The sequence below is a fragment of the Cyprinus carpio genome, chromosome B19 (assembly GCF_018340385.1).
Source record: "Cyprinus carpio isolate SPL01 chromosome B19, ASM1834038v1, whole genome shotgun sequence".
Lineage (NCBI taxonomy): Eukaryota > Metazoa > Chordata > Actinopteri > Cypriniformes > Cyprinidae > Cyprinus > Cyprinus carpio.
The window spans coordinates 21818567-21962745 of record NC_056615.1 but is presented as its reverse complement, the minus strand read 5'-3'; the positions used below and the strand labels follow the sequence as shown (position 1 = coordinate 21962745).

Sequence of the window (144179 nt, the reverse complement as noted above, 5' to 3'; positions counted from 1 at the left end):
CGGCATGAGCTATCTAATGCTTGCAGTTGGATTCTGAACACCAGCGCTGCATTTGACTGACAGCTCTAAATACTGTTATCTGAAGCGCCATTTGTCCATGTAGCAGCACATTTAGCTCAAATCAATGCAAGCAAAAGATTCTGCAAATGAGGGGGAAAATCAAGGTGCTAAATAAATTCAATTAGAGTGATAGGATGTTTGTTTAGAGTGAGGCTGATTGAAAGTGTAGCCGAGGGCAGGAATCATGTGGTAATCATGTTTACCGAAATGATGATGAAGGAGTCGGGCTCATGGGATTTAATGGCTGGGAAAACAAAAACATTATGGAGGTGTGGGTTTAATTATAATTATAGTAACTTCAACAAAGTTATAAATAGTAATTATTACCAAAAAAAATCTATAGTTTAAAGGTTTAAATAAAACAATCAAGATATTCACATTTTCTGTGTCTGGTAAAACTTGCCCACAAACAACACTAGGGTGTTGTGATTGGTTGCCAAGGTGTTGGTATGCAGTTGCTAGGGTGTTCTTAGTGGTTTTATGTGAGTAGTAAAGTTAAATGCAAAAAAGTATTAGAGGTTTGCTGTAATCACTATGAGCAATAATGCTTGGATCATCATCAAAATCAAGTGATTCATCTCTTGTTTTAATGATATGATCACTTGAGATTCATTTTTTTGTGTGTGTTGTAAAATAGCTCTTTTCACAGCACTTACAATGAATGGCGCTAATTGAAAACAATAAGATTATGATGAAGATTTGCTTGTTCCCATGATATGCAGTTTGCAAGCACAATCAGTTAGATGATGTTTCTTATTCGAATATGTAATATACTACAAAAATATTTGAATAAAAGTGAGGGGCAGTGTGTGTTAAATTTTGAGCAGTTATACATAATTTGTAGGTGCAGCAGCTGAACAGTGATATTACACTCATGTTGCATCAGGTGCACCCTTTGATTTCATCTCACCCCTGTAGAGGAGAACTGAGAGAGATGCATTATAAATCAATAGGCCAGTGTTTAACACATGCAAAGGTGGACATAACAATTTTAAGACTAGAATAAAATATATTGGTCTGAACCAACAGCCTTAGTAGTAGCTCCGTTTTATCTCACTAAGGAAGACTGGAGCATTTTATAGTTTTATGATTTGTCCCACTGAAGGACAAAGGAAAAGATGCCAGTGGAGAGAGGAAGAATATAATATAATATAATATAATATAATATACATATATAATATAATATAAATATAATATAATATAATATAAATATCATATAATATAATATAATATAATATAATACTTATAATACAGCATCATATGTATTCATCAAAATTTAATCCCACAATAAGAATAAGAATGAGAATATAATACAGCATGTATTTGGCAGTTTCATTCAATACTAAAAACATTACAATATATTACAAAATTAATCTACTTATATTAAATATGGGTCTGTGGCATGATCCCCCCCCCAAATCATTCTTGAATTTTTTAATAGCTTTTCAAACAATTATTGTCATTAGCTTTAAGTTAAATTGACAACAGTAATTTTATGGTTATTTGATAAGTGTTGTAATTTTAGTTTAGTGAATGGTAGCTGCCTATGTAGACAGCAAGGCAGTTGGTAATGTGTGTCACCCCTTCAAGAGGCCATTTCACGTTACTGCTCCCCCTTTCCAAGGGCTTTCTCTCCATCACCATGTCAAAGAGCGGAATAGACAGACTCGCCTAAAGCCAGTCCGAGCAGTGGGAGTGAAAGAGAAACAGACAGGAATAAAAGACAGTGGCAGAACGAGGGGAAAAGAAAAAATAGCAGGCCGGCAGAGGGAATATAGAGTAACTGCAAACGAGAACAAGCACGAGAGTGATTACATGTGACCGTGGGCCAGGGCCAGAGGGGTCACTCTACACCATGCTCTCGCTCACTGCATCTGTGTTGTTAGAGTATGTGAGCGGAACGGAGAGCGCCAGCAATTTCCCCTTTCCACTAAAACCTGTAACTCTGTAACCCCTCTGCTCTGCATCCACTCCGGATTTTCCTGCTCTGAGTTCACTCTATAACAACATTTGCACCGTCACAGGCTCCACTGCAAAGATCTGTACATTTCGAAAATGGTGTTATGTTACATTCCATGCTGAAGCCCAGAGGCTTGTTGTCCAAAAAATACAACAAATTTCACAGGAGACACTGCATCGGAGCTTGGTTTGTTTTCGCCAAAGGCATATGAACTATGTGTAAAAACACAGATGGCAGGTTTTATGTTTCATTTATTTTACTTTAGTAAATATACTGACACAAATTAATCACTTTCATAATTACTTAAAAATGAAATAAAATAAAATAATCAGTTGTAAAACCAGATGTGAAACCAGATATTATAATGATACAGAGAAAGTCTGATAAGTGCTATTCATCATTTTGTCCACCAGATTGTTTTGACCACAACAACTTACATTGTGTAAAAAAAAAACGAACCTGTTTACTATAAAGTTGAGAGGAAAGTCCTTTTCAAAGTTTATATACGTATATTATAGAGTTTATATAAATTTATGATCAAAAACGTTGGTAGTCAAATGAAAGTGTTACAATTTATCAGTTTAACTGATATACAGTATACAACAGAGATTTACAGTTTTAATTAAAACATTGATGAAAAATTTTGTGGCTAGCTAGTGTGATGTTCCTTAAAAAGGAATTCTGTCATTATTATTATTATTAATTTTATTTAATTTTTTTAACAAAACTTTACTTTGGAGTTTTGAAGAGCTTTGAGTTTGGGTGTATTTGCAGATTTTTTTCATAAATTAAATAACTGAAATGCTAGTGAATGTGACTAATTCATAGAGACATGAAGAAACACACAGACTTGACATGCAAGTATGAATATTAAACCAATTTGAGTGTTAAATATTCATAAACACTAGTGCATGTTGCGATCTGATTAATTGTACAGTCCTGCTTTTGATTTATTCATCCAAATTTTGCCAAATTACGTGACATTCCCAGTTACACAAACACGTTTCATTTTATGACTGAATTTTGTGATTCTGTCAGCATCTTACACATTGTTAAACTCATAGGGCCCTAATTATTGTATTAGCATATAGATGCATATTTTATTGTCTTCCCAAGCTCCACATATCTTACATTCCGACTGCTGATAATTTATTAACCACATGTGGGCTGTTAATATATTCATGATGGAGCAATATCATGGAGTTGGAGAAATCACACAATGCTTTGACTTCTAAACAAAACCATTCCTTGCTCCAGGCAAAATCCCATTCCCCAGCTTTATACACACTCCGATCCATGTTTCCTCCGCTCTGGAAATGACGCTCTCTCCGGCCCTCCCCATCTCCCCCTGACCTCTTTGTCATTGTCTGTCAGTCTTTTTCTCTCTGCTCTGATGCATTTACACAGAAGACCTGCCCAGCCGCAAAATTTAACATGAGCTCTGTGTGACCAGCTGTGGCTTTGACCCTTGACCTATGAGACATGTACATGTGAACCGCAACATCGCCACACATTCTGATGTGTGCAGCCAGACACCAGCTGGAGTTATAAGTTAATTATCATAAACACTTCTCTGTGTATTGCTATGCATGTTTGTGTGCGCAGGGATGATGAACAAACTTCTTTCCTCATCATTTCTTTTCTTTTGTCTGACTGTATCGCTCTCTCAGCCTAGACTGACATTTCACTGCTCATTTCTTTTCATTTCATGATGCCATGAATCTAATTTCATGAGAACACAATTCAGTGACCACAAAAATGACATAAACCTTTGCAGTGTATTGCTTGAAAGGTACACCAAATCTAAAACTTTTTTTATTCTTTTTTTTTTTATTATACAATTAACAAAAGCAAAAAAAGGCCTCTAACACTAGCTTGCACTATTCTTTTTCTATTCTGTTTTCTTTTTATTTATTATATAATAATACTAAAAAAAACGTTGCTACATGTACTGTGTTAAGCTAACTGAGACTTGTTATAGCACTTGTATATCATTGCTCTTTTGTTGATTTTGATTGCTTCCATTGTCCTCATTTGTAAGTCGCTTTGGATAAAAGTGTCTGCTAAATGACTAAATGTAGCTAATATTACCATATTTTTGGACATCTAGCATGATAATACATGACAAATGAATACAGTAATCATATCAATAACCATATTTCAAAGTCTTTCCACCATAAAATAGTTTATTTTTTTTTTTTTTTTTTTTTTTTTTGTGACTCGTCTCTCATCATTCGTAATTCAAACCAATATGCATGACACACCAACCTATACATTGGCTGTTGTATAACAGCACTGGCTGTGCCTCATCCAGTCAGATTCTAGAGCCATAACTATCTGTTTCACAAAGCTATTTTGCCGCCATGGTAGCAATTTCAGAAGTCCCGAGAGTGCTAAATAGTTAATTGCAGTCCAGTGAATTGGTGGTGTCACCATTTTCAAAACGGTTGTTCCATTACCATCACACATTTGCCTTCACTTGATCTAATTTCTTTCTCTCCTCATTTGTCCAGGCCGTCGCTGTTTTTCATTTCCAGCCAATATCTGATGATCAGTCTTAGTGTTTTCAGTCGTGTTTGTGTATTTTCTTTCTTTCTTTCTCTCTTTCTGTTTACAGTCTATTGCTCTGGTCTTTTTCCAACCCTCTGGCTCAAATTTGCAGTGGTCATCTCTTTATCTCGCGCTGCACTCTCTTCTCCTTCCTCCTCCTGCACTGCTCTTCTCCTCTCTCTTTGCAGTGTTTATTTAAGCACTTTCACGGTCAACTGCACTGTGCTCCCTCTCACAGGACAGAGCCGTCCTTTCTTGCGTTCTGTCTCAGAAACACACACTCTTCTCATGCATCTTTGCACACCATTCCTTTGTTCCTCTTATTTACCTCCCCTCAACTATCTTGAAATCCTCTCTGGCTAAATGTACATCCACTCCTCCCGTTGTCTTTAATGCATTTTCCCATTCTTTTACGATCCCAACACCTTTAATGTGGGTTGCACTCTCTCTCTTTTTCTTTTTCTTGCTCACATCTCATCGGAAAAAAGAGCTCTGAAATTCTGTCATGCTTCACAGACATTGCTGGCTCTCCTCTCCTCACTTTTGAGATCTAAGGCTGAATGTGAGCCAAATATAACTAGAAAACAAATCTACCACTTACACGTTCGCTGCCTCGCGGTTGTTTTAAATGAAAAGGAAGACTTTTCTAGACAGCAGATGATTCAATTAAGAGTTTTTTTCCCTGCCATAATTACAAAATGAATAGTGCTTTACTTAATGAATTAACCATTATCAAGTAAAACCCCAGAATTGCAAAGATAGCCTAATTCACAATTGCAAATCATTTTTGTTTGAAAATCATATTTCGAATGGTATGCCTAAATTTTAAACATATTTTAAATATGCATGTGTCTTATAGACCAACACATACGTAAAAAAAGGTCAACATTTCAGTTTTGACAAATTTTAATATAACAGGTGCTATATGCCAGTATTAATGAATGATTTGAAATATTCATACTGTATAATCATATATATGCATACATATAAATACACACACACATGCATCTACAAACAACAATAAATAACGAAATACTGAATTATAGATAGATAGACAAGACTGTGAACAAGATTGTGCCCAAAGAACATTGTGTCATTACTAAATTGTTTTTCATCACTTAAATACTGAAAATGCATCAAGAGTGATACATAATATACAAATACATATAAAGACACTGTCTATGAATGTGACACTGTCTACCTTGGTTCCCAGAGAAGGGAACGAGACACTGTATCCTCTAGAGGGTAGCTATGGGGGTATGGTCGATACTAGTGTCTGAAGCATACATGTATTCAGAATGGTGTCTTTGGTTGGTGACAGCCTGTGACATTATCATTCAGCACGACCACAGTATAAAAGGGCACCCGGAGAAACACGACATCCGCTTTTTCATCTGAAGCTTACGTCTGAAGCATGGCAAGGGAACTAGAGGATGCAGTGTCTCGTTCCTTTCTCAGGGAACCATGGTAGCATACGTAACCTGAGAAGTTCCCTTCTGAGGGAACTTCAAACTGCATCCTCTAGAGGTTGCTATGGGGAACGGTATAATACCCACACTGCCACCAGTTTCTGAATAAACCCGCTCAAAGAACCTGACTCGACAGATCGTTGATAGCAACACTCAGAAATGTATCAACAGAGCTATATAAGTTGAGTGGAGCCCAAGGTGAGAACCCAGGGCCTAAAACCAAAGTCATAGAAAGGGAATGAAGCTGACAGCGTGTAACCATTACCATACAGGGTTTTTCGAAAGTGCGCAAAATGCTTAGGATGCACACTTACCACAATGTGGATTTTAGAAAAAGGAGCACAGAAGCTCAGATTGTGCACTTACCATAGCATGGATTTTAGAAACACTGTTGCTTAAGGGGGGTAACCAAAGCTGTATTAAACCAGCCTAGGAACCATACATGACTGTGGGACGCTCACAGAACAGCCTCCGAAGCATCTGGTGCGCTTGCAAAGAAACCCTTCATGGTGAGGGGAGCACAGCTACCCCACTTAACAAGCAACCCACCAGGGAGGAAGGAGATGGCTCAGCCACCTGGCTTTTCTGTTATACAGAGCTCAAAAGAGCGGAGGCCCAACTTCAAAAATAGAAGGGGGACTAAGACACTGAAATCGAGAGGGGCATACTCATATGAAACTCCCAAGGATACTGCTAAGCTCAACCCACAAGGAGAGCGGCTCAACAAGGAGGAGGAGAGAGACCTAACAACCTGAGGCTGCTACTCAATGGAGCTCAAACAAGCGGAGAACTCAATGAGAGAAGTCCTCCGATGCTCAATCAGGAGCGGCAGGCTCAAAGACAACCCTCCCGGGTGAGGGGAGCACTGCCATGGTTTGACCTAAATAGAGGCAGCTTATCAGGGAGGACAGCAAGCGGCCCACACTAACCTGATGTCACTGCTGCTATGGACCTCAAGAGCAGAGGGTTCAAACCCTAGCGAGGAGAGAGAGGCGAAACCCAGCTCAACCGAAGGCGATCAAATAGCATCAATACCCAGGGTCAGAGGACCTAAACTCTTAAGTCGAGAGGAGGACTCACTCAGTCTGGCCCAGGACCGGCAAGGGACCCTGTCCCGAAGTGAGGGGAGCACACCCAAGTCGGGTCGATACGGGGAGCAGAAGATCGCAGAATAGGACATCATAAAATGCCGGATCTTCCTAGAATGGGATCACCACATTGTTTCTACAGGGAACAACAGGGTCCCAAGATAGAGGCAACTGACCAAGGAGGTGACAGAGACTGGCACTAACACTCAGTTTCGTTGCAAATGGAGTTTTTTTGAGAGCAACGCTCTTGGCTCTCAAGGTGAGATGGGCCCCTTACAGCACATACTGGAAGTGACTTATAGCTAACCCTCACAGTGAGTTGAGCACTTCGCAGCTCGGCCAGAAAGCAGGTGCTAGATTAGAAGGGGTAACCCAGCCAGGGCCCCAATAAGAGACAGTCCACTGGTGCAGCTGGACACGGTCTCCTGCTCTCTATCTCGATAGTAACAGAAGCACACAAAAGGGGTTTATGCAGAAACACAAATCCCTCGTACCTCAGGGAAATTACAGTGTTACTCAAATGTACTCTGCAAAGAGGCGATTACTGGTTCAACCATAAGGGCAGTGTGACAGGGAGGACCCGCAGGCCTGACCGTCTATGGAGTGTTGAGCTCCTCAATGCCTCAGTGAGAGGAGCTCTAGTTCAGAGAATGAGCATGATGGTTAAGGAAAGACTCAAATCTCAGGAGACCCCTCAGGGAGAGAGATGAGTAGCGCACCCTGGCAAGTTTACGGATAGGGTATCACATGTCACAAGGCATGTACTCATAAGAGTACAAAAAAAGCCCCACAAGGAAGGACCCGCAGGTTCTGAGGGTGCAGCGTTATAACTGGGGGGACCCTAGACAAGCTGAGGGAGGCTTCCGCAGAAGGCCCAGGCTGCATGTCCAAGCTGAAGATGAGGTGGGCTATCACTCAGCCTGGGATCCAGTACACGATGAGTAAAAAAACTGTCACTATAATCGGAGTCGATCAACAGCAGAAGGTCCTTACTAACTTAGCAGAGGGGGTCAAATCTAAAAAGTCAGAAAACAGAACAGGTCAGAGTAGCGCTGCAGAGAATGGCTAGTATTGAATACACAAAAACTAGCACTAGAGTAGATGAAATGGATCGAACTCACCAACCATGGCTCCCGCACATGACTCAGGCTCATGGATATAGGCTGGAGGCAAAGTCCGAAGAGCACTGGGCTCCGGACCATCAGTAGGTAGTTCTACGAGAACATAGAAACTAGCCAAAACATCATAGGGCCAGCATAAGAGACTGCAATGCCAAGCATCAGGAGGCTCCTACCTACCCTCAATTAGGAGGGAAGATTTTTTAGGGGAATTATGCCAGGCAGGAAGATTGAGAGCATAATTACTCTCCCGGGTGAGGTGAGTTAGATGGCTCAAGTTTTACTTTGGTCCATATGGGAGTCACCTCCCTCAAATCTTGACTTTCACTCTTTGACCCATGCCCCTTATGAGCCCTATTCGCAGGTGGGGGAGGGGTTCGTGTGAGTCGCGACACTAGTCTTCTGAGCCCTCCTTTGATCCTTAGATCGATACAGAAGATCGATTAAGAAGAAAGCCCTTCACTTTCAACCTGATATTTTATAGATTCACCAGATTATGTCTCTGTTTTCTCTCTGTAACCACCATGGCTGCTTAGTGGCACGGAGATAAAAATCTGTGGTGCAACGCAACTCAGCCACCTAGATCTGTGGTGCGACGCAAACTCAGTCACCACTCATCAGGGGATAGACCAGGGGTGGCGAACTCTGTGGTCCTGGAGAGCTGCAGCCCTGCAGAGTTCAGCTTCCAACCCTAATTAAAATTCACCTGCCTGTACCGTTCTAATAACCCTTCAGACCTTGATTAGCTTGTTCACGTGTATTTGATTAGGGTTGGAGCAAAACTCCGCAGGACTGTGGCTCTCCAGGACTGATGTTGGCCACCCCTGAACATGTTCGTTGATATAATTTACCTGTAAATAAAACTGACTTAAGCCTGAAGCATCCCGCCATGGTATGCAACACGAGGCTGCAGCCTAACCTGCACTGCCGTATAGCCCTGCGCCATTCAAACACAGATGTATCTGCCTGAAGCGGTTTGGATGGTAGGGAGGGAGCCTTAAGAGAAGATGTCTCCCTCATAGAGAGATAGCAGGCCAGCGTCTCTTCAATTGGGGGCATCTTCTCATAACCATTCTCACACATCCCCTCAATGTTGGCATAACGAGTAGGCTGGAATCTAAGGATGTGAGATTAGAATGGATTTTTTCCCAAGCCTTCTGATCTCAATCTCCACATGGAAATCAGGGAAGAAATGGAAGGCCTCACCCTGAGCTGGGGGACTATGGCTAAGAAGAAAAACGCTTGTCGAGGCGCCTCGAGGCGTCAGTTTTCTTGGGCCCACTTCCACTGCACGTCAAGCCTTGCCATGGCACGATACATAACCTCAAGCAGTTCATCATACTGCTGGCAGGAACATTGAGAGGACTCAGTCTCAACTTCTTCGTCCTGTCATCTGACATCCCTTTAAATCTGCATCTTTCCTGCTCATCCTGGCTTGGTGCCAGCAGAGCACTAGCCCTATGGATCAGACGATGTAAGAGAGTTAGATAGCCTCCTCCATCCAGCAGCTCACTCCGTCTGTGACTGGATGAGTGCAAAAGGGAAAGACCCTTTTCAACTCAACAGCCAGGTCCACCCTGCGATCTCCACAACCCATTTTCCTCTGTGCCTCAGCAAGCGGCGGGTCCTGAACCACGAGGAGCTGTTCCCTCTGGTCTGTTCCTCTTTCCTCCGAAAAGAAAAGAGAGGACAAACGAAGGAGTGGAGCTTTTTTCATATGAAAATTGCTCACAGTGCACTTCAAACTCTCCCCTTGAGGACATTGTGTGCGTGTGCTCTTTGCCCAAACAAAAGATGCAAAGATTGTGTTGCTGTGTCATCAGGTGTCAAAAATGAGGACACAGATCCACACACTTCTTAAACGCTTTACTAGGTGCTCGCCATGGTAAAGAAGAATAATAGTTTCTTACCGGAAATGGCACGCTTCAAACAAAACAGTCCTTGAAGTTGATGGAGAGGATGAAGTGTTCTCCTGGCGCCCTTTTCTAACTGTGGTCTTGCGCTGGGTGATGACGCCCATAGGCTGTCGCTGGGCCAATGTTATTGTCCTTGGTTGAGATGGGTATGCCTCAGACAACGGTGACGCTGAAGGTGTTCCCCCATAGCGACCTTTAGAGGACACAGTTCGAAGTTCCATCGGAAGGGAACTTGGTTTCCTATCCAGCAATCACCATACTGTCTCCCAGCATGCCTTTCTACACACTCTGCCTTTAAAAAATTAGTAAAGTCAACAACAACAGCCGTGAAGTCAAGTCCCCATGCCCCTCTCTCTAGTCCATCTATTTTCCTCTCTCAGTCCCTCCATTTCCCAAAGACCTTCTTAGTGTTACGAGAGTTCTGGTCTGATGACTCGCCCTCAACCTGTCCACCTTCTCTCATCTCATCTCTAATGTGTGGTCTTCCCTGTTGATTCCCACAGGTGCACATATACATGCACATAGACACATAGCGTTCCCAGTTATATGCTTCATAAATATCGACTTTGTCTTGAGTTTTCTTTCTCCTAAAAAAAAAAAACTGAAACATATAAGACAATTAATCCTTCATTAACCCTTTACAGAAAGTAAGCGCCGTACTTTATTTATAGTTTAAAAACTCAAATTCTGAGGCTGTCCAAATGAGCAAATGTAGTCTCATTAAAATCATAGAAATCAACATAAGAATAACTTATGTATTGTAGCAATATTTCAAGATGAAAACTTATGAACGGAAAGCTTTTAGTTCTCAAGTTCTTTTTTGCTTATTTAAATTTAACTTGATTATCCATATATTTTTTCTTTTTACCGAATCACATGCATTGTATGTTTTATTCATCCATGGTAAAAAACTACAGAGCTTTGATCTAATAGAACAATTTAAATATCATCCTTAAGACATATTATTGGGGAGCATATCCCACAAAATGACAAAACGGCACTGATATTTGTTTATATTTCATTTATACAATATACACTTCTATACCGGTATAAAAACTCTAATTGATTTACATTACAAGCACAGAATTTCATCCTTTTTTGGGTCATATTATTATCAGAAACTGCTATACATTGCATATTTTTTTGCTCAGTTTTTTGACCCTCATCAATGAGGCGTTTTTTTATCTCTGCAAGTGTAAGCTCCTTTTTCTGACTTAAATCATGCTATATGATTCATAAAAGCCAGATGAATCAAATTTGATGCTGAACAAAAAACATCTGTAAACGTTTGTCAGATGTTTTCAATAAAGGATTCCATTAAGAAAATAGATGTTTTTTTCTTGTTTTCTTTTTTCTGGCTATTACAATATTGGCATATGCTAATAGCCAGAGAAAAAAAACAAAACAAACAACAAAAAAAAAAAACCACGGTTACAGCGACACTGCTAGTGTGGGTTTACAATAAAACGTTTATCATAAAATAGGTGAAAATAAATAGATAGTTATATTCTTTCAATGTTTAGAATGAAGGTATAGGTCAGCTATAATTCTCGGTAGGAAGAGCTAGATGAGAAATTACTTTAGCAATATTGATTTCTAAGAGAAACATTTGTAATTATATTCAGTTGTTATTCGATCTTTTACAACAGAGCAGGCTTCACACGTACATGCACACACACACCAACAAACACACACCTTCAGTTTCCTTTTGTTTGAGCTGAGAACGTGTTTCAAAACTGTGGATGAAACTGAGGGAATACATGTCATGTGGAGATACAGTAAGACTAATGAAAGCATTTCCTCTCATCCCTCTCTTGCTCTCTTTCCTTTTTCATGCCATGTTGTTTCCAATCCTCTGCCCTGTGTTTGTCCTCCAAATTGACATTTATTCACCTTTGACGTGGCGATAAGGGACGCTTTTTAGTCCATTTATGCAGAGAACCATCTGCGTTTTCTATCAAATATGTTTTTGCAAAGCACACACATTGTACCTGTCGTGGGGATCTTACGAATCCACACACCAACCCAGAGCGGACTCACCCCTCTGGTTCGTATCTCATCACTAGCCTCAGCTTCACCAAATGTTAGCTCAAAGTATTCCCAGATCCATGCCAAGGCTTTTTCAAACGACAGCAACCTGCAAACAGCCATAAGGGTTTTAGTTATGTTTCCAACCAACCGTTGAGTGCACCTCAAAAAACACCATAACATCTCAAAATGCATCCAAAAAAGCAGCATCTAGAACCAATGTCTCCCCTCCCTCCTCCTGGGTGGACATATAATACCTCTGAAAGCTGCACAAGATGGTTTTCACAAAGAAAAGTCTGTGGCTCCTCTGTGTCTTCATCTACTCCGTGCAATTTACTAAGGGAGGACGCCCACCCAATTACAACCACACAGAGCCAGAAGCCCACGCCGCAAGCACCTCAGTATTTTATTACTTGCTCACACCTTCACTAGCGCGGCCCAGGTGTTCCCGCTGTCACAACACTGGCCAATGTGTCATTTTCATATTTTTAGTTCTCTGGGTTTATGGATAAAATATGAAAATCTGTGGCAGAGACCCTTTACATTCAAGCATTGTTTGGTAGTGTGTACAAAGTTATTGTGAGCCATAATTTGGATACATTCTATGCAACATTTGCATTTTTTTTTTTTTTGCATTATTGACACCCTATGTTCCCTAATAAAGTGTTGTACATGATTAGCTTTGACCCAGTCCTGTAATGTTAAAAGCACTATATAAAAAAAGGTGACTTGACTTGACTACCGTTAGTCGACAGAGAGACATAAACTTCACTCTACTGGGAAAGGTTCTGCTTCCTGCTGATTTATTATAATTATTGATATTACAAATGTGCGCTAGTATGGCAGCTAATTAGAATTTTTAATCACATAAAAGCTCATAATTTTTGTAGGTAGTGCATCTGTTCCTCTTAAAAAATGAAAAGAAAAGAAAAAAAGAAAAGAAAAGAAAAGAAAAGAAAAGAAAAGAAAAGAAAAGAAAAGAAAAATGGAATAATATTTGCAAAGGCAGTAATTTGACTGCATAAAATTGATCAAAAGTGACAGTAAAGACATTCAAAATGTTTCAAAAGATTTCTATTTGTTATATTCTGTTCTTTTCAACTTTCTATCTATCCAATTTTCTTTCCATTATATATATATATATATATAATTATTTTAAGCATATTAGAATTATTTCTGAGGGATCATGTGACACTGAAGACTGGAGTAATGGTTGCAGAAAATTAATCTTCTTTCCCATCACAGAAATAAACTACATTCAACATACATTAGAATAGAAGAACAAAAGTTGTTTAAAATTGTAATAATATTTCACAAGATTACTGTTTTTACTGTATTTTCAAAATGTGCAGTTATATACATATATATCAAGCTCATGATTGTGAATGGTGTGTGCTCAAATCACATTTTACATAAACTGGATTTCATATCATCTAGAGGGCTATATTAGGAAAATACAAAGAAAAAAAATGGCAGAGTGGCAGACAAACTAATTAACTTCAAATTAACATCAACACCAACACCAAAAACAAAGTTATTAACACCTGAATCCATAAAGCAGTCTTAAATATTGTCATATCCCTTTACCAGCAGCCGTTTAGCTAATGACTCTGCAGTTGTGTCACTAATGAGATTCCAGTGAGTCAGAACTGAGTGAATCATTCAGTTGTTCAGCTGACAGATCTTGAAGTCTCGAACGCTCATTTGGAGGAACAACAAGTCCATGGAGTGCTTCTTCAGCAGCAGTACTCATGACTACAATATGCTAATGCAAGTGAAGTGGATAGTACAACTCAAGACACACACATACACAAGCACACATACTCACAATTACCAGACTGGGGAGTATCCTACATTGTGGAAAATGATTGTTTTAACACCTATTTTAATAAAGAAATGATGAAAACATGGGCACTAAATCTGAGCTGAAAGGTCTGGGATAAGTTTTTTTAGTCAATATATTTCATATTCGTATATTCGTAAGTGTATATCCACTGACACTATTAACAAGCTACAAATATTAACATATTTTTGTTTAATTGTTCATTTGTCCATCTATTTCAAACAGTTTGATGAATTCAAGCCAGTCAGTGAGCGTGTTGCAGGAATGAGAGATAAGCATTATCTAACCCAACCTCACCTGACTTTTCACCACTGTTCCCTTCTTTTTATTTTTATCCTGTAGACTATTTTCCCATCCAAATTTTGAGATAAAGCACTGTCTCCCATTCCTCCTCAGAGAAAACGCCTCTGGAACAGGGACAGAAACAGAAAAAAGTGAGAGCAGAATAAAACAGAAGAGAGTAGCTATTTCTTCACTCTAGAAAGTTGGTGTCAAACTTTTCACTTCTATGGAAACAAGAATCTGTATTCATGCAACTTGAAAAATGACACAAAAACACCTAAACAAGCTTTCACACATATGTTTACTTAGCCATCTACTGTAAATGGGGACTATATGGTTTATATGCTTAAAAAATAATGGCCTGTGATTGTAAGAGCTATTTCTACCCGATTTAACCCATAAGATGTAGTTTTGTTTGTATAAATTAATGTATTTAGGTTGATTCCACATTAAGGTAATAAAGGTAAAGCATTTATTTTATTTTTTTTACATTTCAAAAAACATTTTTTACTTTTATTTGTTCTTCCAAATGATGACGTCCTCAGATGTCCCCAAAGAAAGTTAAACCTATTTTATCGATACCTTTTTCTTGTTGTCCTATAAAGCCTCCTTAAACCAAGAACAATTTACTTGAGAACATGAGAATACATTTTGATTTTTTTTTTCTTTTTGTTGCCCCATTGGCAAATTGTTATCTTATTTTAAACAACTCCACAATTTTGTTCCGTAAGAAAAATAAATCTCTCTGAAGTCTTAATATCTCATGCAATCAAGCATCTTGCTTTAGGTTTGTTTACATATTTTTACTTAATAACAAGACACAAATGCTAAAGAAAAAAACTTTTTTGTATTGCGATAAAGGGACAAATTTAAGCCTAAAGCTAAGTAAACCAACACACACGCCTCACCACTACCAGCTGGGCCTTTCTTTTTGGTCAAACCATGTCTTTATACTCTCAAGTCTTGTAAACAAGTTAATTTAGCAAAAAATGGTTTGCAGTTACACTCTTGAGATGCAGTAGCCTTTGCCACTAATTAAAAAACATAACGTCTGCTTATTAGGCAAATGAACCAGAGGCTAAATTTAGTGGACTGTGCTGAAAAGAGAAAATTATAAACCAAACACACTAATTTCACTTGAATATTTAAATAGGCCGTGAAGAAGATGAAAAAGATTTTTTAAAACTTATTTCATTACTCTGAAATATTAATGAGTTTAATATTAATTAATAACTATTCAAAGAATGGCAGTGAAAAAAAGTATCCAAGTTTCTGAAAAATGAAATCATCTGAAGTTGAAGTGCAGCATCTTAACTGACCTCAGTAAACAGCTTTAAAAGCAAGTCCAGACATTTATATTTTTGCATATAAGGGTGTGTGTGTGTTTGAGTAGGTGTGTGAGTGGGTGGATTATTGAGTGATGGAAGTACGACTGCAACGCGTTTTGTCTTCATTTACATACTTCACCTCAACTTGCGGCTGCATTTGCATATTTGAAAACAAATGGGATTTCCAATCAAGTGCTTGATATCAGGCCAATCAGAACAAAAAAAATTTTAAATCCACACCAGAGTTAGAAGTAAATAGCTATTTTTGGCCCTGCCAAGAAAGAAATATTCCAAGGTCATGGCAAATGTGACCCGAACAAATGCTCTCCTAACATGATTTAAATACTTTTGTAGCCGGAAGGCGCCGTCTGCCAGTTTCTGCCTCTCCTTGTGTATCACTGGAGGGTTTTTGGAGCCCCAGCCTGAGCTTCAGTGGCAGGGAACACGTTTGGGACAGCTTCTTCTCCGCAGGCAGCAGATCAAAGCCAAGTAACGAGATTCCAAGATCGCGCATGTGGAGAGATGCGGGATTAGCAGGATTAAGTGGACGCCCACTGCTTGGGACGCTTCCTTCAGGACTCGAACGGGGAAGCCTGACTCACCGTGGGCCGCCGAGAGCCAAGAGCCAGGGCCAGGGCCACCTTTCTCTGTGAATTTCATCTCGAATGGCACGGTTTGGCAGGGTACAATATAATCTTGCTTTATCTCAGCTCTCCGGTGCTTATGTTTGGTTTATTTTATTTCCTCCTTCTGGGAAAAGAGGATTGTATTGCTTTTCTTTCTTGTTCTTTCTGGTCTGCCCTCCACTTTTTGTCTTCTCGTTCCAGAGACGGACACTAAGCCATCCGATCCATCTAGGGTTCTTAAATTGGCTGAGGACGAATGGAGCTATTTACAAACACACTCGTGCACAATAAACCTGTGAAACGGTACTTTATTTTTCCATTCCACTGAGTCATAATTGCCCAAGGAAGAGAGTAACCAATTCTTACGAGGGAGTTTAGAAATGATCATGGCTCGATAATGGCGATATTTCTCTGCGGAGGCAACAAACGCTGTGAGAGAAAAGGCTAGAAGCATTATCTGGATAAGCATTTAAGTGTTTGTGTTGGCAACGAAGATTGGCATCAACTGGTAGCTAGTTGTACTTGAAGTTCACTCCTAGTTCTTCTGCAGGACACAAGAGTTGGCATTTCATCTGCTACAAAATGTGCGTGACGAGAGGTGCTGTACCTACCTAAACTACTGCTGTTGCTCTATAATTGTTATTGAATTGATTTTTGAATTGAACCTGCTACCTTCTTGCTCAGGAAAAAATAATTTGATAACACGTCACACTAGAATCATTCATTAGCACGAGTTTAAATGCGTTAGAATTTCAGTACATACTAACATTACAGTGTCCTGTAATATCCTAGGTAACATGTTAACTTTATTTGAACAAAAAGCATCAATTACATTTGTTAATTTAGCATTTAGTAATGTATTTGTATTTTATAATGTTAATTTGTATAGTGTACTACATTAAAATTTATACATTTGTAAAAGTAGAACAAGAATTTACAGTATTTAAAATATTAAAATATAAATCGCACCATCAATTACACTTATTAATTCGATATGTTCAAATGTGGCAAAACAGAAGCTACAATTATTAGCAGATATGTAAAAAGAATGAAATGGATTCATATTATTAAAAAAATACTTTTAATTTTTCTACCTTTTCTTTCACTTTATGTATGTTTTTCTAAAATTACTGACAACTTTTTTGTAAGCGGGGCCTGCTGTGTTGTTTCTGTTAACTTCATGTGCTAAAAATAATAATAATAATAATTTAAAAAAATGTCTCACAGTATCCAAAATTACAACAAATAAGAAGTTAACAGAATAAATAAAAGTTAATAGAATAATATAAACACTGTTAAACAATGTATCCAATGTTAAAAATGCAAATGAAACATAACCTAGTTTGAAAAAGTATTGTCAATGTTAGTTTTCATAGTAATAGCTAATGCATTAAACCAAAGGTTAACAAATAAAACATTTTGAACAAATTGAACAATTGTAAAGTTATACAGAGAATATGGTTCCTTAAATCCAGGGATAAAAAACACTTTCTCCACACTTTTAGTATGATTGTGCTGTTCTTCTTTGGAGGAACAACAAAAGTCTATACTTAAACACTGGCTCTATATGACAGCTAATATAAAATATAACAGTTGCAGTCACTATGAGTGTCATATCAGACAACATTAGTTTCCCTTATATTTCCCTATGGGCCTTTCCTACAATGCAACAGTCAAAAAACATATAATAAATGTGGTACCTCAAGGCGACCTCTGGTCAGGGCACATGCAGGCTGCATATAAGTAGATTTGTTCTGCCCATTAATCTTGACAACGTGCCTTTATAGGTCCATGGTACCCTGCTGGGCTGGGATGTGTTTTTGTTTTGCTCCCTGTTAGCGATATTAGTGTGACAATTGGGTCCCATTCCACCTTCTCCAGCTTATGAATTAGGGAGAAAACTCCCTTTAGAGGGGTTCCACCATCACTCACAGAGACAGTGGTACACGGCTGTTTAATACTCCTACTCACTGTGGTTCAACCCCTAGCAGTGCGACCTGGCTAGTCCTGTGGGACTGCATATGTGATTAATGTAGCATTCTAAGGCCTGGGAGTTTTCATTTTCCCCCCCTATCAAGGGAAAACCAGTCTCTGGGGGTCTAGATGGTGTGGGTGAAACTGTGTTCTCTACTGTTATTCTCAGGTGTCCCAGAAGGAGAAACAGCACCCTCAGTGTATTACCCCAGTTGTGGTTGCCATAGAACGTTGACACCAGGGTTGAGAAGCTACAAGCTGCTCATAATTTAAAAGCCACTACTAATAAAAACTACTTTTAAATGTATTTGTTTTTTTCTCTTAATTTCTCGTCAACTGAGTAATATTTATCTATTCAATTTTACCAGGTAAATTTACGCTAAATACCACCAAAACACTAGAAACGAGTCAGATAATACTGATGTATTGCAAGTAGGCGAATCGTTTCATTCGAACAGTATAAAGAGCCGTTCAGTGATTCTTTTACGTCTTCGTTCTTTGAGTCGCTGACTTGAGAATCCTTTGGATTGATTCAGTTTATTTTCGTTAATGAATCGAAACATTCATGATTTGCTTGAATAAGTTAAATGTAAAAAGTAAAAATCCAGACGTGAAGCGGTACACTGAAAAGATTTAACCCAATTCACGAAGTGGATGTCGCTAATATCTGACGAACAGCCCAAAGTGCTAATTTTGCAAAATTACTGTGCTATACTACTTTGTATATTAAAATAAAAAACCACAGAACATCTGCACAGAGAATCGCATCATTTCAACAAACTGTCCAATTAAACAGATTCACTCAAATGATCTGGCTCCCCACTACGTTGTATCAGGGAATGAATGTATAGGCCTATATTTGTCGAACAAATCCAGTTATTACCTCAGTATGCTTGGCCACAGTTAGAACTACAGTGTACTGTTTAATACCACTGCGTAGTCGGTTTTCAAATCCACCTGTCGTTAAGTCGAGCGATCTAAATATTGTTGCGCATGCGCACTACGACTGCTTTCAGATACCCACCTTCAGAGGGCAGAGTTATAGGGATAGTTCACCCAAAAATGAAAATAGTCATCTTTTACTCATCCTCATGCTGTTCCAAACCTGTATGAATTTCTTTCCTATGTTGAACAACAAAGAAGATATTTTAAAGAATGTTAGTTTAACCAAACAGTTGCTGGTAGCCGCACTCACTTCCATGCTGTAAGTAGGCTACGCTATTTTCATTGTTATTTTAGGATAACTACATTAACTAACGGTTAAAACAATAGAACCCTATTGTAAAGTGCTGCTTGTCTTTTTACTCTTATAAGGCAAAGTCCACTGGTTATCAAATCCAAACCCACAAAACACGAAATATGCAGGAATAAAGCAAAGTATGTGTTTGTATCTGTGTGATGGTGCACAAAAGTATGGAACAAAATCACTTTGGCACAGAAGAGGTCAATTGCAATACAATTTTGAAATTTGGGGCAGCAATTGGCTTGGAAATTGAAGCAAAAGACAGTCCAATTTACGGACCATTTCAATTCCATCCCCCATCTCCAGCTGGAAGGCTATTCTGAAACCAGAACTGCCACAGAATGCAACTTGCTTGCGAGACTTGAGTATGTTTATCACGTAAAGGATCTACCACACACACACACAAACACTAACCCAGCTCAGTGGTGTCTCAGCAGAGCAGGCCCTAATTATCAGCGCTCTAAAGCTTGGTCATAAGTGCTGGTGATTGTTCACACTGAGGCAGAGAGGGCACAGGAAATGTGTCATTTACTTCACTCTCAGAGACATGATCACAGCAAAACGTCCCAGTGACAGGGAATGTAGCCACAAATGTAGCCACTGTGCGTCTGAGTCCTTATATTCCTTAAATGATGCTTCAATGATTCTTGGGGAAGCACCAAAATACTTGATCTTAACTATATTATACCCTCTCAATTTAAATGCCAAAGTGTTAAGAAAAAAAAACTATTATTTTTTGTTCAGTATTTACCATATTTATTAAAAGCACCATGGCTGTATTTATTACAACAAAACTGTGCATTTTAACTACATGTTGTCAAATGAACATTAATTGCTAATTTAAGTATCACAAGTAAACACGATAATCATTCTTAGTTTATTTTTAGTATACTTACATTACCAACTAATGTAATATTATGATATAGCGAGTGAGCTGATTCAGACCAATGAGTTTAACTACAACTCATTGGTGAATCATTTTGATTGATCTAACTTAACTTGTTCATGAATCAAACTAAAGTGTTGACACTGTCATGTTTGTTTTATGTTGCGAATGTCAGTTACAGTGACAAGAAATGACTAAAAAATATTTGTCTAAAATCTACAAAATTGCTTTAAAATGGAGTACAGTATAAAAAATATTTTTTTTTTCAAATGTTTTACAAGGATATACTATTTTTCTGTCTTTCTACTTCAAAATGTCATTTTTAATTCAAAGATACTTTTCTGTAACAGATTTTATTTCTTATTATTTTGTGAAATTTAATAGCAGTTTCTGAAAACTGTTTTCAAAGTAAACCAATTTTTCTTAAGTGTAAAACCAAATAATAATATTAAAGAAACAGAAATTTATTTGTAGTAAAACAAAGATTGCTGGAGTATGTTTTCAAGAAGATACTATTTAAGTCTTTCTACTGAAAATAAATGTTTAAATTCAATTGAACATTTCTTTGTAACTAACTTCTGATTGAAAATAGTTTTTACATAATTTTTTTCAGTGATGTACTTGTTCACTTTGTTGATGTTACATAACTTAATTATGTGCATTTTACTTAATTTCATGTGTGGAAAAGTTACGAAAATTACTTCTTTTTTTTTTTTTTTTTTTTTAAATCCAGTGTAAAGTGTTATTGTCTCTAATAATTTAGAAAGCCCATAACTTATGTGGCACTTTATTTATATATTATGGAACTGAATGTTATGTTAGATTTTTTTTTTCTTTTTAATAAATAAAAACCAGCTCTCGATTCCCAACCCTACTGTACCACAAGCAGATTTGTACTGAGATAAACATAAACTGAATTTCCTTAGATGAGAGCAGTAGAGAAACTATTTACCCAAACTTATGTTTTTCACTCCCTTGATAGCTCTTCTTTCTTCCAATTGTCAAATTTGACAAATTTTGATTGGTCTAACCTTTACAGGACCGACTTAAAATCAGATTAAGAGCTTTCCCGGGGCTCAGCTCTGACAGATCTTGAGGACCATTGCAATTGTTTTGATAATCTCTTCCTCCTTGTTTTTTTCCACCCTTAAATCTCATCTGTTTGTGTCCTATTACTCACCTTCATTTGCTATTCTATCTACGCTCTTTCCCGTTTCCCTAATGCGGCCCCTTCTCTCTCTCCCTCGTTTTCATATTACCGTCTCTCTAGCCTTGTTTTATCCCTTTATTCCTGGCTGTCTCCCCCCCTCTCTCCGTAATAACAGGCCTATGGTAAATGCTGCTCCCCTCATGCCCTCCCTTGCTCTCTCTCCCTCTCCCACCAGCCAAAATTACCAGTTGGTTACTATAGAGACGTGTTTTATAAATGCTCTTTCCTCTTTTTATGATTCCCAATCTCCCCTTTTTCTCTCTCTCCACCTCCCCTCCTGATGTTTCTCTGCCAGCATTTCCTGCCTTGCTCGGCGTCTATTCTTTCCCTTTTTTCCTTTGCGTTCTCTTATTATCCTTTTTTTTCCGTCTCCATTCTCTTCATTATTTTTTTTTTGCCCTCTCCGTTCATTTTATCATTAATCGGATTGTGTTTTTCATAAGTTGTCATCATCGCTTGAATCTCCCCATAGTTCCCGGCGAGACCGATCGGCTTCTGTGACACATTTTGATTTGTTGTGCAGCTCTCGCAGTCTTTCACTGCGGAGAAGCCCTCGGTCCCATCTCAATTAAACAGCTGCGTCAAATGACTAATAATCTAAGATGGTTACCTCACAAGCTGGACTTTCTGTGCTGACACAGATTTCTTTGAAAAAAAAAGAAAAAGAGGACTGTGTATTTTGCTAAAGATGTTAAAGGAAGATTACAAATTTGGACTGTATATCATTTATCAAATTACGCTGAAGGGAACCTTTTTCACTAATCAAGTTAGGAAGAAGGGAATAAAAATGATAAATACCAAAATACTGCATCCATCAGTCAAATTTTTATCTAGAAAAGCACCACATTCAAATGCAGCTTAATATGTTTAGAGCAAAAGGTCAAAACAATTTAAAACAGCAAAACGTATAAGTGTCACGGGAGACAAGTAGGCCTACAGTCTGCTGTAAATTCAGTCAGCATTTATTCACCTATATTCGTTCCAAACCTTTATAAAAACTTATGTTTTGAGGAATTTGACATCTATATGGTTTTCCTTACAATGTAAGTGGACTCTGATTGTCACGACACACATCTTTACAGAGCGTATTTAAATATAGGTGACCATAAATGGCATCTAAAATCTGTGGAAAATTACAAGATTTTATTTGAATGATGACTTAAATCTTAAAAAAAAAAAGAAAAAAAAAGAAAAAGTCAAATAAATCACATGGCTTTTAAACAATACAAAGATGTGTAAATTGTGTTTTTATTTTATTTTTTTATTTTTTTATATTGGAACTAGCTTGTTAAAGATTCATACCTAAAAGACATTAGGTTATGAATAAATGCATTAAAATGATTTTAGCAAAAGTTGGGCCCAAATTAGTTTTGAAAGGAACCATTTGAATAAAATAAAATAAAATAAAATAAAATAAAATAAAATAAAATAAAATAAAATAAAAGAAAAGAAAAGAAAAGAAAAGAAAAGAAAAGAAAAGAAAAGAAAAGAAAATAGGGTGTCACTAAGGGCGTAAGAAAAGTCATAAAATGACCAGCCCTTTAAAAATTGCTTATAAATGTCTCACTACGCATTATTATTACTAAATATTGGGTTCAATCTTTTTGTCAGCTCGTTTTCTCTCAGTTAGCACAGGTGTTGTATTTCTTTTTGGGACTGATTGATTGTGTGGGCCTCATTGATATGAGCCTTGAACTCAACATTGCCAAAATTATTCACAAATAATGTTTTTTTTCTTTCCACTCAAGAACTGAGGTGCATAAACTCAGATCAATGTGTGATCAATCCTGTCCAAAAAAAATGTGCTAAGTGAAAGAAGTCAAGTTGAATGTTTATACACTTGTGATGCAACTGGTTTAAAATGACCGGCCTTACAAAAAGTTAATTGTAAATCTTTTATTTTCACTCAAAATATGAGGTGCAAATTGGGTTGTTTATTTTCAGCACAGCACAAGGATAAATATTCTGTCTGTTTGCTAATTGTAGTTAACTAGCTAGGAACAGAGTATAATTGTCTTTGATTCTTGTAAAAGAAGGACATGTTAGCCAGTAAGGTTATTCATTCAAGGGCTGTTAGAAACGTCGTACCTTAGCAACAGTCTATAGCACTGGACCTGATGAACTAGTTTTGCCTCATTACACAAGGACGTTTAATTTGTGCTAATGGCGGTGTAATTTAGTGCCTAGGCACTTTTTGTAAGTGCATTACAATTAGGTCTTATGACTCAAGCAAAGAAAGTCGATGATGAATATGTACAAATCAGACCAGAAATATTCAAGGACAAAGCAGGGAACAGGTAAATGACCGCACCAGGCTTAACACCTTCTAAGATTATAATTTTTTTACATGGAAAAATCAATTCAGCCAAGCTAATGCACACTGAGCACGACGTATTCAGACCAGCAAGGGTTGCACTGCACAAATGACTTGTCATTAAAGGCCATTCAGGCTAAAAGACAGATTGATTTAAGCACCATGACGCACTCTATTGCTGAAATGTGTTCTGACGGTTGTAATTGGCGTTATTTACTTTGTGCAGCAGGGCATCTAAAATTCAAGTAAAATTGTTTTTGCATGCTATGCAAGCAGATTACTTTTTTGAGTGCATAACATGATACCAAACAATTTTAAAAGTAGTTGTTTATATAATAATATAATAATTCTATATAATTAATAAAAAAAATTTGACAAATGCAGTTGAAAATGTTCCCCTTTCGCATATTAGGAGAAATGGAGATAGCACTTCCACTCTGGAAGAGAGAAAAGTAACAGAAAAGGTAATTTATGTCCAATTGAACTGCAAAAGTAAACATTGTTTTCAAACAGGTTTCTGCACTTGTCAGCCACAAACCAATAGTCCCGCTATTCCACAATATTGTATCAACTAGAGTTGGGAACTGGGAAACAGTTCTGAATAAAAGTCTGCTCACGCTAAAAACAATATTATTAAGATAACTATTTTAAATGCTGGAGCCCTTTAAAGTCTGATTGTTGACTGTCAATGTTTTTTAATGTTCATCAGTTAGTAAAATAATAATAATAATAATAATAATAATTCTGAAAATGATTAGAATACTTAGCTATAGTTTTAGTTATCCTCCTTGGTGTAAACAGGCCTTAAAAATTAAGAATAAAATTCTGAAACCCACAGTTATTATAGTTAACTAATACTGAAATGAATCAGAAACATACAGCAGGTTCTTATCAGTGAATAAAAACCATATATAGCTCAACCAGCAAAGTCTAATTCCCGAGTGAAAGACTCTCATGAACCGGTTCTTTTGAGTGAATCACAAACTACTCAGCATCACAACTAATCAGAGTCACTTAATGAACCACAGTAAGTCATTTATTTCATCATATATTAATAAAGGGATAAATGAAATGTTACGATAATCTGTCGTTTTACATTAATTCTTAAAATAATCCTAGCTTTCGGCAACAGAATTGCATTTTTGTATCCCAGATCGTTCTTACTTTATAAAATGTTGTTAAATAGAACTGTTAAGTACTATTTAAGTACTTAACCGAAATCGTTAAGAGGATCGTTAAACTTGTTATGAATCCCAGCCCAAGTACCAACACTGGTGTCTTTCACTCAAAGCCTGTTTGACGGCCTTGTTGCCGCCTTCAGTCACAGCATGTCTTGCATCAATTTCGCAGCCTACTTTTTCTTTGTCCCAATCTGCATGCAGCAGAGGGAGGAAAAACGATTTGGACGCAGAGCTAAACACATTCACACACCTTCTGTCATCCTTCTGTTCCTCTCACGGGGTGTCATTCTCCGTGCCTTGTTACCCGGGTGTGCAGAGCCAGGGTCGGGAACACTCATGTGATGTCATAGGCATGGGGAAAGATGATGGGGACGCAGAAGCGTGACACTGAAGATGTAAAGCTAGTTACCTCCTGCTGCGTTCCAGCGGCGGTTAACTGTCAAGTGCCTCGTATACGGCCGAGGCTTTCTGTAAAAGCTTCACCTGAGACCAGAATTAATACAAGCACATTGCGGATGTACAGTTTGAATCTTATGTTTTGTGTGACCTTCATTCTAGGTTAACATAACAGTATTTTCAGTCAAATGCTCTTCTAAAAAAGCCTTGGTGATGCATGAGTGCTTACCAGGTATAAATTCATTAACATGCTTCCATGTAACATGAAATAAGAGCTAATAAATCACCTCAGACATAAATGCTTGAACAAATACAGATTTCCTTGAGTGGGTTGGTCAGATTAAGTTCAATATATGCTTAGGTGCTTTTGAAGGCTATATTATTATATATTACCTGCCTATTTCAGTGTTTCACGCATTAAACATTTCCTTTTGCACAGATGACTCATTGCAGACCCTGTCATTGAGATCGGGGGCATCGTGGGCAAACAACAGCGCTCCACCGCTGTGGCAGAGATTTGATTTAAAACCTGAACTTGTCCTTGAAATAGAGCAGAAAATAAAACCAGTAGTGTTAGTGTGAGAAAGTTTCCAATAGTAACATCTGAGACTTATTTAATACTACTGAAAAACAAACTTCTCTCCTACTTTGTGTTAACTCAGCTTGCTAGATGGATGTCAGTTGCACTGACGGACAAAAATGGTCTGTTTATTATGTGTGAGCTGCAGTCATGTTGTCTGCCATGCTCTTTCATCAGCTAGAAATAAATCATTCTGAAAGTGATTCCAGCAATATAGTTTCCTCTGTGTTGTTATTGTTATAGCTGTAGACTTTCCTGTTCTCATTGAATTTGAATGACTACAAAAATTATAGTTATTGTTTCAGCTATTTATTACGGAAGCTTGTTTCTGCCACAGGAAAAGGTAATTGCAACTCAGATTTTTTCTTGCAATTCAGTTAAGTTTACATCTCTTTCTTCCTTTCAAGATATAAACTCAGGGTTATTAACAAAAAAGCAATTGCGAGATGTATTCAGAATTCTGAGAAAAAAAAGAAAAATTGCGATGTGTTCTGAACTGTGTGAAAGTAAGTCAGAAATTCTAAGTTTATATCATTCCATTCTGAGTTTACATCTCAGAATTCTGATTTTATATGCCTTTTTGTGCTTTCATAATTATTGTAAATACGAGTTTCGGAAATTGGACGTGTAAGGCCTCTCTATGGCTTTACATGTCCAATTTCAGACTAGGAAACTCATACTTACGATAATTCTGATAGAACATGAGTATGAGTATACATGAGTATACATCTTGCAATTCTGATTTTATATCTTGCAATTCTGAGCTTACATCTCACAATTTTGACTTTTACTTATAAATGCTCAGAATTCTGGGAAAAAAAAAATCACAATTCACCTTTTTATGGAATCAGACATCCATACTTGGCGTGAATGGGCTAATACCAGCACACCAGAATCAAACAGAATACCAGAACCAAATGATTTATGGTGTTATTTTGTTACATATTCGTCCGCCTATGTGGATGGAACATCATCATAAAACTCTGAAAGTGTAATACTTTTCAGTGTGTTCGTGCAACCAGTTAAGTTTGATTTTTGAGCGAATGGCACTTATGAGACCTTTCTTGTTTGTGAATAATACATTTTAATAGAGATTTACCGTGAATTAAACTTGAGCTTGTTCTTGAAATAGAACAGAAAATAAAACAAATAGTTTTAATTGAGACAATTTCCATTTGTGACATCTGAGGCTTATGTAATACTACAGAATAACAACTTTTGTTGTACTTTGTGTGAACTCAGCTTGCTGTAGACTGTTCTGAGAAGGATGTCAGTTAACACCTTTCCTTTGTGTTGTACACAGAAAAGAGGACGGAGCGTTCTATTTTGAGTGCCATGAAAATGCAGACTATCTTATTAAAGTCCTTATGAAGTGACAGGAGAGCATTTTATTTCAAATTTTGTCATGACATGGTGTTATGACAGAAATTTGTCGAAGTGCTTTATTATGTCAGATACTGCAAAATTTGCCAGCAAGCTCAAACTTTTTCTGTCACAGATATGGAAATCTCAAGGGTATGGGTAATTTGAGTCACAGTTATACCTGGGATTTGTGTCAATTAATGAAGTATTTTGGTGAGTTGCAGGTGTATTGGTCCTGACGTCCTGCCGTTGTCTCTCAATAATTGAAGCCTATAATTGTTTGCATTAACTTGGCTCCAGGAAAGTCCATTGCTACAATACCAAACCGCTTCCTCTGACCGACATAGCCTGTCAGATATCCGTGCAGGCGGGGGTTTATTAGCCGGGCCAGGGCATTGGGATGTGCCAGGATACTGGCACCGCTGCTGTAGGTGAGGAACATTCGGTTTTTGTTACCAACCGCAGCCGCCTCCAGATGAGTGGAGACACTTCTGCATTTCTTCTCCACTTCCTCCGGCTGCAGAGAGGACACCTGGGGCGAGAAAAAGTTTTTATCAGTACAATTTCAAAAACTGATGGTGAGGGAGAAAAAACTCGCTCTGATGGATTTCTAAAGATAGTTGACAGATGAAGATTACACTCTGGATACTAAATATAATTAGTCTCCTAAGGATCTCAGTAAGTCTGTTTTCCAGAACCCTTTGAAATGACTCAAACGTTTAATTTAATATTTTGTCTCCCACCCCTTTGCTAGTTTTCCTGGGTTTGGCTACTTTTACAGTATGTTCCAGCAGTTGATTTTTTTAAATGTTATTTTGGTTATATGAACATGAAAACACTAAACATTAAAACTGTCTTGAAAGCATGGAAGCAACTTTCATGGCAAATAGTGAAATAATACATTTCAATATTTCTATTTAAATTATAAATATTATGTTAAATAGTTTGGGATCAGTAAGTTTTTATGGTTTTGAAACTGATCTCTTATGCTCAGAAAGGGTGAATTTTTTTTGTTATGATTTTTGTTAAAACAGTAATGTTGTAAAATATTATTACAATTTAAAATAACTGTTTTCTATTTGAATATATATTAAAATATCATTTATTCCAGTGATGAAAAAGCTGAATTTTCAGCCGCCATAACTCCAATCTTCAGTGTCAAATGATCCTTCAGAAATCATTCTATATGTGGATTTGCTACTCAAGAAATATTTATTATTTTTTTAATGATTTAATTATTAATAATTTATCATTCATTGTTATTAATGAATGGTAATATATTTATAAAAACATTTTATACATATTACTTGAGATATGGAATATAATGTGTGAAAAAATAATGAAAAATCACTTGTAGTCAATATCACTTGTGAATAGAATATTTTATTTGTCATTTCCAATCAAGCTGTAATTTTATCAAATTATGCAAAAAAAGTGTAAAAAATCTAAAATACGCAAAGCAACTGTCAGCAATTTTATCCCAAAAGTGTTTAAAATGCACTTCCATTACCATGGTTTATTGAATTTCAGAGGTTGAAATGACATTTGTTGGATCAGTAGTGTCTTCTAAGAGAGTTTATTTCCTCCACAAGCCGAAAAGTCCCTGCCATATTCACAAACCCATCAGTGTGTCCTTACCTTCCAGTCATCTGCTATGTCCAGTGAGTTGTAGCGTATTCCCAGGTCAGGGCCGGTGAAGTCTTGCAGTACTATCAGCTTTCCTCGCGCCGCTCCCATGCTGGGCATCTCACGACTGTGCCACAGCAGGTCCCAGTGTGCATACTCATTAATATAGCGCACCACTGCATTGTAAATATCCCGCGTCTCGCTCAACTCCTCTTTCAGCCTCATCAACACCGTTTCCGAAGGATACTCCCTTAGGAAAGCAACCACGTCCATTAACACATCCCCAAAGTGAGCGTACTGATAGGAGATGCCATGGTGGATGGTCAGGTTGCCTTTGGCATGGCGAACACGGATATCCAGAAAGCGGATTCCAGCACGGAGCTGGAGGGCAAGGGACCAGGAATTGCATTCGGCCAGTGTGCCGCCGTACAGGGCCATGGTGTTGTGTGTCCCGGGCATTGTCACGTCTGATATGGAGTAGATGTCAGGGATGTTGGCCATCCAGGAAGGGTTCAGGATCTCAGGCGTGGAGGTGTCATCATAGTCAGGGGTCTGGATGGCCCTGTGTCCCAGGACAGTTGCGCTATGAGGTCAAACAGAAGTCAGATCATCATCAGACAAAAAAATACATCCTTATCTGTCTTGCTAAAAAGATACAAGATTACTGTGAAAACACTCACGGTTATCTATAATGGATGGATATAATGAAATTAGATAATTGGTTCATTTGCTCATGATAATACCAGGTAGACAAAGAGACACAGATCCATTTGGCCAGTCTGAGATAAAAGCACTTGTTCAAATAATGGATAACAGATGGAGGACTTTTCTTTTCAGTGAAATGGATTTTGCTTTACTATAAATGGAATAAGAACTGTAATTTGTTATATAAGATACTATGAAAGAGTTTTTGGAATTATGGGTATTAAGAATCTCACCCCAGCAAAACGCCCATCACCATTAGCTGCAAAATGTGTCCTCTGGTGCCTTCCATAATGAGCCTTTTCAGTGGCCTCTGATCCTTTACTATAAAGATAATCTTTAGAATAATTCAATTAGAATTTCACTGACACTCGTGATATGTTTTTTTGTGGAATGACATCATCCTACATAAAAACCAGACATTTGGTAATTATTTTATGGGGTCCAAAAGTCTGCTTCGTTTGCAGTCTTTTGTAATGTAATCATTTTTCTTCAATACAAATTATATTATCCAGAAATATATAATTGAATTTAAAAAAAGATGACCATTTATATGAATTCCAGAATTTCCAGTATTTGGTTTGTCACCCTTTTGCTTCAAACTGCATGAACAAAATCTGATGACCATGTTCTCCGGCACATTTTGTGCTTCAGTTGGAGCAAAAATATCTGTCCGCCTATACAAAAAGGTTCACATAATCAATGACACAAACTTTTATATTTGATTAGTTTAGTGCAGAGTCTGAAATATTTCTACACTGTAAAAACTGATTTTTATTTCTTATTGTTTCAAATTTTACAAGAAAATACTATTTCATTCTTCAAAAATTCACATTTAATTCAATGTGGTACTTGCTTTTTCTTAGTTATTGTGAAATTTACTAGCAATCTTTGAGTGAAAGTTGTTTTCACTGTGATTCATTTTATATAATTTATTCATTTGAATGGTTTTTCAGGTTAAACTGAAAAGCATTCCAGATTTCCAGAATCCACATGTATGCTGGACTTGTTGCATTGCAAATAGCAAAACTAAAGCCCTTCTAACACACTTTGTGTTGGTAAATACAACTTTTATATGCAAATTCATCTCAATCCCAGCTGAAGAATCACCTCTTACCGTGTAAATTGGGTTTGCCGGTGAACCTGAAGAGGTCTGACAGAACCAACAAGTCACTATCAGGTTAGCCGAAAAGTTTGCTGCTGTTTTTGTACTTTTTTTTTCTTCCTTCAGTGAGTACACAGTTCTGGCTTGGGCTTGTTGGAGGCACCAATGCAAACTGACCCTTTTGTTTGAGGGGTCATTGTGCCTATTAATAGAGTACAGTAAAAAGCTGACTCAGTGAGAGTGGACAAAATGCTCCAAAGCGAACTCAGTTGCCCTGCACACCAGATGTAGTTATAGTACATAATATTTCAAAATCTTCAGTACACTACTTTAAGGTTCCCTTAAAGTTTATTTATGTTTATTAATGAGCAAACAAAGAAAAAGAAAGGCAGAAATAGAAAAGTTCTATATAGAATAAAATAGCTAAAATAAAATACCCTGCAGCTGTATACTGTGTATATGTATTTTAAATATACATTATCTACCAGAATAAACATCTAGGTATAGTGTGAATAAACATAAGCCTGAACCTACAATAAACATGGTCAAAGTTAACTTTTTTCCAGGGTTTGTGGGAAAATATAAGTTTACATTTTCTGTGAGCTATCTAAAGTTCTGTTTTTTTCCCCCAGAGGTGAAGCAAAAAAAAAAAAAAAAAAAGTTAACTTACTTCCAGAGCAAACATCTTTGTTGTTGTGTACAGTACATTGTTAAACCTTTGAAAGTGAGTTTCATTTTCTGAAAAACAAAACAGCCTTAGCATTAGCATACTGCATTTATCATTTGAATGTAAAAGTGTCATTTGTTTTCCACAGAGTTGCTGTCTTTAATCTCGCCAAGTATCATGGATAGTTTGTGTGTCCAACCAGCGAATGCCCCTAAAGGGACATGATGATGGAAGTTACTGTAGGTGGAAAAATTATATTTCAGTGCTTTTGCATTGGCTCACAAAACCTTTGCAAAGTTTCTTGTAAGAAAGCAAAACTTAATAACAATATATGTTTTCCCTTATTTGAGCTCATCAAAATAATTTAACCAGTTTCAACGTCATTTTAAGTAACTGTAGATGACATTCAGATTTTATTTATAGGTAAATAAATAGTTACATGTATTTAACAGACACTTTTTATCCAAAGCAAGTGATTTGCTTAATAAACTGGCATCAACATTGGAGGGAAAAGCATGTAATCTCATGTAAACACATTTCTAGCATAATAAGGTTCTAAGTAGCTTAATTTTAATTTTGATGTGCAGTAAACATACTCAAATAAAGGAAAAAAAAACACTCCAACAAATCAACTTTCACTTCTTTCATAGCCTTATTTGTGTTTAGCTACATTATTTTCACAAAAATCGCTATTGCACTTCACAGTAGAACAACTATTTGTCAAGTTTAAAAGCTCAAATGCAATTAACAGTGAAACACTAATGCCCAGCATGATGTTATCTATGCATCTCACTACTGCTTCTTCTATTCCCATCACGCTTTTGAAATCAGCTGGTTACTTCAACCCCCACACTCCATGAGCCATATCTTCTGAAATAAATAATAAACATATTTAATTAAAATGAAAATGTGCTTTGTTTCCCCTTTAATCCTAATGTATTCTTTGTAATTGTGCTTCTATTAGCTTTGCTTGTATGTAGTGGCATACATAAAGGTGTTATTGTTTTGAGGCCATCAAGCATTTAACAAAGCAAATCTTAATACACTGATTTTGACTTCACCTGAGTAAACAATATTCAACACAGTCTGCCAATCTGCGTTGGATGTGCAAAGTGGTGTTTTGATATTTCAACAAATATCATCACTACAAAGTCTTTTGTCCCAGCTGTTGCACACAAATTCCCTCATCACATTAGTCAATTAGGATTTCTTTTCAAATCCAAACTGGACTCTGACACCAATTATGAAGACATAATACAATCCAAGAAAGCTGGGAGTTTTATAACAAACGCTGATAATAATTTTTTTTCTTCATTTGGTGCTTTTCTAAATGAACAGACTTTCCCGTTTATCTTTCCCGTCCCCACGTTCTCTCTATCCGTTTCCCATTAGTGTCTGTGGTGACAGGATGTGTATTGTGATGCTTCATGTCCTTTGTTTCTTTTTGTCTCTGTCTGTTTTGTAATTACAGGGAAACAGTCGTTTTCTATTGGTTGATTATTCTAATCTGTCTTTTTTATAGTGGAGTAATTACAAGTTCAAAGTTTAGCTGTGTCTTTCAGTGTCTTTGGTCCCCACGTCCAATCCTTCAAACAACCTTTGTTAGAACTTGATTTTACTGCTCTATCCATAGCTCTGTTTGCTTAACCATACAGTACTTAGCACAAAGCGAGCAGAGATTAGTGTTTTCAATTCATTCTCTAGGAAAACTGAGCGGGGGGATTGTGAGATTGACAGCAGTTAAAGAGACAAAAATGTTATAAATACCAGTCGCCAGTCATTGAGAGGCGAAGTCAGTGACATCTGTCAAAATCTGCTGATACTGCTGGAGTTTCTGGTGGATTCACATCATTGCTGTAAATGTTTAGTTCAGATTTTAAATGTGTATTGCACACTTTCATTATGGCTAGGTTAAAAAGTGTAATACATTTACATACGTATACTTTGGGCATTTGGAAAGAATTTATAAGATTTCTTTATTGACTGTGTATTGAGATTACTCATAGACCACGCTGTTTTGATGCAATTACATTCATGCATCTGGCAGATGCTCACCGCATTCAAGATATACATTAAGTTTATGCATTCCTTGGGAATCAAACCCATGACATTGCTGTTGCTAGCAGCATGCTCAACTATTCGATGTACAGAAATGCTGCTAAACTTTTCTAGACTTCTAAATGACTGTGAAGTTTTAGATTTTAGTTTTCCTAAAATATAGACATAGTTTTGCTTTGTCTATATATTATGTTAGTAAAGTTATGACATTGACATATGACAGATAATTTCAGTGTTTTTATTTCAAGTAACTTTTATTATTATTATTATTTTACCTTTTTTTTAGTTTTAGTTTTAGTTAACTAACAACCCTGCTTTGGGAACCTATAATAATGCTGAAGGTTAATTAAAAAAAAAAACTAAATAAAATATAGCGGCAAATGTACATTCCCATAAGGACCAATAGCTCAAAGGTTGATTTTATGTCTATTTATGTTTATTAAAGTTTTAAAATCTGTTTGAATCTTATAAAAAAAAAAAATCCTGTTTTTATCCTGTTCTCTTTTTAGGCCTGTTGGGAAATGAGCGAGTGTTTTGGGGGTCTGAGACAATACATGGGCTTTAGATGCTCTAGCTCTCCTTGTCTTAAAGGGATAGTTCACCCAAAAATGAAAATTATGTCATTAATGACTCACCCTCATGTCGTTCCAAATCCGTAAGACCTCCGTTCATCTTCGGAACACAGTTTAAGATATTTTAGATTTAGTCCGAGAGCTTTCTGTTCCTCCATTGAGAATGTATGTACGGTATACTGTCCACATCCAGAAAGGTAATAAAAACATCTTCAAAGTAGTCCATGTGACATCAGAGGGTCCGTTAGAATTTATTGAAGCATCGAAAATACATTTTGGTCCAAAAATAACAAAAATTATGACTTTATTCAGGATTGTCTTCTCTCCCGGGTCTGTTGTGAATGTCAATGTTTCGTTCGTTATCTGGCTCGGCTCGGTGTTCATCAGTTCTCTCTTCACAGCAGTTCAGTCAGTGTACTGTTTGAGTAAATGAATTACTCCGGGATATTGGTTTATTTGAACTCAGAGGGAGTGTCAGCCATGTTAAAAAAGTTAACAGCTTAAGTCATTTGTGGATTAATGCCTTATTGGAGACGCGAACCGTTTCAAACGATTCAGTTCGATTTGGTAAACTGGTTCAAGAAGATCCGGTTACATCGAGTGATTCGTTCGCGAACCGGATATCACTAAACTGCAGTTTTGTGAACGTGCTCATAACAGACCCGGGAGAGAAGTCAATGCTGAATAAAGTCGTAGTTTTTGCCATTTTTGGACCAAAATGTATTTTCGATGCTTCAAAAAATTCTAACGGACCCTCTGATGTCACATGGACTACTTTGAAGATGTTTTTATTACCTTTCTGGATGTGGACAGTATACCGTACATACATTCTCAATGGAGGAACATAAAGCTCTCGGACTAAATCTAAAATATCTTAAACTGTGTTCCGAAGATGAACGGAGGTCTTACGGGTTTGGAACGACATGAGGGTGAGTCATTAATGACATAATTTTAATATTTGGGTGAACTATCCCTTTAATATTTATTTTTTCAAACATAAGATTCTAAGGGCAAGTATCAGATGAGCATCATTGTATTTCAGGAAACAAAGAATTGCATTTGTTCCTTGAATATACATTATGAAAAACAAGCATGTTTAAATTTGGGTCCTGATCTGAGTTCGGTCAGGTGTAATGCAGACCGGTTCCTGTATATCAGCTCCAGGAGCAATAGCGCTAGCAACACCAAGGTCATGGGTTGAATGCATTCTGATAAAAATGAACCTGCAATGAACAGTAAATCACTGTAGATAACAAAACCCTGCAAAATGAAAATGATATGCACTGGCATAAATGCACATACATTATCGCAGAAAGATTATGGGTATGATTTGTGCTAATCAGGCAAGCCATTTGGGTTACATTTATACATTTAGCAGATGCATTTATTCAAAGCATAGAGAAGCATAAGCGATTTGTCACTGAGCCAGCAATATTAGCAATATACAGTGCCACATTTAGTGGACTGCTGGATTAGGAAACAAGCTAGAGCAGAGGAGTTTTGATTTAGGGTTGTGCGTTGTGGTACTCGAATGACCCGGAAGAGAAGAATTGTTGAATAAAGTCGTTATTTTTGTTTTCTTTTTGCACAAAAAGTATTCTCATAGCCTCATAAAATTATGGTTGAACCACTGATGTTACATGGACTATTATAACAATGTCCTAACTACCTTTCTGGGTGTTGAACGTGGTAGTTACGTTGTTGTCTATGGAGTGACCGAAAGCTCTTGGATTTCATCAAAAATATCGCAATTTGTTTTTCGAAGATGAATGAACGTCTAACGGTTTGGAACGACATGAGGGTGAGTAAATTAATGTCAGAATTTTGATTTTGGGGTGAACTATTCCTTTAAGTGCTAGAGGAAAAAGTGTCTCTATTTGCATTTTGAAAGTTTTTGCAGCTCGGGTGGATGTTGGAGGCTCATTTTACCAACAAGGAGCAGAGAGAGTAAAGGTTCTGGAAAATCTTCTGAAGGAACAACAAGGTACTGCTCGTTCCATAACCACAGCTGGCTGGAGGTAGAGTTTAGTTTTTTTTTTTTTTTTTTTTTTTTTTTTAAGTTTGAGCATCCCAAACAGCAATATCAACACTGCAACCAGTGGTGTGAGTTTAGGGCGGGACTATCTATTTGATGACCAGTGGATGTGAAGGTTGGGAAACCAAGCAATTATACTTCCAATTACGTCTTGTAATTTCACATTTTACCTTTAAAAGAGGTCCAAGACTCCAAGGGTCTTCATTGGTATCCATGACCCCTATCATGGTGCATCATGTGAACATCTGTGCTGGTGCCGGTTTGCTCCACCCTTCCATTCAGCCTTGGGCGATGCATCTGCAACAGTGAGAATCCCCCATCGCCTCGTTATCTCGCACTCAGCATCTCTGTGATTTACTCACCTGCTTCGATGTACGCCGCACAAACTACAGGACGAGCGAGAGGAGAGGAGAGGAGAGGAGAGGAGAGGAGAGGAGAGGAGATGTTGTAAAATGTAAGAAGCTGACAGCAGCAGCAGAGCTTTTCAAATCGAATAGTTTATGGAGATGGAGTATGTGAAAGACAGAGAGAGGGCGAGAGAGAGAGAGAGAGAGAGAGAGAGAGAGAAAGAGAGAGAGAGAGGAGATGATAATGACCAGATGTCAGATTGAAATCTAATACACTTAATGCGTTGAAGCTCCATGCTGAGCTGTGCTTGTAGCTCACACTGTGGAATTAGAGATTTGACAAGCATTTGCAAGTGATGTGAGACATCTACATCATAGTGATACATAAGATGTGCAGGTATATAATAGAGTAGGAATACATCAGAATGCATTCCACTGGCTTATTAGTTATTAAAAACCTGCGCAGTTTGACTGCAAGAGATATTTATAAAATCATAAGCTTGTTATTATTTTACAGTTACAACTGTATAGTATTTATTATTTAAACAAAGCAGTTAAGTAAAATCAATCAAAAGCATAAGCCACTCATAACTTTTGCAAGACGAAACTACCAAAAGAAATGTCAGTACTGGATATCGAAATATTAAGTGTATGAGCTCAAGAAAATACAACAGCGAAAAAAGATCTTGCGCAATAAATCATAAAAAATAAAAACTTTATTTAGAAGTTAAACAGAAGTCAAAGAGACACACTGTAATGCAGAGTATAATGATTATATTATACTATAATCACATTTATATGTGTATAATTGATGATAATTATGTACCATAATAAAGTTACGGAACTCCTGTCTTCAACAATAAATAATAATAAAAATGTTTCCCGAGCACAAAATCAGCATATTATATTTCTGACACTTAAGACTAGAGAAAAGGCTGCTGAAAATTCAGCTTTGCCATCACAGCAATAATTAACATTTGAAAATATATTCAAGTAAATAATATATATATATATTTCACAGTTTTACTGTTTGACGGTAATTTTGAATCAAATAAATGCAGCCTTGGTGAGCATAAGAGACATCTTATCAAACCAAATGATACTTTTGAATGGTAGTATACAGTATGTAATATTGTTACCTATTAATTAATGTATATTATTATCATTTTTATATATTTTGTTATCTAAAGCAACTAAAAGTGCATTTTATCAGAATGCACTCCCTGGGAATTAAACTGAAATGACCTTGACTTTGCTATCTTTTTACTGAACATAAACAGTCATACATAGTGTGTAAATGACCATTCAAAATAAATGTTTCCCTAAATAGGTAATTTCAAGACCATATTCATTATCAGAAGTATAACATGTGAGGCAGGGCCATTCCAGGAAAGAAAAAAAAAAGCAAGCTGGAATTGAAGTTAAGCCTGGAAGCCTTTCTGAAGTATGACTTTGCCCTCTCTATCAATGATTACACTCACAATAGCTGGAGATCTCCTCCACTGAACCCTCGCCTCGTTCTTAAAGCCACTCCATGTCTCTGTTATCTCTCGGCTTAGCTAACTCATCCGTGTAAGCATGTAGCCCATCAGACGCCACCCACCTCCCCCCTCGACACAAGCGCAGAGACGCACACCTCCCACCCAACCCGAGGTGGTCTCTGAGGAGACCCCGTCTGGCTGGTTCTCAGAGAGACATCCGTGCCACGCTCTACCAGCCCCAGCAGGATGGCAGGCTTTCCACGTTCCTGACAAGAGGACTTTGCTGCCCTTTTGTGAAAATGCTAATTCCAAACGTTTGCCTTATAAAAGCAGGTTCCTCTGGGACAGGCCCAGCATGTCAAACAGAGGCAGGAGCAAAGCCCCAGTGGCAAGTGAGGTCGGCTGTCTGATTGGTCCTCAGCGTGAAGTGTTGTGCGGTCGCACGCATTTGTCACTGTGTTTGTGTACCTCTGGCCTTATTTACATGTTTGCTTCTGGAGTGATATTTACAGCAATGTTTGAGTTTGACCTTTTTGTTAGAAACAGTTTGCTTTAATCAAATGCAAAATGTTTTGATTCAAAGGATGAAAATTTGGGAATAAAGAATACAAAGGTTAATTTTTAATTAGTGAAATTCAATAGTCGTAATATTGCTATTCATCTTCAAAACAGGTCAGTGAAAAGGTAAAAAAAAAAAGAATATATGCTTATTGCATACTACACAACTAAAATAATCAAAAGCGGAATTAAAATTCTATTACTATGAAAAAATCTATCATAATTCATTAGCAATGGCACAACTTAAATGGCATGTCAACGTCACAGATAGCAAAACAGCATTGGTTCTTGCATATGTTGTACCATTTTTATGCTAAAATATTGTGTTAAAAAATTGCCTGTTCATTAACAAATGCTGTTCTTTTTAACTTTCTTCAAACAAACAAATAAACAAAAAAATAATAATCATAAAATAATGTTGTTCACATCATGTTTCCACAAAACTATTAATATTTCAACAATATGAAATGTTTTTGAGCAGCAAATCAGTGTATTACAATGATTTCTGAAGGATCATGTGACACTGAAGACTAATGTAGGAGTAATGATGCTGAAAATTCAGCTGTCAAAATAATAAATTAAATTAAAAAATACTACAACAGAAAATGTGTTGTAAATTGTCATATAATTTGTTTTTACTGCATTTTTGATTGAATAAATATAAACTGGTGATCAACCAGTAAACATTTAAAAATCTTACCAACCCCACACTTTTGAAGCTTTTGAGGAGAGCAATAATGACTTAATTTTAAGATAATAGTCTTGGTCACAATGTACCATAATTGTTTGATAAAATCTGCATAAAAAATAAAACTTTTTGTTCTTCTGAAAGAATAACAGCATTTAGGTTTAAAACAACATGACGGTGAGTAAATACAGACAAAATTTCAAAGCACATAGATATGGACCTCAGTGCTTCATTGTTTTTTTTTTAAAAAGAGTTTCTGATTAAACATTTGCATTTTTATCCGGTAATGAATTCTGTTTATGTTTGCCCCGAGGGCACCATTAGCCCCGCTGGATCTTTTTGCAATGCACCATCATCAGCATTAAAAAAGGACAGAAGACGGTTTTAAATAAAGGAGAGACATTACTGTCACTGTTTATTCATCGCCAATGCCAGGGCTGATGCGACATGTGATACACAACGCAATTATCGTAATGGAGGGCTGAGCACCGGCTCTCATTGCACAAGGACCTCTTCACAGGCCAATCAATAGCATGGTACAAGTCGGAGCGCTGGAAAACATCGTCCTCCTCTGTGTCATCGAGCGCTCCTTGTAGTAATAAGCAGCCGTTGTGAGGCTTTTGATATCGCTGCATAACCCACTCGGTTAAATTAAACAAATTTTGTTTTCTCAGTGTGTCACTATGACAATGTTGAGTGTTGAGGTATCCATTACAATTTGCGATCGAACTGCTTCGTATTTGCCAAGTGCATGAGCAAACCTCTCCACTCTTCACCTCTCTATCTCTCAGATAAAGCAGAGATAAGCAGTCTCAACAGAAGCACTTTCCCTGTGTCACACCACACTCAAAAACTCATTAAACCCAAACAAACACCAGATTCTCGACGGAATTGTTCTGGGTTTCTCTGCCGGGCCAGTTTCTCTCACATTACTTCTTTGCTAAGCAGAACTGTTTATCCCTGGCTGTTTATGTGATTAAGGTCTGAGCCCTTATGTCTTTACTTTGCGATTTCATTTGGCTCCAGAGCCGCCGTGGCAGAATCACTGAGGTAGATTTGGATGACCCTCATTCCGATTAGCCATTGATTTCCCATAAGGCTGGAGTGACACTCCTACAGATCAGAGCTCTGCTAATAAGCAGCGTAAGCAATAGAGGAAGTGCAATGAAGGCAATGATAAAGCCACACAATCTCAGCACAAGAAGTGTTAAAGCTGTGGGTGATGTGAGGGTTTAAAAAAAAAACTGGGAATTGACAGTTTGCGAATTTAGGATGGATACAGAATGTGGCTTTCTAATTACAGAGAGATAGATCTCAAGCCTCAATCCAATATGATCAATATGATGGATCACAACAGTGTTTGGTCTTGAATGCTGCTTATTTCATCAGTACTCGGGCATAGGACCCCATCAAAAAAGCCTGTATTTTGAAACTAAATATTGTTTTGGATATACAGTAAATGGAAATGTATCATCTTTACCTTCATAGACTTGTTCACAAGCTGCACACGCAAAAAAAAGCTGCAAAGCTGCAAAGACAAGTTTTGTTTCCTACAATGAACTGAAAGTAAATATCTCTTTTTGTTTATTTCTATGTGAGAATTTGCTACAGTCGATTCAGTCCTTGAGTGAACTGTCCTAATGAATCAAACTGAGTTGTGAACAATTTTAGACGTTTTTGGAAAATCTGTTTGACCGATTAGATCAAAAGACTGATTCATTTGTGAATCTGGCATTGCTAGCTCTGATACCAAACAGCTGACAGAAAACACACGACTTGACTGCTAAAATGAGAAAATGATTCTCATGTTGGTATATGATAGTCACAGCGGTATTTCACTGGGGCTCGTGCCTCTAAAATGGGTCTATCGACACGCTTGGTCAAAATCATGTGTCAAGGAGAAATACCCTGGCTCATCTTCTTTAAATTTACCAGCTAGGTCCCTTAATATGTGAAAAAATAAAGGGTATACTTTTTAACCACCCATGTATCAAGACTCGACTGAATGAAGCTATGCATTGCAAAATGTGTATTTCTTAGATGAATCCCTCATGAGGTAGCACAAATTCACTACATTGCAACTTTTCTGCTGCACTAACAAGTGTGTTAATGTCAGTAATTCTCACAGGAAAACACACAAGCTCTGTTATATGACTAATCTGATATTTAGTCTAATGTCAAAACATTACACAAACCTAATTGCTGCTTTTCTCACCACCAGAAGCATCATGCCCATTCAAACGCGCCCCCTCAGATTTGTGAGCCAAGTGGATTCTAAATGCAACTTCCAAAAATACAGTTACAAAAGCATGTTTCTTTTCTAAAATGTTGTAGTGGAAATCACATTTTACTTTGCTTTAAAATGAAAAAACTGTCATCATCTGCCCACCCCCATGTTGCTCCAAACTGGTATGCCTTTCTCTCGTAGAGGATGTCAAAATGTCAAAGCTGTTCTTTTCCATTGAAAGAAAATGCATGATGCTCACTGACTGTCAAATAAGATACATTATAATACTTTTCTGTTTTTTTTTTTTTTTGTATTAATATTCTTAATTTGTTAAAAAGTATATTATTATATGTATTTGAAAACATTGCTATGAGAGTTTGAGAACTTTGTAAACAGCCACTCATTTCCAATCTTTGTGAGCAGGACAACTAGCACACTCAGTTAGCACACAACTAATTTTGGAGTTAGCAAGTACCTGAACTCGAAACAGAAGTATGTACACATAAATATTGAGTCAAACATTATACTTGCCATTGGATTTCATAACAATACTGTTTAGCATTTAATAATAGATGGATTCTTTTTTGCTGAGATTGTCACAATGCATTGTGGGATTGCCTTATCCACAAAGAATATATATGCAATCCTGCCTCAGCCAAAATAGGGTATCTCAAAAGCATGTCTAATGCTCAAAAATTGTGTTTAGGTAAGCAGTACACACTAGGTTTTGAAACACAGCCTAAAGTCACAATCTGATTCTAAAATTTCAACTAAACTCCCGTGAGAGTCACGGCTCAGGAAGCTGGACAATCTCAACAGGTGGGCTGTAGGCTTACTTTTCTGATGCAATAGCGAAGCGGTTTTAAGAATGAAGCCATGAGATATTACACCATAAAATCTGTGCGGTTCCACAATGGCAGAATTGGATCAGCCACACAGCCTGAAGCTGATGTTTGTTTCTGCACTAGAATCGGGTTAGGTTAAAAAAGGACTTATGCGTAGCATCGCACTACTCTGACATGCTTCCTTAGGCCTGGACGGTTGGATAGCTCCTGCTGCTTTCTCAAACATAGCTGTCTACCAGGCTGGAAGAGAGATATAAATGGATGTGGACATCATGGCTCCATTCCAAAACCTAGGGAGCTGCCGAAATAGACTAAGCATCGCACTTTTGGTCAAATTTATAAGCCAGCCTGACATGAATCCTTCATGAAGAAGACAATAGAAATACTCCCAAGATGGGCAGGTAAAATGAGAGAAATGTTTATTTTGAATATAACTGAATCAATAACAAACAAACAAACAAAAATGGATAGAATAATTTAACCTAATTACAAATTAACTATTTTACCCAAGACTAGTTTATGGCATGTCATTTTATGCTTATTAGAATAAATCCTTACCTAAACTTTACTAAAATTTAAACCAAGACTCACAAAAATGACATAACCTTCATGTACTATACCAGTAAAAAGATTGGAAAAAAAAATATTAAATGCAATAATATTTTTAAATAAATGGAGCCTTGGTGAGCATGAGAGACTTCTTTTAAAAAACATAAAAACAACTTAATTGTTCTAAACTTTTGACCGGTAGTGTAAGTATAAGTGATTATATAAGGTTTTATGATCTCCCTACCTGATGATAAGAGAGATATACTTCTTTCAGGCTTTTAACTAGCCACACACACATACGCACACATAACTGACCCGCTAGACCTCATGCAGACTTTCAGGCAATTATTCAGACAGCTAATTAGGTCATTTGCCTCCTTTAGGCCCCGGCAGTGCAGAGGTATGAGACGCTACAGACTGACCCACTGACCCTCCTGGCCCAAAGCTCAACAACAGAATCCACGATTGGTCCAGTGCTTACCTCAGCGGGGGATGTGCCAGCCACAGAAAACTCCTGAGGTGGTCGCCAGTCTCTAGAGTTCTCTATAAATACCGGGAAGTTTCTGGAACCTTCTGGAACTGTGGAGTGAGATCTAATACTCATATTGTGCAGTTAAACATTTGATTTGGTATGTGCTAGATAAATCAATCAATATGTTCACAAAAGTTTGAGGAGCTTATGAAATCAATACTGACCTTAAATATACTAAATATTCATTATTAATATTTTTATCACTAATGTTTTTAGCAAATTTCAATTGTATAAAATATAGTAAAATCTACTTAAATTTTAAACATAATATTGCACAAAGTGAGTGAATAAATATATCTTAGCTTTAAGTTCACAGAATAAGTTTTACTTGCAAATCTGATGCACTGGTACTTAAAATAACAAAACAGATCAATTAAAAAAAATTAAATGGATGTTGAAGTATAATGTATACATAAATACATGGCACACACACACACACACACACACACACAAACACAAACATAACAAAAAACAAAACTGATAATGTCCAGAATACTGATAATGTCTGACAATGTCCAAATCTGATGATAACAGAAAATGACAGGTACCTTTTCCATTTCCAATACAATCAATCAATCTACAAAATCCATTTATATAAACATATTTTTACAAATGTTTTGTAGAATGTTTTAAGATATTTCATACCACCCAGTTGAATATATGTTATTTAATATGTGAAATATGTTTTCTTTTTCTATATGCAAAGTTGTAGGAAACCTACAATTGTAGGAAACCTACAACCCATAAATGTAAATGTCATGTAAATCATTGAGGAAAAAAATTAATTCAGCACAGAAGAACAACTTGCCAAACTTGATAACAACATCAACAATAGCAACAGTGCAAATAAACCTGGCAAACATTGAAAATATGCAACCTTATTAATTATTCATGTCCCACTGCATCCTGGGAGCACCTGCATTGTAAAGCATAGTAGATTTTACTTGATTTATACATTTGAAGTTTACTAAAATCTGTGCATCTTGAAATAAATATTTGAGAACTCATAAATATATAGGTTTTAAACCCTAAGATACATATTAGCAGTTTGTGCTTTAACTTATTGACAGAAGTAAAACAGATTGTGGATGCCATTTGATATTGGCTTCAAACCACAAACGGCCCAAATGGCTGCCTTACCTCATCGATAATAAGGTGTTACACAAGTATACAGGATAGAAGAGGCTGGTGACCCTGCACCAGCATTCACATACAATACAAGCACACACACACACACACACACACACACACACACACACACACACACACACACACACACACACACACACACACACACACACACACACACACACACACACACACACACACACACTGATTGAGTCAGTAGGGGGCAACCTGCTATGCCCACCTCAATCAGCACCTATTGAATTCTCCTACTCCTTTCAGGAAGGCCAGATGAGTTGCCCTTTGCACAATGTGTTGGCGTAACTGAATATAATTCTTGAAAACACACCCAAATGACCACACATGCTAAGTGATCAAATGGGGTTTCTAGTTCACCCAACCTCAGACACTAATATCATTTCTCAGACTTATAAAAAGAAAGAAAAAGTATAGTCTAAGGGAACACATCTTCCACATAAAGTGAACCCTTTCTGTGATCGCCCATGTGACATTTCATCTATTCTCCCTCAGGGTTCTGTTGATCCGTTTTGTTACCTCTGCCTCTTACGCAGGAGCCTCTCTCTCTCTCTCCCCTTCTGCCTTCATCTATCCATACCAGGGCAAAAATGTCAACCGCACCATTATTTTATCCTGAACCTTTGGCATAACATTTATACTGAAGGCAAAAAATATCCACCAAAGTGAAATATGAAGGAAGGGCAAACAATAAGAGAGCACTATTGGTTAAGGCCAACTGAAGCTTTGAAGCTGAAGCTAAAGAGTTCAAAAGCTCACCGTGCTGTCTGGCAATTGCTTTGAAACACTGAATGTAATTGGAAATCAGGTCTGAAACTTTTCTTTCCATTTTATTGATAACAAAACACTAAAAAGGCCTATAAAGATATATTTTGTCAGTACAACAACTAATCATTGTTAAGTAAGGGTGGTCTGCTGGCCTGTGCCCAGTGTGAGACAGCTAGCACTGAAAAATGTACATTCATTGATCTTGTGCATTCATTTTATCCCTTGCAAACATAAATGATTGGGTTTTATGTGATGCATTGTACATATGAAAAGTTTATTTGCAAAATGTTTTTTTTAAATATTTTTTAGCAAATGAACTCTATGCAAATTCTGCATATTTTGCAATAAACAATACAAATTGCACAAAGGAATGCACTGCATTGTTTTTCAGCAAAAGTGTGTTTGAATTTTTTCTTCTTTTTCTTCTTGTAAAGAAAACATGAAACAATACAGAACATTTAAAATATAATGAAAAATATAAATAGTTCCAGAAAACATAAAAAATGCATTACTAAAAACAAAGAAGCCATAATAGTATTGAGCCACACTGAATATAATTTTTTTTTATTATTATTATATAGTTTTACATAATTAGTTAAAAGATCGTTTCAGATTTTATAGGATGATTAAAATGGCCTACAATCAGCCAAATATAATCAGATACACTTTTAAAAATAAAGCTGTGTTTTTGCAGTGATGCTAGAAGCATTTTTGGTTCCCCAAACAAAACTTTTCTTTAAAAAAAAAGACAATTTTTTTTCTTAATATGATAAAACAATTGTCATAATATGAAGAATGTCCTTTTCCACTATCAAGACCTTTTAATGCAATGCAAAGGTTGGATGTTAAAGATTCAATCCCAACAAAGAACCTTTATTTTTAAGAGTGAACACACAAGGTATTTTAAAAATCATATTACTTTTATTTCTACAGCAATAATTTTAAGGGCCCAAGGACACATACAAAACAGAGAGCAGTTAACTTTAGTTAAGGTTCACATATTGTGCTGCTTTAAGCTTTAAACTCTGGAGATTTTCTTTCGAAATCAAGGAAAAATCACTTGAAAATAAGTGATTCGGTCAAGTTAGCAGATCTATTTTTGGTCTGAAATCAACGGAGGGCATTTTCCTTCAAGTGTTCACATCTTCCTGAGCAGACAAATCAACGTTAGTGCATTGTAGTACAATAGCGTGACCTTATCAATCAGTACAAGTCATCAGTCACCCTCAAACACATCTCAGACTAAACGCTGAACCAAGTTCAGCAAAGTCATACCAGTCTGGTGTGTGAGACGAGGCCAGACTCAAATGTCTATAAATTCTTTAGGACTACTCTGCTTATCTTATCAAAGCAGGCAAAAGGAGCAACCTCAGTGTAAGAGATAATGAAAAAGGTAAGGAGAAAGACAAAGACATACCAGGAACAACAAAACAAGGGATGACCACCCATGGATTCATCTGGGAGTCTTACTTAATTACTTCCTTAATCGATCGTGCTCATTGCTGCGTGGTCAGTAAAGAAGGCTGGTACGTGGCCATTTATTGACCCGCATGTTGATTGTGCATTTGCTTTGCTGTACACAATGAAACCGTATGGCTTAAAAGAGAAGCTGGGGAAAAGACACGGCCCCAAGTAAACTCCATAATACAGCGGATTTGAAGAGTTGCTTACTTGAGGGTCTTACAAATTCTATGAAATACTGCAAAAGTGTTACAAAATAACAATTTAAAAAATTTAGTAGAGGAAATAGTATTATACAACCTAAATACAGATGCGGTCCTCATTAAAAGTGTTTGCAAACTTTTCATTTAAAATATGTCTGTATTCATGTTTCAACATTGCCCTTCAGTCTCTCTGAAAAGCTATAACACACTTTACAACTCTTTACAGCCTTGGAAACACCAATCCAAATACCTTTATATCCCTCTGCTTTCTCCAAAATCTTCAATATCAAGTCTTTGAAAGAGCATTTATTCTTGGCCTTGCCATCTTATGCACTGACACTTCTGACCGTTGAAAAATTATATACCATTGCACTGCATCATCATCCACTTTGAGTCAGCTTTTTGCAAAACTGCCTCAGTCATCTCATGCTGAATAATCTGAGCAACCTGCCAAAGACTGAATTTCATTTTGTTTTTTTTTTCTTATTCTTCTTTATCTTATTTGCTTTTACAGACACAGCCTATTCCTTCTCCTCTCCTTTTACTCACCTTTGTCATCCATCTTTGTAATTCAATTTTTATTGTCTTGCTACATATTTCTTTTTCACCATCTCCTTTCTTCATCCTTCGCTCCATGCTCTAAATCAGTCTTTAAGTCGTGACACTGCACAATATTACCAGCGATTTGCCTGGCAGATGCCTTTATCCAAGGCCTCAGTTTCCACAATCACATTAGCCATTAGTACAGCTGGGGGAGGCACTGGAGCGAATCAGGTTAAGTAGCTGCTCAAGGGTACAAACAGTAGAGGCCCACCTGGAGTTCAGGCCTGTCTGACTCTCTTAAAAGTACACATGCTCACACACTTGTGCATTTACATGCTTAGATATGCACACTCATGCACGCAGACATTTGCTAATTCATATCAGACTGCCTGGGTGAGAAAGTAGTTAAAAATGGACAGTAGAAAGAGAGAAAGAGTGGACTGAATGGAACGTAGCTGCCGAGGTGGCACTGTCAGTTCAGTTTAATACACTTATGTAACCCTGAACATGATAGAGTGAAGAAGAGAAAGAAAAACCCTTTTGTTTATAGCATTTCAGCTGCACTGAATAAGCCTAACTATCTTATTTTCTTCTAAAAAGCATCTTTCAAAGGCCAACACAAAGTTCAACACCATGGAAAATAAACTTCAGGACCACGGACAGCTCTCTTAACTGCCTCAGAGCAGATGAACTGGATGAATCCTGCATTAAGACACACTTGCTGTCTTTTTGCCTGTTCAGGCTGCACAATTCACAAATTGAGAACTCAACATACAGTTTTCCAAAAACCTGGAAATGCATTAGATAAAAGTGAAATTTTGGACATCCACATACAGTATATCCTTTTTAAAGAGATCGGTTTTGATTAAAACAAGGGTGAGTAAATGATAAATTTTTGGTCAACTAATCATTTGGCATAAAAGCATTAAAGTAACTGTCACTGAAGACCAGTGATGATTTATTTTTGATTACACCTATATTTCGATTACAACAATAAAGGAATTGTTTACCAAAAAAAAAAATGAGAATTTGCTTAAAATGTACTCACCCTCAGGCCATCTAAGATATAGATGAGTTTGTTTCTTCATCTGAACAAATTTGAAGAAATTTAACATTACATCACTTGGTCATCAGTGGATCCTCTGCAGTGACTGGGTGCCGTCTGAATGAGAGTCCAGACAAACAAACTAAACTAGCAAAATAACTGTTGTTCCTAGCTAAAATATGAATTCTCTATCCATAATATTGCTTTATCTAGTGAAAAAGTAATCTCGTCTTAAATTTTTTTACTGGAAGAAGCATTATTATGCTTGTATTTTGCTCAGAATTTTGCCCAGAAACAACAGTTAACACTTAATGATAGATTTGTTTCATACAAACACACATCTTTTCGCTTTACAAGACATTAATTGATGGACATGAATTTTGATGACTAGTTATGGGTTATTGTGATGTTTTTTATCAGCTGCTTGGATACATTGGTGAGCAAGTGATGTAATGCTACAGCGCATTTATCCATTTTTTTTTTTTCATTTTTGTATCTGATTGACAGAACAATGGACAAATCAGAACAGAGTTTAAAAATGGCTTATAAATAGCTCCAGTATATTTATGTTCTGAGCACATTCAGTTTTCAATTTAGGGTTAGAAATTTACCTAGAGTATTTCCTAACTTTTGGTGGGCATAGTATGTGCCATAATAAGAAATTAGTATTCTAAATATTTTTTTTTCTTTTTTAAAAATATTTATTTTCATTATTTTCAGAATTGTTTCCATATTTAACCTACTGTCAAGAAAATGTAAGCAAGAAGGTGATGTCCTTTGCTTTATGTGTACAAACATAAGCAGCTCTTAATAGGCTTGCTAACCAGCAAACAGTAGAATAAACTGCTATTTAAGCAGCATCTCTTGCACTGACTGAAACTCATTTTGCTTTTTTTTTGCATTCGAGTCTGTTGCATATACAAACTTCATATTGTAACAATAAATAAATCATTGCTATAATAAGACGATGCAAATAAAATTTGTGACCAAGATTGAAACGTTCAGATAAATGGTGTGACAGCAGATGGGGAGAATATGGGAGGAAGAATGAATTAGTTGACATAGAAAATGAGATGGATGAGGGACGGGTAACGGAGGGGGAGGAGTACACAGAACAGAATGCACCCATCTCCGTGTGATCTCGCATGCCCCGTGAATAAAAACCTTGGGAAAGCAATTAAACACCAAACAAGGATACATGACTGCAGCTAGTCACATTGATGATAATGGATTATCTGGATAATCAATGTGCCCATAGCAGGGCTACTCATGAATTAATCACAACCAACACGTGAAAGCAAACCGAAACAGCCTAGTTTTACTAATGTCTCCCGCTGCCTAGCAACGTCTCAGCCACAATGTGCACATCAGCACATCACCATCACTCAAAACCCCAGCCAAATGTAACTGATTACAGAAGACACATAAAAGATGTAAACATGCATGAGAAACATAATGCTGAGGCATATAAAAGGACAGCTTACTTCTCATCAATAGATACAAAACCATTTGAAGGGTCAGACTTAGAACAGTCTTTGAGAGGAACTTTGATTTTGGGACAAGAAGACGATAAAGTGAGAGTTTTGAGATACAAAAATATGGCTATGGCGAGTGAAACAGTTTAATACTGGATGAGAAATGGACTCTGGAGGGAGAAAAACGAATGTGATTGACAACAGAGGCAATTGACATGGCATAGTATGCACAGACTAGTGCAAGGACGGTAGATACAGCGAGTTAAAGGAGTGATAGTTCTCCCTCTCTCTCATCCCCTTTACTGCTGTCACCACAGCAAACATGCCTGGAGGGGACACAAGAGAGGCAGCATCCCTGACAAAAACAACATAGAAGGGGAGCAGGGATTGAAAGGAAGAACACAGCAAAGAAAGAAAGAAAGAAAGAAAGGCAGAGCGGGGAAGAGTGATGCTGGGAATGACAATAGGCCAACATACGAGACGAGAGAAAGAGGATAGTGCAATTAGTCATACATCACTGGTTCATTTTCAAATGTATAAACCTAGAGGTTTAAAGACACTGAATGATGTGCAGAGAAATTCAATTTTTGTATTACAGCAGTAACTTTTGGTAAAGTCTAAATCTATAATATATTAAAGTAGGTAGGCCTACACATTGTATACACATAAGCATTGCTACCTAGTGAGTAAAAGACTTCAGACTACCAAACAAAAGTTTGGAATAATTCAGATTTTTTATTTATTTTAATGTTTTTGGTTAGTCTCTTATGCTCACCTAAGGTGAATGTATTTGATTAAAAAAATACAGTAAAAATAGTAATAGTGTGAAATATTACTGTAATTTAAAAAAAAAACTGTTTTCTCTTATAATACATTTTAAAATGTAATTTATTCTTGTGAAATCATTCCATTATGCTGATTTGGTGCTCAGGTTATTGTTGGTTTATTATTGGTGTTCAATTATTAATAATGGCTCTTATTAATTTCTGTGTTAATATTTTTTGCATATTTTATTTGAAATAGAAATCTGTTGTAGCATTACAAATGCTTTTACAATAACTTTTGATGAATTTAGCATTCTTGTTGAATGGAATTTTTAATTTCAATTTTTTTCATTCACCCTAAAATTTTGAATGGTCATGCATCACGGTTAAAAATATTAAGCAGCACAACTCTTTTCATCATTGATAATAGTAAGAAATGTTTCTTGAGCTGCAAAATTAGAATGATTTCTGAAGGATCATGTGACACTGAAGACTGGAGTAATTATGCTAAAAATTGAACTTTGCAGTAACAGGAATTCATATTTTTTTTAAATATATTTAAACAGAAAACAGATATTTTAAATTGTAATAATATTTCACAATGTTGTAGTTTTTACTGCATTTTTGTTTGAATAAATGCAGCCTAAGTCAGCATAAAGAGTTTATTATTCCATGAAACTTACTTATTCCAATTTTTTTTTTTTTTTTTTGGACTAGTAGTGTGGGTGCATGCCAATTTGCATACTTATGCAAATTTTATGCCATTTTGTAGTATAAATTAGCATGAAGTTCACACTGAAAATTCCAACAAGAAGTGTACTTCAAATACTTAAATGATGCACTATTTACCTGAAAAACTAGTTTGGAATGTTGGACACTTCATGCACTTAATGCTCGCATTTAATAATGTAGCGGAGGTGGACGGGCCCCCATGCTGGATAGCAAATTACCAGTCTAAATGTCATACACTAGAGTACATAGAGTACATACAGTAGTGCACACTTCAATATGGCAAACAAGCATTTTTTTTGAAGGTACCTCATAAGGAAACAGAAGGGCTTTTCACATTTTGAATATTTTACCCTGGTAATTTTAAACTCCAGTAAATCCTGTGTTATCTTGTTTCACATTGCACACTGTCCATACTTAAGCCAGGGTTAACAATTAATCATGGGTATTCAGAATCTGATGTGCCACACTGTATATTTTATTTATGGTATCAACAACCATGATTGGATAAATACATTGTGCAAAGTACAGTGTGACTTCCAAGTCACCGTACTGTAACATCATGTCTAATGATCCAACAACAAATTCAAATGATATTTAGAAAGAACCAAGAAAATATTTAATATATATAATACCCATTTTTCAGTAGAAACGGAATCAAATTTATTTATATAATCAAATTTTCTTCTTGCAGTCACCTCAACAGATCAGTTATGGAAATATTATATGATATCATAGGAAATAAAGCTACAATCTTTTCAAAAACCAACCAGGGGTGTGTTTCCCAAAAGCAACTATAGTCACATGTTCCGTCATTACCAATAGAGCTCAATGGAATTTGCGACCATATAGCTAACAATGGTTTTGGGAAACACACCCCAGGTTTAGGTATCTTTCAAACACTGGATCTGAACGCACATCCATGCCTTTGTGTAAAATCATACAAATAATGACTTGATTACACCTCTTCTATGATGAATACAGTGGCCACAGAACATGTGTCCATGAATATAATAGGATTGGAGGAAACTGATCTATTCAGAGACATTGAATAATCTGTCTCAAGGGAAGCCCAAAAAATTGTAGCCGATGAGACTCATATTTTGAATGATGAATTTTAAATTCTTACTCTCAGGCTGACGGTTTAGCATCCCACTCTTTTGTGCCAATCTCAGTCAGACTTTTGAATAAGTTCGCCCTTTTTGGACCTTTGAAATTGTTTGTTTTAAATGAAGCTGTTTGTATATGTTTTATCATATGTTTGTGTTTCTTAACTTATATATTGTCTGCTATGAGTGCAAGAAAGATTTCCCTAACTGGGACAATATTGCATAACCAAAGAAATTATGTACATGTCATTTTGATATTTGACATTTCGGTGGTGTAACTATCCAGAGATTGCAAATAGGAGGGAAAAAAGCAGTGATCCAGTTTTCTTGTAAAATATTAATGATATTTGAAAATGTGTGATGTAACCACATCAAGTATTTGTAGAAAATGGTAAATAATGCATTAAACTATATTGGATACAAATACTACATTTCTAAGAAATTTACACACTTTTTATTTTTTCAAAAGATCCATCATTTGTCATTGACCCACATATGAAATCCACACTCTGTCTAGAAATGTAGTGGCGGAGAAAAGCTCAAAAAGGGCAACATTAATCCACAACATTAAAAACAGCTCTACCAAACAGTTAAACAAACCAGAATTATTCAGGTTTATTAAATATACTGTATATGTCTTATTAGGCGAGTGGGCAGTGGGGGCGTGGCCACTACTCAGGAAACGCAACCTGTCAATCATATACTGTGGCGGGAGCAGAAAACGAGTGTCAGTGAGGACGCCTCTGATTGCCTTACTTTTCCTATTACTGTTTGACATCCTGTGTGCGTTTGGACGAAACCCAGAGTACACGTATAGAGGGATCTCACAACAGCTCACAGAAGTTCACTGACCGCAATATATGGCAGTGTAAGTTAATGAATGCATCTTTTAAACTTATTGAATCGGGTTTTTTCTCCCTCTCTCTAGTCGACGCCAGTCACCTAACCAAAGAGACACCTGCCGCTGACGACGCAGGCTACTCTCTCCTTTTGTAATCTCGACCGTGCATCGACAGTTTGTCCTACCATTTTTCTTCTCTTGAGGAGGATTTTGTCTCAGAAAGGAATTATTCAGTAACTTGTTTGAGAAAATTCCAACAGACCTGCTCGGGATGACTTGGATGAGCGTCTCTCTGCCATGGAGTTGCATTCGGGAAAGCGCGAAGCTCTGTGACTGAACAAACTAGCCGTACTGCGGCACGGCTTCGCGAAATAAACGCTTTGCGACTGTCTGTCCACTTGCTGAGTCGCAGGAATGTTGTAAAAACCTCTAGTTTTGCGTGGGACTGGGGGACTGAGAGTCGAAGAAGGCGAAGAGACCACAGCAGGTGCACGTGAACGCAGGGATATTATAATGGCTCTCGCGGCGGTTTCCCTCTACCTCCTCGCGCTCGCCTGGACGAACTTGCGCCCGGTTCACGGGAACAACCGTCACGCCGTGTACTGGAACAGCTCAAACATCCAGTAAGTGGGTGCATAAGTTTTCTACGGCGGGTATGGGGAGATTTAGCTCCCGTGCAACGGTAAACACGTAGAGAACTAGGGAGAAAAGACCGGTGAATCTCGCGGATAACATGTCTGGGTCATATTTCACCAGAAAATCACAAGAAAAAAGCTATAAATTGTTTTTTTTCACTTAAAGCTGTTTAATCGCAATTAAGATTTTGTGTAAAATTACATTATTTTAATGGAAATTAAGCACATTTTCGTCCCAGATTCTAACGTAATTTGTCTGTTTTCACACTAGTCTTTTTCAAAATGAAAATATATTTAGAATCAAACAAATGGTTCATTTATGTTAATTTTGGGGTGATGCATTTAACCCGAACACGTTCTTGACAGGTTGCATGAGATTCACCTGAGAGTTTTGATTTAAGTGACAATTGTCTGGTCACATGCTGCAATTTTCGATGAAGTTGCATCCTGATTGAGAAATGTTTGCTTCAGCCTCCAGATTGATTTATTTCTTTTACTGTCACAGGACTTGATTGTGTGCTGACAGGTGATAATTCACATTACCTGACAGCCGAGACTGGATAGCTAAATAATCTGAGGAAAATCAGTGTGCTTTTCTTCACTTTTTTTTATATCTCACCATAGATCTTTTTCCCCTCCTCCTCTGCTGCCCTGTTCTCTTGTCTAGAAGTGCTTCTGTACTGTAGCTTTCTTCAGTTTAATTTCTTTTGTCTGTAATTACATGAAGTGTAGTAGTGATGAATGAGAAGTCTTGTGCCTTTAGTGTTATTATCTTAAGATTAATCACATTTATCTCTCCTCTGATAAAAGGGAGGGCAAGCCGCTCCTCCCTTTCCCCCCTCATGTCTATTTGTATTCATCTCATCCACTTATCTCCTGGCTATATTCTGCTTACCCGTTCTCCTCTCATTTCTGTATCACTTTCAGTGGTTCTTTTTGCTGTATTTCCCCTCTTTCATCTTGCTATTGATATGCATCACTATATGTGATGGAAATGGTATGGAAATATTACCCATATTCAAACTGAGGGTCAGAGTATGTGGCATGAATGTCAGCGAGCATTGCACTCCAAACATGGCTTTAGCATTACTCAAAAGCCTCTGGAGCAAGCTATATGGGCCCAACAAGCACCAGCTGCAGCAGCAATTAAATGTGTAAGAGTGTTTGTGTGTAGAAAAGATGAGAAGAGAGCCTCATTAATACCCAGGTCCTCATTTTCTTAAACACAGCATCTTCAAAGTGCACAGCAGTCACACATTTCCCTGCGTGTCACATTCTGTTGATACTGTTATCTGTTACCTTTAATAATCCTTTGTGTTTGAACGCAAGTTTTGGTTAGATGTCTACAGATGTCTGCTTATCTGCATTTATACAGCAAGATAAAAAGTAGGCTTTATGGAATAATTCATTCATTTTGTTAAATCGGTGATGATAATTATGTATGGTTCATGAAATATGAAGTGGAGAAGAGTGAAAGGTTTGTGCATGTATGTCAGGCATGAAAGAAAAATGGGAAAATATACTTTTGAAATGTTTTTGTTTGTTTTTTTTTAACCACACTTACACTGCAGCTGAATCTGGGTGTCAGTTGCATTTAGTGCTTAATCCTGTTCTGTACATACACAGTTCAGTAATTTACAGGAGTGAAAACTGCATTCTACAACTAAATTGACTCTTGAAAAATGCAGGTAGTGACAACTGGATTAACAAAAATTATATGCAATGGGGATAGAACTGAAATGAACAACTAGTTAATAACGTATTTAAATGCGTATCAGAGCTGTGTCTCGCTTCTTGCGACAAAATCATAGGGAACGAGTGAGGTACAAGCCTTGGCTCGTTTGGGTTGCCAGGTCTTGCTAGAACAAGCCTATAGTAAAACTAAATAAATCTAAATGCTTTATTTTGGAAATAAGACCAAAACATTGACTTGTACCTGCCCACTCCATGAACTGGATTGCTTTATGAGGTAAGGCCAAAGACACTTATACATTTACGTTTAAAGATACACTTTATTTCAGACTCAAAGGTCCATATGAAATGACATACAATCCTATACATTAAAAAACAGTCACTGAAAAGCATAGTGGGAAAGTGAATGTGGCAAAATTGCAAGAACTTATTTTGTGAAGCAGATTTCTGAAAATAAACGAAACAAAGCACCTCTGTAGATGGTGATTTGGTTAAAATCGCTGAATGTAAGTATTTGGAAATTTCAGGAGTGAGTTGTGTTCCTTACACACGGAACAATATTTTAGCGGATTCATTCCTGTTTTTAAATGCAGTTGTCACTCCTGAAACTTCACAGTGTGTACGTGGCCTTAGAGTCTTGTCAGGTGCACTTTAAAAAAAGAAGTAATATTTATGAGAACTAGTGGTGTTTTTTTTGCTGTTATTGTTATGTATGACTGTTTCTAAGAGTTGTGCTTGTTCAGAACTCAGTGTCAGGGCGTTTGTACCTGCATGTCTCTGTTAGTACAGAGTCTATTTCTACTCCCACACTGGGAGAAGATCTGTAAAATAATGCGTAAACTGACCCAGATTGCAGGTAGCCGAGGAACTCTCTGAGGCCTTACGGCATGAATACTGATCCCTGATCAGTCCTGAGAGGCGTAAAGCTTCGGGCCACACACTACTCAGAAGCACATGCAGGCATGGTACAAACTGGAGCAACAATCTCCCAACCAACCAGTTCCCATGAGCCCCTCAAGGGCATGAGAGTGTTTATGGCCTAGTGGGTTGTCACAGTTCTAGGTGAGACCCTCCTTTTGCTCTATCCTGGAGCCTAACGCTTGGTCCAGATGAGGTAGATGAGTTAGTGGTATAATGCTTTATGTGGGCTAACGAAACCGGGCTCATTCTCACGCTGCATCCTGATGCTCACATCACTGAGACAGATAAAGGCACAGGCTGATAAAAGCGCTTTCATGGATGCTGCAAGAAAACCTTGCTCACGGAGTCTGTTTGAAATTTCACTGTAAAGTCTAGTGAATATAGGATCATCAGTCATGTGAGATGATGTGTCTGGGGAAATGCCAAATCTGAAGAAGCCAGAAAGAACGTGATTCCCAACAGAAATTTGCATGGAGTCCTTGAGATATGTATAAACAACCAAAACGAACATGTATGGGTTGTTGATTCGGATGGTGAGGATGAGTCAGTAGCACACGGCTGGGCTTTGATTGCATCTGCACGGCCCCATTAGGAGGCAATGCTCTCAGCTTCTGCTGGCACTGGCACTGCAACCCAAGCTCATTACAGCTGTCCCAGCTAATGGAACACACACTCACACACAAAGTCATTTAGTTGCATTCTGTCCAAAGCACACGCAAAGTCCCTCGCAAACAAGTATGCATACTAATGTACTTTATACGGATCAACTGACTTGTAAGCAGAATGAGAAGAACATTCATGCACACATGTGACAAGAAAAATCCAACCTTTTTACACATACACACACGCACATCATTGCTGCTCCCAGATTCTCTGCTAATTAGTGAATTTTGATGTGGAACATGTGTAGCTGAGCAAGGCGGCCGTAGGGTACATTTCCTGTGGCGCCGTGGCCTCTTACACCCCGCACCAGGTTGGTGTCATGGCCCAGTATCAGAGCAGGGCCCTTTAATTGGTCAGCCTCTGTCAACATGATGATAACAAAAGAGAGCCCTGCTCTCAGAGCTCTAGGCCACAGTGAAGGGCTTATGTAAGGGGAGATTTACCTTAGAAGAAAGACTAAATGAAATGTAAATGTACTGTGAAAGAATGAACATGCAGTCTAAAACACATTGCAACCTTTAAGAGGTTGGTCAAATGAATTTGAAACTTGCTTGTAGTGAATTTATACTCGCCTGTGGTGTGTTGCTAAATTCAATTTTTGTTCCTGTAGTTGTTTACCCCTGAAGTAGCTGTGAGACTTGATGACTCGATTGTTTCAGCCAAACCAGTTGTGGTCCTGATTTACTAAAGGTGCAAAAAGCAAAGTAAGATTATTTTCTAACACAAAATCAGAAATTTAATCCATTTGCCCTGAAAATTTTAACACTTAAGTCACACTTAAAAATTAATGAATTAATGATTGCCTTACTTTTCCTATCCTAAAATTATTGAATTAATGAAAATTAATAGCACACTTTTTAAAGCAAAATAGTTAATGTTAATGTTAAAATGAATGAAGACTAAAAAATATTTAGTTACTTTCTGGTTGTGAAAACTTGTTTATAGTGATAAACTACACCCCTGTGACCTTGAGAAACTTCACATAATATAAATCACCTTGACATCAGTTGCTTTAAAGGGGCTAAGAATCAACAGGTTTAAATATCTCATCATTTTGAATATATTTGTAGATGGACTTGTTTGCAGATCCCACTCGGTTTGATATTTCTAATTCAGTGATATTCAATGATGCATTTTTACGTATGACCAAAGTGTCACTATGGCTTATATACTGTATTATTGCCAGATTTAAACCCTAAAATACTATACTAAAAGCTGCAGTCTGTGAGTTTTGCCTCTTTGTTGCCATCTCTGTTTGAAACCTGTAATTGCAGTTATTTGCGTAATAATAATCTTTACTTGGGTTGTGCATCGGCATGGCTCCTCAGCATTTGTTTTGAGGAGAATGTGTGGCTGTTAGTCACCGCACCGTTGTGGATACTGCACTTCGGAATCACAGATTCTACATCTTGGATGTATAACCCAAATAAGATTTTTCCTCAGAAAATGTCATCTGAACAAGTAAGTAACATGTCTGCCACTTTTGTTCTGACCAACTGAGAAAAAAAAAACACACAATACATTGGCTACCAATGGTGATTAAATCTAACAATTGCTTAGCTCATATCACATAGAACCATGCAAATTATTATTAGAACACTTTGAGAACAAAGTATGTTAACAACATCAGCATAGTGTGTATTAGCGTTACCTGTAGACTACTGGTGACAATGGGCGAATCTCCAGTTGTCACTGATGACTGTCGCTTGGACCTTTCTGGATTATGCTATCCGCCATCAAAATGAAATGTTTAATTATTCCAGCATCTGTGAGAAAAAGATATAAATGATCTGCCAGCTGCAGCATCCTTACATGCGATATAGCATGCTAGCCAGGACTCCTCCTTTATGTTTACAGACGTGATATAATGACGCAAGACAAATGGCGGCAAGCTTGTATTTCCTTGCATCTTTCTTTGATCTATATTTTAGCTTGATATTCTATATTCTAACCTGTACTCCTCTGAATAACCTTGAAACTTTATTACAGCACTTCTCATGTTACTGCCTACTTAAGATGAATAGCTTTGTTGATAAAAGCCTCTGCTAAATCAGTGGTTTTGCTCATTTTGTATGTCTCCCTTATCTGACAGACCAAGTTCAGATCATGCAGCTCTCTGCTAACAAGTTCATTATTTAAATCAGTTGTGTAAATATAGGAAATACAAAATGTGGTGCTGGGAGTACCCATAAATGTTGAGCACCATCGTGCTAAATTAATGTACTGATTTAAATATTTTTTTTTTTGGATTATTCATTTGAAAATGATTGACACAAACATACTGAGGTAGTTAACTTGGAAGTGTTAAAATACTCCCACTCTATTGGCAGTTGATGTATTTGAGCGACCACAGTGGTCTCATGTTTTTCTGTAATGGTGGTATGATTCCAGACATAAAGCTTTGATTTATTTTCTTTTTTTAAAACATAAAATCAAATTATAGAGGTGACACTGCGATCATGCTGTGGATTCTTTTTTCTTTTTTTTGTATTAGACCAGACCAAATGTATTCTTCTTTTCTACCAGATGAAACAGGATTAGGGGGTGGGAAAGACTAGGAAAGTTTTTATATTTAGTGCACAATCTTCTGTGCTACAGAGCAAATTATCATCTTGACAAATGGCTTTCCTGGGAAATGGAGGCATTGGGTGGAGTGATCAATGACCAGCCAAGCAGGAGGCTTCCTCCTGCAGCTCATTACAGTCACATATATCCTATTAATCAAAAAAAAAAACAGACAAAACTCACACAGAAAAACAAGGTCACATGCAGAGTACAGTTGCTGACAACTAAAAATGTCCGCTCTGGTAAGCAATGCATATGAGCACTTGTGTTATTCTGACTGTACCTTTGCTTAGTAAGTTTCCAGAATCATTTAAATGCTTAAACATTCTTCTAAGATGTCAGTTTACAATACCCTCAGACACAGGTCAAGAATACATTCATTATAGCTCAGGGAATAGTACAAATGTGATTTTAGGGATGTTTATTTTGGTAATTTTGACTGCTTGAGTTACGGACAGACGAATCAGCTGCAGTGGGACGTTGGGCAAGTTTTGCCTGAGCTATTTTTATAATGTTGGTCAATGTAGATTTGCGTCAAATGCATGCTTAGTTTCTAACACCAGGGGTATTGCATATTGAAGAAACTGTGTTGAGTTAAAATGGTTCAATTTTAAAAGCATGTCTCAAGACCCCTGCATGCCTTCCATTTCAGTTTTACTTCATTAACTATTTAGCTGTTGTCACATGTCTCTCCAAATTGAGTCTTTAGTGCTGTGAACATCCCAGACTGAAAGTCACCATGTAAAGTGTCAATGTACTATAGCTGGCCACACAAAATACCACCATAATCAATCACAAAATTAATAAAGAATTATAAACAATTATTGTGTTTTCATGGTTTATCATTGTGTATGGGCATTTTTGCTTTTATTATATGATTGCTTGTTTAATACTGCAATTTGCTGCTTTGGATGATGTAACTTTGATTTAACATATGTAATATATAAAAAAAAATCATGTATGTGTATTCTTATGCCCTCAAATGTCTTACTTGGATGCAAAAAAAATGTAATCAATTCAAACCCTGCCTCCCCAAGTCAGTCCTCATGCCAAGGGACTTAATTTGTGCAGGTAGATAAAATCTATTTTAGTCTTTGAGCATTTTTTTTTCTGTGCCCAAGAACAAGAGGAAAGTCAGTTATTGATGGAATGGAACAAGGAATAAAAATAATACTCGAGCAAGGAATTATTCAAAAGGTGTTAAAAGAAAGCGAGACTGGGAAATTAATTAACACAGAGAAATTAGGAGCAACAATGAAGATTAGAAAATTAATTGGAAATGGGGGCTATAGAATGGGAAGTTTAGAATTATTTTACCCCTGGAAAAGAAGGTTAAATTGAGGATGGTTATTGAACCACATGGTTTTAGTCATGTGGATTGATTCACTGAGGCAAGCGAACATGTGCTGTGCTAGTCTGTCGCTGTTATTCGGCGGCTACGCTCTCAAGAAAAGAAAAAGACAAGTGGATTTGCCAGCTGATTACATGCAAGCTTGTCCATCTGGCTTGGCATGATGGCAAAGTCTCTGTGATTCTGCATATCAAATGCACCTTATTCCAGCATTCAGTATTCAGTCATTCATTGCCAGTAAATTACTACGGATACAGAGGAAGTAGGAAATGCCTATTTTTAAAAATGTGTGTGTACAAATGATGTTCTCTCTTACTCACTAACAAAATTTCTAGAAAGCCCCATCAATTGCAATGCTAATCAATGTGTGATGTACTTGAGTAGAGCTTTAATGAGCTGGAAGCATGATAACCTGTTTTCCCATTGCCCCCAACAAGGCTGGATCATTCCTGTAGAAATGACACATCTGTGCTTAACATCCCCCTGGTCCTGTGCCTGCTGCATTCATAAAGAGAAAGACTGCCTCTGCTGTCTGAAAGAGCTTACGCAGAGTGCTTCGGTGGATGTATCTGTCCAACCTGTTCCTTCTCTTTATTTTCGGCATGGAGGATGACAGTCTGTAAGGACCTGGGTGAATTCCCTGCCACGGTGTGACTCATGCCTACAGCCTTTGCCAAGTAAAACCAATGGCTTGCTGCATAATTTCTTGGCGTTCCCTTGGTAAAAGTCAGATTGAGGAAAGGGAAGGTGATCGATCTGGACTGAATGCAGGAACAGCCTCTAGCCTCCAAATAAATATATAACCATTAAATACGAGGCCTTTGGTGCCTGAAGAACGGTCGATTTCAGGCCTTGTGATAATCAATGCGCAAATTCATTTTTGCTTGAATGTGACACAGTGTGAGAAATACCAATTAGAATTGAGAGCAGAGTGGGAAGAGGGGAGGAATTGATTTGAATTTGAGAGGAGGAGGTGTAAAGCTTGGCTCTCTCAAAACCTCTACCCTGAGGTCACCCCCTTCAGACACCTAAGGAACAGAAAGTGAGAATGCATGAGAGATGGAAAGCTGGAAATGATGGTCAAATGGAAGTCATCTGAGGAGTGGATGCATTGAAAGTGTAAGGTTTTCACATTTATTATGAGTGTTTGCTAAGTCAAGCATCACTATTACTATTACTCATACTTTAGGTTAAGGATTTGAACAATCCTCTAAACCTAAGTATTACAGTAAATTCAGTGTGTAACTCGGCCTTCGCTGTTTGTGCTATGAACATGAATGATATCTCAAAAAACTAGTTTAGTTGTATTTCATATAGTTTATAAAAGTTGAAATAGCTCAGCTCAAGTTTAAGTGATAAGTTGTCATGACATTGATTTTATCATTTTTTACTGTGTGCTGAAGTTTGACTGGACTCTTGCATATTAAGTGTTTGGAAAAACTTTATATCTGTCATTTTGTAGATCTTTAGATAGTCTCGCGTAGGCAGACCATCAGACTGACGGCAGAAGGTCTGGGAACCTTGACTGCTTTGAATGGCCAAGGCCCGCCCAGAAGGCCATATGACTGACAGGTAAAGCAACCAATCATGTTTAGGGCTGTGGAAATGTTGCCACAATAACAAAACACATATTTTTAAACATATTTTAAAGATTCTATGCCGCATACTTTAAATATTTCACATACTTTGGAAAATCCAGCATTAAGTTGATCCTGATAAGCACTCATTGTCACACTTTTAAATACGACGGCTTTCTTCTTCCATGTGCGGATTTTGGGTCCCGGCATCTTTGTTAAAGAGCGCGACGCGTCTCCCAGTAGTCCTGTGTAATTCAACCAATCCAATGACGACTTTCCAATTTTGTGTGCCGTATGCATCAGATGTTCAGCCAACGGTCCGTGGGCGTGACATCTGAGGCTGAGACTAATCTTCAGATGGTGCCTATGGATATACGTAACACTTAAATGGACTGTTTGCATTGGCCTCACACCACTTCACGTGCTTCTGTTGGGTAGTTGTACAAGGTCATTTAATATAATCACTGTTGCTTTCCGATTCATGTTGCTATAAACTCACAGAAAAGCCAAGTGAAATTTGTTTAGGCTCAAATATATGAGCTCATAGCCAGGATTTTGTTGTCTGCAATATTTTGCTGTATTTTTGCTGAGGTCTATGAGGTCCACCAATACCTATATATCTCTTTACAAACACTGTGTTATGGTGCTTAGTCATACTTTATTTTATGTGAACAAAATCTAATCTGTGAGGGATAGAAATGCATTATGTTGTAGTGTTGTGTACCGGAGTGTTGATCTTTCAGATCACAAATTGTTGAAAAATGCATTTTTAACAACAGCAGCAATAACAAAAAAAGTCAATACCGATGGTGAAAATTTCATTTTTGACTATTTTTTTCACATTCAGTTCCATTTTAAGGCAAGAAAACAAAGTGTTTAAGACTTAGTTTTGGCAGTTTGTGAGGATTTAGAGTCATTATTAAGAAGGTATTTCTCCATCATTTACTGATGCGTCATTTACCTGGCTATGGGATAATTAGCTCAATTAATAATTTACAGTAATTAATCTAAAAGTGTTAAAGACTCTGAATAAGCTTGACAAGCTTCATTTTCTGTCCTGTGTTGACAAATTTCCTATTCAAACAGACATTTGGGGTAACATATTTCAAAATGCTAGTCTTTTGTTTGTTTTTAATTTACATCACAGCTGTGTACGAGGTTTCTTACTATTGCTAGTCAGAACTTGCTGGTATTGGCTGGAAGGACACTCTCATTTTAAAGAGCATTTTATTAGACATAAATTTAGATATGGGGTGCAGGATGAGTCATCAGTATTTCTGGTCCTAAAGAGAAGAACTGCTGCTTATTATGGAAACATATTTGCTAAAATATATTTGTATTAACTTATAAACGTAGAATAGAATGTAAATGACCTCAAAGCAAACAGAAATGGACTAAAAGAAACAATTTTATTTCTCTTTCAGATTTCCCACCAGGGTCTATTTCAATTATATCAAAGTGTTTTGACACTTATGTTTGAACCATATCTTTTGTTTCACTTCAGGTGTGTCATGTGAAAGAGAAAAACATGTTCCAGTGGGCTCTGTTTGTTGTATGAAAGGTACCCATGTGTGTGACATCACTCCCTTGAGTACTCCTGATTGCCTCCCAGGAGATTCACTGTCAGCACTCTGACCTAATCACTGATCTTGTCACAAGGTCAGGTGATCTGTATGCATTACCATGGTGACCACAAAATAACAAAAGAGCCACACGTGCCTTGCACTTGTCATATTAGTCAGCTGACAACTGTAAAGGCACTGTATTCCACTACTCAGCTATAAGTGCAGCAGAATACTTGAAAAAGTCTGACACAGAAGTGCCCTGGGACGTTAATGGCGGAAGAATAGCAACGCAACGTCTCTCTAGAACAAGGCGAGTGTGAGTGCACACGAGTGCACATTTGACTTCAATCGCCATCACAAGCCATTAGTATTCCATCAGCTCCAAGGTTATGGAGTGTTCACTTAACCGAAGCGCCAAATCCTGTAGAGATGAGTTTCCCACTGCTGACAGGTAAAGCCAATTCCAGACTCAATGATTTGAATGCAAATGTTGTAGTGGAGAGCCACCCCAACTTCAAGTCCCATTGCATTGTTGTACAGTATGTCTGTGACACTGAAGAGGTACCTATTATTTTCACTGGCTAGATAAATTGCTTTTGTTCTCAAGATGCAAATGTTCATACATTGTAATGTGATGGAAGTCACCGGTATGTGAAGTCTAATCAGTTAGGTTCACTTGAGGAAAACACAATATAATATTATAATATATGTTCGGTATGTATATTAATTATCTTTTATTCTGTGTTTGTGTAAGCATGGAAGTAGTAGAATCTATTTTTCAAAATATATGTATTATGTACATGTCTATTTGTTAGGGTTGCACAATATATCAGTACCATATATAAAAGACTTTTATTTCATATTTTTAAATATATATTGATTATTTAATTTTGCATGCTCATTTTAGTTGCTTTAGAATCTTTTAAATAAGGAAATGATATTTAATTATTTTAATCTTTTAATTATTAGCATAATCATGTAATCTGAAAAAAATAAATAAATATATTGTGATTGTGAAATGTCTTTAGGAAATTTGATGAGTAAATAAAATGCACATTTAGAATCACATATTCATTTTTTTTATTTATTTTACAAACCAGCAAAATCATTCCAAATATATTGTCACTATTAAATCAGGACCGTGTGAGGTGTCAACTTTTAGGGCATATCAGTAATATAGGGCTTTCATTTGCTTGAGTCTCTTTTTGCATTGTCAGAGCTTAACTTCAACGACTATACCACTGGGTGACATGTCTGAGATTTTTTTTTTCTCCTGAAGTCAAAAATGTTTGATTTTTAATAAAGAGACAACAACCTCTGACTCTCCATTGAGCACAGTTAAAATGAGGCACTTTCAGACAATTCATCAAGAAAAGGCTATTTTGAATCTGGAAGTAATAATTAGTTATTCTGTTATAATTGAGAATTTGCCTATTGATGCAGTAATTATAAGATCTCAGACCCTTTGGCTGCCATCAGCACAGTAATGAGAACATCAGAGAGAAATTGAAATCTCTCTCCAGTGTTTTGCACATTCACTCATGCAAAAATGTAATTCGACTTCCCTTCAGTGGCAGTCGGGGGTGACCAGAAGTTAAATGCATCTACTTCAAACGTCCAGGAAAGTTAAAATCAGCGCAAACTTCCAAGCGAAGCGAATCCATTTCATTATGGCGCGAGGCGCGACATAGTTCGACTCCAGACGCTCAGATTAAGTGGTGTGGACGGGACGTCATTACATAGGAAATTACATACAACGTTACTACTCATGGGCAACAGAGTAGGAAGTCTCAAAGACAAGTTAGTGGAACTAATGCCTACTTCATTTCTTAGGTCTAAGGAGCCTTCATCAGCGCTCACTCCATCGTTCTTATCACCCTACATTTGTTCAGTGATTGAAAAACAAGACTACAATTATCCTCAATGTGTCATCCTTGAGCGAGCGAAACGGGAAATGAAACCTTCATCTCCATTGATTGAGCTCAAGCTGCCTTGAGTCTCTCAGTGTCGCCCCATTTCACGGCTAAACTTGGACCAGAAAGCACAAACGGGGATCGATACTAAACCCTCCCCCCCCGACATCGACATGGGCAGCTCGGGATTGTTGCGGGCGATGCTCCCTGCACGTTTTAGCCTCATCATTTACTCTTGTCTCGTGTAGGCCTGCATCAGAAATCCATTTGGCCGCCTTGATGTGTAAATTTCTTTATGGTTAATACATGAGCACAGGCATCATCTGTCTACCCTTTACAAACATTCACAAGTTTAAATCTCTGCTATTTCCATTGATGCCGCCTTTGCCATACGTGTCTGACCAATCATTTAGCTTATATGCCTTGCGACATGCATGCAGTGCATCTCGATGTGGACGGCAGAAAAATTTGGTCGTTTGAGCATAATAGAGCATCGTTCATGGGTTTATCCCAATATTTTTCTGGGGGGAGCGAAACCTGTTTGTGTTTACAATGCGCAGAGCAATTTGATTGGGAATAATGCCGTGTGCGCTTGAGTAAATTTGTGTACATTGCGAGCTAGTCTGCCTAATGATGATACTGCGGAGGACTGCGGCTTGTGTGTGTGTTAACTAGGAAACTCTCGGAGAGTCCAGATCTCAGATCCCAACCACAGTGTGTGTGGGTGTTCTGAATATCAATGTCCTGCTGTGCTCTCTTCTCGTCCGCCCCTGAAAGCGAGCGAGAGAGAACGTGTGCGTTGTGAAGACTCTCACACATAGGTAGCATATGCAGTATCATTGTTTATTAAGCATACATGGGTTTATTGTTTATTTTGTAGCTTATTGTGGGTTTTTGAGGTGCAGACCATGTAGGTACCTCGGGCAGGATGTGTGTTGGTGTGTGAGTAGGTGGATGCATCACCGTGTCGAGTGTTTACAGTTGCCTGTGTGGGTGAGGTAGTTTTTGTACGCAATGTCAGGGAGTCATTTGTGGGGGTCTTTGTAGTCGTCCGCTGCCCACAAATAAATATGTGTGAGTGTTTCCCGTTAAAATACACACTTGATACTGGACACCTAATTCTGTGTGGGTATGAGAGACAGGAAGTGGTTTATGCAGCCTTTTAGAATAGTACTGCTGAAGCCCTGCGTCAATGGAAAGTCCCAGAGGAAAGGACATGGATGTGGAAGGTGTGTGTTTTATGAGTGTTTGTGTGTTGGGAATTGGCTTTTATGGCCAATACAAAAGGTTATGTTCGGAATTAAATATTAGCATACTGCTTGCTGCATGCCACTCACATGCAAGGTGAAAAGTGTGGCTTACTACTGTTTGAAATGTTTGATCATTGTCCTTCTGTGTCCTATTTCTGGAAAATATGTAACAGTAAAACATTTTAGACTGTAGTATGGTGATCAGTTTTCTTTTTTTGAAAATCATAATCACGATTATTTTGGTCAATATTGTAATCACGATTATTTAACACAATCACGAGGGGGCCATATGACCAAAACTTTATATGAGTGATTTATTTAAAGATAGTGATACATATCAAATATGTATTTCCTGTAAATAAGGTTGCTACAATCATTATAGCTGCACTGTTTACTTCACTGGTTTGCACTCTATCTGCCATGTGCCTCGTGCTGCTTTACTTATCTTTCTATTTACATGACCTATTTGTATATTTGTATAGTTGTACTTTATATTTTATTATCTGTATTTAGTGTTCTACTGTTAGTGTTATCTGTATGCACCAAGGGTCTGAGAGTAACGCAATTTCAATTCTCTGCATGTATGTACTGTACATGTGGAAGAATTGACAATAAAGCAGACTTGACTTGCCATGATATCTACATTGTAGAGACCAGCGGAATTTCAAACAAACAAAAAGTCCTCAAAATTATTGAAAACAATTAATCTGTATTTATTGCAGTTTATATGAAAAGGTTCATGTAGCGTGGTACAGCCTACTGCAGAAATTAATAATCAAATGTAAAATAAAATATAGCCTGCTGTCACTTTAAGAGCTGCACGGATCCAAATTACTGTTACATGCGTATTTTCATTCTCAACTCTTTACATTCATTTATTACATGACCGACGAAGGTATACATGAATAAATCACCAAGCGCAGCATTTTTGCATGTACTTGAGCGATTAGGCGCGCACCTTGAGCTAAAAGATGACTTTAAATGTCCGTGTTCTGTTCTGTCTCTGAGCGCTTATATCTTCCTGAGGAGCAGCGCAAGTTCTCTTTCACGCTTTTTTTTAAAACACGAATAAATATACTTTGATAATTCAAGCAGGTCCCTTGTTTGCAAATGTCACGTTACATGATTTTACTGATTTGCACGGGAAATTGGGCTTTTATGGAGGAACGAACGTGCAGCGCTGCAAAAGGGGGCGGAATGGGGCATAATAATCGTTTTATCTCGATTATTGGATTTTCATAATCGTTGGAGGCCAAAATCAAAATCGAATCGCTTTTTTCGATTAATTGCAGAGCCCTAGTAGTATGCTACAGTGTTGCGTGTCACATTCACATTCTATGTTTAGGCCTAATTCAGGAAATTAATTCAGTTAATCAATGCAGATATTTTGCATTTTAATTAAATTTTGGCTACCCAATTAAATAATCCAATTAGATTTTAAAATTTTGCAGTTGTTATTGCTACTAGTTCATTTGTCTGGAAATGGAGGGTCCAGCTCAGATGCAATATCCCACATAGTTTGCTTAGGTTGTACCCTGCAAGTTTTAGCAATTAGATAATCTGTTTTTTCCATGGATGCAGAATGGTATGCATAGCATACTACTTTTTATTATGTACTTTTCTTAAAACAGTACAATATATCAAACTGTATGCAAGGATAAACATTTAAATCAATGCTGCATTGTCCCATGACCTTACTGTTTTTTGTGTGTGTGTTAAATTCAGCTGATATTGTCGGTGCTGATAGCCTCTTGTGCAGCGTGCCAACATATGGCAGCACAGTTGCGCTTTGGGTGTCCAGAGTTCGAATCCTACCTTGTGGACCTTTCTCAATCCTGTCCCTCTCTCCCCCCTTCACTTTCTGTCAGATCTCCACTGTCCTATCAAGAAAAAAAAAAGACCTGATATCTTCTCTGAATTAAATATAGTTATTTTGCTTTTTTTTTAATTTTACGTCTTATTATATTTATTCAATTAGCTATAGCTTTTTTTTGTAAACATGGGTCATTCACAACTGCCATGCAGCATTCTGAGCAAATATTGACAACCATTCAGGAGTAGCTACATATGTCAGAATTTTGTAATCAACATATATTGTGAATTTTTACATTGAGATGAGAATGGGAATGCTAGCAGATGGCTTTTTCTGTGTTTTGCAAATTTCTCAGTATGCAATGCAGAGTGCCCAGGTTGAATACTGAACATTTTGGGGAACGTACTTATTCATCAGGGTATTCCCTGCTTACAGATAATTTCATACAGTACCTGCTTTCGAAAATAATAGTAGTCAGCGTGCCGTTCCAAACCCAGTGCATTTTAAATGTAATTCTGAAATGCAGGGGTGCAGGGTTGTGATGCATAGATTTGCTTTTACAGCAACTTAGATATTCAAACCAACTTCCTGAGAGAGGGTGAGTGAGAGAGACAGAATAAACATATAAAATAAAAGTAGGAGAAGAAAGAGAAATTGAGAGAAAGATACAAACGGGGAGCTATAAACACATTTTTTTAAAATAATGAGAGGCAGGAGGTGGTGGTAGGATTTCCGATAAGAGGGATAGAGGGGGAGATACTAAGATTGATGGAGAGACAGACAGAGCGGGGAGGGAAAGAGACAACGCAGGCACTAAGAATATTAATGTTGTGTCAGACAGTTGAGATTCTTCATAGGCCACGAGCATTTCTCCCTCAAGACATCCACAAACACACACACATACACACACACACACACACACACACACTGAGAGGTACTCAGACAACAAGGGCCACCTACCCTCATGCATTCAGAGACAGACCTTCCAGATTCACACTGTAGAATAAATCACAAGCACACAACACACACACACACACACACACACACACACACACACACACACACACACACACATTTAACAATAAAATGTACTCTGCCTGATGCACAATTATGGAATATTTTAGTTGCATCACCACTGCAGTAATCTTCAATCTGAATTCATCAGCATCTAAAACTCTGGGTGCCCTTCACTGATTGTGGATCATTGTAATCAAGCCTTGATGGTTGTCTATAGCCTGTTACGCTTCCATCACGCAAACCTGCTCAAACGCAATTTTGTTATGACATACACACACATCCATTCTTACAGGTGCTTTCCAAGTTAACACTACGTCAGGATTGTGAAATCTCTGACAAGACCTGTCACAGGGCACATTCAGCTTACAGACAGAATAAAGAAGACAAGCAGGAGAAATAGGAGGTGAGGGAGAGAGAAAGTGGAGGGTAAGAAAAAGGAGATTTTTTAGATGTTCATGATTGTAAGAAAAGAGAGAATGTGTCCCATTGTTCATATATAGCTGAGTGAATGGACAATGACAGCTAAGGTTATATCCATAGAGGAGAGAGGGAATAAAGCAAATATAGAATAATGGAATAGGAGGGGAATGTGGATATCACATCATGGGGAATACTAAACTTTAAATAAAAGACAGCTGGAAAGAATACTGAGGAGAGATTTCCAAACAAAACGTCAATATTATCTCAAGCTATTAATCATCAGTAGGCCTACATGGATTGTATTATTCTTGAAATTCAACATTGGGGCATTCTGGAAAATGCATTTTTCCAGTTTGTGTTACCGTCAGTTTTTTTTCTATCCAAAAATCCTAGTAAGTGTTATTACAAAGAACTAAGACTTACTGACTTGGCTCCCACAGGGTATAACAATTGAATGAAATTTAGTTTTTGTACTTTTTTAGTGCTTTTTTTTTATTCTGTTTTATAGTTACACACAGCATACGAGTCAATAGGTGTCATCATCGTACAGTCTACATGCATGTCGTACCCAAGTTTATTAGATCCATGTTGCATGTGTGATTTGCAAAGATTTTATAGGATTGCTAAAATCATGCAGTGTGTAGAAGGCTTTAGACCTGATTGATCGTAGACTTCATTGATCTGAGCTTATGCACCTCAGTTTTTGAGTGTACATTGCCAAAATTATCCACAAATAATCCTTTTTTATGGATAACGCATAAGTTTAAATCATTGATGAATTGTGTTCAGTCGGTTCAAAAAGAAATACAAAACCTGTGCCATTTGAAAGAAAACAAGTTGACAAAAAGATTGAATCCATGATGTGGTGGTGTTGTACCATAATGACAGATTTGCAAGCAATTTTTAAAATCATTTTTTACCGGGAACACCAAATTAGGTAAAGGATTTTCAGCACAGCACAATGGTTAAGATGATTTATAAATTATGTTTTTAGTAAGAATAAAATGCTCTATGTGTTTAAGAATGTACTTATGTGTTACTAAATTGCATTGTGCCATCTCATAAATTTCAATTTATGTTGGGACATAATTATGCCTTCAGACAGCTAACAGGGTTGATGGTTTTATTTGACATTACAAGCCTTGTGCTCAAGGTTGTAAAACTACAAGGGAATTTAATTCTGATACTTCCACACGTATACTTTTTTTAATATTATCGATTATAAGTAATGTTAATTGGGTTGACATTTTAAATCCCTATAGAGAAACATCATGTTAAAAGAACATTAATTTGTTCTTGTAGCCTTTTTTGAGAGTGATTGATTGCGCTCTTGAAAGGATGATGTTGTCATTATGTCAGTTTTTTATTTTTAATTAACGTGTTTTTACTTAAATGGGAATCATTTCTTCTCCTTTATATGGTACTAATTCTTTTAGCTGTCAGCAACAGCTTATGTTTAAAGAAAAATTCAATTCAGTAGTTTCCCCCTAACTAGTGAAAATGCCTCTGAATTGGTTGCTGATAGCTGCAATATTAGCAATTGTTTCTTCATGTCAAACTTTTGAGCCAACACCCTAGCGATTAAAAAAGCTATCAGATTAAATTTAGGGGGAAATTAAAACTTAGACAGCTAAAGAAAAATACTGGATATCCACAAAAAGCTTTTCAAACAAAGTGAGTTGATTGCTCTTCTGTATGTCGTTGTCAAGCAGAAGGAGAACAATAGGAATTTGCAGTGAATGCGCCATCACACCTAATCTTGTTTTTGAATGGAGAAATTTAGTGCTGCCCTCCTCTCTCAACTAATCTTAGTTCATCTGAACACATTTTACCGTATTTAAATCAGTTTTACAAAATTCTGGACGTGTTCTCCCAGGCAATCCAAAGTTTATTTTTGTCAACTCTACATGATTTTTGCATTTCTCCACATTACTGCCCAAAGCTCTTAACTACCCAAAGGTGCCGCTATTATCCATTTAAAATGTGATACCTGAGGCATTATGGTTTAATTGGCTGGTTTTATTAACTAATTGGCTCCTGTTTAGCTGTAATTTGTGTAGGTAAATTCCAAATTACTTCTGAATGACTGGAGCTTGTGGAAATCCCCGTTTAGAGTGTCAGAATTGCATTATTTTCCACTGATTTTTAGCATGTGGGTAATGGCAGTGCAGTATGAGCGATGGAGAGATATTAGCATTCCCATTGCACAGATTGCCTGCGTAGTCACACTTTTTAAAACCCAACACGAAATGAACCGTTGTTCAGCAGCCCCACCCTCTCCCCTCATTAGACATCTCATCAGCAGTCAGTCGTCTCATGGATAATTTATGAGTGCTGCGTTTTTGGTTAATTTCGCAGGCAGCGCAGGTTTGCTTTTAGCTCTTGCGCCACACAGGGGAGGTTAGCATTAGCTCATTGTCTGCTCTGATTTTTACAGCCCAGAGCAACAATGCCATTTAGAAAATAAAATCAATCCCAACAGGTACCGACGAGGTTTAGTCTCAGGCACTTGATGGCTCCAAGATGCACGTTTCTAAAAAACCTTTAGCAGATTCGGTAAGCCGCTGGGTTGCTAAATGATTTATCCAGCTTTCCACTGACCCACAGGGTAACCCTGTTAACAATCACGCCTTTAATCATTGCATTCCTGTTGAGAGTGTCTAGATAGGCTGGTTATTGGCTGAGTGGATCAATGTCGGGAAAAGGAGACACTATACCAACACACCACAATGCTGCTCCGCTCACCCACACAGCGCGCGCTTACCAAAGATGGTTTTCTGTGACAGTCAGGGTGAACAGTGCTGAAGTCATTTTACAGATAAGAAAGTACACTAATCCTTGCATTTAAGGTTTTAGTTCAATAAAAAATTTTATTTTTTCATCTTTTATTCACTCTCAGGTTGTTTCCAACCTGACTCTCTTTATTCAGTGGAACACTAACTGATCATCTCCTCCGCGCTTTAAAATAAACTGAATAAACATCCTGAAGGCATGTTAAAATTGGGTACAAGAGTATTGTTTCACTTAGGAACGATGTGAATGTAACAGCTTTTGTGTAAAAAAAACAATGTCACAATATGTCACATTAACCTCAGAAAAAAACATATTCTGTGAACTCTTTACTCAGCTAGAAAAATTAACTCTGAGGAGCATTTTGCTAAATATATGCACCATATAACATATTCATTATAATTTTTACTCTTCTTCAATGTTTACTTTGAACATATCTATCAAATTTTTATGACAGCCACCATTTAAATGTTTGTTGCAAAAACTGAATTGGAGTAGAAATACAATTATGTAATTGCAACTTTATTATTATAAAAACTTCTTTAAGGTGTAATTAAAGCATTTGTATATAAATCAGCTAATTTTAAACTTCAATCTTATATAATGTAGTACAAACTAATGTATATTTTTCATGTATGTTTTACAGCATTAGTTGCGAGAGTTTTTTTATTTCCTTGAGAAAGTTTGGCATGTACTGTACCTCATATACGATTCAGAATATCCAATAATGAATTGAATCGAATCTCGAATCTTAACACCACTAAATTAAAATGACTTGTACTTTCAGGGAAGTTAATTTCAGATGTATTGAAGAAATGATTTATCTTTTAAAAATATGTAATTTAAAAAATTTTGTCTGGCTAAAAATGAACCTGTTTGGAATGACTGTTGAAAGTAATTAAATGATTAAATTTTCTTTTTTTTGATCAAAGTTTTTCACAAAGACCGTAAAAACAAACAAACAACAATGATAGATTTGGTGTCGTTAACATCAGTTTGTTTGAGAGGATTTGGCCTCCGGTGATATTGATAATCGTGCTAAACAACAGTATTATGGCGACAACTGGAGAGACACCCATCAGTTGCAAACGGCTGTGATTAGTCACCAAATATAGGGTGATAATGTTCTTTACATCAGAATTTATTCTGCAAAAGCCTTTCCATACACCATATATTTGCATGTAACTCCTTTTCAAAAACCACTCTTCAAGCAGGTATAAAAAACTTTTTTGTTGCGACTTAAGGAATTGTTTTTTCCAAAATTTGTATTTCAATCACTCATGCTGATGCGATGTCTTCAAAATGTTGTATCAAAAACAAAATGATGATGGAAACACTTACTGTGGTACAGTAGAGTGAGGACAGGGAAACAGGAAAAGTCCAAGTTCGCACTCAAACCTGTGCTGGCCAGTGTATGTGAAGCATGTGCGCTACTGAACCCTAGGCCACACGCTCAAGCCTAAGTACCCACTTTTACATAAGGCTTTTGTTTCTGCACTCACCTGCAGCGGAGCACCAGAGGTGAAGAACTTTTACCATTACAACCCATAGCTTGAGATAATTCACTCAACCTGCAAGCTCACTTGATCATCTCGCCCCTGCAGATAGCATTATTGCAAGCAGATTGTAAGGGGTTGCATGTACCGTCGCAATATACAATGCATGATAAGGTGTGATATCCAGCAGGACCTCTGTAGTTCTTTCTCCCTTGCATACCTCTTCCTTACCTAGAGACTGGCACGTGTTTGGTCCATTGACCTATGAAGTGGGGTGATTAGCATTAGCTTCATTGGTCTTCATTTCCGGGGCTCTTAATTCCCCAGTCTTACTCAACCTTCCCACACTCCTTACTGCCCACAGTACACTCAGCCCACAGAACCGCACTCCACCAGCACTTTAGACAGACTACCCCGGAACCCGGTGAATACAATTCCGTATAGATGTTAATCAATTCGCTTTGTGTTTCAGGGGACGCGTTGAATAGCGCCATTGTGATCCGCACAGTAAACCCCTGACAGCCTCTGCAATGGGTCTTTCCGGCTCAGTTTTGCCACGGGGTCCTGTGCGGAGATTACGGGCTTGGTGTGTTGTTTTTTTTTTTTTTTTTTAGTTACACGATTTTTGTTGAACCCAACACACTATTGTCATTAATCTCTTAAACTCAAAAACAAACCACATATGTTAACAGTATAATTATTTTATAATTAGATTTCTATATACAGTGGAAATGTCTCATTATAGGGTCCAGAGTTTGTTAGTATTCGCTAGAGAAATGAACTCTAGAGAAACGCATTTCCGCAAAAATATTAGACCTGATTAAATTTTTTTTAAGCTTGTTAGTGCTGTCTTTATTTTTAATATATGCACATTGTGAAATCATTTGTTATGAACCAAGTTTATGACAGCCAAACCTCCCAGCTCACTACGTGTGAAAAGAATATATTCAGACTACAAATAGAAATTTTTGGATATAGAAGTTGCTGCATAAAAACTGCATTATGTGCAATGTTACCAGTTGGGTTTTTACTCATTATATGTAAAATTAAATAGTAATTACCTTTAAAGTTTGCAGCTCTGTAGTTAAGTCTTCTGTACACACTTAAACCTTTTGTATATAATGGTAAAAGGGATCCCTATAGCTTAGAGTATTCTAGCTGACAGGTAGATTTTTATTCCCTAGGAAAAACTATTAATTTAGAATTGAATTTATTTAACAAAAGAGTCAAGTTTGTTCTTAGCTAACCCATTTTACTAAAAACGAAAACAAAATAAAAAAACAGTTTAGTCTTTAGGGAAAACTCATACCAAATCCCTCAAGGAATAAGCATAACGAAGTCCAAATACCAAATACATAGCGAACTTTCATTTGTCTGTTGGTACTGTTACAAACCCCTAACACCGTATAAAATGCTGTCAATCTGATGGCATTTTTTCAAAACCATAGTTCAGTTTTATTTCAGGTCAGGGCCAGTCCCCCCAATATACTTTGTCTGGATTATTGAATCAAAATTTCTTACTTTTTGTCTGTCGGAAATGAATGTTGTTAGCAACATTAGTTTGGTGCTTTCCTGTAGAGTTTGTATCTTCTTGATAGATCCTCGTTTCTGTATCTTTTCTTTCTCGTTATTGTTGAAGAAATCAAAAAAAAAAACCAAACAAATACTCTTAGACTTTAGGCGTCTTTTTTCAGATGTAATGAAGGAGGATAGCTGATGGACCAGACCTGAGCTGAGCTTGCGACGAGAGATAGGGATGTGGAAGCATTGCTTGACTGAGTTTTATGAGTGAAACTGGTGTGGAATGGCAGGAGCAGCCAGGAAATTACATCTGTAAAGTTACTCTTTCTTTTTTTTAGTTCTGATCTGGTGGAGAAATCTAAACCTAACTCACTTTAGCAAAGCCTTATTCAATTCTCCCAGCCCAATAGTTCAGAGTTTCCCGCTTTATCTTCCAGCAAAAAAAATTATAATATAGAAAGAACAAAGTATGTGCTAATGAACCCTTTCATTTATGTAGAGAGAAGGAGCATCGGGGAATGATAAAGCGTGTTATCGCCGTGACTCTCTTCGCCTGAGGTTTAGCACATCTAAAACACAGCGGCCAGCCAGTTGATTAGCAAAAACGAGAGAGACTCGCTAGCACCGCAAATCAGAGCTATGTTGACACAAACACTCGATTATTTAAATAATGAAAGCGATTTTTCCTCTGTGAATTATCAGCCAGCGGGGGGAAGACGGAAGACAAGAGCGGTTCATCTTTCATTACAGTCCATGCGGCGAATACAAGCCCTTTGTAATTGAGTCCACGAAAGAAGAGACACGTTTTTGTGTGTGAGGTATTGCTAAACGGTTGTGGCGAGTTACAGAGGGTTCTGTGAGCTTCTCAAAGTAGAAACTGCATTGCTGTTTGAAATATGGCTCCCTGGGGCCCGGGTGGCACATCTTTCCCTTGCTTCCCTCGTCGGGGATGCTGTTCTGTCTCTACTAAAGTGACGCGTCACCTTTACGGGTGTTTCTGGACGGGGGGTCGTCATTACACATGAAGTCCGTTTTGCCCTGATTTACAAGGCGGGATATTCTTCACCGTAAAATGAAAGGTGTTTGCATTTACTCAGTCTAAGTCATACTGTATGAATTTTACTTCTTGTCACACCATAAGAATTCATATTGGTCTCTGTATGGTTTTAAAAACACCGTCGAGGGATGAGGTGAATGATTTTATGGGTGTGTATACCATGTTGTCCCTTTAAGTGGCCCGAATGTTGGAGATCATATTTCAGCTCGTCCTCAAATTCTGTGAGATCACAGCAATCATAGATAGCTGACCCCCCAATGTACCCACAACTGGACTTACTGTATGCGAGGGGGCGATCAACTGCGAATATAAGTGAGCAAGCAGTTAGAGAGAGTTCTTCTTTTAGGTCGCAAGCTGTATTTATGGACGTGGAGTAGTGGACTTTATGTTAACACGCTTATGGTGATTAAAACCATACCAGAAACACAATGGCAAGAATGGACATGAATTTTGTGGACACGTCTAGTCTGTCAACCTGATCTTGCCACTTTGTATGGAATGTTAGGAACCTTATTATAAAATGGCATAGATTTGGTTCGAACTCCTGCAGGTTCGTATTCGATAATATTGTGTACATGTATCCTACGCTACTTGGAAGTCTGTCTGCCACTTGCTGCCTGGAAGGCAAGAAAAAACGAAAAATGGCATTCAAGCATTAAGTTTTGAATTTCTAAATTCAGAGTCAGTCCCTTCGCGGGTAGTTTTTAAGGTTAAGGGCTGCAGTCTGTTGGAAAAGTCCTCAGATTCTTGCTAGGTCTCCTCAGGTCCTCTCTCTTGAGGTAACAAGTGACCCATAAGCACAGTGCAGAGATGCTTAATTTTTGCCGCCTCAGAGTGAAACACTTCATCTGGACGAAATTGTAATAAACGGTACATTGAGCTCTGAGACAGTGAAGCACACACGGTACAGCAGTATCCACACTCCACGCTTCAAGTGGACGGAGGGAACTTTAAGTAAGATGTATTTTGAAACTGTTCATGAAAACAAAATATTTAGGCTTCCTTTTGTTTACACGGGTTATTTTTTAATTTCGGTCTTTAATTTCTAATTTCCTATAATATAAGGTATGTTGTACCTCTATCAGTAATCTTATAGATATATATCACTTACCGAAATGAATGCTTTCATTCATCACGGGCCAATGAGGCTTAGAATTAAACAGCTAATGACAGAGCCTCTCCTCTGGTTTACAAAACGATTCGGTTAGGATCGGGTTAGGTTCACACTACTCTATTCATCAAACAGCTCTTGGCTTCCAACATAAAATCAAATCTTAGCACGTCAGAGCTGTTTTCACACATTGATAAATAAGAAGATGTTATGCTTGAGCACGCAATTATTTTCAAAGCCTTGGTGTAAGCGGTAAATAAGTTTAATTCCTTTCCCTTCACGCTGTTAAGACTGATTATGTTGGAATTTGTGAATATTATATACTAATATATATATATATATATATATATATATATATCTATATATATATATATTATATTCGATTTATATTCTGGAGTTGACTTATTGACATCTGTTTTGTCTTTGGACTAGCGCACTGCAATTGAAGGAGGGAGCACGACGCCACAGTGTGTTCCGTGACTGATTTTATTGGGAGTTTTTTTATTGAGCCCTGAGTTGTTGGCACACCGACCCCTGTAGAACGACATCTATCGATTCAGAGGTAGGGCAGAACTTAACAACCAGATATCGCACTAAATGACTACAGGAATATTAAGCTGTCCTGACTAGCTGTGGACATATGTCTATTGATTTCTCAGTAAGAATCCGCGAGGTTTGATCACTGCGTCTCCTCTACCCCGTCGATGAGGTCGAAGCGCACCATCGAGCTTCCATCCACGCACCTCCAGAGTCACGAGTCTAAACTTGCTATTCAAGATGGGATGGAAAGCCCACAATACAGCTTCCCATCACGGTTTTTTTCCAAGTCATATGTCCTGTTCTATAGTAGTGATGCCAGGGTTGTAGGGCGTGTCGAGCAGCGTTTTTTTTCCTTTCTTGCGAGGGGAAAGTGTATCACCGGTTAAAAGGTATCTCCTAGATCAGACATCTTCGCTCCTCAGGTTTAGCAGCTTCGTCTCACTCTCCCCTGCCCTAAAGCCTGATATCTCATACTTTCTTTGGTCTTTTGTTTTTATGCAGTGCCTCAGCTTGGGCATGCATCTCGGTGAGGCATGCTCCGTTCAGATTCCTGTCTCAGCCTTGAGCTGCACTAAGCATCCGCCCCCCGCCAGCACATACACAACACACTCTCAATGCTCGTTGTATGCATGTCTCCTTTCCTGCATTATGCATGACGGAAGCGACACATACTCAACCGAATATCTGGCTTTCTCACTTGATGTTATGACAAAGCCGAGCTATTTGGCCCGCCCAAGGCTCGGTCGTGCTAATTCTGTCTCGGTATCTTAGAAAGTTGACCTCAGCCAGGTAAATTCCACAAAAATTCCTACACAAGTCGCACACAGACCGAGGGTCCATCTTTGGCTGTGAAGCGTGCCCAGGTGATCAAGTACGAGCCGGAGGGGTCCTATCCGCCAAAAACGAGTCAGACGCTTGCGGTCTGGAACTGGGACCAGGAATCATTAGGCTGTCCGCTCTCGATTTCGCTGGCACATGAGGGTGACAATTTAGCGCCGGACCACATCCCAGCGTGTTCGCACCGGCTAAACGCCGACGATTGATGTGGTCGTGTGCTCGGTCGCCGTTCTTCATGCCAACTAGTCCCAGAGAGGGATGTATTGTAGTCTTTGTGATCCAGCGCAGTCATTGCGAAGCGACGGTTCGATAATATAAAACCCCTCAAGGACCGGACGGTTGACGCGTGAGTACCTTGTCTGACGGAGATTTCGATGGACCAGGTTTGGTGATAGTGTTAGCGGAACCCTTTCTGTAATTCTGGTGCATAGACCCTCACAATAATACAATATATCGTATGAGATTAGCGGATGCCGGATGCTAACGCCGCGCTACTGGCTGCGGTTGACATGAGTTGTTCATTAATCAAAGTATGCTAAAGCAATAGTATGAGCTCTTTATTTATTTTAAATATTCTGACCAGTACGCAGGCCCATGGGAAACTGTGCTCGCCGTGAATCCATGGGACAAGATAAATATAGACCAAACTCTATAATGTTCAAGTGTCTTCTGGATGTTTATAATGGGGGTGGGGTGCGTGGGGGAGTTGCTCTAGTATTAATCCTGTGCTAGACCTATCCACGCATCGACTTTTCCTTGAAAACCAGAGTGTAATACGCGAGAAATAGGACATTCCCCCGTTTGAGACTGACCTGCATTTAGTTTACTCCTCACTCGAAAGGTCAATTGGGCCGTGAACTGAAAGCATCAAATATATGAAACAATACTAAGGAGTAACAGACCGGCCGCTAGTTTAATTTAATAGATGGCATTAGACATTTGCTGTCTTGCCTCAGCAAGATGGTCCCTGTGCAGAAATGCTAACTGACTATTTCTTGTACTTGCATTTTCCTAAACTTTCTTCTTCCCACGGTCTCCTGCCCATGTGAAGACTTTGTTTTCTGTTGTGGAGCTATCTAAGCAGTGCCTTTCTCGATATCGATGAATGTGTCATGAGCAGGTGTTCCAGAAAGTACTAGCCGAATAGTGCCTGAATTTCATTTTATGCTGTATATGGGTCGTAAGTGCTTACTTGTAATCCAACCAGTTAAGCTGTCGTCAACTGCAGAGAAACATCACAATAGGACTCGACGTTACTTTTTGTAGCAAGTATTATACAAGCTTTTCAAAACGAGTCTAAAGGCTGCTAAGACAGACTAATCTGAGAACCATCAATCTATACTCATGTGTCAATCTGAGCGATTGAAGAAGGAGAAAACAAGAGAATGAAGCATAAAAAGGCCGTGGCAACTGGCACAAGGCTGAATAGAGGATCATGCAGCAAGATGGACACCTACGAGTACATACCTTGTCGAGCCTTCAGTAACAACCTGTCGCCATCTGTCCTAACAATCAGGGGCGTATTTCGTACTGCAAGCGCAGTCTTGACTGGGGGACTCATGGTGCATGGGAGAGACCGAAGGCAGTGCTAGACAACACAGAGCATGCTCGCCTGCCAGCCGGACTGTGACCACTTTCACAACTACTGACAGCACTAGATCAAGCAAGATGACTGCGACATGCCTGACCCACACTCAGGACACCTAATCTACGAAAAAAAACTTTCTGATTTGACAAGATCAGCGTATATGACGTGAGCGAGACTCGAAAAATGACTTTGAGGAAGTTTCCAAGGCGAACAGTTCAACTCCAGTATGTGAAACCGCGAGGTCAATACAGTTTGAATAGCGCTTCATGCCAGTCCACACCGTAGTGCTTGATTTTTCAAGGGACATCAATACGGAATTGTGTTTTTTTTTTCCAAAAAAAGACAGGAAAATCATACAACTTGTCCTACAGACAGGAAACAAATCTCATGTTCCTATCAGTATTTTGGCCATATTGAATATCCCATTTAGAAACACAATCAAAAGGTATGCTTTGAAATAATATGGTAGTTATGAGACCAGGGTGGACCCATAATTAGCCTTAATGTATATCACACGTTTGATCAGTTGAAAGCATGTACTAATGCCTCCTGAATTAGTAAAAAGATCAAAGAACTTAGAAGAATACATCATTGCGTACACAGATTCTGTGTATTCTCTGAGCTGATAGCTATATAGCTTTGTAGTAAGTTTTGGTACAAGGCATTTCCTTGTAGCCCCCCCATAAAGTTCCTAAGAATTATAGTGCCTTTGATACCGAAAAACCCATAACAGACGGGTTTAATAAACTGACGCTAACCCGTGACCATGCTGGTTTATTTCCCGGGTTATAAAAGGCATGGTTCTGAAAGAGTGTGCAAAGACAAAGGATCCCAGGAGTTGTTACAGAACGCGCAGTGTCGACAAGGCCCTATTAGGGTGTGTGGAGGCGCCGGAACGAGATATTTATATGCATTTAGTGCATAAGTAGGTCTAGATCGTAACATGGAGCAAGAGAAACTTTTACACTCCCCCCGTTACTTTTTGGCCATATAACACCCTATCCAGCAAAGCTGCCCAGCTATTCAGAAATCTGCAATTTTACGTAGTTAGCGGTCTTGGCGATTCCGAAATACAGCTGTTAGGCGTTATTTTGTATTGTCTTGAGTGTCGAGCTCCAATACTAACTCAGACGAATGTTTACTACTACACGCCTGCACCCATTAAAGGCCTGGCCCCACACAAAAACCCCAACAGTACACAATAAAACCCACTTATGACAAGTCTTTATGTTTTTAGATTGTTTACTATCCTAACTCTATATCTATAGTAGTATAAAGTTTCAAGGAGATTTCGTGTTGCCATTAAAAAAAAATAAAATAAAGCAAAAAGATACATGGCTGTTTTCAGGTGTTTACAGTATATGATTTCAGATACACACACAACATAAGAACGGAAAAAAGTCAGGATCATTTCAGATTGGTTTAGATAAGGTCCAGAATGTGTCAGCGTTAGTGTTTTTCCTTGTTTGAGGGACGAGAGGCAAGTGGGTAGTAGCTGATTTGAGAGGTGGGCATGTTTTGATGATGGACTATTCCAGGACGCATTTATGGATTGTGGTAAGAGTACTGGAGAGCTTACAAAGGAGTCTCAATTTGGAATCACAGCAAGATGAGAATTTTGCAAAGCTAAGCGTCAACTCTTGGAATGCTCTCGCTCTAGCCTGTACACACGCTTCTGTGGAGCTTTGTATCTTAAGCCTTATCGATTGTGCCCTGCTTTTTGATGACTGTTTTAAATAGCCTGCCCTGCCCACTAAGCTGCAAATACGTTGAGCTCCTTGAGCTCCTATAATAAACAACAGGGAACGAAGATACATGTTGCGTCCTTAGCATAACCACAAACACGCAATATATAAGGGCTTGTATAGATATGCCGATACTCACGATAATGATTGAAATCATCTTTGCACATATCATGTGAAAATGACATCCACTCAAGTACAAAAGATTCGGCTCAGATGGGACTTCTTTGCACACTGTAAACTTGATACTACTGCGTTTTTTATTACATATTTACTCATTATCTTTATACCCAATGCAGCTCTCATTGAAAGCATTCAGGGACACCCGTCCAAAACTTGCGATAGCTGTCAGTTATGCATGTACCTATAAGTATGGATGGCCACATGGTCTTGGCTGGTTGCTTTACATAATTGGTTTATTCACTGACTTGATTTTTAGCGTAGAGTGAGTAAATTGCTGGGAGGTTCTGGCTTTTGTATTTATCTTTTTGATGTTTGGGTGAAGTCGAATATATAGGCAAAACGAAGTCGTGACTCGATTAAGTGACAACAAGGAAGGAGTTATTCACGACACGTGGAGCGCAGGATCTGATACTGGATCTCAAACAAGGCACGACAGTCAACGCACAGTACGATCGATATCTGAAGCGCTTTAGCTGTCAGCATCGACACAGTGGCGATGTGACGAAAAGTGACCCAGCAGTACGAATTATCTCGCTAAGTGCTTTTAATAACGTTCTCCACTCCCTCATATAACCTCTTGTTCTCTTCAACTCCTTCCAAACAGTAAGGCAGACCTATTAGGTGCTGAATTGAGAGATGACGAGAAATTGAATTATGCTTTATGCCCACCGTTTTTTTATAAAAGCGCAGGAGACCAGATGGAGCCACTCATCGCCATGCCTAATAAAGCCCCAGGCTCTTACTGTTAGGGCTGAGTAGATACAGTCCTCAAAAGTGGCGTGAATGGCTGTATGGGACGGAATGTCAAGAGTCGTCGGCGGTGGGGGCATGTCTTGCTTCAGTGACTCACAAGGCGGACACATGAGCCGAGAGCAGACGGAGCTCGCCTGAAATAATGAGCGCTCACCCCTGCGAGGCGCCAGTCCTGGCACCTCCGCGTGGCCTGCTGAGGCACTGCAAACAATAAAACTTAACGCACAGCGTCTGCGGACGCTTCAGGGCCGCCTAGAAACTGTGTTAGTGCTCTGTAGAGAGATGGCGCTTATTCTTGTGTGTTTTTTGTTTATATTATGTGGGTGTGCGTTCAGCGTTGCCCCCCGCCACGCAGTTTCACTGTAATTACATGTCATTTTCCCTAGTTTCTAGGCTCCTGCGAAAAAATGCCAAGACCTGCACCAAAAGTAAGGAGAAAATGTGCGCGAGAGGGGATCCAAAACTATTTGTCTCTGAACGTAGATCATCATCAATATTGCACTCTTATGAACTTTGTTATCAGAGTTCACATTGTGTCGAAAATTTGACTCTCATGCGTAGAGAATCTGAATTTTTGTGGCAAGGTCATGGGTTGCAGTTCCCTTCACAAAATGGTTCTCCTCAAATGCACAGGTGAGTTCATTTTGCATGAAAGCTGCTGTGCAAATGACTTTATTGGAGTCTGCGGCTTCTCACAGTATGAATTTTACAGTAGTTTGATGACTATAGAGATAGTGCCCAAAACGCCTCACACTAAATGCATGTGAACATCATAGACGTTTAATTTCCGGCATAAGCTTCTTTATTTTTTTTTTTTTTTTGGACAGTTTGTTTTGATTCATCTTTTTACAAAAGCTGTGTACATTATTTTCAAAAGAGTAGTAATCTGGACGTGACAACAAATGGCAAGCGAGGGTCGATTAGTGTGGCTATTGTCTAACGGCTCTAAACATTGGGGGGTGGAGGGCGGAGGGACCATTCACGCAAGAAGCTTGGCGCTGGACAGAGCGGACTGCACTCAGATCATTTTTCAGGAAACCACGATCTTATGTGCCGCTGATGCTGCTAATAGCCATCTCTTGCACAAACATTCGTACGGCCGAAAGCCGGCGTCTACCATAGAACTTCCATGTTAAAAACAAGCGTTAAAAAGTTTTTTTTTTTTGATATGAATTACAATGTAACCTTTTTCAGTATAACTAAATATAAAAGTGTGCGGTGGGGGTTTAAGCTGTGCTGTTCTGGTCTTACGAAATCAAAAAATAGCCCGATTTAGCTAAGGATATTCCCTTACAAGTGATTTGTTTTGCAATACCAGAAAAACCGGTACATGTTCTCGGCGACCTGTCTGCATTGCTTCGCAGATGTTTTAGAGTTAGAAATCTGTATATGCACGTTGCGTCTCATACTGGTTTTACAGTTGCTAGTATATACATGTGCTCGTTTAGAGCTAACTCATACCAACCCCATTATCACACCCAAACCGAAAATCATCACTAGTGCAGACGAAGGTATTACCTGATAGAAAAGCACGCGAGCTCCCTTCGATCGGACGCATATGTATCAGCGATAATATAATCTAATTTCATAATGAGCATCAATAGGCACATTCCACTTTTTTTATAAACACACCCTATGGAGGCCAAAAAAAGATAACATATGTCAGTACTACATAAAGTGAAAACAATATTATCAAGGTAAAAATCATTACAATAGTCGCAGTCAAATTGACCCAGCTTAGCACACCTAGAGATATTAAACGGGGTCATATGATATGAGCGATAGACCCGTTTACTTTCTCTGATTGGCAGGTTACAAGTACTTGGTGTGCTAGTTAAAGAATGAGCTGCTCGTAACCTAGGTTGCATTAAATGACTAAAAGTATAAATCCAAACCCCAAACACAAACTGGCCAGAGAAAAACACGATTATATTTTTAACAGTTAAGAGTCAACCACTTCACTACCTAAACGGAATTGGGCTGAAACACTCCCCCACATGTCACAATGATGGGTAACAGATTCTTTGCATAACGACCAGCGCCCAGAATTTCGCATTCATAACGAGAAGAAGGCATATTTTTTGTCTCTCCCTGTAGTAGTGTCTGTTCCCGCGCGCGCCAGGTTGTGTGATGATGTCATGTGTGCTGCATATGCTGAGTAATAACTGCCTTGTTTGGACCTTCCAACAATTGACAGGCCGAGTTATCACGCGTCATCCATGTGAATCCTAGGGAGTGATCCGATGAATAGGATCGTCTGAGGACAAATATATCATCACAACTTCGTGCTGTATGGCGGCCTGAAGATACGGATTCTCACCTGTGTGGATGAAGCGGTCGCAGTCTAGCTCCTGCTGGCTTTCCTACATGTGGCTCGACCAAGCTGATACAACGCCCCGCAGGCTGATCACTCTTCGTACGAATGTCTTGCCCCGAGCACTACGCGAGCACCCTCATCTCAACGTCGTTCGCGGTTGACAGTTCCTCACACCCCGCAAGACGGGGCTCCTCGGCTGTCTGCCACTCATAGGCACGCCCGTCGGTGTGACGAGAGTACCGGCTACAGTAGTGCGTTGTTTTGCGTTGTGTTAATGTCGAAATGACATACTTATGTTTGCGCCTTCAGTGGTTGCAGATGCTGTTGTATTTACAATTGACAGAGAAGCAGAAAACATGTATGATTTAACCCAACATATTTACGCTAGTTTGCAATATTCCATTTTATGGAGGACTGTTTCCGATCATGGAGAGTGATGTGTCGAGTAAAGTACACTACAATGCCTTTGGCTGTTCCTGGATATCAGGAGTCAGACATATAAGTACATTTTTGTATATGTAAAGGATTTGCCACTAGCATGATTCCATATGCGAGTTTCTTTTGGTGCACAGTGTCGAGTAGCGCTTCGTTTCCTTTGTGTTTGTCATAGTCTCCAATCACGATCAAATAGCACTGCATAGTTAGTATGTGTTCTGCAGACTATTGCAACGCCAGACAACCTAACAAAGATCCAGTATATATGAGTTACTAGTTATACTGTATAATCTTATGTAATTATGTCCCGACTGGCATTCCAACTAAATGCCTCGTATTGTATATATGGTGATTGTACATGTTTTTTGTCACGTACGCTTCAGGTCTATTCTGAGTGATTCCGCACTCTAGCCCCACAGTCAGTTTGGTGAGGGGCATTAACATTTCCGTTGCACACGCACTTGTGATAGAGGTATTAGGACCAAATAACAAATGCACTGGAGTCAAGCTGGGCTCAAGTCACTGTCAACCTCCACGTTTACAGAAACGATGCAGCTTTGGTAAAAAAATCGCTGCATCGCATTTCATGAATATTTGTGTAGTGGCGCATAGAGGCTCCGGACGAATAGCATACGGAAGTGTACTGTGGAAACCATTTGTTTTGTGCCCCGTAAACTGAATACATAAAATTTGTCTTTTTGAGATCCTAATATACCAATTACATGTTTCGTCAGTTCAGGAGCAGAACACATTTCCAGTTACATCATCTAATGACACAAAATAATGTTCTTTGTAGCAACATTCATAATGACCCCTTTTTACACTCCATCGTTTTACTGCCCACTGACATAAAAGCTTGGCTATCTTCCTGCTATTCTCAAACATAGCTGCTACGTAATGCTGGCATAAATGCTCAGACATGGTTAGTAATAAACACTATGTCAATAGATAAAGGATAGTATTCATTTTGTAATGGCCACTTTCTATCAGTTTAACAGCTATCTTACTCATCCTACTTACTAGTTGAAAGACATCGTGCCCTATATTTCTGTCATTATGTATATCTATTCAAGCACCACTATAAAACGACAAACAGCAGTTGGGAACCATGGTGCACTGTACAAACTAAAAAATAAAAAATGCCGGGAGGTGAAAAAGGACAAGCTTAACCGTCTTAGTAAATTCTCCAAAAGACTACATTTAAAATCGGTAAAAGTTTATAGTAAAGCTGAGGTAACGAAAATAAGATATTAAATTTTTTGTTAGAGACTCAGTATGACAGCGCAATTTGAAGCGTAGCTTTCACATTTAATAAAGGATAGCCTTGGCCACGAAACTATTGCAATCATAGTAAATCCAGCGACGTCAGACTGAAGTCAGGTTGTTTTCTATGCTGTATGACTGGTTGTGCTTAGACGATCAATGTATTCGTTATGATCTATTGCAAATGATATTGTTCGTACACAATACTGACTGCTGCCAGAAATCAAAAAACAAGTAGTAACGCCAGCTCGTCGTGTGAGCAATGTTAATGGTGACGCGACCTAGCACGGGTCAGAGGATTTTCCACTTGGTCTTTAAGCCTCCTCAGTGACGCCAGCTTTGTTCGCAATTTCAAACACATGGATTTGGGAAAAAAAGGAATTAATTGGTTTTCGTATGTATAGGTTGGGTACTAGGATTCAGTCAGTACGGCGGTGAGGGCTTGCAAATACTAGTACCAACCTGATTTTGCTGTAAATACAGTGTACTGATTCTCGTATATATACAGAGAAGACGTGACGTTGGACAATAATCATATAAAATTGCCAAAAGAGAATCGACTCGGGTGGGCCCCATAGTGTTCTGGTGACCCTGGGCTGGGCCGTCCCCAGCTTGTACAGTAGGCTAGTCCGTACGGCCTGAGTATAACACCATAGATTGCAATCGGAGATCTTAGTTCGTATTATCTCATGCTCTTTCTGAGTCGCTATTTCAATTCCAGTCTCCCTTAATCACAGAATCATACCTCACGACTAGAAACAATCACAATACACAGTTACACTACAATCGCATCCCCCCTCCCCACGGCTTCTACAGGTTTTGATTGATGGTGTAAAGTGGGATTGAAGTAAAGATTGTTCGACCGTTATTGGCCACATCAGGAGTTCTGTTGATGCCGCTCCTGGGTTGTGAATGCTAACAGGACACAATGGCTAGGGGAGAGAAATGGGTTCTCTAAGGACAATACCTCTGCCTGGCTATAGTCCTACTCAATTAAGTTACTAAACAACATCATGGTTCATCACTTGTGATGACAGCCACATACACCAGCACTTTTTTTTTTGTGTGTTGTTAATCGGGGGCCGCCAATTTTATACCGTTTCTGTATATCAGTTACTTTACTGAAAATACTGTCTCATGCGAGTCTTGATAAACCGACTGAAAAAAAAGATCTGCTTTGTACTTATACGTGCGGTTCTTTTGATATCCTTCAAAAGGAACAGTAGTTGACTTTCTTTAGCACATACTGAGTTAAGTAGACTGTGTTATGATAGATGGATTTTATCCAAAGTGGACTTACCATACACTTATACCGTCCCTTTCTGGAGGACTGTCATGGGATGTTAAGGGCAAAATGGTCAAGGGGTTGGTGCTGCGGAGATTCTGAGATATTCAGCCTTCGATTTACACTCCCTTGACTGTAGATGGAAATACTCCGAGCGGCAATTAAGACCCATGCTGAAGCCATTGGGTTCTCATTCACTAATAAGTGCATGCCAGGTGACCTTCCTTTTGTTATCAAAACCATTCTCAAGGATACAAATTGGACCCCTATTTTGCAAGTGTCGAAGTCACGTGTAGACTAACATCTTTGTGTGCAAAAAAATAATTTTGTCTTAATGTATGATGAGCTAGCGCTTGTTATTCCAGGGAACAATGGTGTTGGTGGTATACACTTCAAAGCCAGATCTGGTTCTTCTTTTCCACAAAAAAAAACGTATCCGTACTAGTCGAGTGGAATGTGACCCCGGTTGATTGACCGCGATAGCCATCTCTCATAAGTTAAAGAAGGTAAGGTATCAAGATCCATGACGTCTACGGACGATCGTATTAAAAGCAATGGAATGCCGACTGTGGTTTCCTTTCGACAGTCAGCCTGAGGACACGGGTCTATCCCAGCTTAATCTGTGACGCTTTTCTTACAGGAAGACTTGGTCTGGAACCGTTAGAAAGAAGAAGGAATGTCCATGACGCGGATGTAGCAGAAGCTTTAGGCAAGCAGCGTACTGCTCAAGGAACTATAAGGTCCATCATTGTATCGCAGTTGGATAGTGTCGATGAGCGACGATCGTACGTGGAATCCTTCGGCAGGGATGTCGTCAATGGACTTGATTTGTCTGTTCACGCCCTGCTAAGGTGAAGTGTAAAGGTTGAAGTGCAAAATGCTTATGATCCATGAGCCCCGGTACCGTCTGACGATTGTGCAGAAGGGATTACCCAGACAATACCAGTAGACTTCTGAACCAGTACTGCCTACCAGACTGGCGACCAGAGGGATAACGGATTCAGTAGTTGGGGTCTTTTTCTTGCGAGTTACTGCTTGTGGTCATAAGCATCATTGATGTTGTACTTCAACCGAGAATGCTCATTAAAGTAAAGCGAACTGAAGGAGGCCTTGAGTATATTTTATTCAAAATTCTACTGAAAAAAAAAATATATTTCAGTTTTTAAATACCATAGATATAATCTGGTCGATGCCACACAGTATTATGCTTTCCAATTGTCATGTGCCTTCATGTATCGATGCTTAGTAAAGGAGTAGCCTGAATGTCCTGTTGCCATTGGTCACAATGCTATGAATTTTGCTATTTTTTAATGTCAGGCAGCAGTTTCTTTTCTGCTAGCATTTGATAGACTAATCTGTATTTCATAGGCAGACTTTCTGACTCTCTGCTTATTAGAGAAAACTCCAGAGAGGCCGTTTGTGATCATACCGCAAACACAACAACGATTACATGATAAAGTACTTATGGCACAGCGTTTGAGAATCGAGCCAGCAATGTGAACATGTATCCTAATCATGGCATGCTATTCAGTGATCATTACAGAATCATCGGCCATATGACAGCGGCAGAGGAAGGATGGAGGTTTAGAAGCTAAGAATTGTAATGCATGTCCATGCACGAGAACAAGGCAAGTCTGAGGATGTAGTATGCCTTGTATTAGATTCCTGTATGAATAAAACTTGACAACGAATGACATGCAGAGGTTCGCTCGTGCATTCCAGGAAAGAACAGAATTCTCTGCTGGTATGAAACGCGAACAATGCGATCTCTTCATACTAATTATCTACTACTCGGTGGTAGAGCCAATAGCACATCAGCGACATTTTGAGACGGCATGGGACTGGTAATAGTCCACACAATCTCTGCATCGTTTAACGGTAACGCATAATTGATACTGGCCATTGCAAGTTAGTAGCTAGTTCAGTGCCAAACAAAAAAAACATGACCCAATTTTGGGACCCATCACTTCAAATCTAACACAGTGTGACCGATAAGTGGTAGGATGCAGTAGAACCAATTAAAACCTGTTAACCTTGATATTCAAGATAACAGGACAATGTTGGCAGCTAACAACCAACATATATAAATATATCTATTTGATTGACTTTCGTTTTTCAAAATAGTCAGTGTATATGTACTAAAAAAAGTTCAGTTCCTTTTATAGCTTGAAATATCCGGTTATCTTTCTAGTGCAAGTGCATGGAAAAAGCGGTGGTCAGCACAATTTCATCATGATATCTTTTGTTTTCCAATGAGGAAAGTCAGTTTTATTTATTTTTTTATTTTTTTTATATTCTGCACTTTTTGCATTTTCCTTTATTATAACAGGACAGATCAGAATCTGACGGAAGTGAAGTGGGAGTGAGAGGAGATGAGAGAGGGGATCGGGGAGGAAAGGTCCTTAAGTTGGGATTCCAACTTGCATCCGTAGCGCAGCGGCGCTGTATGTTGGCGTTTTGCCCACAAGGCTATCAGCGCCAGCTTTTAATAATTTAACTCTTTCCCCACCAGTGTGTTTTGTTTTTTTAAGTTGGCAGCTACCGTCAGCATTTTTGATCAATTTCACAAAAGTTTAATTGCACCCAAAATGTTTTGTTGTATGGATATTCTGAAAACATGCAATCGAAAACACCAAGAAATTTCATTTTCAGATAAAATTTTCCGTTGGTTTTTGATTTATAATGTGGGTTTAGCAATGCTTTGATGATGATGTTATTCTTACATATTGCATCTGCTAAACCATGTTAACGGCCGGATCGCTTTGTTTTTTGCTTGCTTTCTCTTCTTTCGCCATTGTTTTTGATCCAGAAGTTCCACGTTACTCTTTTCAAAAAAGATGCATTTTAATAGTACAGTACCTTTCCTTTATGGGTTAACACCAGTGGTAAAAAACTTGGAAAAGGTGTGGAAAATTCCATAAATTGGCGGGCGGTTGCAGGGGGACTGGGTTGATTTTCTTACAAAAAAACAAAAATTCAATCTGTACTTTGCCAACCAAAAAAAGACAACTTTTTGGGAAAAAAACGTTTTAGTGCCCATCGAGGGTGGAGGTGACCCTGGGAAATGGAAAATAAAACCTTAGGAAACACCACACAGGTACTTTACCACTTAGGGGTTTTTTTGGCAAATTAACAAACTTGGATATTCACATTAAGATCAAACAAAAATAAAATGAATGTTGGGGTAAAGCTCTAGGCATTTTTTGCCTTCTGGTGAAGGAGAATTGGAAAAAATCCCCCAGTCATATCCTCCCCACTCAGTAGAAAATGAAAATACCATGATTTAACAAAGACCCCAGTAAGGGGGTTCTGTGTCGTGTGTTTCTTGTGAATGAAATGACGGCACGATTTCCATTTTGATTATATGAGGTTATAAGTCCACTTCTTGGAAACTACTCGCAGTAGAGAAGGATCCACTTTCACCAAAAAACGGCTTTTTGCACTGTTTTCATTTTTTTAAATTTTATTAAAAATGGAAAAAATACTTCCTCCATTTTTAAGGCTATATAAAAGAAGTATGTAAAAAACACCGGTTGGGTTAGTTTAATAAAGCACAACTAGTCTCAGGACTAGCAGGTTAGTACTAGCTCTGAAAAAAAACAATTGCCATTGGCCAAAACAAGCAATTTTTTTACAACTCTTAAAGCAAGGGGCCACAACAAATCCCACAAGGGGAAAATCTTGCAAAAACATTTAATCTTAAACGCCAAGCTGGATATTCCTTTCTTTCTGGCATTTCTGACAAATTGGGTGATTCGGGAAAATTACCAAGGGGGCAACACCCCAGGGTTTTTCCCTGTTGGGCATTTAAAAAACTCATGTTGTGCATGCAATTGGGCAACCCCTAGGCTTTGGGCCAAAAATTTGTGTCACACATATTAGGCAATTTTTGCATCTCCCCCTTCATTTGGGATTGACCATAAATACACAAAAGGTCTTGGCCAAACCTGAACAATAGGGAGCGCGGTTGCCTTTCTTGTCTTTTTTTTTAACAAGGGCACTAAAAGGAAAAGCATGAGGGGGGGGGAAGGCCCCCATTTGTGCCTCAGGGATGGGCCAGGGGAAGGCCCGGGCGGCAATGGTTCTTATCTTCCTGGCTTGCCAGTTTGGGCCCCTACAAACTCTATACAGGAAACACAAAGAGGGAAGCGATTAAAGTTTTCTTAACGTAACAAACAAAAATGGAAATTTTTCTTAAAGATTAATTTGGAGGTACACCTTGTGTGTTGTTGCTTGAGTTATGGGTTAACAGTGTTTTAAAAAAAAACAAAAACTTGCCACCGCGAAAGGGGGCCCCTTGAGGACTGGTAAAATAGAGATTTTCGGATGGGCTTTCCTGTGTCTTAAAGGGGTTTAAAGGGAAAAAAAAAAAGAAAACAATAAGGGGAAAACATGTCCCAGAGTGGCTTTTATTGTGCATTTTCAGTGACTGCTCTCGTCAACTTAGCTTTGATGTATTAACGTAGCACTTCAAAAAACCTTCCCATTCTGCTTGGGGGACAAACCCATTTGTTTTGTTAATTTGGTTTTGCGTTTTTTAGCGGTACTCGGCTAAAAGTTTAACACTGTTACTTTTTCCCATGGCAAAGGCCTTTGTTTTCGTTTTAATTTTGCTTTTGGCAGAGTGTGCAATAAAATCACTTTTTTCCCATTTGGTTTTGTACCAGGGGACAAAAACAGGTGGGCGTTTCCCGGTGAGATTTTATGTCTTTTATGGTGTCGTAGCTTTACGTTGATATTGCACCTGAGCAAATTTCCCCACCCACCTGGAATTGTTTTGTTTTTGTGGGGGGCTTGGTTTTGTAACGTAAAACAAAAACAGGGCACTGACACTGGGGTATAGTTTAATGAAATACGCCTCGTTGTTGTCAGTAGTTTTATTTTCAGAAATTAAGTTAAGAGTTTATCATGTTGATGGTTGATATAGTTGGCCATCCATATGGATCATCCATATTGATGCGGGATCTCTCTTTGGCTGGAAGTGGATACCTCATCATTACATGCACGAAAAACCTGCTTTTTCCATGCTCAGTGACACATTCCCAGAACCGAAAGCTCCACTAAAACCTGTTTCGCTGCTAGCTGTTTTCACACCTGCGCCAAAACCAAAATGTTGTGTTGTGATTTTACCGGTAATCTGCCCCCCTCCCGAGAGAGGTACGGAGGTGTGCTGTAATGACAGGCCTGTTTCACCAGCCACCTGGTCATGGGACCTGCCTCGCAGCGGGGCCGCAAAACGCTAACTCAACGCAGCCATTCATCTCCCCACGCTAATTGTCATACACTTATTCATCGGATTAGCTGCGTAATTATTTTCCTCATAATTTACCACTTATTGTTCTCACTCGTTGTTTCCTTGCTCAATTTTGGTTTGTGTGCGTTCACGGCTTGCCGACGAAAAAAGAAAGGAATTCATTGTCATGCCAAATGAAACAATTTGGGATTCAAATGAAATAGATTTAATTTAGAGTGTAGGGGGTGATCTTAAACTTACGAGGCGGAGGAAAATGAAAACAACGGGTCTCTTAGGTGAACGAAAGACAGATAGAGTACAAAGGAATAACAAACACCTGAATGTATCTAAATCTTAGTCTACATGTATCGTTTTTAAAGAATTCAAAAAGATCCCTGTGAAAGAGTGAAAGGGGTGTCACCCAAATATTTTTTAATAGTAGTAAATATAATGACAAAATCAGTATGCTTTATTCATTCAGCAAAAGACTTTTGTGAATGGGGGGGATATTTAGAAAATTGATGCATTATGTTTTTTTCACAGGATGTTATCAGCCATATGTTTTTCAAGGATGTTTCAGTAGTAGAGTAGTATATTTATTTATTTTTTTTATTAGTGATGAATTGCTGAACATTTCTGTATAACCCTGTGCTAGATCTGCTGTCTTCATTGCTTTCTCCTCACCAGCTTGAAGCCAAAAGGAAAAATATATGGTAATGTTAATTGCACAGTGCAGCAGAGGTCAAGTTAATAAAATCAATTAAAAAATCTGTTAGTTTTTTTATTTAATTTAACTGTGCCTTTTGTGTGTATTTTTAAACTCACATTTTGACCTTTTGACCTAATTTTACTTAATTTCTTTAAGTCTTTTTTAGTTTGTTTTTTTGTTATTTTGGTTTGTTTTATTTTATCAAGAAAGGCTCACACTTCAAGTTTGTTTGGAGACGGGGAAGACGCATTCATATACAAGCCTAAATTATTGCAAAAGCTTCTCTTAGACCCCTGAAACAAATTAAGTGTGAGAACATGTTTTCTGTGTAGGAAGTGAAACCAAACCAGTGCAGGAATAGTGCAGTTCAGTTATGACGCTGAGAGGATGAAAAAACCTCGGCAGAAGCATGGGTTTTTTTTTGAACTATATGCTGAGAAAGTATCCCCGCAGGGCTCTTCTTGGAAGAATTATATTTGGTGCTCTTTGGGTCTACTGCGTATCTTTACATCAAGATAAAACCAAAATTGTATTAGGCCGCGCTCTGTCTTAGAAAAAGGACTACTTCTGTTCACATTGCTTTATATTAGCAACACTCAAAGATGCGTTCTTAGCTTTACCTTAATGATCACTGATATTAAGTGCTTGTGCTTTCAAATGAAAACAGATGTTCTTAAATCAGCTGCAGACAATAGAGAGGGGAAGAAGGAGCCGCCTGGAGCAGCAGAGTCTCTTGATAAAAGTACATTACAATGACCCCATTTCTGTCTGTTTGCTAACTCAGTGATGCAATGATGATCATGGCTAAGAAAAGTCTGCAGTTTGTTCTTTAATTTCTTGTCAATCCTTTCACAGGTCACGTCTGTCATCATCTCAGGCAACTCTTCATCACTTTAAAGCTTTAGCTAAAAGCTCAAATTAAGCTGAAAAAGATCTTCAGTCTCTTATTCGGACCGGATTAGTTTGATAGAACATTGGGGTAATGCAATAATTATCAGAGCTTTTCTGGTCAAATTGACCATGTCAGTGATTTTTAAGAGTTGTTCTTCCATTAAAATGACCTGAAAAGATAATAGTAGTCATATCTGAATGGACACCAGAAAATGGAAAGATGAGAGAACACATTTCATGTTTGGACTTAAAAGGGATAGTACCACCGAAATTTTTAATTTCCCCTGATGTCATCTTCCAAAAATTTCGGGACACAAAAGGACAATATTTTGAAAAAATATCTCAATCATTTTTGTCTATAAAATGGAAGTTGGTGTGGTCCAGTGTTGTTCAGTAAACAGTTTAAAACTTTTTCCAAAATATCTTTTGTGTAAAAACACAATAAAGTCAGCCATACAGTTTTTAAAACAACATAAGGGTCCCAGTCAATTTAAGACAGAATTTTAATTTTTAGGTGATCTATACTTGTGAAGTGTCTAGTATCTAGTATCTCTTTGTCAATGTGAAGTGTTTTTTTGTTTTTATATGGAGAAAAGAGGGTGCTAATTGGGTGTATGACTTTGACGAACTTCAGTTTGATTTAAAAGTTGTTGAACTAGAAAAAAAATATGAAACAATAGGGCTTTTGATATGACCAACAGCATATCAAAGAGGTGAAAGATTTCAAAAAGACTTGGGCATTATTAGTGGCATTTTTGTTTAGAATTTAGCTAAATAAAATGTCACAAAAAATCATTGATTTGCGAAGGGGGGGAAAAACTAAAGTGATTCAGAACAGTTTTTCCAGAAAATAAAAAATTGATTACAAACAATGGAAAAATGTTTGTAATTGCATACTAGAAAACTGGCAAAGCACCTAAACCAATTGTTTGTAAATTTAAGGTGACATATAATATTTACTAATATCAATAGTTCTGTGTTACTTTTTGCTTGATGTTCTAATCAATCTCCCTAGATATATACAAATATTGATTTGATATTTTCCTGCAGCAAATAATTGGCCACAGCTAAATACATTATGTATGCAGTAGTTTTCTACACCTATTGCTTATCCTGTATGAATTTGACATTAAACATATGTCAGCAGGTAACTATTGCTTTACAGACATGTGTCCTGAAAACTAATCCCATCCAAATAGGACTTTTTGGCTGAATGATCTTAGTGCTTGCTTCCCCAGTATCCCCAGGGAGCAGAGCGGGAAACGTTGAGTAACTGGACCCATTCAATTTGTGCAGAACATTTTTGACAGAAAGCAGAGAAATCTTCCCAGCAACCCAAACCCCATGCAGATTGTCAGTGAGCTCCCCATGTTTTTGCAGTCAGAGATCCCACGGGCCCCGTGCACTCGCACACACTTCAGTGGGCCCACTGATGGTAGACGCTTTCCTGAGCCAGGATTACTGTGCGGGGTGTCTGAGGGCTTCAAACTCCCCCTGAAAATCAATACAGAACTCAACTGTGTCCAGCCAGCTGGAACTGGCTCCCATTTCCTATCCAGATTCAATACACTGCTTGGGCTTTATGGGCTTTGCACTGTGGAAATGAACAAACTCCATTAATGTCTTATTAGTATGCAACAATGTGTACTTTGATGTGTACGGGCCGTGTTTAAACTGCGCCTTAAGGAGTTGTATTGGTAGTCATTTTATGAGCACAATTTGGTTCTTGACAGGAATGAATGAAACTGACTATATTCACGAGATACTATGCACTTTCCTATGCTATACTATAGTATACTACACAATCATTTATCAGATATGTTCATAAAAAATTAGGGTATGTCTATAAATGCCCGATTCATTTTTAAATCTCTTTGCATATTCAAACCTACAAGTATTTTGTGCTGTCTCTTCTTCTCCTAATATAGTGTCTAGAGCGATCAATGTGCTTTGCTTATGTAAACAAAGACGCTCTGGCATGTATAATTAATGCGCTAGATTTGAATGGCGGAGCGGACGATATAATGTGGTTGACTGTTGTCTGCTCCTCACCATAAAGCTATCATATGGCTGTAGAAATAGTATAGTGCATGTCGTATTTTTATTATATTTCTTGTGTTTTTTGGAGCTTGACAGTCAGCTCCTATACACTACTGTATTGTGCCATACTACGTTGTGCTCTACCTATTTTGTACTCTCACACTTTTTCTTTCTCCTTTGCCCATGTCTGTGGTTGTGGTTGGCTGCCCTCTCTCCATTTCTCAGGCTCTGTATTGACTGGGAGAGTGTTGGGTTGTGCTAAAACAGCGCTGATGTATTAGCAGGCATTAGCCTCCTGAACCGCCGTTAATCTTACTGTAATAAACTTACACTGCACAGCATTGACAAGGTGGATTTCACCATCTCTCCTGGCTCTAACTGTGCTCTCTCTCTCTCTCTCTCTCTCTCTCTCTCTCTCTCTCTCTCTCTCACACACACACACACACACATACACATATATATATATACACACACACACGCACGCCATTGTCAGTTTAGCTCATATGTTATCATGTCTGTTTGGTTCAGTAAATAATTTTTTTGTCCCCATTAAGGGGACACTAATTGAGAACATCTATATATCGTTCTATTTATTAATGATTCTGTCGTATTATTGTTCTATCTTTCTGTCTTTCTATTTTTTTAGCTATCCTTCTATCATTCTAATCATTCTCTCTCTATTGTCATTTTCTCTATCTGTCTGTCTATCTGTGTATTTTTATATCTGTCTATCTATCTATCTATCTATCTATCTATCTATCTATCTATCTATCTATCTATCTATCTATTGTTTGTTCTGTTGTATTGTTCTTTCCTTTATTGGTTCTCTCATCCTATCTATCCTTCTATCTATCCTTCTATGAATCCATCATTCTATTGCCATTCTCTCATTCTATCTATCTATTGTTCTATCTATCAATCCATCTATTGATTGTTATATATTGCTCTATCTGTCATATTATCGTTGTCCTGTTGTTTTATCTATCCATCTATCAGTCATTCTGTCTGTTTTTGTTGTTCCTTCATTCATTCTTTCTGTCTATCTATCATTCTTTATATTGCTCATTATTTCCTTCTCTGTTGTTCTCTCATTCTATGTGCCATTTGTTGTTCTACAGTTTTATCAATTTGTCTTTCTGTCATTCTATAAATTGTTCTATCTTGTTTGTCTATCTGTTGTTGTATTGTTCTGTCTATCATACTTTCTATCATTCCATCAATCTCTTCCTCTCTATATTTATCTTGCTCAGTGTCTATAGTGTTTGTATCGGTATCTAGTATCTCTTTGTCAATGAGGTGTGTGTGTGTGTGTGTGTGTGTGTGTGTGTGTGTGTGCAGTTGTAATGACCTGTGTGTTGTTTATGGCATTATTTCAACTCGTACAGCTGTAAGAATCAGCAGCACTGTAAATCGAGCTCTAATTAGAACGGAATTTGAGGAATGCTATTGATCATAAAATTACACCCACTCTGCTCTAGCTCTCTCTCTCACAACTACAGCATGTAATATGATCAGGTCTCGCTTGTTCCTTCTCTCTCTCTCTCTCTCTCTTTCTCTCCCACTCGTCTCCTTCCTGCAGTCTTTGTGGTTTATGTCAGTCATGTTCAGTGGAGCGACTCTGAGGAACAAGCCCTCCTACCAGCCCCAGAGCAGCAGGGTCAATGTGCATCTGGAGAAGAGGTGTCTTCAGGGAAGAGTGTGTGCGAGAGAGAATATTAGTATTACACCAAAGAATAACACTGAATTTGTTAGTAGAGAAATTGGAAGTGATATGGCAGAGATTTTACAAATCATGGATCATTACAGAGGGAAAAGGTTGGAAATTTCTTAGGAGCAAACCCATTGTAGTGAACTACTATCGATGGGAATTAGACATTTGACCAACGGCATACAATCTGGTCTTCATTGCAGCTTATTGTGGCCAAGAACAGGCCACTTAGACAGGAACAGACATGTAAAAGTGACCAACTACAGATGGTTTTGTTTTTTATGTGCCATTTGTCCCATTTTGGAGTTTTTCAAGATGTAACAGTATGACGATAATAAAACAGGAATTTGTATGGAAAACAAAAAAATTAACTTTGTGATGGTACATGGAAACATGGGTTATCACAGTATTTTGGTTCTTTTAGGTTAGTAGCACAACAGTTATTCAAAACTGATACATCACAGTATTTCCTTCAATTGTTTCTCTTCCTCTGCATTGGACTTCAGTGGTTTGTGCAGTTATATTATAACTTTGCCCTGGGTCTTAGTTTTTTATTTGAATAGAAATAATGTGCATAATTGACATAATTGATAGTATGTTTTGCCTACATTCAAGTCATGTTTTAACCAAAATATTCAGTGATTGTGTCATGACAATATTGCCACAGTGTAGTGAAGAAAAATACTGTTGTTAATGTATTTAATTTTTGTCTCCCCACTGCATTTTTATATTTGCTGTGTTTGAACAAAAAGCTACACCTGCATGCTGTATTCTTTTTGGTTTTCACATTTCTGGTTTTTACCCCAGCTGGAGGCATCTATTCATCACAGGGTGTTCTTTGATGGAGTTTACTTTTCCACTTGTATATAGCACACTTGCGGTGCGGCACAAAATCATTTCGGGGGTCTTGTCCACAGCATGTTAGCGACTTGACATAGTTGTCTGGTGTTGGAAGGGCCAGAGGAGAGTGAAAGCATGAGAACAGACGAGAAGAGAAGGAAAGAAAATGTTCTTTATTTGGCTCCAGAAGAGTGGAGGAGAACGCAGAGGAGTCAGGTCAGGCCCACTGAGCGGGGGTTCCATCGCACCTGCAAGCTACAATAACAGCCGGCACGGAGCATGCAGGCCGCTGATTGAGTTTGATCGGAGAGAAATAGGTGGAGAAAAAGCCGGAAAAGATGGGGGGAGGGAGGGGCTATGGAGTGAAGTGAAGGAGGAAAAAGAGAGAACTGGCAAACCAAGCAGGGTTTCAAAGGAAGCAGAAAACAGAAGCGAACCTTTGACATCATCTTGCTTTTGTATGTGGGGTTTTAATTAAATATTCAGAGAGAGCAGCGGCGCAAACCCTGCCTGCTTTCACATCAATCATGTCTTGCCTGTGTCACCTCCAGATTCTCACGTAGACGGTGGCTGCAAAACCTCACAGCTGCTCAATTTGCACACTTGTTCTGAAAAACCTCAAACGCAGTGGTCTCTAAAGCCACGGGGTTGCTCATGTAAATGAGCTAATCTTTTGTTCATTTTCAGCAGACCCGGAGCACGCAGATGTGCGCTTCCTCCATCGCCACCTCCGGTTCAATCTCTTTATCTTCTGATTGCTTTTTGTAGAGTTTATCTGGGCTCACTTTTTGTAGCCTTCAGCATGGATGCCACTGTCCACCATTTCAGACAGAGCCCATGGGCATGTTTTTAATGTGTAAATTTCTATCAGAATTTCTGTTATATTTTTTTTGTTCGTACCTTTGTCTTTTTTTTCGTACCTTTTCTAGTTAATTCTCGCCTTGGACTTAAAAGTTACTAAAAGCCCCACTTAATTTAGTTCCTCCTTGTTTCATAAGTTAAAAATACCGGATGATTTTTGAAAATTTCCCAAATGAATTATGGGGACAGATAAGACGAAGTCGCTCTAAAAACAATCCGCAGAGGGGACTTGGTAGAAAAGAAAAGTTTATTATAAACTTTTAATAATATTTAGACTTGGCAGACTTAAAAATTTCCTCTTGCCGTGCAAGAACATACTGTATCAAAACCACACATCCACACTGTTTCATGTAGACCAAAACGTTCTTTCCTGAAATTATCACTATCTGCTGTTCGTTCACATTCTTTATCAAAAGGGTCTGAAAATAACACTTACTAAAGCTAGTTTTTACTTTCAATTCAAGTTTCAATTAAATTTTATTTGTATAGCGCTCTTCATGGTACAAATTGTTGCAAAGCAGCTTTTCAGAAATTTTAATTTCTACAATATATTTAGTAGTAGCTTATCAGTGGTGACTATGTCAAATTGATGTACATATGGCACGAAATATACAGTCAAATTCAGTAATGACGTAATCAAACAGATGATGAACACTATTAACAGCAATAATTATATATCAAACTTGTAGCAAAATTTGGTAGTTTATGTTGTTTCAGGGTTGGCATCTCTCCTCAGGTGTTCGGTCATCTCAGGTCTTTGTAAGGGCTGGATCCAGACTGAAGCTTGTGTAATTCCTAGTACATCCCGTGGCAGAAACAGAGAAACAAACAGAGACGTAATTAGCGTAGCTGCTGTTCCAACCAAGTAAAAATGATTTGTTCAACCCAAGCTAAGGAATAATTATGTACATTTGATCAGATATAACTGCAGTACAGGATTATGAGATGCATTTTTTGAATGCTTGGCTAAAGAGATGTGTCTTTAATCTAGATTAAACAGAGAAAGTGTGTCTGAAGGAAGGCTATTCCAGAGTTTTGGAGCCAAATGCAAAAAAGCTCTACCTCCTTTAGTGGACTTTGCTATCTAGGTACTACCAAATGTGCAAAGTTTTGCGACCTTAGGAGTGTTAGCACTTGTAGTGTGGTAGAAGACTAGTTAGGTACCCAGGAGCTAATCCATTAAGGGCCTTGTAGGTAAGTAATAATATTTTGTAACTGATACGGAACTTAATAGGTAGCCAGTGCAGAGACTGTAGTATTGGGGTAATATGATCATATATTCTTGACCTGCTAAGGACTCTAGCCGCTGCACTTTTGACTGTCTGTAGCTTGTTTATTGAAGATGCAGGACAACCACCTAGCAGTGCATTACAATAGTCCAGTCCTAGAGGTCATGAATGCATGAACTAGCTTTTCTGCATCAGAAACAGGAAAGATGTTTTGTAGCTTGGCAGTGGTTCTAAGATGGAAGAATGCTGTTTCTGGAACATGAGAAATATGATTAAAATATGACAAAAGTTTTTTGTCTAATATAACACCAGATTTTGACTGTAGAGGAAATAACAGTACATCTGTCTAGTTGCAAATTGTAATCCAAGAGATTCTGTGCACTGGTTTTTTGGTCCAATATGTAATACCACTGTCTTTATCCGAATTCAATAGGTATATCACGATATCATGTGTCTTCACGGGACCTTTACTGGTTGTGTGTGAACGCACGCACATATTCTGGGTAATCACTGGCAGTGTGAAAGGGGCACAGGAATATGTCCCGGGAACAATTGCCGGGACATATTACCCGTGTATTTTCCGACTAGCAGTATGAAAGGGGCTTTAGAAACTCCAAAAGGACACAATAAGGAGCCCATATAAACATATGAAAAAAACTAAAACCGACCACCTGCTGACTGCATATATCTACTACTGTAGACAAATCCATTCATTATCGTGAATGTGTGTAGAAACAACGTGAATGTATGGAAATGTCTGTGCTGTGCATAAATACAATGTGCGATCAGTGTGTCAAGAGCACTCATACACGCATTATTATAACAAACTCACACGTGCTTACACTATGACTCCTGTACCCCACCGCAATCGCCTTAATCTTGATTGTCTTCATCCATCAAAACTTTACTAGCGAGACTGGTTATCCAGTCGAGAAACCGTAGTTTGCGTCTCATCTGGCTATACAGCGGTGGGATGTGTTGACAATCCGTTCAGCCTGTAATTCACACAGTGTGACGTGTGAGGGCTCGCGCTCTTCAGAGACAATCACTGACAGGAGCTCTGCAATCTTTGATGTAATCAGCCTGGTTTCCTTTATATTAGTGCTGTTTTGGATGGATTGTTTGAATGCATTCACTTCCTGGATCATTGGACTCAAAAAGTTTCCCGGGGTTTAGCGGCTTAAAATGATCTGATCACAAGCAGAGAAGTAAAATTGGGTTAAAAGATTAGACTAGAAATTGTGCTTCAGTAATTTTGTGTGAACTGTGTTAAATTATTTTAACACGTAAGGATTGAAAATTAATCGCATGAGTTTAACGGGTTAACGATGACAGCCCTAGTATCACATCCGCCATTAAAGCAAGTAACAGTGAGTAAAACAATGAGTATTTGTGATGTAAGTGAGATTAGCGACAACCATGCTGGCAATGCTAATGGGGTATAGAATATATCCCTGATAAAGAATTAATTTGACAGAGCTTAAATTCTACTTGTTGAATGTTAACCATTTTTACTACTAAAATTAATGAAATAGAAGCTGCAACTAGCAAGCGATACAATGTAGGCTTTAAATCCCAATGCAAAAAAAAACTAAAGCTCAGTGACTTTTACCTCAGTGGAAAATTTACCCATCATAAATGTAACTAGGAAATGCAGTTTTAAATGTCATAACTGCAGAACTCCATTTGGAGACACATTTAAACATAAGTGAACACATGAGGAACAAAATAACAATAATTTTCTATATTTATATAACAGGTGGTGAGAAACTGGCTAATGCATGCTGCCTTGAATGACAATGACATGAACTGTTTGCTGGGTAAATCTCACAAAAACTGGTCAAGGAAAAGCCATTAGTCATATTTGAGGGTTATATTGAAAGCCAATGCCCTCCAAAAAAAAGCACATTTTTAATTAATAATTTATTAAAGTGCATCAGATTGTTTTTTAATTTAATACACGGCAGTAATATTTTTTTTCATGAAAACAAAATCTGAATGGTCCTAAAAAATGGCTTTCTTTAAGCAATTTTTGGGGGTGAAATGATTGACAAGTTCTTACAGGTTTTCTAAGATTCCCACTGGAAAAAGCAGCTAAATGATGATTTATCATCACTGAAACAAAAATGTTTTAATGAAATGGTGCAACATAGACAACATTAAATTGTGGGCCAGAAATATTTATCAGTTCAACTAGAATTTGATAGGAACTGCATGAAAAAAGTTTGTTTTGACCTCACATTGTTTTGAAATATATGGATGAGTAGTTTTATGTATTGGATCCCTTTGTGATATATACAATATGATTTAATACAGTTCATGCAATCCAATAAAATTTTTTAGAAAGCCAACAATTGATTCAAGGTGAGAAGACAGCAGGAAGAGCTTAGCAGAAATCCAGAGAAAGCAGCTGGAAAGAATTGGTGGAGGGAGGAAATGGCACGGAATACAAGTCAGCATGGATGAAAGAAAGAATGAAATGAGGTGAAAAGACCACGGGCGATACACGGGCTGGTGGGGAGAAAAAAAAGGGGAAAAGCATGGAGGGCGAACCAATCATGTAAGAGAGAGGGAAAGGGTGTGTTGTCAAGGGAAGGAGGAAGAGAGCGAGGGGTGAAAAGCAGAGGGAGAAAAAGGAGGAGGCTGTTGTTTTTAAGATCAGTACGGATGAATGCGTTCCCTCTCTCTGGGGAGGAGGCCTGCTGCCTTTCTCTGTCTGTCATTCCACTCATCTGTGCAGAGCGAGAGAGGGGGACGGACGACTGAAGGCACGGTCCTTTGCTTTCAGAATTATTTTGGCGTGTGGTTTTCTGGGAATGCTGGAACGTTTTTCCCATTTCTGTTGGGAATATGCAGTTTACTACTTTGGCATGCAGTCGCTGGCTAATTGCAAGAATTCTACTATACAACGGCGAAAAAAACTATACGAAAGTTAAATGTGTGAAGTGTGAGGTTAAAGTTGATAGCTCTGTAAAGAACTCATGCATAAAGGTTTTTTATAATGAACTAAAGCTGGCAAAACAACAGCACTTTAATGTGTGCCCCTTTTTGTGTATAGGGTCGTACCTGAGCTTGTATGAATGACTAAAGAAAACGACTCATTCAGAAATTGCAAGGTATTGGCATCAGAACTGTAAACACATTAACATACTGCCCACATTTACACATCAACACTTATCAGTTTATTCAACCACTTGGCTGACCCCGATGAACAACAGTAAGAGCTATGCAAGTACATGGAGGTTAAGCCAGTCAAAACAGAATCATTTACTTGTAGAACTAAAGAGTGAGCTGGAGAGACAGAATTATGATTAAAATAGATAGAATGTGAAAAAATGGTCATGAAAAAGTCTAAACTACACATTAAGGGAACCACAACATGTAGTACTTTTTTTTTTTAGTAATATTTTTCAGTATTTAAATAAGACATTTGTAAGTCTTGTTTTAATCAGATCGTTCGATTTTATTGCATTTATTTGCAATTTTTGACTATTTAATCAAGATAAAATCTGATTGGTCCTAAGAATGTTTCATGGTTTTTAGAAGGTGAAAATAAACCCTTAGATAAAAAGGGAACACATTAAAGGTGAACCAATCATATCTTCCATTGGGTAGAGTTTGGAAAATGGTATAGTGCTTTTTGTCACTCGACAGTGCCTGTCTTGGCTTTTCATTGTATGAAGAGAAGCTGCATGAATATTCTCTCTAACATCATCTTTTGTGCTCCTACGGACGAAAAGAAAGTCATGTGGGTTAGGATCGACAGAGATCTCATTTTGTGGTGAACGATTCCTTTAAAACCAAAATTGTTCTCTGTGTGATGAAGCAGGAGCGCAGAGGGCATGCATGTGTGTATGATTGGTTATTATCTGGTGTTGGTCATCATCAGCCGTCCACACAGGCTCATTGGAGAAATCACCCTTCAGTGTCTCACCAGTCACCTTCACTCTCTCTCCCTCTATATCTTCTCTTTCACCCCTCTGCCCTGCTCACCCGCTCTTCCCATCTACCATTACACCTTATACTCTTTTCCCATATTTCTCTTGTCTCTCTCTTTATTTCTGATGCTCTTTTTTCAACTTTACCTGCTGTCGTCCTTGTTCAGTTGGGATCCACATTTTTTTTTTTTTTTTCCACCTTGGCCTATAATCAGGTTGAACAAAAATTAAATCAACATAACTGTAAAAAAATTATATTTTCACATACAGTTTTTATTTTGCCTTCATTACAATGAGAATATATACACTTACATATATAATAAAATTATACACACACACACACACACACACACACACACACGGTATGGAGTGATTTAGCAGACTAAATTAAATATATAATGAAACTATAAAATATGGATTAAATGAAGCAAATGGAAATGTGGTAAGATAAATGAAATAAAATAAAAAGCACACGGTATAATGCAATTCAGTATTACCAAAAAAAAAGAATACATAATGAAATGTTGCATTCAATAAATACAAGCCTAATAAAAAGTGTGTACAAATAAATAAATTGGGCATGAAATTTATTAATACAACCATGAAAAAAGCCTGGAAATACAACATGTGTTTTGTTTGAAATGAGAAATGACATGAAATATTCGGTGTAAAAACAATATATACCGTATATAAAAGCAAATTCTGATATAGATTGATAGATTGATAGATTTTAATTAATTTTGTTTGCATAAAAGTGTTTATTTTGAACCTATGTTTAGCTTTTATCCTGGCTCTTGTCTTGTTTCATTCTCTCTCTTTCTGTTTTCCCTCCCCATGAGTTTGTCATTTTTTCATCTGTCTCTCTCACCCTAATCTTTTGTCCTCTCTCCTGTCTCTGGATTCCATTCATCATCTCTGCTGTGGCCTCCCGGTGAAGGCGTACTGGACACAGGATGGAAGGATGAAGAAGAAAACAAGAGGGTGGAAAGATGACCGCACGGAGTGACAGAGAGGCCTGGGATATCTCTTCTCTCTCCACCTCACTCCTCCTCTATCTTCATCCTTCCAGCTGCACATGGACACTCTCTGCATCCTTCTTTTTGCCATTACCCTGTCAATTCTTTCCTCTCTTATGCTCTTGCTCTCTCTCTCTCTCTCTCTCTCTCTCTCTCTCTTGTCCACTGGTGCATTATGACTGCACCTGAAGGGAAGGGTGACAGCTGTCAAACAATGAGGCCAGCGAATGACCCTGAATTAGGTGCTGAGAGAGAGTGTGGTGTGTCTTTTAAGTGTCACGTGTAAAGGAATAGTTATACCAAAAAAAAAGTAGAAGATTGACTCACTTTGTTGTTCCAAACTATTCACTGCCTATACTGTATTGTTGTTTGTTCTTTCTGGTGAATCACTATAGGATCCTTTTTTAAGAATAACAATGACAAGACACCGAAGTGAAGAATTGTGCGTTAATAAATATAAGTCTTTGTGTGAGGAAATGGACCAAAAAGGTAAACTAAATACCACTGTAATTGAGTCAAGAGTTGAACTCAAGAACTGGATCAGTGAGTGAGTAATTCTTTGAGGCCGTTTCTTTTTCACTGAAACCTGTTGACCTACGCGGGAATAATTCCTTCAACTAAAACTCTTCATCATGACTTCAAAGGGACATACAGGACTATAGTTATTGTTCATATTGGGCTAACATTTATGGTATGTCTTAGTTAGTGTTTTCTAATAGTTTGTTTTAGAAGAATGGAACAACCATGATAGCTATGATTGTTATTATATTGAAAAGACCTGCGTGAAGGTTGTTCAGAGTTATGTCATTTTTATTCTGAGAGGAAAGTCCTTTCAGTTTTGGAATAACATTTGAGAGTGAGTGTAAACAAATGGTTGCAATTTCATCTTTCTTTTAGAATGAACCTATTGCTTTAGTGTTATATAATAATATAGACAATGTTCTATTAATTTTCTTGCAGTCGATGGAGCTCCAAAAATACAGATCCCGTCACCCAGCACCAAAGCAATTAAATAAAGCGTCTGGTTTGACATTACGCCTCAATTCTTGTTTTTCAGCGAAAAGAGGGGCACTCATACCTACCTATAAATTTCTGTGGATGCCTGCTTTTTCTGTTGAGGTTAATACTCAGTAGATAAGGCTTGGAGTGCCAAGAAAAAATTGTTGCATTAAAAAGCCATTTTCACCACGTTGATGAAAAAAACAATAACAAACATACACCCTCTGTGGACTGTATTTTTTTGGGTACATTAGGGAATGGAAAGCATAATTTCAGTTTTGAAAGCCCATATTCCACTGCTTTGGAAGAAGAAGGTACTGTAAGGCCTATCACAAATCGCAATTTTGTTGTGACCATTCATATCATTCGCTTTGTATCTGGAATGTCAGTTTGGGACATGAATGGATATAAGCACTTGAAAATCGTTTCCAAAAACTGTAGCGACTTTGACTCAATGTTCTGTCCTCACACTCCTCGGTCATAAGCGCTGTAAAAACCTGGCTGAGTGTGTCTGCTGGCACAGATGCCGTCCGCAAAGTTCGCGGCATGATGCTTGGATCGCCTGGGCAGCTGCTCCCCATTCACTCATCCTCATCACAACACCCCCAATACGTTAAACCATTTGCTTTCCCTCGCATCTAAAATTCAAAACATCATTTCCAATTCGTCTCTGCACCCTGGATAAATGCAAATTGCCATCACCCTCCCTTCATGGATTCAGTCATTTTTTTAATCCTCAACTGACTTGGAAGTGAGAACTAGGTTTGAACAAGGGTCGCCAAGACAGAGTACAGTTTCAGCAATGGACTCGCCAGATCACCACCATACGTCCATCCAAATCAACGCTTTTGTCTGATTATAACCAAAGTGTTTTTGAATAATTTAACCTCAAATTGTCCTTTATAGGGGAGACCGGGGTAAGTTGCCCCCCCACCCACCTTTTTTCCAGGGAATGTTTCTCAGGACAGGTATATAACATAGCTAAAGTTTTTGTTACAAAAATAAGATATTAAAATATAGAGACCGTTTTTGTCTGCAGTGTTAAAAATAAATAGTTTGCAATTTAAAATGTTGCAATTTGTCAGTATAAATTAATGCTATATTATAATATAAAATATATTTATGGGGCCCTATTAAATTAAATCTATGAAATCCTTTTTATTTTTTCTAAAATTCAGCTTTATTTTTTTCCAAATTCCATTTTTTTCTTTTCCAATTTTTTCTGGATTGCAGTTGCAAATTTTTGTTTTTTCGTTTTCATTTTAATTTCTCTGTTTTAATGGTTAAATTAAATTTGACTTATCAAAGGGCCTGTCTAATTAATTGAAATCATGAAACTTATAATATTATACAGCAACTTATTAAAAGTTGAGATGAAAAAATTTAAATGTTTTATTTTTCTCAAATTTAGTTTTATTTTTACCAAATTCTGTTTTCCATTCATTTTATATATTTTATATTTTATATTTTTAATGGTTTCATTAAATACTAATAATCAAAAGCATCTCTAATTAATTGATTTTAGAAAAAAAATAAAATAAATGTATTATTTTATTTCTTTCTTCCAGATAATTGTGTTTGTGTATTACTTTTTTTCTGCTAAATAAATTCTGCTTAAATAATTCTTCTGGTAATTATCTCCTATAAGAAATAATATATTTGATTAAAAATGATTTATTAGAAGTAGTACTATCATCACATTAAAGGGGTCATCAGATGTCATTTTTCATAAGTTGATATGATTCTTTAGGGTCTTAATGAAAAGTCTGTAGCATAGGTTTGGTTTAAAATTTCTCATGGTAATGTAAAACAACACCGTTTTTACCCTGTCAAAAACAAAACAGCTCTGTCTACAGCAAACTGTTTTATTGCATGTCGCTTAAATGTACATGAGCTCTGCTCATCCCACCACCCCTCATTTCCGAGACGCTCTCTGAGAGACGGTAGACTTTAGCCGCATTCATCATGAAACTTGCTAACTAGCACGTTATTAGGAAAGGTGATTTGCAAAGCTTCATTAAAAAAACTTACACTCACTTCTTCTGGAGGTGAAGCGGGATCATGGATGATATTTTAGTTCAAACTAATTGTAAAAGTGTATGTTGCATCCAATGGCCCCTTTAAGTAATATTTCTGTAACAGTTTCTTTAAGTTAAACCAAACTTTTATTTTGACAGGTTGCTGTGAAGACCTTAAGTTTCTGTTTGTATATGATATGATGATAGTTTTACTCAAAAGAATCTGTAAAATGCTCATGAAGTGATTATGTTCATGTGTTCATGTACTTATATATTGAGACAGCAGAGGCTGAAAGCATTGCTAGTGTCACTCGCACTTCAGTATGTGTTTAGTAAATGAACCCATGCGTCTGAATCATTCATTAACACAAAGACACACAGAACAAAGGATTCATATTTAAATGGTATTTTTGCGGCTTAATATTCACATACACTGGTCCAAATCATGTTTTGATTTAAGTGTACTGACCTACTTTTAATGTATCCATCCAAAATTCGGCAAATACCATGACATTTTAAGTTTTACAGTTAATTCTGTTTTTTTATGACTAGATCCGCAATTCTGTCTGCGTTTTTTCCGTGTCACGGAAATCATAGGGCCCTGTATTTATTACTCAGAAGATACAAATGGTCTACTAAGGTGCACCTGAGGTTACTAACAGGCATGTTTGATATATATATATATATATATATATATATATATATATATATATATATATATATATATGTAAACTAAAGAAAGTTGCAATTGATAGGCATTAAAAATTACACATACACAAATACGATATGTTAGAGTTATGAGAGAAGTTGAAATATGGGCATTTATTATTTGCATTTTGAGATAAAAATGGTCTTCATTTCCACCAATATTATAATTTTTTTTTTTTTTTTTGGAAAATATGCAGTTCATTAAGCACACATTGACTTTTTGTGACAAAATGCCGCAATAACTTTTTCTGTACTTGGCTAAACTATGATAAAATTAGTTTGAAGATGCATGTTAATCACCTTAGTTTGCATTTGTATATTTGTTGTGATTTGTCAACATTGATGACAGATTAAAAAAGAAAAAAAAAAACATTTAAGCCATTATTTTTTTTTTCTTTCTGTCTGGATGTTGATTTGTTTTTTTTATTTGAGTAAGTTTTTTTTCGTTCATGTTTGGTGTATGTTGTGTGTTTTTTTTGGTAAATAGATTTTTTGAATGAAGTGTCATAAGGCTGATCTTGACCAATTATGTTTGTAAGCAAGAAAGCAGCGTGGCACTGGAGAGAGATTACATGCTGTCCAGCTCGCAGCATTTAGTGTGTTACATTTCACTGCGTTTCAGCTTTAATGTTTCAATTTACAGGCTCAGAGCTCTCCTTCCTCCCTCACATGCATTAAAATGGATGGGTGTTATCTAACGTAAGACACGTAACCTCAAACAGGGGGTGACTCGGCATGCATCAGTGCCCAGACAGTCTCCTTTAGACTTCATACACCCTCCTGCATACAGGAGTAGATCTGGTTTCTTTGCCTCTCGCTCCTTTCCATCTTCTTTCTTTTCTCCCTCTCTGCATATACTAATCGCTCCATACACCAGCAGTGAAGACCTCGCCATGCTGGTAGGATCTCTCTTGGTGAAGGTCATGGCCATTACATGGCACACACGTTCATTATTAACATTCTCCTACTCACCCTCGCTCTCTCGGTCTTCTTCGTTTTCTGTTCTCATCCTTTCTGCTTCACTCTTCTGCACAGTCTTAGTCTCTTTTGTTGTCTCTGCTAACTTAAAACCAGTCTCACTTTTCCTCTTTCTGCCATGTCTCCATGTCCAACAGACCATTGATGTGCCGATGCGGCATTTATACAAGCAAAGTGGTCGTTGTAAAGCTGCCCCCTGACAGGAGAGATGCAGCTTTTATTTACAAGAAGTGTGTTCACCCTCAAAACCCGGCTCTCTGACAGGCTTTTGGTTTATATTGAATCGTGGTTGAAAGTGCTGATGTCTGAGCGAATGAGTGCTTCATTGGTTACTTAAAATGTTGAGAGAGATCCGAATCGTTTCCACCTGTGTGACCAAGCTGCTTTGTGGAACAATTCTGAACATCAGTGTGTGCTAACCCTTTGACAGAAGCATTGCCTTTTCTTATGTGACACTTTGACTGGTTACAGTTCAATACTTCAATACGTTTATTGAGGTTTGATGCTTTAGGTTGATATTACTTATTTTGATGCTATTTCAAAGAAATACAGTTCGGTGACATTTTACTTAAAGCCTTTATGTATAATGCATTATGAAGGTATTCATGGGTGCTGTACTGTTTCATAAATTGTTGTAACCAAAGTTAAAAGGCATTATAATGTTTGTAGGTTTTTAATAATGCGTTATGCTTTCTAAAGGTATGGCAATGAATAGATAAGTATTCTAAATGTATTATAACAGTTATCATGAGAGTATACCATGCATTATATGGCATAATTAATACATTCAAACTACTTTTAAAATGCAATTAATGTAGTAAAGGCTTTAAGTAAAGTGTTACCAAACTTTCTATTCTGCAATAAAGTCATTTCCACACACACAAAAATATTTTGTGTAAGCATTGTTTCTTGTATAAATTAAAGTCAGCTTTGTCACCAGAAAAAAATTTAATTTTAAAGTATATTACAATTGAAAACAGTTATTTTGAATTGTAACAATATTACAGTTTTTACTGTATTTTTGTTCAAATAAATACAGCATTGAGACAACTATGAGACTTAAAAAAAATCTTGCTGATTCAAAACATTTTTACATGTATTATTATAATATTTTTTCATGATATACAGTATCATTAAACTTTTTATTGTTCTATCTTCTTTCTTTTTTTTGTTTCCTCAAATTCAAAGTATTCTTTAGAAAGCAATTTTGTAATATCTGGAACTAGATTTATATATTTTAACTTTTTCTGAAATTCCCTTTCCTGTTCTTGCAGCTCTGCTGTGTTTAAACAGTATTCATGTCTAAATATGACCATTATCTTTCACTTTCCTTCTTTTTCTTCACCTTTCCTTCCATGTTGTCCATATCTGGACACACACAGCTCTTCCTCATTTCCATTCATTCCTGGGCTTATCCCTGAATCCCTTCTTTATCTTTTTCCCTTTCTGTTTTTTCTTTTCTGATGTTTTGTTTTGTTTTTTTTTTTTTTTTTTTTTTTTTACTTTCTCTCTCTCACCCTGTCCCTCCGCTGTGTCCCGTATTCCCCGGTGTAATGAGATGGCTGTGTTGGGCCAGGTCAGCGCCTCTCTATCTATCTCTCTCTTTGAGAAACAGAATAGCAGAGTTAGGAAAGGGAGATTAGGCACATCAAACCATAGTAGCCTCAGTGCACACTGGGCAGTCTGGGTATTTTTAGATGACTATTTCACATTCTGCAGGTCCCACAGATTGAGTGTCAACTGCAGGCTCACACACGCACACAAAGTGAGAGAACGGGAAAGGTTAACCTGCAATGCCAACTCACAGGAAATATACAAACACTAAAAGAAAAAAAAAAAAGCTTTCCTGCGGCTGGAACGAACACCTATGTATATATCAGTGTAGCCAGACACACACAACACATCTCTCACAGAAGGAGTCTTTTTTTAACTTGGTCTCATTAGCTGTGTTCCAAATCCTAGTGAGCTACCTGGCTGTCTACTATCTACATTACATAGTCAGCTGTCTTTAGGGAAACATCCAACTAAAATTAAATCTCATAAGTAGTCTGAACTTTCTCTGATTTTTTGTTCTTGGAAAAATGGGATTTTATCATGTTAAAATGTTAAATGAAGCCAGTTACACTTCATTCTTATCAAAACATCCAACTAAAATTAAATCTATAATTATACAAATATTCCATTGCGCAAATGATGGCTGTTCTATTTCTGCTGAGTTCTGTGTTTAGATTCCATAAGGGCCTGCTCATAAGTGACTGAATTGGAACGCTTTACATAGGCAGCAAGTCAGCACACAAATAGCACTCCTCCCATAAAGCACAATGGAGACTTGACTCACTATTTTTTACATTTGTTTGATAATAGTTAAATGCTGCTATATGGTAGCTGTAGCTAACCAACAGGATCAATCTAACTCGTCAAACTCATTATAAACATAAAATGTGGAGTGAAAAGCAGTGCATTTTTTATCCTAGTTTTGATATTACTTAATTCATTAATTTATTATTAGTAGGAGAAGTAGTATTTTACATTCACCTTTTTATTCACAAAATAATATTTTTCCATTTAAACCTTGCAGTGCGCACATTTTGGGTTTCATCTATCAAGAATGCACATGGACATGCGGTCCATGTATATGCTATACTGATGTTATGTGTGGTGTGTGGTGTGGTGTGAGTGAGTGTGATTTGACAGTGGACCACAAAACAAGTCATAAAAGTCAAGTTTTCAAAATTGAGATTTATACATTCTCTGAAAGCTTTCCACTGATGTATGGTTTGTTAGTTTAGGGATATGTTTGTGTTTGGGGTATTTTGTATTTTATTTTATAATTTGGAATCTTGGGAATCTGAAAAAAAAAAAATCTAAATATTGAGAAAATCACCTTTAAAGTTGTCCAAATGAAGTTCTTAGCAAAGCATATTACTTATCAAAAATTAAGTTTTGATATATTTACAGTAGGAATATTACTAAATATTTTCATGGAACATGATCTTTACTTAATATGCTAATGATTTCTGGCATAAAAGAAAAATCTCTAGACTTTTGACCCATACAATGTATTATGTTGGTATGGGTCAAAAATATAATTAAATACACTATATATTAATTTTAAACTATTATATTTATTTAAATTATAATATATTTTATTTCAATTATATGTAATTCTATATTATAATATATATATATATCATTAAAAGGAAAACTCTAGTACTCTCAAAAAAAAACAAAAAAAAACATGCGCTAATTAATCTCACAAGAAGGCATCAGCACACATAGCTTCATCTGCGCCCTGCACCTTTCCTTATGACCTAAAAATGTCTAGTTATGAGACACTAGGTTCATGTTGTAACGTATGGGAACAAAAGATGCGTGTAGTATGATCAGCTATGGTCAGTATCAAAACCCAGCAACAGGTATATTAGTGGAGGGGAAACCCACTGTAAACTATAAAATTAGTAAGCAGATGAGAACATGGTTGTTGTTGTTGTGTTGTTTTCTTTGCATTCTATGCTAAATATTTCTGCATTTTTTTTTTTTCATTGCAGTACAGTAGAGTACAAAGTGATAGTAACCCTCAATGATGAAAGGAATTGAACCCACAAAAGCCATAATTGAACTATTTTGGAGATGTCAAAAGCAGTTGAGCACTGTTTTATTTGGTGGTGTTTTAAATGCATTTTGAACAGCTTTTACATCGTAAGCACTATGATGTTGTCTAGGTCGGCACTCATTAGGTTTTTTGAACAAAGACTATTGTTTGACAGGTGGGACTGTAGGTAAGTAGAGTAATTAACACTGTTTAGATTAGATGAGCTAACGATGCTTTTCACACATGTGTGTTGTGCATTTGCATGTATGTGTGTGTGTTTTGTGTAGCATATGTGAGGAGGATCATCATTTGGTTTTCTTTTGTGCAAAATTGAAAAGGGGGAAGAAACAGCTGTGCCAAGGAAAACAAAGAAACTCGCAGAAAGTGGATTTGTGCAACGCATCTAAAATCTGTAATATTCTTTCTTTTAATTTCTTAGTGTATTTATAGTTTGTACTGTGGCATTAAGTATGACACATCTAATGTACCTGTATTTCTTAAAGGGAACAGTTCACCCCAAAATGAACATTTGTCATCATGGTACTCTTCATGTGGTTTCCAAACGTGGTATGACTTGACTTCTTAGAACGCAAATATGTTTTTCCCTTATCGGCTGCTTTGACTTTCCCACAAAAGAACAAAAGTCATACAGGTTTGGAACCACATGAGGGTGAGTAAATGAGACAGAATGCTTATTTTGAGTAAACTATTTCTGTAAAGTCAAGCAGATGATGTTAGACTTCACACAACACCCAAAGCAATAAAGATCCCGACAGTGGAGCTGAGCAGACAGATGAGGGCTTTTTTAGATGAAGACACCAGCCTAGCACAACACTAACCTCAACAACCCACTAGCACCTTGATTTATGTCTTCCTGCCTGATACAGTGCTTCAGAAGTAGCCACAACAAACACAAAGCACCCGATTACATGTGTTTCTGTGTGGAGTGCCACATCTGTGATTATAACCCTGTGGCTCGTGATTCTTCACTCAAACAGGCAGGAACTGCTCGTGTGCTTCTGGAGGGTCTCTAGCAAGGCTTATGCTACTGGAGTTACTCGCTGATTAGCCATTGGGCAGAGACTGAACTCGAATTTGCTTTGGGGTTTCTATTGGCTCCTGAACTAATAACCCATTTGCTGGATCCTAGGGTGTGTGTATATATAGGGTCTATACACACACGGTGCACCATGTGCTTTTCTCAAACTGTAATGTCTTTGTCATCAAAAATATATCCCCAACCGCCCCAGCGTGCACAGAGGCTGCTGCTTGTTTGATGTTGAACGTATGCGCTCAGGGGGCGGCAGTCATTTGCCACGAGCAACAAACATATTGCGTCATTGCAGCAGCCTGCGTCGTATATAACTGGCCCAATGCGAGCGGGCGAGGTTTACTTTCAGTAGTCGCTGAATTTATGGGCCATTTAGGGTTTAGTAGCTTGATTCATTGCGAAATCCTAGCGCTAATGCTCCTGGGGCAAGTAACGCTCTGGCCCCTGAGGTTCCCCTTAGGGGGTGTGGGTGATGACAGCACCCAGACAAAGGATTCACTGTCGGATCCCACTCACACACACATCGACACAGGAAAGCAGTATGTTTACATTAATCATCGTGCAAATGTGATTCAAAAGGGGATTCTCGGCAGTCTTGTGTCTGCTTTTGCTTCGTTCAGTTTTGTTTCTCGCAGAAATGAGGCTTGCATTTCAAATGCAGAAAAAATTCTTGCAGAGTAGGGTTTTAATTCTAAAATCTTGTCACTTTTGTTGAGCTGTGTAGCGAAGAGAGGGAAGCTATAATAGAATAATAGTGATTGTGAGAGTTTAAAATAAAAAGTAAAGTCACATTGTGTAACGATGTATACATATATAGGTAGGAATTTTGAGAAAAGTGAGTATAGCCTATCAAAGTCTGTCGCAGCAAGAAAATTGGCAGTTATGAGATATAAAGTCATAATTTTTTAGATATGAAGGCAATTTAAAGAACCAGGCACAACTTACTATTAATTAATAATTTAAAAAGAAATAAAGTTGCAATTGTGAAGTAAAATATTATGTATATACACTACTGTTTTTAAGTAAGCATTAATTACTACAGATTTTACATAATACATGTGTGTGTGGGTAATATATAGATATTCAAATAAATTCTATTTCTATTCATCCAAGAATCCTAAAAAAAATGATCACTCGTTCCACAAAAATATTAAGCGAGCCACACGCATTTTGTTTGCAAATGTTTCTTGGCACATCAAATCAGGGCATATTAGAATAATTTCTAAAGAATCAATGTGGCACTGAAGGACTGGAGTAATGATGCTGAATTCAGCGTTGCCGTAACCGTAATAAATTACATTTTTAAAATATATTAAAACATAAATATTTTATTTAAATTGTAATAGTATTTCCTGTTTTACAAGATATTTGATAAAAAACCCATGCAGCCTTGGTGACCGCCACATAAGAGACTTGTCTCAAAAACATAAAAAAAATCTTAACTGACTTCAGACTTTGATGAATTTGGTAGTGTATAAGTAATTAATTTTTAATAAACATAATTGTATATACAGTCACATTGTGAGATATAGAGTTTGAAACTGGGGGAATGTCTTATTTTGAGAAATGAAATTGATTTTGTGAGATATACTGGTGCAATTATGAGAAATAAAGTTCATTTCTTAAACTCTTAAATCTAAAACTTAATCACCTTTAAATCTAAAGCACACATGCTAACCGCATTTATCCTGTCTCCATGGGTAATTTTCTAACACACACTTAACTTTTGGCATGAAAACCTAGTTATGCCACAGCTTCCGTTAGCATACATTTGGAGAGAGCAAATGAATCCTCAGGGATATGTAAACAAAGGCATCCCTGGGATGGTTTTGGTGTCCCAATAGTCCCAAAGAAAATCTGCAAATAATAGGACATGATCACATTAAACTCCAACATTGCAAATCAAGCTACGAAGCTCTCACCTGATTTCACAAGGTCTTCAGAAGCTTCGCATCTCGAGCCGTCCTAGTTACAAAAAAACTAGCCCAAAAACCCCCGTTAATTTTCAAAGTTGTAGGTGTCTAGCTTGGCAAACCCTGGCTAATTTACCAGCGCCATTACCAGTTTCGCTGAACTAAGAGAGGAACATTGCACCCTCTGACCTATTTGTACTTCTCAAGAGCCATTATAGACAAATGCCTCTCCCCTCTCCTCTCACTTGATGAAGGACACTGACCCTCTGATGGGGGCCTTTATTTGAATGTGAACCTGATAGCACCAATCTTTCATTGGCAGACAGATCCCCACCTCTATTTTTCCCAGAATGCCTTAGGGAGTACGGTTTAGGTTTGATGTAGAATGGATTTGTAATGGGGGAGTTATAATCGTGAGGGGTTCGTGTTAGCTGTGTGTGGTGAACCGTACATTCTCTAGTTCAGTGCTGTAGAGAGAGGGAGGGGTGACGACAGACAGAGAGAGTGTCGGAGACGGTTTGTAAATTTTTAATTTATTTGGATGCAGAAGCGGCAGCCACTGTGTCCTGGCCTCATGCACTAACGCTCCGGCTATGTCTGACTCGCAACCACAAGCACCATCAGATCCGATGTGTGTTCGTGTACGCATGCGGCGCTTTGGTTATTGTGTGACAAAGTGTAAAATAATTACTACAAGCTTTCTGGTTGGCTGCTCTAGCTCTCGGGGGTGTTTGAACAGATTATTTTAAAAGGTTGGGTTATGTGTTTTTATGATACAAGATCAAATTATCATGGGGTATAGAGTCGGCCTTACAATTGAAGCTCCCATTCGAAGGAAGAGACGGGTTGTGTGTTGTGTATGCGCATGAACAAGACATTTAAGCACATTAGATATGTAGCGGAATTACTCTCTTGCATTAGTTTAAATCATGTTAATCTGTAGTTTTAAACACTCTCTAAAAGGTCTTAAATCATGTTAATCTGTCTGCTGCTATAGCATCATTACGCTCTGAAGTTTTTAAACAGGTTTTTGGGTTTTTCCCACTTATTGACCCTTAAATGGATGTGCGGATATAGGAATTTTTTTTTAGGGGGGGAATAGTTCAAATCACAACGTAGGGTAGATTAAAATCTTCTTCTCCATGTGACCAACCAAGGCCTAATACTTGACTTCATGAGGTATGGTATATCGCTCACTATGAAAGGAGTATAGGGTTGCAAAAAGGTGGAAAATTTCCAGTAAATTTCGTACAAATTTCAGAAATTTTGGAAACTTGCCCGGATTTTTTTAGTATATTACAGGGATTTTGGAAAGAGTATCATGAAATTTACAGGAAATTTGCCACCCCTATTGCCAACCCTAAATGAGTATGAATTCGCTGACAATTCATTTACTGTGGAATCTCACAAAATATGATCCATGATCACATCATCATCAGGTGAAAATATAAAGAACATTATGTTGTCTTTTGTAATTTTCCTAATTTCCCTGTTTAATTCATTCATTTATTTATTTATTTATATGGGAATTCTTTTTCTTTTTGAGTAAAATATGACTAACAATTTCCTATGTGACTTTAACATTCAGTATGGGTGCACAATATATTGATATGATAATGGTTATTAGCTAATATTAGAGGTTTTGTTTATTTGATTATCCCCCCCCCCCAAATTGTCTAATATCCCTCCCCCCTGGATATATCTGTCATAATTGGAAAAACAACTCCCCTCACATTTCAAAAAATCCATCCCCTGAATCCCCCTCAATCCCCCCCCCAAAACTGCCACAAAAAAAAAAAAAAAATCTAATCGCGTAAATATAAAAAAACACAAAAAAAAAAAAAAAAAATAATCCCCTAAAAACAAAAAACAATATCCAATCCCCCAAAAAAATCTTGTAGTCTTTATAATCTGTAAATACTACTTATGTAGCTACTACTTATTTAATTTTTTAGCAAATTTCAAAATTATATCTATTTTCCATACTTTTACATTATAATGATAGATTTTTGTTTTTAGTGTTTTTTTTGAAGATGAGCACATAAGGTTCACAGAGATGCAAAATATTAGATTTTTGCTGATATCAGATAGGCCGATATTTTTAAATAATTTTTGCCGATAGTTGATGCCAATACCGATAGTTATTTCCTTTTGTTTTAAAACAACAAGTCTCTCCTTTGCAGAAATTATAAACAAATTATTGTTGACTGTCTTACACACTGGACACATCATTCTGTACGTTCTAAAATTAAATGCGGCAATCCAAAACTGTAAATCTAATCATCATTCAGGCAAAAGTTTGCTTCAAGAATGACCACACTGCTGACGTGGTCTTATTTCTAGCACACTCTGAGCACAGTTTATGAGTTATTTGTTTATATCGGCAAAATATTTTTTTTCAAATCAGCTGATGCCGATGTTTACCTTTTAAAGGGAAGGCATATCGGCGAAATATTTTTCAAATAGGCTGATGTTTACATTTTAATCCTTTATCGACTGACTCTGATAACATTAAGATTTATCGTTCCATAGTATTATAGTATTTTTTTGGATATATATAATAGTGCATCCCTAGCAATCACATTGTTCAGGGTGCAGAGGTTAGCATCATCATAATGCCTTTTCTTTAACATCTGAATCAGGCAGTCTCTCTATCGCCTCGTCTCTCACTCTAGAAGAGGAGAGGAGAGTTAGAGCTAACACCTCCGTGTGTCAGACTTCCTGAAGAGAGTGGCGGCTCCCCATCGGCATTGTTCACTTAAACGACAGCGCTGCTCACTCTATGCTCTTGAACAGATCACAGTGTTGGGTCTACTGTAATTTGTCCTGCCATAAAAAGCCCCCCCCCCCCCAGCTCTTGGAGAGTGAACGCGTGTATATGCGCTACTGTAAGAGCTCAGCTGGGGATGAGACGTCCCCTCAAGCATGAATATTACAAACTTAGAAATGTTTGATACAATTGATTAGCACTGTAATGTTCTCATAATGACATCTCTACAGTCTACACAGAACTGGTATTATATTGATTTACACCGTGTGCATAAAATGTTTTGTTACTTTATTTATACAGTATGTGCTTATACAAGATTTCTTTTCCCATTCTTCATACAAATCCACCATCAAGTTAAAGAAGCTTTGTGTCCTTTTTCAAAATAAATACAAGATACAAAATTAGCTGGATATGAAGTGAAATGCATCCTATTGAAAGCACACAGATCTTTTTTAGTCTCACTAAGAGAAAAAAGAGAAGAGGTTAAGGGTGGAAGAACGTGTAGTTTTCCATGTCCTCTATGACAAAGCTCTGGCTAATGCTTTTTCTTTTGAACAAAACGTGTCGAGATTAGAAAACCCGGGCTATCGTTGGTCCCACGGAAGACAAACAAACATGGAAAAGGTCACATACTCCCTAGCATGTTTCAGACGTCTGTTGAGGTGTGAGTTTGTGGGTGGTATTATCGGTGAAAAGTATACTTATTCACTTATTTAAGTGGCCATATGAGCCTACATTTCAGTTTTCTAAAGCCCTGACTTTCTGAATAATGTTGATTTGAATGCAGTCTACGATAGAGTTGGCAACAGACATTCTTTAACCTGCTGAAGAGAGAGCATATTTTAACGCAGAATAAAAGAATGTCCATGATATTCCAATCATCTGACAATGTTCTGAGAAAAATCACTGAGTTTCATTTGACAAAAAAAAAAAGGGGCCGTTCGCATGACAGTGACTTTGGTTGTGAGTCACTGTATTATTGATTGTCCTCACAAAATAGAATGTATTGCTGTAAATATTTGATTATTTTGTTTTTATTTTAGGCCGATGTCACAAGTGTTTTTTTTTTTTCCATTTTGAAAAACAAATGCTGTTCCAAAACTTAACAGAGACGTGAGGCGCAAAAACATGTCTTTATTTGCCATTTTATATACATGTGCAGCAGTGCAATAATGATATTGTTTTCATAAACCAAATGAATATGAATCAAACTTCAAGTTGCTGTATATGCTTCAAGGCATCTTCTAGTGCATCATTATACTGGTAAGAGAACAGAACATGAAAATTTCTAATACAGAGAAACAAGTTAGTGTTTTTTTAATAGCAATAATAATCATGGATTGCTTTACTGTTATTTATAACATTAGATGATTAATTTTTTTTTTTTTTTTTTTTTTTTTACTAATACTCTTTTTTGTTTGCCTATGTATCACGATTATTTTTTATTATTTTTTGTGATTTCTAAATGGGAAACAAATTTTATACATTAAGTTTAATAGTAATTATTATTATATATTATTTAATTTTATATTTTTTTGGCTTATTTATCTCTATTTGTTAAGCTTGAAATGCAACCGAATTCTCACTTGAAAATAAAATGGCTATATATAAGTAATTTACCAAACAATATATTAAATAAACATGTTTTCTCTTGAATGCACAGCCTGATTAATGGCATTATTAGGCACAGTTGTTCTTTATAGCAACAGTTCCTATTGGTTTCCCCATTGGTAGTCAAATTGTTGTTTTATATGAGTCAGATCTGATTGGGCAGTGTGTTTTTTGTCGGTTGCGGTTGACCGAATGAAGCGAGAACTCGATAAAAACTGGATCAGCCATTCATTGAGAAGATTAAATTTTGGAGTCGTCCACTTCTTTCAAAAACTCACATGAACACTTGCAGGAGAGCGCAAAAAAGCTGCCAAGATTTCTTTCAAATGTAATAGAACAACTTAATTTGTCGGTACCTCACACAAAGCTATCATAAAAACATGTCAGAACACTTGTACAAGTCCACTTTTATGTTACTTTCTGCCCATCCAGTTTTGAAGCTGTGAAAAGCTTCAGCTCCCTGTAATTACCACATGACCAGAGCGCCAGCGACAATTCTTTAAAATTGTTGCATCTTTCTTCTTTTGTTGCATAGAAGAAAAAGAAGTGTTCCAAATAGGTTTGGAACGCATGAAGGTGAGCTGAGGATGACAGAATTTTCATTTTTGGCGTGAACATCTATCACCATATGTGTGTGATTGTGGCAGGTCCTGTAATAAAAATAACCTCATGTGCTGCTGTTTATTTCTGAGAAGTACAATACATTACAGCATCATTAGTGTCTCACATCAGTTTTCTTAATGCTCTTCAGTGTACTTGTTCTATGGGTGAAGTGTTACGCAACTATAGGTCTGCCCCATGACACCCACAGATGAGAGAGAGAGAGAGGAGAGAGACCGAGAGAGAGAGATGGAGCGCTCTCCAGGGGATGTGCACATGTATTGATACGTGTGAAAACGGATCCCCTACATGGTTTTTCCCTCTTCATCTCTGTTTTCTCACTTCCCCATTTCTTGCTGTCTCATCATCATTCTCTTTTCAGTGGGAAGGAAAACCTTGGTAGTTAGAAGGCAAAGCGTGAGGGAGGGAGAGATAGAGAAAGGCAGTAGATGAGGAATAAAAGTGATAGATAGACGCAAAACGTATGCCAGCTAATAATAATCTGAGGATACAAATTGAACAACAGCCGTCAGCAAAAATGCTTCAGGCCAAGGCTCACACTACCGCTTTGCGTTAACAACGCAAAAGGTTTTGTTGGTTTCATTCCAGGAACATACATATGACTCCACATGTAATGCCTGTAAGTCGCTTTTGATAAAACCATTTTTTTTAATGCGTAAAATGTAAATCGGCATTAGCATCAATGGTTCATGTATCAATGTAATCGTTCAGACCATTGCTCCATTACTGTTGATATTTATTACTCTGCTGTGTGTCTGTTAATATTACACTGTGGGAGATTCACTTGCCTGACAAACAAAGTACCACAACTATTACATGCTATACTACTACCAATTCCAGTACATACAAGCTTCATACAGCTGACACTGATTTAGCCACTTGGCCAACCTTTAAACCAACTGCATTCACCACATCTAACAGCCTTTTAAACAGCTCTATAAAGTGTGATAACGCTCAGATATCCAATCCCGAACTATTTCGTTTAGCCCACACCAGCTCCACAACAGTCATTATATGTTTTTATCATCCACAACTGACAGCTCTGTTCACAGTTTGCTTCTGAGCTTTAAACATTGCAAAAATGGTTATCTGACGCAGTCTTGCTGTCTATTACTGTGATGGATTCCCTGGAAAAGGTTAAAGCTATAACACACAGAAAATTCACTCCCGGGGGGCAATCCGCGAATGATTCACATGGTGGTGGATTAGAGAACAGCGGTGAGAGAGAAATGAGATACAAGAGAGAGAGAGGGAGATTCTTGCTACTGTATCTACCATACATAATCTAAAGAATCCAAAAAATGACTTACATCTGCAGTGTTAATGGTTGAAACTTGAGAACCGCATCTTTCTTCTAAAACACTTTGGTACAAATTGCTTTTAACTGCACCTACTGTGGTTCTAAGTGGTCGTTGTTCACACTTAGCGATCTGCAGCAACAAGTGGCCTCAAGTCATTCATTTTCAATGAGGGCTGGTGATTTGAGTGATAACAGCATTGTCAATTTTGGTGTGGTTGAGCAATCTGAGCTGTGTTACTATATGCACATAGTAGTGATGTCAATGCGGTTAGTTACTACGAATGGTTATAAAAAAACCTTTTTATGATAGTTTTATGGTGCGTTTTGTCATTTTTACATGCTTCAGTTTCATATAGAATAATCGGTTTAAGGAAAAATTACCCAGTATACAATTTTTGCAGACATCTCATAGGCTTTTGTTTTTATTGCTAGATTTTTTTCTAGATGGTTTGACGTCCACGTTTTTGAAATGGTTTCAGTACAGCAGGAGGAAAAAAATCAGTTATTCTTTAAAATAAGATCAAGTAGAATTCAAATTAAATATGATTTAAATTAATTCCCATTACAATTTTGTGGCCCTAAACTATAGGCAGGCCTTTTACACATTACTATAAAGTACAATTCCATACCAGAGCCCAAACGTAAATTCAGTTACTATTTATTTGTAAACTCTTATAAATCACAAACTCCAAAAAAAAATTAATAACTAAATGTATGCGCAAGCATTGTTTTCAAATACCTTCTAAATTATAAGATTTTCTAGTTGATGTTTAAAATATACAGAGGTGCTGTCCTAACTGTTGTATAAAAGATTTATTTAAACTAAATGAAAAAATTAAGACATCCCTAACCAGGTTAAGTAAAAATTAATGAAGTAGTCTAATATTTCAGCAACAGAGCCCCAACTTTAAATTTAAACTATGCAAATAATGAGCAGTAGACACGAGTGATGATGATGACTTTGTGCCGAGGTAATGCAATGCTATGTGACTTTTGTTTACTAAGCTGTTTTAATGACGTCTTTCCGCGGTTGAAACAATAATTGAGTGATTACTGGTAAGGATGTTTAATTCATGTGGTATTTTGCGTTAGAACTAGTTATAAGAGGAAGGGATTGATCGCACTCACTCGTAACAGGCGTTAGTATACAGCGATCTGTAGCACCATGTCAAAAAGATCCAAAACGGAATTTATTGTCTGAATTTCCTGAAAAAAAAAAAAATGGAAAGATTTGTTTTCGGTTACACATTGTATTACCGAACCGAAAGATCCATTACCAGAAAATTGGTCGTTATGATTACATTGTACTATGACATGCCCCCCCGGCAAATATTCACTGATCACAAGAAATCACACGTTATTTCTGTAACAGCTCTAGACTTGGCAAAATACCTAGTCAACGTGAATGACCCAACATTTTTGGCCGATCAGAAAACACTTCGCGTCGCTGCTTTTATGTTTTTGGGTTGATGAACATGACATTAGAGGGCAGAGAACTGGGACAGAAGTGTAAATTTCAAGTGGGAAGTAGTTAGCCAAATAGTCTTTAACGTAGGTCAAACCTAAGCTCTTACTACCCTTTTTTTCATCTTTACCATAGCCAATTTTTCACATTTTAGAATCATAAATATAGTCATTGCCAGTCATGAAATAACAAACGAAGGTTTGGAATTACGTAATGTTCAAACAAAATAAAGAGGAGTTTTCTTTCAAATTTGAGTGTCTTTGTCCTAGGGACATTCAATCAAACTAACCCTATGAGATGCATCCTGGGACATTCCTTTAGTATCTTTATTAAGCTATTTTCCTCATGGGAGCTATTGGCTGGTTGCTCACACTTGTGACATTTTAGTCTTTTATTCCACTTGTTGGGGACATTTGGTCCCTGCAGTGTAGATAAAACCTGACCAAACACACACACACCACACACACCCAGCTCAACAGCATCATCCTTCAGGAAGTGTCAAGTACATCAGAGTTCACAAGTTCTGCGCCTCATCTGTACCCAGTCTAATCCTTGTGTTGCCTGCACCTCATTTCATCTTTTCCTCACTCTTTCATCTTCTCCCTTTATCTATTCTCTTTTCCACTCCTTGCCTGCTCAACTCTCCCTAAAATATAGCAGCTTTGAAGCATCCCTCCCCAAAACACACTGCATGACAAAAAAATCGTTTCATTCCGTCTGCCATTTGTTGCGAGCAAGAGTAGAGAACCAACCCTAATCAAGGATGTGATTGCCATCTGTTGTGTATTGCTTAAAAGGCTAAGAAAGACACTGATAAAAAAAAGCGGGGGGAAAAACAGTCTGTAGGAAAAAAGAAAGGCAGATTCGTGTGAGTAAAAAGAGGAGGAGCGAAGCTATAATAAAGAGGACAAGTGAGATAATGCGCATTGTAGAAAGCCAAAAAACATCTTCGCAGGTGTAGTAGTACAGAAAGTGTGATAAAAAAAAGAGAGCAAGGAAGTGTGGAAGAAAGACCACAGAAACGAGGAGGACAGAAACGGGGTTAGCGGAAGCGGAATGGAGAAGGAGTGGGTGACATTTCTGACCCCTCGTTTTGTAATTGACTAATAATCTCCTGCGGGACCTGGCCTAGAAGAGAGGAGTGTGTGTATTAGCACGTTTGTTCTGTGTGAGTCTGTGAGCCCGACAAAGAGAGTCAAATGAGAAGGGCCGCCACTGAATGAAAATCAGCCCCCTGTTTGTTTGATCAGTGCCTCGCACGCATTTAGGCATGAAAAAAAGATCCGTTTGAAGGTGCTGTGGCAAAGCATTTTGAAATATAACTGCTTTTCCGTTTCAAGCAGGACTTATACGTTTTAAAAAGGTCAATTGGATAAACTCTACACACTAGTCCTCCATTTTCCTATCTGGTCCATAAGACGAAGTCCAAAGAATATGAACAGTGATCCCACTCGAATAGCAAAAACAACACTGTACTCTTTATGGTAATGTTTGTCTGTTTCTCTTTTTTCCCTTCCTTCCTTACTCTCTCTTTCTTTCAGCGTTGCGGACGAGAGGGCTACACCGTAACAAGTCATTAAGCGTTAAACACGACTAACCTGAATACATCTAGGCTGTCCACCACTACAACCAGAGTCAGCGGGAGGCTCGCTAGAGCGTTGGAGTGTGGCTGAAAGCAGTAACGAATTCTCGATATATGGTCAGTTACCTTACCGGTATCTAATCGCACCTGAGCCGACGCCGAGAGGGCTTCAAAACGCTGGGAGTAGCAACCGACCACATGCACAACCCAAAACCAACACAGCCAATTTTAACTTCGTCACAAAGGGAGAAAATTCCAACGTACATCTACAGCGCAATAATCGAGCCTCGCTCCGGCTAATGAATTTCAACGTATGGTCATGGAGAGAATACTTACTATAATATGATGAGTATTAATGTCGCTTTCTAACCATTATTTGTTTTTACAGTTATGTGTGTATTTTGTCATGAGGGTTTATTTAGGACAGAGCTATCAGAGATCAAAAACCTCTAATCTTATATCTCACTGATGTTGAAGATTCTGTTGATTAAGAAAGGAAATAGTAATTTCAAAAGTTTAAAATCATATACATTCACGTCCTTCATTATCAGTTACCTAATAAAAGGGCCCTGTGTTATTGTAACTGAGTTTGGGGCGACATGTACAGGAGGGATATAGGTGAATGCAACTGTGCACCCTGTGGGTCCGAAGTGGGCGGTGTCTATCTGAGTCCATACTTTTAAGAATCGTTTTTTAGTATTTAGATAAGTTTTGATTTTTTTGCATTTTCCATGTTGATTTGTAGGGTTGTTAAAGTTTTAGTGTGTTGTTTGTCTTTTTTTAGGTTATCTTTGTTTCAGTTATTATTTTACTGCATTAACTGAATGTTGCTTTGACAATAGCTGAAGTAACTAAGTTTGTTTTGTACTTGATGATTTAATTGCAGTTAAATTTTAATTTCAGTGTTTTTTAGTTCTTTTAGGTATTCAATATAATAATTAACCCACTGCTAGTATATTCACATGACCGAGCCAAAATAGAAAGTAAACTAAGTTTCAACTTAACAAATTAAATAAGTAAGCTTAATAAGTACCTAAGGGTTCCGATCCAAAGGAAAAAAAATATAATTTGGTGAGACAAAAAAAATTGAATGTTTGCAATAAATGGTTTTGCAAGTAAAGCAAACTGGTTTTCAATTGCCTCCTCAAGAAGAAGGAAAGGACTCCCCCATTTTGGAGAATTTGCTCACAAATAGAATGTAAATGTAGAAGCCGTGTGGGGAAGGCCATTGGTATAAAATGTAATAAATCACACATTGAAGAATTAAATTTTTGCTAGACAATCTTCGGACAGATGCTTCATGCTTAAACAGCATACTAGAACCAGCTGGAAGGTGAGAACTAGGACTTAATCAGAGTAAATAAATCAGTGGACATGGACTCCAAAGTATAATCTTGAAAATTTTTGATCACATTAGGGAAATATGATCAGTAAGTGGAGTTGGAGCATTAAAATGTTTAGGAGGATTGGTTTTCTAACTAACAATAAGAGTTTATACTCGGGACCAGTCGGTACGAATCGTGTGCAACAGTCTGCCAAATGGAAGACAAGAGAGAACGGGTTGCAATCTACTAAATGTTTTCATTTACAACTTTTTATGCTAGCATTCCCCAAATTTGCATACGAGTAATGTGCATTTAATTGGTGGACGCACTCTATACACAAAAATACTTCAGACTTGGTCCGACAGTTTTGTAAAAACACAGCCAACCATAGACTGTATCTGGGGGCAAACGTTGCAACACTTACTAAATTGGAGTTCTGTCAAACAAATTTTTCAGGTGACAGTCGAAATTAATTTTCTGTTGGGATTGACAGCTGGACCCAGGATGTGGTCCCATAGAGCTTAACGTGTATTTTAACATAATTCAATCCTTTAGAACGGTTATTTAGCTGGCAAGTTCAGGTTGCAGTAGAGCTTAAACTTTATCCATAAACTCTCATGGACAGAAAAGGTTATGTACACAGGAATAGGCATACGACTGAGCAGATGGAGGTTTAGGGTGTAGGGCATTTTTCCAAGGGCGGGCACTTGTTAGCAGCCAGTGGCCGTGGCAGGATCCTACTTTCATGAATGTGGCGAGTGTAGATGCCCGATCCTAGCATGGCCCTTCCTGGCATGGAGTTGTTTGTAGTTATGAATAAAAAAGGGAGTTGAACTTCTGTGCGTGGGAGCGTCATAATGTACAGGGTTACAGTAGAAGGCGGGTAACAGTTGCGGTTAAACAAAAGAAACGTGTGAATAGAAACAATTTGCGACCCCGTGATCGTCTTTAAAAGGCTGGTATTGGTACGGAAGTTGGTGGCTTTGACAGCAATGGTGGCGAGTTTATTTCAATACAACAAACAGTGTTTCATCTCATTTTTTAACCAAATCACAACGGAGAATAAGAAAAGCTCCTGAGGACAGTCCAACAAAATGCGCACTCCAGCAGACCATTTGCTCTCAAAAACTGCCTGTTGGTGTAAAATGGACGGCTTCGTCATCCAGAGGAGCTGTGTATCAGGTATTATGGCGTTATGGGCGGCCGCCGATCATCAGTCTTTCTGGCATTTGGGTCAATCACTACCCAATTAGAGTGCACTCGTTTTGATTGAAAACTTTTTTAAATGCCGGCTATAAACACCGAGTGTTAATAGAGCATTGCTAATGATGATTTTCTGATGCATGTCCCACCCTAATGCTAATAGTCGTCTTCATTAGTGCAGTCTGTAGGCAGGTTATTTAGCGATAGCATGACAACTATTTGGTATTGAAAAATGGTATCACACTCAAAACATTTCTATGATAACGTGGCCCATGTGTAGACATCAACCTGAATACAGGAAACGATATCTTTGTCTGAGCTCAGGGAGTTCATTTGGGGCCAATTCATCAATCACAGATGGTATCTGCAGTTTTTTCTTGTGGAAATGGATAATTAAATAAACGGTACACCGTATCTGTTTAGATCAATGTTATTTATTTAGTGTTTTTATCTCAGCAGAAGGAGCTTTGCCTTGGATACCTTAAAGGGACTGTACCGTTTGCTTGCTTTGCTCTTTTGAAATAAAGCGTAGAGACACTTTAAACCAGGCTGCTTACTCTCATTTTCATATGCAAAAGTTAGTTATTCTGTGCTCATTTACGTAAGGAAGAATTTAAAGGTACGTAGCGAAAACACAACTTGTTTAATTCTAATAATGGTCAGAGTAGGGATGGAAATGGTCACAAAATATTTCTGTCATCATTTACCATCAAGTTTGTCTTCATTTTGTTAATAATTTACACTCAAGTTGTTCCAAACAGTTTCTGGTACCCATTGACTTCCATAGTAGGGGAAAAATACTATGAAAAACATTCTTCAAAAAATAATCTTACAATCTTTAGGTTTGAACAATACAGTTTTTTTCACGTCTTAGTAAAGTTAGTTCAGGACGTGGGGTAAGTGTTAGTATGTACAGTCAATTAAATTCAGATCCTAAAAAGTGATGTCAGTGCATGTCATTGTCCAGGAGTTGGCAGTATGTTAATGTTTGTGCTGTCATGTGTGTTATTGCAGCCACACCAATCCCCATCACCATGGACACAGCTGTTTAAGACTGCGGGTGTTTGTCTGCTGTTCTACAGGTGAGTGACATCACACACACACAGAAACCAAAAAGCATGCAAACCACAAGTGAAGTTTGTGATGATGGTTTTAATGTGTGTTTGTTGTTGTGAGCAAAAAACTATGTTCAGAACTTAATGCTTGAAACACGTTCTGTGGCCTCTTTGATCACAGACGTGTGGAGAGCTCCTCTCATCCCCTGCTCTCTCTTTCAGTTTCTCTTGTCACACTTTGCTCTCTTTTTCTTTGATATCATAACAAATATCACAACACAAGTTTATTTACATTAATCACTGATAATTCCCAGTTACACGTGTTTATGTTTTTGTAAATGCTTTGTTTACATACTGTACATAATTATCTTTCAAGTTTGAATGAGTGATGTGTATAAAAAAAGAATAGCAAGAAAATGTGAATTTAATTTAAAAATGTAAACTCAATATTAAGGCGGTAAATACGTATATGCATTTTGCAAATATAAACAAAAGCATGCCATGCCATAGCAGGTTTTATTTTTTATTTTATTTTTTGAGTATTATAAAAACACTATATGAAAAAAACTGACTGAAAATTAGAAAATATTTTGCCCTAATTCCCTCTATATGAGTTTCACCAATCTTCATAAATGTATTTATTTATTTATTTATACTTAATACTAAGAAAAATTTCTAAGACCAGCTTTTTTTTTTAAATGCAAAGTCCATCTAATTTATTATCTTAATACAGAGTTTATGCATCACTTGTTCGAGCTTCTGCAAATTACCAAGATTTTATTGTTGTTGTTTTGTTATTTAATACAAGGACATTTGTTCATGTTTTTTAAAAGAATTGTTCCACCCAAAAATGAAAATTGGTAACATTTTACTGTAGGGACCAAGTCACACTAACATATAGTTGCTTATAATCATGCATATTACTAGCACACTGGCTATTTATTAGTTCTTATAAAGCACATATTCTGCATGACTGTTATTCTACCACCCCTTTATTTTACCCAATACCTAAACTTAACAACTAGCTTACTAAGCAGTAGTTAAGGGTTTATTGAGTAAAAAGTCACAGTTAATAGTTAATTAATATCGAAAATTGGACCTTAAACTAAAGTGTGACCTGAACAGTTTCTTTATCAAAACAGATTTGATGAAATTTAGCATTACAGTACATCACTTGCTCACTAGTGGATCCTTTGTAGTGAATGGGTGCCATCAGAATGAGAGTCCAAACAGCTGATAAAAACATAACAATAATCCACAAGTAATCCACATGATTTCAGTCCATCAATTAATGTCTGGTGAAGTCTGCTTTTTTTAAAATAAACAAATCCATCATTGAGGCTTTTTAATATTAAACAATTGCTTCTGACTGTAATCTGTAATAATTTGTTCTTCCAGTGAACAAAAGTACATCCCCTATTGCTCTCAAAACCATCAAAACCTCATTGACATATTTGTTTAGAATTGATGTTTGGACTGTTTTTCACATGTAAAATGTGCTTGATATGTACATATATCTCTCCTGATTCAGATGAAATGACTTCGACTGGAGAGAGCAATATTTTATGAATAGAGGACTCATTTGAATTTAAAAACATCTCTTGATGAATTTGTTTATTGCAAACGCAGCTTTTCGTTTCACAAGGTTAGTTGATGGACCAGAGTTGTGTGGATTACTTGTGGATTATTGTGATGTTTTTATCAGCTGTTTGGACTCTCATTCTGACGGCACCCATTCACTGCAGAGGATCCATTGGTGAGCAAGTGATGGAATGCTACATTTATCCAAATCTGTTCTGATAAAGAAACAAACTCATGTATATCTTAAATGGCCTGAGGTTGAGTAAATGTTAAGAAAATGTTCATTTTGGGGTAAACAATGCCTTAAGTGTCCAAATAGTCATTGGGACCACTGTCTACACTCAGATCATGTGTTTTCTCTGCTCCAGCCTCTAATGCAGATGACGACTCTAACCAGAGTCCACCTGACTACACTGTCACACCCAAACTACATGACATTGGTAAGTGAACACACACAAACATGTGAATCCTGCACAAACATTGGCTTTTAGTATTTAACACAAATGTTCATTTGCTCTCAGAAATATGTTTGTTTTAATCTGCCTCGTGAGCATCTGAAAATTCCTCATAAAAGCCAGGATGAACATTAGGCCAGATAACGTCCTGTGACCAGGCAGGATGGCCAGTAACAAACAAATGAATGCATTTATCCATTCTCTCATTTTTTGTTTTCTCATTCTTACTTAAATATTGTTTTTATTCTGAGAAATCGAGCTGTAAATGTGCAGTGACCATTATGAATGCATCTGAAATGTCCAGCGAATACCCAGAAACCCAAGTTTCACATCAGGTCCACAGGAAGGATCATCCAGACACACTGTGGGATGCACAGCTTGGCTCAACGCCCACATGCTCTTGACAAAACACATAACAAAAACAAATAGCTTGCACTTTACATTGCCCTAGGCATCCAAAAGCACTCTAGCAGTAGGTCTCTCTGTAGTGTGTGTGCGCGTGTAATGCACAGGCCATTAAAATGGAAACTGATTCTTGTATCCATTTATGAAACACACAAACCACATGAACAAATGACCCTCTGTTTGTACACAGACCCTCCTGCTTCTAAAGCTGTAGCAGTCTTGAAAACTAAGTTTTACTTTGTTTTCTGTCAACAGCTCCATAATACCATCATTTGTGCTGACGCTGCATTAAAACATTCATTCTGCTTAAGTCTGTGCATAGCACACATTATATAGTGCGTTCCAGTCAAGGATTATCTTCGATGAATCAGATATGATAAGATAGGGTTACGGATGTCAAAAAAAAAGCAATGGATAATCACTCTTCTGAAAAGACTTCCAAAGTTTAAACACAGTCTTAGAGACCCAGGAGACCTGATGTTTCTTATTTCAGCTTGCCAAGTCACAGAGAAAGAAGTTCTGTGCTAGTTCCAGGCAAAAAGGTGAAACAGCTAAAAGTTAAAGATTTTTTTTTTTTGGCTTTTTCCTCTTTATTTGGCTAAAAGGCTACTGTAGACATATCTATAAATAATTGACAAGTTGTTGGGTGACCATACAGCCTATTTTTCCAAGACATGTCCTGTTTGGGGTTTCTAAATTGCTGAAAATGTATGGGTTTTGGCTTTGTTTGTTTTTTTGTTTTTTGTTTTTTGTTTTATTGATGTGCTCTCTACAGTTCCTATACATTATATGTGCATGTATTTGCATTGCTTTGATCGTTCTCTGTAGATCCCACCTTCTTGCACACCTCCAATGGTCAATTATGTAAAAAGACTGCACACTATTTCTCAAATGACTTTTCATGCATTACCTTCAGCAAGTATTAAAAAACAATAGCAAACAAAGGCAAAATCAACCATTTTTGGGATGTTAGGAGATGGTGTCTAGGGATTGTGGTGAAAGAGATTTAGGCATATTGTATGTGGTGGGCATGAGTATTCAGTAAAAGTTGTATTTTATTGTTTCACCCTGTTGACCATTGTTGTGAGCCCAATTAATTGCCATTTTACACTGGCAAATTATGCTTCTGCTATTTTAATTATAAAATAGCACATTTCCTATACAGCCCATGCCACATTATTGATTTTGCATATTGTTTTGTGGTCATGAAAGTTAAAAAAAAACAATGGACAAAAAGCATATTGGTGTCCATCCAGTGTTTTTGTATGCAATATCACAAGAAAACTGGCTACTGGAATGTATTCATTTTATGTATTTTATGTATTGACAGTTCTCTCAAATGTGTAGAAAGTGCTGTTTATTTTTATTTAGCATTATGGCCGTTTTTCACATGAAATTCACACACTTAAAAAAGATACTGTTGTTTTTACAAAATAAAACTGGCAGCTGTGGTTGCCAGAATAATTCAGTAAAAAATACAGTAAAAAATGGTAAACTTTTTTACAGAAAATTTAAACTAGTCAATCCATCAGCCATTTTCTGCTGAATTAACATAACATGTCCTATCCCAATAAAAGGTGTAAAATCAAATAAATATAACTAAAAAAAAAAAAAAAAACCATAAGCAGCTTGGATTCACAGCTAGAACATTTTTGTTTTACTTATGCACTTTAAACAATTCTGGTACAGTGTTTGCATCAGCATTTATTGTCCAACGTCAAATCTGTGTCCTTAAGCAAACCTAGTTAGGGTATAAGACTTTATTTGTTTGACAGGAATGTTTTTCCAGACCCAGTAAAAGATGTTGATCCAGGAACACATCCTACTTTGTCACACACAGCGCAGAACCAGTCCAGTTGGATTTTTACCTACAAGCATCAACAATAACAAATTGCAGACATTTCCATAATGTGTTGACCCAGCTCCGCTGATACGTCCATTGAGCTGTGTGTATATGTTCAATCACGTCTACTATCACAGCAGACTGTTTAACCTCTGACTGCCGGAGCGTCCTTTATCAACATCCAGCATGGCTGCTGCAGATAAGAAATGTCACACATTCTTTGTTTATTTTCTCTCTGATATTCTTCTCAGTCTTCTCTCAATTATATCTCCTGTTTTAATAGATAAGATTTCTCTCTCACTATCTCTCCTCTTCTCTACTGCTTTTATTTCCTCTTTTCTCTGTCTCTCTCTTTCTAAGTGATTTATTTCATCATCAATAACCCTTGTAGAATGTTATAGAGCTTTGGGGCCAGTAATAATACAGGAACTGAATGGATGAGTTTTATCTTCCTTATATTTGGAGAAGACTGTGGGGAAACCATTACAGTTGCTGTAGGTAATGACATTACTCAAAGAGGAATCATTATTCCCCTGCTCCCTTTTGTCATTTGCTGATGTTTAGTAGGTGATAATTTAGCATCTATGTCAACGTCTAACTTTAAGGTACAACTTTTTTTCCTTTGGTTCCTGTTGCTTAATGGTAAATGCATGTGTTCTTGACACTGAGCCATGGTGCTCATGTGAGGTATGCAGGTTTGATTCCAGCTTAGAGTGATGTTCCCATCACATTCTCATTCCCTCACTCTTTTTTCAATCATTTCCAACCTTTCCATTGAATACCCTGCTGATAAGATTAGCCTAACATGATGGAAATATAAATAAACAGCTACAGTTAACATTTCTCATTGTGATTTTTAGATATACATCTGTATGATGTCACAGTCTTTGGATATTTTGTAATATTTATTTAGCCTTTTTCTTTATCAAACAGAATGGATGAGTCAGTCAGTGCATTTCTTTATCAAACAGAATGGAATATTGTTCATTTCAGTCTTGTTTTTGAAACATTTCAATTAGAGAATGGGATGTGGTATTGGTTTCCACCTCAGAGTACAACATAAAATCAGCAATTGTGAGAAAGTTTGAAATAAGAAATAAAATAATTTTGTAGGCTATAAAATCACATTTTATATACTACTATTCAAAAGTTTGGAGTCAGTAAGAGTTCAGTGTCACATGACCTTCGAAAGCATTCTAATATGCTAATATGCTTATTTGCTGCTCAAGAAACATTTCTTATTATCAATGCTTCACCATTTTTGGTGGAAACCATGATACTTCATAAATCACTGATAAGCTACTACTAAATATTGTAGGAACTTTTATTTTCTGTAAAGTTTGCTTTGCAATGATTTGTATCGTAAAAATGCTATACAAATAAACTTGAATTGAATTGGATTGAATAGAAAGTTCAACAATATTAATTTAAAACTTTTGTAAAATTATAAATATCTTCACTTTTCATTTGTCATTGATCAGTTTAATGCAATCTTGCTGAATTTAATGTATTAACTTCTTTAAAAAAAGGTATATATTTTTGAACATTTTACTCTGACCGGGCAACTTATATATAGTTTTTTGTAAACTTTTTATCTGTATAAAAAAAAGTTTTTTTTAGATGCTCACTAACTTTTTTCCTTCCTTCCTTCCTTCCTTCCTTCTTTTTCTCTTCTTTCTTTCTTTCTTTTCTTTCTTTTCTTTCTTTCTTTCTTTCTTTGATCTCTCTTTCTCTCTCTCAGACGAGTTTAACCCTGAGATCCCTAAACTGGAGAAGAGCGTCAGCGGCAGCAGTCCGTCTGGAGACCGACTGTTAATCACTGTGGCGACGCTTCTCCTCGCTGCTCTCCTCGTGTCCTAGCAACCGTCTCTCTCTCTCTCTCTCTCTCTGACATTTCTGAGCCAGCAGTCCCGAGCGCTCCAAGAAAAAGATCGTCTTTCGTTCAACCTGTGCGGGAGATTAGCCAATCAGAAACAGATTAACCACTAGTCGAGCCCTAAACGTGGGAGCTAATTGTAGATCTACCGCACCCAAATAGTGGCCTTTGTCTCCACAATTTTTTGGACCTTATGAATAAGGATGACATGCATTGATTTTAGAACTTGCCTTTGTGATGGAACGTTCACTCTTCTCAAACAAAAAAAAAAGTGAATCCGGTTAGACAGTGAGGTCTCTGCCTCTAGCTAGGTCTGTTCTCATCTTCAATGAACCTATCCAGACTGGGGCAGCTCTTTGAAGTGGACATTTTGGGGATTGACATGAGCTCAAATGCGTCATAGTGGTCAGTGCTTTGACCGCTGGATCTCAGCTGAGGGACTCAAGGAGTATTGGAGACCTTTGATCCTGTCTTAACATTCTGTCACAACCCATACCTATGTGACTGCGATATGTGTCAGTAATTGATAGTTCTGCAGCAGAGATCAATAAAACTCATTTGCCAGTCACTAAGTTCAGGTGTTAGGCTTATGAATCGTTCACAGAAAGGCACGGCTGCTGTTTCTGCTAGTCGCCGGGCTGGAGTCTCGTCTGCAAGCTGTAATGCGAACGCTTTCCATCTAGTTTCCTAGTTCCATTGCTGAACTTGGAAACTAGAGGCACATTTATCGGTCAGAGACCATCACTTTTGTACATTGTGTGACCGAAAAAAAGTTTGGTCATCAAGCAGCGCACATAATGAAAGAGAATCGGGGACCGACTGAACGGTAGATGATAGATAGACTTCTGTTTGCTGTAATATGTACGTGTCATCATCGGGAGGTACTGGATTGCCACTGATTAGCATAGTGGCCATTTTTTTTAAGAGCGGTCAAGTCGTAAACTGCAATTCGCTGTTTTATATCGATGAATTGCGATGCAGAAGTAGTTTTTACCGTACAAAACATATTTAACTGCTCTTTGAGTATGTTACTTTATATACTTAATTTATTGAGTTATTTATTGATCATTTGATCCTTTTTTGAAACTTTGTGAGTTTTTTTGTCTGCTTTCTTGAGGGATCTTTCCTCATCTTTGCTAATGCCAAATTATTTAGTTTGTTTTTGTTCATTTCATGGCCTTTATTTCTGTTCATGTGCCAGCAAAATTGAGTCACAACTCATACAGTAGTTACAAAAAAAAATCTTCATCCATTGCTCTCAGTTGAAATAGGTGCATTTTCTTCATAAGGAGAGTCATTATTATAGGACAGTGTCAGATTGTTGTAGTCTATATTGGTGGGCGGGGCTGGGAGGGCATTTAGGGAGGGGTTTCTCTCAAAAGGGTGGGGCTTCAATGCAGTAATGGAATGAGTAAGCATTCCTCAGACCGCTGCAGACAATGTCAAGAGTGAATGTCTATGTAATGTGTCTGCGTATGTGTCTTATGAGTGTGCACTTTACAAAGGGGATCGTATGAAAGCGTGCGCGTTTTGGCATTTTCATATGCATTAAGATACACATTTGTAGGATTTAAATACTCAAGCTTGCGTGAGAGTTTGGCTGGTGAGAGCGGGGCGGGCGAGAACGAAAGCATTTATCATTGTTGGAAACAACAGTACCAATCGTGTTTACGTTAGAATGATTACAAACATGTAAATGAATCATGAATGACAATTACCAGAATGAAACTTAATAAACCATTCTTATTTTAACAGTCTGACTGTTTTTTCTTATTGTCTGCAGGTTGCCTTCAGAGCATTTCCTGGATCGTAATCTGCATGACGTGATTCTGACATGATGTTTTTGTGTAAATATGTGTGCACTGACTGACTCATCCAAATATTTTGTTTGTGCTTTTAAAGTTTTGTTTCATTACTATTTGTAGACACTCCTTTTTACCAGTACATCTGTCTCGTTTTTATCTCTCCATCTGTGTTCTGCACTTTGTCTCTCGTTCTTATTTTATCTTCTCTGTTTCACACCCAGACATACTCATTCACATTCAGCTAGACCAAACACGTCGTCTGTCTCCTCAGGTAAAAGGTTCCTGATGAGAATCTGACCTCAGAAATTCCATGAACCACGAACGCTACTTTTCTTACGACACACAAATCAAAACCTTCAAGGTGCCCATCATTAGAGAACACACACATAGTCACAAACACAACATAAAACACTCCACTGACAGTCCTGGGAAGATGCAGTGGTTCTTCTCAATTTCGGCCCTTCCATCTAAGGAGAGAATGCCTCGGAGCAAAACGTGTTTGTGCACATCTGTCTGTCTTTTATTCTCTTTTTTTTCATTATGTCGTTCTCTGTCTCTTCTGTTAAGTGTTGTTCAGTTCCAAGGACCTTTGAGATTAAAGGGTGATCAAGGGTTAAGCAAGATTAAATCTCACATCAAACATGCCTGTTTTGATCCAACTCAACTGCACATGGTAATTGTGCAATTAAGCAGTCTAACTAATAACATGGTTGCACATTTCATAAAAGCCATTATTGGCTGTGTATTTTGTGTGGATGATCCAATTTGTCAAATCACACTAAAAGTTGTAATGGTAATGAGATGCCTATTCTGAGGCGTGTAAGCACGACCAGACAGAATCTGTGTAACTGATGTAGCTTCTAACAAAAAGTAAAGTTTTAAAGTTACTTTACTTTTGATAAAGTAACTTCTAAACAATTTACTAACACACAAGGGGTGTTGAATATTGGGTATTTGTAATTAGTGTGGATCTGCCTTTAAGCAACTTGTGTAAAGGAGCTCACAGCTGACTTCCTTCAGGGCGACACATATGCTGCTCCTCGACCTCCCAGATTGTGGTGGCATCACATCATTCTGAGTGCTTTATCTTGCAGAGTTATAGCAGGAATTCATTAAATAGATAAGAATAAAAGATCTAAATATATGAAAGGATAAGTTGCAGAGGGAATGATTTTAAACACTTGACTAAGCATTTGAATTTGGTGTTGCTTTTTTTTTTTTTTTTCAATTTTTTTTTTTATATTCAAATTTAGTATAATTTCATAAACATACTTTTTTGTATTTTTATTTCAAGTTATATGAAAGGATACGTTTGCTTTTTATGTAATTTGTAAATTATAAATAAAATATAGAATGCAGGTTTAATGATAAATCAGTCTAATACTTACCATAATTTACACACATCAGTCCAATTCAACTGTAAAGAGTATGTAAAAGTGTGAAAGCAATAGTGAAATTCTGACATTATTTGCCAGTACTCATCCTCTGCATATACTGTAATAATCTTTTTGTGGAGCACAAAATGTATTGTGCAGCATATCCTGACCAGTTTCCATCTAATGAATATGAATATGGAAATGTGACACATCTAAAATGCACCATTATAAAAAGTATTCCACACAACTCATTCAAAGTCAAAACGTGATAGCTATTTGTGTGGAACTAAAATCAGAATTGAAGTTGAAAATCCGTCTACTGTAGCTGTTGAATCAAATATCAGATGCACATGGAAATAGAGAGAAACAGGCATTTGGCACTGATTTTCATCACCACACCTTATTTTCATGTTTAGAAAAGAACTGTGTGAAGATTCTACTAAATTCTCATTTTGTGGTCCACTGAAAAAATAATAATAATAATTACAGCACATGGGGTTTGGAACAACATGAGTCAATAATGACAGTATTTTCATTTTTTGACCCATTCAGTTTGGTGCGTTTACCATTAACTTTCAATAGTGCATTTCAATACCCTTCAAAACTTCACTCCTGAAACTAAAAGTGTTGTTGTGCAATCAGCAGCCGTGAATGAGCTGATGATCTCAATCTTTGGCCTGGCATTGGTCCCGGGCACTGAGAGCTTCATTAGCCTGTGGTGTACCACCAGCGGGTGTCAGGTTCATCTGTGGCATCCAACTCCCAATTATCTTGTACCATTAACAACAATAATACTAATTATGTCTGACATTAAATGGTACAATGTCACCATTGTATTGCTTTGCTGCAGACTGTATCACTTGGACAGATGGTGCAACTACCAAAGGCCACTAACAGGGATCCTGTTGTTCATTTAAATATAGAGTAAGGTCCAGTTTGGAGCAGCAGCCCTAATTACACCAAGATGGCTGCCAGATTTTGCCCATATGGATTTTGGCAATTCTTTTGTTGTCAGTTCATGTTAAATGCTAATGACATGGTACCACACAATGATTGTTGGCAATATTAGCACTATTGTATAGTGAGCTAAGATAAAACCATAATGCTAGATTTGCTTTGCCAACCATTTTCAGTCAGACAAGGTTTAGAAAACAAAAGAGTTGAACTTTATTGTTATCCGCTTGTTTATAAAGGCAAGCTGTTAGTTGTTTTTGCAGAGCTTAATGCTAACCTGCTAATTCCCTCCATTATTTTCCTACTGTTTGTATTCAGAAAGAGCTAAGACTGACTCAGAGTCTTAGCTAATCATTTGTGTGGCCTGATTTTTGGTAGTGAGGCGTTACGACAAGTTTCAAAAGTGTGCGTATTGCATGCTAATTGACTAGTATCTAGTACTAGGACTTTGACTTCATCGAAACAACCTACAAAATGGATTTAGAGTGAAACACATTTTCTGGAAATCCAAGACTATTTAGTCTTAAGCAGTTCTCTGTGTGAATATAAATCACTTATTGAAGCTGTAAGGTGTAAATCTGTTTGTATGTGTGCTGCTGGCATGTTCCTGAGGTGAAAGATCACTCCATCTGAAAGTGTCAGTATTAAATTCCCTCTGGCTGACACTTGGCTCCAAACTGCAGCCTCAGGGATCAGGTGTTCCAGCTCTCCTCCCTGCCCCGCTCATTATAAGCTTAAAAATGACACCCCTCCCAGATCAATGCCTGAGAGCGCCACTTGAGGAACACAATATGAACCACTTCTAGAGTTACGGTATGTGGTCTGATTTTTGTGGTCTGGTAGAAGTTTTTTGATCACATTGTAAATCAAATCATCCTTAAAGCAACAGGTCACCCAAAAGTTTCAGCACAGGGAAAGATTTTTTGAATTGATCCTAAATTTTCAATTTGTTCTTCGTACAAAATGATCACTTCAGGACACTTGGAAATTTTTTTTTTTTTTTTTTAACGCTAGATAATTCTTTTAATTATATGTCATAATTTATCATGGCATAATGATAAAAGATATTCAGTCGAATCTCTAAATGTTTTCTTTATGGTGTGTGTGCTATTGTATCAATATTATAAACATACAATTTTTAAAGGTAAAGAATTTTTGTATTTGTTAATTTCTGTTGAAATTAGGTAGGTAGGTAGGTAGACAGACAGACAGACTAGATAGATAGATAGATAGATAGATAGATAGATAGATAGATAGATAGATTACTGTTACCTTACTGAAATTGTTAACCATGATTCTTGAAAAAAAAAAAAAAGATGATTGCTGAACCTAAAATAATGAATGTCTGATGCTTAATGTACATTCATGTACTACTGAATGATTGTTTAGTGGTTTCATATCACTGCTGTTAGTTTGACTGAAA

General features: G+C 37.5%; 2 protein-coding genes across 5 annotated transcripts; one reads left to right on the top strand and one right to left on the bottom strand.

Moving 5' to 3' along the window:
• Window positions 1-27119: 27119 nt before the first annotated feature.
• LOC122140652 (1-phosphatidylinositol phosphodiesterase-like) lies at window positions 27120-54235 on the bottom strand. 4 transcript variants are annotated; one of them, XM_042745129.1, is made up of 7 exons: window positions 53768-54235; window positions 36350-36565; window positions 31518-31585; window positions 30860-31049; window positions 29979-30079; window positions 29053-29623; window positions 27120-27946 (listed from the first exon to the last, which is right to left on the bottom strand). In XM_042745129.1, exons 2-7 carry the CDS (start codon window positions 36404-36406, stop codon window positions 27671-27673), a joined length of 1263 nt encoding a protein of 420 aa, XP_042601063.1. In that variant the 5' UTR covers window positions 36407-36565; window positions 53768-54235; the 3' UTR covers window positions 27120-27670. The 4 variants fall into 4 exon arrangements, with proteins under 4 accessions (XP_042601063.1, XP_042601064.1, XP_042601066.1 ...); XM_042745130.1 differs by having other exon boundaries at window positions 36350-36476; XM_042745132.1 differs by having other exon boundaries at window positions 29979-30419; window positions 30860-31585; window positions 53768-54230.
• On the top strand, window positions 54019-138698 carry LOC122140841 (ephrin-A3-like). The gene is made up of 4 exons (XM_042745990.1): window positions 54019-54128; window positions 132421-132488; window positions 134411-134482; window positions 138487-138698. The coding sequence occupies exons 1-4, from the start codon at window positions 54019-54021 to the stop codon at window positions 138603-138605; spliced, it is 369 nt and encodes a 122-aa protein (XP_042601924.1). The 3' UTR covers window positions 138606-138698.
• Window positions 138699-144179: the final 5481 nt, after the last annotated feature.

Bases quoted from the DNA above. Each gene is read 5' to 3' on its own strand.
- LOC122140652 (XM_042745129.1), bottom strand. From the start codon at position 36,406: ATGATAGGGGTCATGGATACCAATGAAGACCCTTGGAGTCTTGGACCT. The intron at 31,586-36,349 runs GTAAAATGTGAA...TTTGTTTTTCAG, and splicing joins GTCTTGGACCTCTTTTAAAG to AAAATGAAACTCACTTTCAA. The intron at 29,624-29,978 runs GTGAGATTCTTA...TTGACCTCATAG, and splicing joins GTGATGGGCGTTTTGCTGGG to CGCAACTGTCCTGGGACACA.
- LOC122140841 (XM_042745990.1), top strand. From the start codon at position 54,019: ATGGCTCTCGCGGCGGTTTCCCTCTACCTCCTCGCGCTCGCCTGGACG. The intron at 54,129-132,420 runs GTAAGTGGGTGC...GTGTTATTGCAG, and splicing joins TGGAACAGCTCAAACATCCA to CCACACCAATCCCCATCACC. The intron at 134,483-138,486 runs GTAAGTGAACAC...TCTCTCTCTCAG, and splicing joins ACCCAAACTACATGACATTG to ACGAGTTTAACCCTGAGATC.